This window comes from Mauremys mutica, chromosome 3, assembly GCF_020497125.1.
Source record: "Mauremys mutica isolate MM-2020 ecotype Southern chromosome 3, ASM2049712v1, whole genome shotgun sequence".
NCBI classification, from domain to species: domain Eukaryota; kingdom Metazoa; phylum Chordata; order Testudines; family Geoemydidae; genus Mauremys; species Mauremys mutica.
Window position 1 is genome coordinate 120479355 of NC_059074.1, and position 141579 is coordinate 120620933.

Consider the following 141579-nt stretch of genomic DNA (forward strand, 5'->3'; position numbering starts at 1 on the left):
TGGGGGATGAGTTGCACTTGCCCTGATTAAGTTATATTCAGCAAGGAAGCTAGTTGCTTACCCTGAGCTTTGCATAGCTGAGAGGAATTCCTGCCTACTCCTCGGAAACTTTTCTCCCACAATACAATCAGTTAATAATTTGAGGATTGGGAATTTGAACTCTTATATTTTGGCTCTTACCTCAGGATAGCAGTTTGATCTTTAGGCTATGCCTAATGGCCTGAATCTGTCCCTGCACTGCAGACTGGGTCTGTGGGTTCTCTTTGGTGGGAAAATCTGAAAGAGGAATGTCACAGCCCCCCTACTAGAGATGGGTGGATAACCGATTTTTTTGTTCACTCACAACTCCAAAAAACTGGGAGGAAAAAGAGTTTTGGGTCAAATCAAAACCAAAAGTAAAAAAGTTATTTTGGGTCAAACAAAACATGTAATTTGTATTTTGAACTTTTTTTTTTTACATGTAACAAATTTTTAGTACAATCAAAGGAAGTTTCAAAACAAAAAACCCTCTAGAATAAATAAATCACAATGTTTTATTTCAAACATGTTGAAACAAAACATTTTGATTTATTTGGAAAATTGTTTTTGGTGTGTTTGTTTTTTAACCAAAACAATTTGACAAACTAGACATGAATTTGCAAAATGTTTCTTTGGTGCTGAATGTGCATTTTTCACTGAAGAAAGTTTCCATCAAAAAATTTTACTCCGCTGTATTCCCTGTCCTAGACTTTAGAGCATACACTAGGGGTCGGCAACCTTTCAGAAGTGCTGTGCCGAGTCTTCATTTATTCACTCTGATTTAAGGTTTCACGTGCCAGTAATACATTTCAATGTTTTTATAAGGTCTCTTTCTATAAGTCTATAATATATAACTAAACTATTGTTGTATACAAAGTAAATACGGTTTTTTAAATGTTTAAGACGCTTCATTTAAAATTAAATTAAAATGCAGCGCTCCCTGTACCGGTGGCCAGGATGAGTGCCACTGAAAATCAGCTTGTGTGCCACCTTTGGCACACGTGCCATAGGTTACCTACCCCTGGCATACACTATAGGCCTTGAACAGGCCCAGGCACAATGTGAAATCAGGCCCTCCTGTGCGCAAACTATGTGGAAGGGCAAAAGTGGAAAAGATGGCTTCATCAAGGCTTTCTCAAATCAGCCAAAGGTGCTCATTTTTGCAGTATGAATGCAAAGCTTTAAGATTCAGATTATTGTATATCTGTATATAAAACAAAGAATAATAGAGTGTTTAATTATTTTTTAATGGGCAAAAGTGTGTGTATGCTCCCCTCCTCCCCATCTTCAGGCACAAACATAGCTGAAGAGATTTTGTCCAAACCACCAGACTACAGATTCACTCTCTCTTTGGCCCCATGACTGTTCCATTGGACCAGAGAGAGAAAGAATAGGAATGACTCTGTAGTCCCATGGTTAGGGCATCTATCTGGGAAGTGGGAAATCCAGGGTCCAGTTCTCCTGTTCCAAATTCTCTTTCATTATTTAGGTACTGTGGACAGCTTCAACAAGAGAGACTGAGGGAGTCTCACATCAGATTATCCTATAGTGCAGTGGTTAAAAGACTCTCCTGAGGGGTGGGAAACCCCTATTCAAATCCTTTCGTCCCCGTGTTGGCAGAGGGAAGGGAATTGAAGCAGGGTCTCCCACAAGCCAGTGCCTTAGCCACGAGGCTAAGAGTTATAAGGTGGGCAGCACCACTACCTCCTCCTCTGGTGGCAACCAGACTGTAAATGGGACCCAGTCTGGTAGGCGGCCTCTGAGCATGCTTATCAAATCAGGCATCATATGCTACTTAGGCAAACGTCTATCTTTCCTGTGTGTGTGAATCACTCTGGGGCTTATGCAGGAGATAGATGACTGGATGACTAGAGTGAGGAAGCACTGCGCAGGCCCAGAGACAAAAACGTGGGTGGCAGGGAACATTTACCCTGAAAACATAGGTACTGAATAACTTTATACCTACAGAGTGCGGTGGCAGTTCAGTAAAGATTAGGATGACCAGATGTCCCGATTTTATAGGGACAGTCCTGATTTGTGGGTCTTTTTTCTTATATAGGCTCCTATTACTCCCCACCCCCTGTCCCGATTTTTCACACTTGCTGTCTGGTAACCGTAGTGGAAATTAAAACAGGAACTTAAGTGCCTAAACCTCAGACTTTGGCACCTAAATCTGAGGTTTAGACGTCTAAGTATCATTGTGGATCAGGGCCTCCATTCCAAACTAATGTCCCCAGCTTACCCAATTGGATTTGTCAGGTATGAATGAGATTTCCAAGGAATGGGAAAATGTACCAACTTTGGACACTATTTCACTATTCAATAACTGCTGGATCCAAAGCACAACCTGCCAAACCGCTGAATGTACTTTTTTTGTATCACTTTTTTGCAGTTTGACTTATTCTGATCTGTAACCTACCTGTTTCATAATTGTCTTATGCAATTGCTGTGTTCTTTTGAGCATTGCTTTTATGAATTTGGGTTCCATCCTAGCCATTTTCTGATCAGAGTTAGGATATTGCAAGTTTGGTAGGAACACTTTTATAAAATTCACCAACTTCTCACCAATACCACAGAGAGCCTTGTTGTATCACATCTTGACTGTTGTAACTTTCTCTGTTCTGGGCTGTCAAACAATTCTGTTGCTTGCAGCTAGAAGAAAAATACTGCAGCAGGCTAGCTTACTGGGGTGAGCAGTCCTGTTGATTTACTGCCCTGTCTGGACTTTGCACTCCTAAAAATAACATTTAATGATACCAGAAGCTCATCTTAGATTGACTGTACATTGTGCACCTTCAGCGAGGCATCAAATATTAATAATTAGTCAATTGATAATTATAGTGGAACTCTACCTGAGGAGGTTGTGAAGGCTAGCACTATAACAGCGTTTAAAAGGGAACTGGATAAATTCATGGTGGTTAAGTCCATAAATGGCTATTAGCCAGGATGGGTAAGGAATGGTTTCCCTAGCCTCTGTTTGTCAGAGGATGGAGATGGATGGCAGGAGAGAGATCACTTGGTCATTGCCTGTTGGGTTCACTCCCTCTGGGGCACCTGGCATTGGCCACTGTAGGTAGACAGGATACTGGGCTAGATGGACCTTTGGTCTGACCCGGTACGGCCGTTCTTATGTTCTTATAGTAATGATCATGTAAGCATGTGTATAGCATCAGTTATGTGCTACCCTTGAATATCCACACTAGTCATTCCCTCCTGGTCTGTAAAAAGATGTTAAGACTACTTCATGCTGCAGATGCTATGGTGTCTCAGGAATTATATGGATTTTTTCTAAGGTTAGCTACCCTGTTTGGCATAAAAGTATGTAATCATAATTCTCCCTTATCTGATGGTAGGCATAATAATTGCTTATTGATCAGGTCTTTTAAAGGACTCCAAACTGAAATACATTTTTTTTTTCAAATTAAAACAGATCATTGTTAAGGGACCAGTTGCTCCGGCCAACCACAAGGAGGAAGCATCTGAAGGAAGAGCTGTTGTACCTTGAACCCTTCATATTTCAATCTCTAGATGCTTGGGAGCATATGATATGCCTTCCTCTCTGCCCACCTAACGATTCTGTTGCTCAAGGGATTTGTCTGCCTTCCTCGTGCAGCTCAGCTCGTATACTGAACCTGAAGAGACTGGGAGCACTTCTTCCCCTTTCAAGAGCTAGAAAACCAAGAGTAGCTGAAGCTTTCTTGTATTGTCTGGTTCCTTCAGTTCCAGTGTTCCTCCAACCAGACCAGACCAGAGTATGTGAAGAGCATTCCCCATTCCGATTGTCACAGTTATACTGTCCAGCCTGGTCTACCCTGATTACTGATGAAATCAGGCTTTTGTGGGAGTCCATGTCAACCATCTTAATCATCTATGTAACTGGAGTGTCGTATTTTCCTGTACACTAGCTCCATGGCCTTCTTTGCATTATAAATGAGATTAGTGACTGTTATGAACAAAGTGCATCGAAGGCAGTGGTAGTGTTGCTGCTTTTACCCTATGCTTTCACATAGAGGGTCCAAATACAGGTTAGCATGCAGATTAAACACCACCAAGTGCAGATTACGTAATAGGCAGTACATGACCATCAGTAAGCTTTTGTTGCATATGCTCTCTCATGTCCTATCTACTTGTCATCATTTTAGGCTATGTCGTCACCCATCTTTTTAGCTCACTCATACTTCTCTGGGATTGCATTTGCCCCCCAAAATACAATACTTCAATATATAGATAAAATATAATTCCCAGCTCTCTTAGGACTTTAGATAAATTGAGAGTCGTGCCAACTTTTCTGGTCTTCTTCTGGAGCTGGCAAATTTCAGTGTGTTATACTGCACCCTAATTGGCATATCAGCAGTGTCAGATACCTCTTGTGCAGGCCTGTTGGCAGGGGCTCTGGCATCTCAGTGAGAGAGAGGGCACTGATCTGCCCAGGTGGTTGTCAGTCTGTCCATCTGTCTTTCTCTGCTCTCACTTTCTCTCCCTTACTCTGTCGGTTCCTTCCTTTGTTCTGTCCCTTTTCCTTTCTTCACCTTGATCACTTTCCCCTCTCTGATCTCCCTCTTGCTCACATGCATCACCTGGCTTCCTAGTAACATTTCCTCCCAGCTTGGTTCCTGTCCATCTCCTCTTCCAGGGATCCCTCCTGCTGCTGTCACATCACCTTCCTCTCACTCACTCCTCCTCTCCAGCTGCCAGGGAACCCTGCCGTTCTAACATTCTGTGTCATCCCAACTGTCACAGAACTTTCCTCTTCCAACATTCTCTCCATTCTCCTCTAGCAGAGGCATCACCCCCAAATATTCTGCTTGATGCTTGTTTGTACAGGATTAGAGAGGAATCCCTCATCTGTAACAGCATATCCCTCCATATGTTACTCCCCATTATGTTTCCACCATATAAAATGATCATGGTAGAGGTACCTAACACATCAAATGGGTTGGTAATAATGGCTAAAATAACCAATAATAGGATTTTAACATAAATAGTAGAGAAGTGTTAAATACTTTGAATACATTGATTTAAACCGATGTGTGATTTTTTCCAATTATCTGGGCTCTGTGGATGACTGCTCTCCTATAAACCCAGCTGCAGCCTGTTGTTTCAAGGTCACTTGACATACTCACTCACAATTGTAAAAAATAAAGTGAGAGTTTGGAACAACAAGAGGCTGCTAAACAAATGTTAGGTTAGGGTTTTTCATATAAAATGAGAACTGAAAGTGATTAGGCAACCACCAAGAACTGTTACAAGAGCAGTTCACAAGAAGTTTTTAATGTCTGTTCTTACTTCAGCCCTACATTTCATTCCCTTCACTTTCTCCAGACAAAAGCTGGTGAGAGGTACAGATATCTGGGCTACTTTAAACTAGGGATTGAAATCAGTCTCTCAGAAGCACAGTCTACCACCATCTTCCACTTGCTGTTTGAATAGTTGACTGGTCATACCTCTATGTTTGTATCATCTGAAAATAATTTCCTGAATCATAGCAAATGTGGGCAGGCAGGGTCACTCAGAATCATAATGGGGAGAGAAACACCATTCATGTTGATGTTGTTGGGGATGAAAGGTAGAAAGCTTCCATCTATATACTCTTAATTTTTTTGAAAATTCTAGCATTGTGCACTTTGCCTGACCACCCTATGTAAACTTCCAGAAACATGCCATGATGATCTACTAATGCTTATGCCACCATTGATTCATAACCCTTTCTCTTAATTTACCTCTGGGCACTAAGGGCACATGAGTTACATGAATAGCTCCTGCAGCATTTGAAAGACCAAATTATTTAAATCCCTGAATCTCTTCAACTTTTGTCACCTTGATCATAAGTACCTGCAACGTAAGATGTACAGCTGCACACATAGTCACAATAACAGCACCCACTGGAGACTTCTCAATCCCAAACTGGTACCCAGGCAGCTGACCAGTAAATATCAGAGCAGGTAGCTTCAACAGGGCAACTGGCCACTCTCTTTCCCTCAATCTTATGGTCTGGTCTTGCAGCATCACCAGAGCCATAAAAAATTGTTGTTTCTTATATTGAGGTTATGCATTTACGATTGTTTGTCCCAGGTCTTGACGACACTCTGGTCCTGCTAGTCTAGGGTTGTAGTCCAGGATCAAAAGTGACCAGGGCCGGCTCCAGAGCCCAGCGGGGCAAGCACCTGCCTGGGGCGGCCCTTTCCCGGGGGGGCGGCAGGCTGGGCCGGCGGACCTGCCGCAGTCATGCCTGCGGGAGGTCCACCGGAGCCCCGGGAGCAGCAGACCTGCCGCAGGCATGACCGCGGAGGGGACGCTCGGACGGCGGCTCCAGTGGACCTGCCGCAGGCATGACTGCGGACGGTTCGCTGGTCCCGCGGCTCGGCTGGACCTCCCGCAGGCACGCCTGCGGCAGCTCAACCGGAGCCGCCGGACCAGCGAACCGCCCGCAGCTGCGGGAGGTCCAGCCGAGCCGCGCGACCAGCGGACCCTCCGCAGTCATGCCCGCGGGAGGTCCGCTGCTCCCGCGGCTCGGGGGCGCCTCCCGGGCATGACTGCTTGGGGCGGCCAAATTTGTAGAGCCGCCCCTGAAAGTGGCACTCTCCCTAGTGAACATTATCCTCAAGTAGTACATGGAGAAAAGTCTTCCTTAGGTAGTTGTGCATGACCATTACAACAACTATTAACTGACTGGGCCTGGTCTACACTACAGAGATAGGTCAACATAAGGCAGCTTACATCGACCTAACTCTGTGAGCGTCTACACTAAAATATTGCTCCCCCTGATAACTCACCTACTACATTGACTTAATAACTCCACCTCCATGAGAGGCATAGCATCAATGTTGATGTAGTCAGGTTGACGCAGTGCCAGAGTAGACACTGCGTTGCTTACATCTACTGTTGCTGCCTTTCAGAAGCCATCCCACACTGACAGTTAAATCGGTGCAAGCGCTTCTAGTGAGGATGCACACCACCGACACAATAGTTTGGACATGTAAAAAACATTTAATTACTGTGGTGGCTATACATCACCATAACTTAGGTCAACATAATTTTGCAGTGTAGACATATGATTGGTCTGTGGCTATCTACAGGCACTGTTGGAACACACTCAGCCATCTTGCTGCAGCTGGCCCTGATGCCTCACAATTACTTTTCAAAAGATATAGCAAAAATATTCTCTGCTGAGCAAAGAGTGAGAACCAAGACCCAGATCCTCAAAGGTATTTAGGCTTCTAACGTCCACTGATTTCAGAGTGGAATCAGATTTCAATGTAATTTCAGTGAATTTTAGGAGCCTAAATACCTTTGTGGAGCTAGGCTTGAGTATTTAGCCACTGTTTTGAGAAAAAGACTTGGAAATTATACTAGTGCCTGGAGGCTTATTGGAGTGGCCCTTCAAATTAGGAGAATGATACCTCTTTTCCTACAATTCCCTGTGCTCCCAGGAGGCCATTCTAAATCTCCCACAGGCCACTACTTCATGGAGCTGTTTCAGGAACAGAGATTGGTACTCAAAAGCCAGTGCAATTGCAATGATATAGTACAGTGCTGAAATGGATGCAGGCAGAATTGCATCTTAAACTGTCATTTTATCACAAACCTCATGATATTTGGTGGGTTTTTTTGGTGTTTAGCCTCAGCCCCAAGTGTCAAGTGATTATATAAGAATGTCAGCTTTCATTGGGGAGAAAAAAAGCCTAAAGCCTTTATGGTTATGGAGAAAAGCTTGAAAATTTCAACCCTAAAAGCTGAAAAAATAGTAGGCAAATTAAAAGAAACCACCATTTAGTATTTTTGTTTTAAATCTCATGATTTTTAACCCAACCCCATCCCCTTTGAGGGCCTGACTCATGATTATTAATACTGGAGTTGCCAATATGGCATGTTCAGGCCTATGTCACACTTAAATATAACCAAGCCAGGATTATATTTAACTGTGTATAACTGTAGCATAGATGGAGCAGGATTGTGTCTCTGGTAGCAAGGCTGAAGTGCTGTCTGCAATCCAAATAGGTCCAGCCCACGCTACAGCTTTTAAGGATGGTGTCAGCAATCAGCAGCCTCCTTAGCTCTAAGTCAGTTTTATCTGTCATGCAGCCTGGCCCAGTCCTAGGAGACCATGAACTGGGCACCCCCTAGGGTGACCAGATGTCCCGATTTTATAGGGACAGTCTAGATTTTTGGCTCTTTTTCTTATATAGGCTCCTGTTCCTCCCCCCCGTCCCGATTTTTCACATTTGTTGTCTGGTCACCCTAGCACCGCCTGCCCTAGGACAAACCATCTCCCTTTTGGAAAAACAGGAGAGAAGGTCAGGTGGCCTGTCCTATGGCTACACTCCTCCCCCATGTCTGTCATGTGATGCGCCTGTTTCCCTAGTCTAGCGCCTCCCTGCCAAAGGTGGGACTGGAAGATCAGTCTCAGAGTTAGTCGGGCGGGCAAGCAGCGAGGGGGCGGGAGAGGAGCAGGGCTGGGAGTCCGGCTGTCGCCACCATGAACGCGGGAGGCTCGGAAGCGGTGGTGCTTGTTTCTGCTGCAAGAACCCCTGTCGGTAAGCGGCTCCATCGTGCGGCAGAGCCGTCCCTTCCCGCTGCCCCTTGCAGAAGCGACTGGCGGCGGTGGCGGGGGAGCTGGGGCGTTGATCCAGCGGCTGCAAAGGGCAGGGGGTCCCTGTGTGCTCTTGCACGCGTGTGTGATTGCGGGGGCCTCCTTTTTCTGCACGGTTTGGGCGAGTGCATGTGTGTGCGCTCCGCTCAGAGGCTGCCGGGCAGCCCCGCGGACGCTGCTGGAAGCGGCGGGAGAGGGTCGCTTAAGGCGCTGTGCTGCTTTGTTGCCCTCTCCCACCAGCCGGGTGGGTGTGTTTCTGGGGCACGCGAGGGGCGCTGCCCGTAGGTTACGGGGTGCTTTGGGGAGCCGTGGAGACGGAGGGTGCTCTAGACGTGCACTGTCCTTTGCTAGTCTTATTTCTGTGAATGCGGCTCGGGGAGAAGGCAGGTGCTGCTGAGCTGCTCGCTCCCATCCTTGCCGCAGCGTAGGGCCATCGATGTGGGCGAAGGGAGACTCCTCCCAGGCCCTGCGCTTGCCTTGCCCCGATTGGACACAAGCGATAGCGCCACGCTGTAAGGAGGTTTGCTGATGGCTTCGCCGGCCTCCTCAGTGGTTGCTCTTGCTCCGATTGGGTTACGCAGGGTAGGAGCATAACCGGCTGCCCGAGGCGCTGTAACGTGTCTCATTCAGCAGCATCGGGGAGTCCAAAGAGGAGGAGCTGATGTGTTACTAGGTTCGTTTTGTTTAGTGTGTGGGTTGTATTAAAGAGAATAATACAAACAATCCCTCTTCGTTTGGCCTGAGGCCAGCACTTTCTGTGGGGGAAGGTCTGTAAGGTAAACATGATGCAAAGATTCAAGGATGTGCGTAGCATGCACATAACATACCAGCCAGTATTGGAGAGGTAGCAACAAAAACACTTAAAGAGAAGGACAAGGGCTTTCTCATTTCAATGAAATTCCTTCTGTGAAGGAATAAGTGGCAGTGGCGCATCTGGCCCCTGACCAGATGATTTGATAAAGGTGACTTGACCGTTATCCTCTTTGTAAAGTCCTGTTTTCTTGAAGTGTTTTATTATGCTTGTTCTAGGCTAATCTTAGACTGTTAGGTTATCCATAGCCATTTGTTTAAGGAATTGGTAAACTGAGATAAAGCGTGTCCAGTCTGTCTAGAATTTCTTTGAACACTACTTCATAAATATTTTTGATGATTTTATCCTATGTTCTCTCTGACTCCTGTACCATTATATTGTTCATAAGTAGTTTTTTGAGGGAATATTCTTTCCCCTCCAAGGTACTGATGGGAGAGGTGATACTCAAGTGTGACTAATGAATTCAAAAAACAAATCTATATTGGACAGAATAATATTAAAATACATAAAAACGGTGTATACCAGCCACCTCTCCTTCCTGTCCTGGATGGATTAATTAAAGATTTTTTCCAAATGGAATGTAAACTTCTCGGATAGTCTAATGATTTTTTTCCATCTCCTTTTTGAAAGAGTGAGAAAATAATATAAACAAAGTAGATCGTGATTCCTAAATAGAACTAGTTGGGGTATATATAGGGGGGATTCTAAGGACACAGTAAGGAATGGTAGCCTGGAAAAGTATTTTATGGTTTGCTGATATTTAGGTCAGATAGTTACATTTTAAGCTCCCCACACAGTTTTTGGCTAGATCAAATGGTGATCCTAGAAGACTTTTTTTCAGTCTGGAAATTGTATTCCTTCCTTTTTTCCCCTAAACATAGTATTCAGTTGAAATGACACTCCTGAAACCTTACTTTTCCCCCACAACTTCAGCTTCCCTCAAAGAATTAACCAAAAGAAAGGCATGATAGATTTCATGACACACTACAGCACTATACTTCTAAAGAACACTAGGCAGAATGAAACATGGGTTTAGAAAGACCCTTTAGCAGGTAAATAATTCAAATATTCTGCTGATGTACTGTGTCTTAAAATGTAGATTAGACTAGATCAGGTAATGGCGCTAGTTGTTGAATATCACCCTTGAGTTCCTTCTGTTCTTGTGCTGCTCTGATCAATGTAAACTAGATATTTTATTTCCTGTGTTCTTTTCCTCCTGCATTGACTCTGACTTGAGAAGGAGCGAAAGGAATCCTAAAGGCAAAAACTAATTCTCTCTCTCTCAAGTCGTCAAGTGAAATCTTGGGCAATATTTTCTCAGAATCTCTTTTTTTGGAGTCCTGGCGTTCCAAAAAAAAAAAAAAGTAGTATGACACTGACATAAAAATCTAATTGTTTGTTTTTTATGTAGGCTCCTTTAATGGTGCCTTGTCCACAATGCATGCCCATGAACTGGGCTCTGTTGTCATTAAAGAAGTACTGAAGAGGGCAAATGTCAATCCGGAAGAAGTGTCTGAGGTGATATTTGGACAAGTCTTGCCAGCAGGTATTTTTTTAATGAATTCTTCAACACTTGTACAAAAAGGCATTGGAACTAAAAGATTTTTTCCGTTAGTTTTACGATGAGAGACTATCTAGTGCAGGGGTGGCCAAACTACTGCCCACGGGCTGGATCAGCCCCTCAGGGCTTTGGATCCGGCCCATAGGATTGCCACCCCTGTGGTGCCATGGGCCCTGCGCCACTCTGGGAAGCAGCTGGCACCACATCCCTGCGGTCCCTAGGGGAGGGGGGGCAGAGAGCTCCACACTCAGCCCTTGCTTGTGGGTACCTCCCCCCAAAGCGCCCATTGGCCGGGAATGGGGAACCGCGGCCAATAGGAGCTTCAGGGGAGGTACCCACAGACAAGGGCAGGGCATGGAGCCCTCTGCCCTGCCCTCTCCCCCCCCGAGGCTGGCCCCAGTGCGTGTGGAGCTGCTCCAGGTAAGCGGCGCCGGGCTGGAGATTGAACCCCTCCTGCACCCCATATCCAAACTCCCTGCCCTGAGCCCCCTCCTGCCTGCACCCCAACCCCCTGCTGCACCCTGCACCCCTCCTGCATCCCAACCCTCTGCCCTAAGCCCCCTTGTACACCCGCACCCCTCCTCTGGCCCAACCCCTTGCCCTGAGCCCCTTCCTGCACACTGCACACCCTCCCACACCCTGCACTCCCTCCTGCACCCAACCCTCTGCCCCAGCCCTACATTCATGGCCCTGGATGCCAGATGTGGCCCTCGGGCCAAAAAGTTTGCCCACTCCTGATCTAGTGGAATATTGTAATTATATTTGATGGGATTTGTTCTCTGCTATACAGTCAAGTCTCTATTTTACTGTTCCATTGAAATATGTGAATTTTAAAATTTTCATTTTAAGAATAGTATTGATTAATATTGTTGGCATTTAAAGACTGAAGAAAGCAGATCCTGACTTTACCCCTAACCTTCATTCTGGACACTGTGCATAGAGCCGTAGATATCTAACTTATTTTTCTTTTAATGCAAAGAGGAATTATCTAAGTGGGTATGTAACACTAACCACAGACTGTCACCTTTCACTATTGTAACCAGCCTCCTCTCATGTCCTTGTTAATCATTGCTTGCTATGTTGAGTCTGACTGTAACTGGAAACTCCTCAAGGCAAAGAGCTGCATTGTATCTGTCTGTAATGCAATATATACACCTGTGATGCTTTAGAAATAATCCTTGGGTTAAAATCCCATAAAGAGAAGCTTCAGATTATTTTGATTTGATGGAAATGCAGCTGTTAAAGGAGACCACTTTAATGGCTTCTTACATGGCTTTGGGTTATTTGAACTGTAAATTCTAATACACATGCCTTTATCTGTTTTCTTTAATTTAAAATAGAGCTCAATTCTTTGTCTCCTATATTATGTAATTCACTGAATGGTGTGCACACTCTTCTTTTATTAGTGACTTTTATACAAAGGAGCAGGCACTGCTTTGGCCTGGAGACATGGAGTTGAAGAATGCTTTCTTTAATATGCAGTACTTCCATTCTCACCATCAGAGGTTACAGAGCAAAGAATGAAAGCTTTTATGACTCTTGCTATATGCTTGAGCTTTTATCCATTTCCTAAGGGGTATATGGTAATATTTGGCCATTCTTAACTGTCGTGTAGAATATCCAAGAAGTTTGAGCTAGTAGTAAATAAAACGGCATATGTCTGTTTAGTTTAATAAAAAAAAAATAGTTAAGTCACACATTTGCCTGAAATCTGTAACCAATGGAAAGCTTGCTGTAAATATGAATTATTTACAGCAAATTGTGGAAGTATCTATTTTTGCAAATCTTTTACCTGTCTTTGCTACAGATAGCAAATAAAACTCATATCCAAAGATATAATCCAGTGACCAAATATAACAGACAGGACCTTTGCCATAAACTGCAACTGGTTCCCCTGACTCTTGTGTCTGTAGTGTAGATAAAGCCCTCTCTGACAAAGACCGCAGCAGCGCCTGGTAGAATAGAGTTTTCTGTCTGCTCTGCTCTGCTTTGAGTTCTTCAAAGGGAATCGCAACACCAGTGCATGGGGAGAGCTTGCAACAAATCCTTAATGCACATTGTGATGGATGTGCTGTCGCTCAAATTAAGCTGTGTGTAAGGGGTCTTTAAAAAACAAAACAAAAACAAAAACAAAAAAACTTACCTGAGAAATCACATTAGGCAACTACAGAATCCCACTTGGAAGAGTGCTCTTCATTTCTAACCATGAAAGTCATGAGAGCAAAACCCTCTGGTGTCAGAAAGCAGGAGAACTCCCATGAGTTATCCCATTTGTAAAAAAGACCTTATAATTTTCTTCCTCTTGTCCAATAGGAGCTCAGTTAGATAACGCCTCTTAACCACCATTCATCGCTGGGAATGAACTCTAAATGTGTGTGTGTGTGTGGGGGGAAATCTGGCTGTCACTTCTCAAGAGTAGCAGAATGTATATGTTGGCCTACTTACGTTTGCATTTGTTCAGATCTGTAATTCTTGCAGGTGCTGGTCAGAATCCTGTTCGGCAGGCCAGTGTTGGTGCAGGAATCCCATATGCTGTACCAGCTTGGAGCTGTCAGATGATATGTGGCTCAGGCCTGAAAGCAGTATGCTTGGGGGCTCAGTCCATATTGACAGGAGATTCCAGCATTGTGGTGGCAGGAGGCATGGAAAGCATGAGCAAGGTGAGGCAATAGTCTCTTTTGGCAATAACAAAGGGTCACTCATGACTTCAGGTTTACTATTTGATTTTAAAACTTGAATAATCTGGTAGGAAAATCTTCAAAGAGGAAATGTTTTGCACTTTTCCTTTGTTTTTTGGACAACTGGAACTCTTAATGAGCTCAACTGGAGTTGCAAGTGAGTAACAATATGGAATTAGTCTATGTATTTGTTGTCCATTTATTTTTTTGATTTAGGTTTTTGTTTTTCCATTGCAGATTAAACTTCGTTAAAAGTTACCACTACTTTTGTAGACATCTCTTTTTTTAATACATCTATTGTATTTGTCCTCTTCCCCTAACCAATACCTCTTTAGTGATTGTGAGGCAGAGTTGTCCTTAAATGCTTTCTTTTGAAATTTCAATACTGTCAAGAATTTCTTCTCTTTCATTAGTATCCTCCAACTATCCATTTGAGCAACCTTTTTTATTTTTTCCCCCTAGTGAGACTATTTCTAGATGTAATCTAGTAAACATTCATATATAATGAATGATATAAAATGAAAGTCAGGATATAGTTGTAGTGGTCCATAACTTGGATTAACCCTTTACTGAAATTCAAAATGTGATTTAGGAATTTTAGTATGACAGATCTAATAAACTGACCCTGTTATGAGGCTGCACGTGATGTGAAAATAATATTGTGTACACTATTGATGTATCTATTAAGTGTTCCTGCTTAAAATCTAGAAAGAGGAAATTCAAAGAGAGATTCACTTAAGGCCCGATCCAAAGCCCATTGTAATCAATGGGAATCTTTTCACTGACTTTGTTGGGCTCTAGATCAGACCCTTTGGGCCCAGTCCTATAACTCTTACTCACCTGAGTAATCTGATTTAAATGGGACCATCTGGAACCTTAGTGAGTAGAAATTAAACTAGTGCTGATATGAACCCTGTTTGATCAGAATGAATCCTTCTGAACTGAAGCTAGACTACTTGACAACCTTTTTTCTTGAGCGTTGCTATTTAGGATGATAGATACTGACAAATAGTTTTTGGTGGTGGGGATACATTTGGAGTGATTATAGAAAACATTAAGATAACTTTGTAAATTCTGATGAAATTGCTTATTTCTCTATGTCCATGCTCTGGGGGTGAATTTAGAGTGTCTTAAGTTTCTAAACTTCCTTAGTTGACAATAATTATAAATGCAATGTCTGGCTTAAACAAAGAGGGAATGGAAACGTTGGAGACAAGACTGATTGAACTTTAATGTATAGTTCAAACCTATTTTAACATCCCTCCATCCCCATGACAGTGAATGGTTTACTCCTGGCAACAGGCAAAGGCAGTATTGCTTCTTGCTCTGCAGGAGGCCCAGGTGCAGGAGTAATCTGAAGCCTACATTTCTCATATGTGAACTGTCTGTTCGCCAAGGGCCACCAAGTGCCTTCTGCTGACTCACTTTCAGATTGAAAACCTTGGAATGAGAGAGTTCACTTAGTGGTTGGAAAAACCCCAAAACTAATGGGTGTCCCCTCCTCTGCTGGTTATTCTGGGGGTCTTTTATTCATTATACTGGAGAGGATTCCTTTTGGCCATCAGATCAAGGTCAGACTTTTTTTATGAAGGGATTGGATGTGAGATGGGGCTTTGCTGGGAAGAATTAACCGTACCATTTAGACTTCTAAATTTCTCTCACAATATCTTATTTACAGGCTCCTCACTTCATACATATGCGAGCTGGAGTGAAAATGGGGGAGGCCTTATTGCAGGACAGTATGATCTGTGATGGTCTTACAGATGCATTTTACCAGTATCACATGGGTATAACAGGTAAGTATTAGCAGTTAGACTCCATGACTTTAAGGTCAGAAGGGACCATCATGATTTTCTAATCTGCCCTTCTGCACATTACAGGCCACAGAACCTCCTGCAGCCACTCCAATAACTCAGCCAGAGGTTACGGGCTTACTACAATTTCAAGTTACAGAGAATCCACCATTTACTCTAGTTCTGAAACGTTAATTGTAAATTAGCAAGGGTGTGGGAGTGCAGTATAAACAAATTCTGGAAACTTTAATGTATGATTTAAATATACTTCAAGGCAATAGATATTAAGCAGTAGTTAAGAAATGGACTGTATCTACAAGTTCACATTCATTTTCCCTTTTGCGAGTTACCATATTACAAAATTGACTTGGAAAGGATACTTCCTATCTGAGCTAACACAGTTAGTTGTGAGGAAAACATTTTTTGGTCTGCCGTACCTGTTTCTCTCTTCAGCATGTTGTCCCATAATACTCTATATCAGATGATAATGATATAATGCTTTGCAACAGATATCATCTAAAATTTAATCTCTGTGAATTCAAATTTTAAATTCCTTTTCCCCAAACATCTAAGTACAAGGAAAGAATACTGGAGAACTTGTATGAATGTGTAGGAAACAGTTCTGCACTGGAAGAGGTAATGAGTCTTCAACCTCTGATTTTATGAAAATAGTGTATCATCTATGGTACAGTCTTTCCAGGGTACAGTTGCTGCAGAGATATTTGAACACAACTGTTCAGAGCAATAATGAACACTTGATGATTTTGCTTGCTCAGAATTTTTTCTTTAAAGCGACTCTGCATGGAGATCAAATATGGAAATATTCAGCCCCAAAAGAATGTAGCAGAAAGTCACGAGGGAATGAAAACAGGAGTTCAGAATGAACACTGTTCTGTAAGCTTAACTACTGACTGCTACCCCCAAACACAGTCTAATTGGCGTGCTGGAATTTTAACTTAAGACTTAGCAAACTTGCTGCTAAGAGTAAATGATCTAATTTTTTCTTAAAACTGGCATTTTGTTTTATTTCAGCTGAAAATGTGGCCAAGCAATGGCAAGTTAGCAGAAGGGAACAAGACCAACTTGCTGTACAGTCACAGAACAAGGCAGAAAGTGCACAGAAAGCTGGCTACTTTGATAAAGAGATTGTTCCTGTTCTTGTGCCTTCTAGGAAAGGTAGGGTGTGTGTGTGTGTAATTAAATAAATAAAAGCTGGCATTGGAATATCTGATACTGAGTGTCCATTCAAGTTAATGAATGGTGTCTTTGTGGAAAACCTATTTTACAGACAGGAGGGCTCCTCTTTTCAATCTTTAAGAAAGGGCCAGGCTTCCCCCATTGTTGATTTCTTTGAAGTGAGAGAGAGAAGGTGGAAGAACACCCATGTATGTTCAGAATTTCCAAATGTAACTCAGCAAATATATGAAATATGATTGTTACTGATCCTACAACCCCTTCTTTCTGGGTGGACCCCTGACTTCAATGGGGTTCCTGCCCACATGGAGCCAGTTGTAGAATCAGGTCCTGAGTATTATGCTAAGTTTAAAACATGTTCACACTCACCATGATGTTCAGTGCATAAACTTCCCTCATTGGTGAAAGACATAATGAAAAAACCTAGAGGGTCATTCTGTTACACCCAGTAGTTTGTGGATTTTCTCAAAGCCTGTCACGTTCTTAATCTTGTTTCTTTCTTTCTTTCTTTTTTAAAGTCTTGGGGTGCCTTTCTTTGTATAGGCAGGCCCTTTGACAGTTGACTGATTCCGGGATCCACTTTTGGGTAGGGATGGGAGGAGAGTTCCACATCTTTTGTGCTAACCTCACACTCCTTACATTCATTAGTTTGTTGACCTCCCAGAGCATATCAGAGCATTTCTTTGCACTTAATGGACTTTGTGAAATAGCTTTGGAGTTAGCTTAATGGCACGATATGTGATTACTAACTGCACAGTCAGTAAAGGGAGAAGGAAAAAGCCCAAGCTGAACCATGAAAGGTTTCTGGATAATATTAATGTGGCTTGACTCTCTCAAATTTTAAGAACCCTACAAGTATCCATTCCCAAAAGAGCCAGCCTAGCAGAAAGATGGTTAGGAAATAGCAGATAGGAGAATTGCTTTTGAACAGGCAGGCAAATTTTGCAGTTGGGGCTTGTTTCAGAAAGCCCAGGTGTAAAGTAGCCATACATACTGCTACCAGCACCTGGAAAGAAATCAGCCTCTAAAGGAACAAGAGATTATGGGGCTAAAATATAAACTTGAAGTTCTTGTATATTGTTGTTATAACCCTGACAGTTATGAACTGGAAAAATTAAACACATCCCTTCCTCCCTCCTTCTTCACTCCCAGTTATGTGTAAAATATTCTTGACTGGCCACTACTTAGAAGTTACTCTCTGTAGTCTTTGTTCTAGAGGCTATTTTTGTCCATTTAGAACCCCTTTACAAATGTAAAATTGCATGGAATTGATCTCAAATTCATGTCTGACCATTTTGTAGGTCCTGTAGAAGTTAAAACAGATGAGCATCCTCGCCATGGAAGCACCTTGGAAACAGTAGCGAAGTTAAAGCCTTGCTTTCTGACCGATGGAACTGGGACAGTAACTGCAGCTAATGCCTCAGGTTTGTAGATGGGTAAAACAAAATGCAGTAGGCCAGCAATTACAAGCAGCGCAGGATTTTGTTTGCATCATATACAGTGTGTACTACTGTACAAGGAAATACAGCCCTGAGTTCAGGTGCACATGTGAGAACTTGCATATGCGTGTGTGCTTTCTCCCTGCTATAGTGAGATGTTGTGCAGTGGAGACGTGATTTTTGCATCAGTGCCAGAATTCAACCCGCAACAGCCTGTCATGACATGAAGTTGTCAGTGCTTTTATTACTGACATATTTTGGCAGTGTCCACATTCCCTAGTCCCTCATATTTCTATTTCTTAGTCTAACTGTATTTAGATCATTCCTGTATTCCTCCCCTTTTCATTTCCTTATCTTGGTATTTCTGCTTGTTCCATTGTAAAATGAATTCCTCTTCAGGCCCTCTAGTGGACCCCAGTGGTTTTCCTGCACATTCACTAGCCATAAATAGGAAAATAAAACACCCAACACTAAGTCGTCACCATTATCATGGAACTAAACTTTTCCATGGTGGTCTCAATGCCTTCTTCCATGCTGCCTCCTATGCTTACCATATGCTTCCAAAATCTATTCAGCACAGCCATCATCCTTTCCTTTCCACTCTCTCAGTAAAACCTTGCTTCCACAGCATCACTTACAGAAAGTAAACATCACATAACTCCCCCGCCCCCTACCTAAATATGTATGCACCTAATCTGAGTAACCTTTGGCTGGCCAATGTAAACTGTCATATCGCCACCAAAACCAGTGGGGCTATACTGACTTACACCAGCCTCGATTTATATAACCTGTGTCCTCTCTTGCTTGTCAAGCCTATAATTTAGACTGACTCTTTAGCAGAGAGACCCATCATCTGCTTACTGAGAAGAGTCTAACACAATCACAGTTGTAGGTGTTTGAAAATAATAAACTGAAAGCAATTCATTGTTCTGCAGGTGTGAATGATGGGGCTGCAGCTGTCATTCTTATGAAGGAGTCGGAAGCTGCTAGAAGAGGTCTTACACCTTTGGCACAAATTGTGTCTTGGGCTCAAGTGGGTTTAGACCCTTCCATCATGGGAGTAGGACCTGTCTCAGCAATAAAGAAAGCTGTAAGTAATATCAGAAGAAACATTACTGTTCACTTTGAAATACTTGTTTAAGACATGTCTCTCCTTGACTGTCCAGACTTAGTTTTTCTCAAAGAAATGCCAAAAATGTAGCGCCAAACAATTCTATAATGGAGACAGTGACAAACAAGATTTAAAGGCAGGAGAACGTGTGAAGTGTTGATTCTTTTTTGCTAGGGCTAGTATCTGTATTGTTGTTTTTCAGGGAAGTTTATAAATGGGTCAAAAGTAGAAACGAGCCTAGTTTATGGAATGCCTCCCAATTGTCATACACAAAGCTTTATCTTAACAGTAACTCTTCTAACAACAAAGGTTCTCTTTAATGGGATTTATGGCCTTTTTTTTTTTTAAATCTCTTAGAAATATCAGGAAAGGTAAATTTCTTTCCTGATGATTTCCTTTCTGCTAGTACAGTAGCATCTCCCACAATCGTGATACATATGGGCTATTCCCCTCCTGGCTGCTGTTTCTGGATGCAGTGTGCTTATAGCCATGTTGGTCCCAGGATATTAGAGAGACAAGGTAGATGAAGTAATATCTTAAGACAGTTCAAAGCTGTAGCACAGCCTGTGCTAGCTACGCCCCCTTTTCTGGCCTGTTGCCAGACGATTCATTCCAAAGCTGTGTAAAAACTTGAGTATGACTGGTAACAGTGACTACAAAGCCAGTAACCAATATACAGTACATTACAGCCAACAAGCATAGTTATCAAAATTAAATACTGTCCCTTGCCTAGGAAGCCACCCAGGGAGGGTAGAATTGTGGGAGACACTGCTAACACAAAGGAAATAATCAGGGTGAGAAATTTAACATTGTGCAGTTCAGCATCTTCCACAGGTCTGATACATATGGGAAGTAGTGAGTAGTGAACAGAAATAGAGAGGGATGAGAAAAACAGAATGATATGATGAAGACCCCTCAGGGTTAACTTCCCAAAATGGCAATGCCATTACCGGAGAAAGTCCATTTAACAACAGCTGATAAAAGTGTTAATTGATGGACATGTTGCTGCCTTGCAGATTTCTGTAGTGGAAGCACAGCCCTTTCTGTGCAGTTGCAATAGGTCTTTTGGAGTGCACCTAGATGCCATCTGGAACAGGAGCAACTGATGCCTTGTTTGCCTCAATAGTGCATAGCGGGATCCATCTAGGAGGTGTTTGCATCAGAGAACTCAGGTTTTTTTAAACATTTTCTTTTCCTTTTTGAAGCTTTTGGCCCACTTTGTAGGTGTTGCTGTTCAGCTGTGGCCATTTTGCATCTTTCTTTATGCAAAGCTCTCTGGATCTCTCTCCCTTAATGGCCTCCCTCTCAGGATGTCACTCCCCTTGCCTGGGAGATGGGGTTTCATCTTTGGAATTCCCTGACTTGCGGTGGAAAGGAGCTGAGCACAGGTCTTGCTTTTCTCCCTCAGGAACTTTGGACCCATTTTAAGACTTTGGGGCTGGGGGGAGACAAGGAACTGGTGCCCTTTAAGGGTTTTTCTTTCTGGTCCTGTTATGACCCAGGACTCACGCTGAGCTGCCTGGCTGAACTCATCCTTGGAGTCTCTCCCCATTCTTCATCTCCAGATCAGGCTTTTCTGTTTGTCATGGCTTCCTGGAGCAAGGATGGGAACCCAACATGTCTGTCTGACTCAAAGCCCTGTGCCCTGGCAGTGCAAAGTTTGAATGAGAACAAGCAAGAGCCCAATTCATCTTCCAAAAAGCCTGTAAGCTGCCTTCCAAATAGAACACTGCTTGGATTTAGCTCAGAGTTTGCACAACAGCATTGCCATGCCTCAGAAGGGGCAGGGAGGTGCTGTGATACTGGCTCCAGATAGCTGAGATCACCCCACTGATCCAGGAGGGAGAAGAAAGGCTGCATGCTACTGCCTGTAAAAACAGATGTAATAAGTTGGCAAAGGTAAGTCAGGCACAAGGTGATCCATCACTTGAAGGCAGAAGATCTGACAGCAGGCCAGAAAAGGGAGCATGGGTAGCATGAGCTGTGCTACAGCTTTGAACTGTCTCTGGAGTCTATAAACAGGAGGCGGACTAGCCCATCCATATCAGAATGGTGTCTGGGAGACATTGAGTTGCAGAAGATGAAGTCTGTTATTTTCCAAAGTAGATAGGATGGTATACCCCAGATCTCTTACTCTACACTTCCACTCTTTGAAAACTTACTTCTTGAGCTTCCTCTTCCAAGCTCCATTGGTAGTGGCTGTATGCCAGTAACCCCAGCTGTAAGCTGTTTGCCATAGTGATCTTTGTCACAGGTGGCTCCCTGAACTAACCCAGTGATCACTATGGCAAACAGCTTACAGCTGGGGTTACTGTAGAGCTACTGAAATCGTTCTCACACAACTGCCTCAAAGAGTGACATTTTGTAATCATGTATAGGCTAGTGGATATTGGCTAACTCTTCTGTAAGTCTTGCATCCTTTAGATTAATCACTAAAGTTGTAGGTAATGAGCCAAAAGTTACAGAAGAGAGTGTTAGGCCACAATAATCTCTCGTCAGAAACCAAAGTTGTGAGGGGACAAAGGCCCTCCAAAAGCCATTAAAGTCCAGTCTCCTTGTTTCAATTATATTTAACATTATCTCCTAGGTTGATAAAGCAGGTTGGACGCTGGACCAAGTTGACTTGTTTGAAATTAATGAAGCCTTTGCATCACTAGCTGTAGTAATAGCTAAAGAACTGAAATTGAATCCAGAGAAGGTATGTAAAGGGAAAACCCAGCAATTCTTTTTATTATATGGAGAAGGGCGGTCACAAGCTGCCAGCCTCCCCCTCAAACTCCATTTTGCCTCTAGCATTCATAATGGCATTAAATACAGAAAAGTGTTTTTAATTTGTAAGGGGGGGTTGCAGTCAGAGGCTTGCTCTGTGAAAGGAGTCACTAGTACAAGTTTGAGAACCACTGTACTAAAGCATACAGTGGCCTTTAATCTTACTGTACATGAGGTTTACTGCTACAGCAAGCGATGTATGCTATCATCTTAAAGTTTGGATAGTTCCTGTAACAGTTACGCTGACAGTCTACGCCCTGTGAGAATCTTTAGGTAATTCTGGATTGCATCTGTGCCTGCACTTCAAACTTAAGTTTTTTTAGGGCCTGTTTCCTTTGCAGAGGTAGCACAAGTACTCCTGTTCTTTTTTGCAGATGTACTGATGTAATTCAGGGCATCATTTGAGAACTAAAGGTATTCTGCAAACCACTGTCAGAGGGGAAGTAAGACCATTAAGTATAAGGAGGGTGTTTGTTAGTGAGGACTTCACTTTTAGTTCTATTTTTGTACTAGTCAGTGTGGTCTAAACACCTGACAGTCACTGTTTTCTTTCATGTGGTGCCACGTGTCCAGAAAATACCTCAAGGAAACAAAGCCTGAACTACCGGTCATTAAAACTATCTCAATTTATTGGAAGGATGTTTATTTCTTATTTGCAGTAGTGGTGGAGCCATGTTGGTCCCAGGTTATGTGAGAGACACAAAGTAGGTGAGGGAATCTCTTATTAGCCCCAAGTTTGTTTACCTTTCACCAACTCAAGTTAGACCATTAAATGAGTACCCTCACCTACCTTGTCTTTTTCTTATTATCCATATGACAAATAAGGCTGATTTTATTTTTCAGGTTAACATTGAAGGTGGGGCTGTTGCCCTTGGTCATCCTCTAGGTGCCTCTGGTTGTCGTATTCTTGTTACTCTTCTGTATGCACTGGAACGAACAGCTGGAAAACGTGGTGTTGCTGCTCTTTGTATAGGAGGAGGGATGGGAATAGCTATGTGCATTGAAAGATGAACAGTTTTTTTCTCACTGCTAATGTATAACAATTTATAGAGTGGTTTCAGCTTACTAATAAAACTATGGTATTAACTAAATTCACTTTGTCTAAATTGTAAAGTTACTAAAAACTATGAAGTTAGTCATTTGAAGTAATTAACTTTAGCAGGGAGGATGCAATAAATAGAATTTACAACCCTAAGCTCTACCTCTGAGCCCTGGACTTACTGTGCTGAATGAAAAACAGAAACTTGACAGCAAGTTCTCTTGTAACTACACCCATTTTATTAACATACACACTAGGTACAATACTGGGAAGAAGTGTAAGATGAACAATTAAACAGTAACATAAATAAAAGCCAGACTAGTTCTCAAGTGCTCCAGAACGAACAGCATCTTCGTAACACCCGCCTCTATCATCTTTGCTTTCAGGATGCAACTTAATAAGATCATCAATTCGTAGAATAGTAATTGCAGCTTCTGTTGCAAATTTCAAGCTCTTTACTTTGACTACTGTAGGCTCAAACACACCAGCTTGTTTGTTATCACGAGGTTTCCCATTGATTAAATCAAGACCAATCCTGCAAGAAATGAATTAGACAAGTCTAATTTGTTGTATAGCACATAGGTGCTAGGCACTATGATAATGCACATAATTTGGCTAAAGTTAGAGCATAAACTTCTGAGGATTGCCACTATGCTTATCTGAAGGAAAATAAAGTTTCCCAGAGCAAGCTCATAGTTCCTAAATTATGGTCCATAGGAGCAGCTAAACTACACAACAGGAGAAGAATGGAAATGCAGAGAAAAGTAAATGTACACTATATTTTGTAACAGGACTTCTACACAAGCAGTCAATATTTACAAAACTCCTAAAATAGAGCCCTCCACTTAAATGCAACCCCTTTCACTTCTATTAATTGTTTGAATGGATACTTACCATTTCAGATTTTTACGTTCTGGGTTAACTTGAGCCTCATTGTGAAATGCTCTCAGCTTTGCAACAAGATCTGTGGCATCTTGGGCAGCATTTACTGCTAAGGTATTTGGAATAACTAAGAGAGACCTTGCAAATTCTGCAATAGCAAGCTGTTCACGTGATCCCTAAATGAGAAGGAGGAAGAGTTATTTACTTTGAAACCCATCGAGCCAATTCATGCAATACAAGAGGAAAAATACAGCCATAATTTTAGAGCACCACAGGCAGGTAGACACAATCTATACTGAGTATGAACAATATAGGGGAAAAAGAGATGTAGGGAGAGGAAGAACTGCTCTGTTCCCAGTGCTAGGTTATTTCTTAGTTGTTTTGAAGACTGAAGTTAATATTTTGCTGTATTAAAATAGTAGTTCAAGATCTGGCAGAACCAAGCTCAAAGCACTTAAAAGCGAAGTTCATGCATTAGAACCACCACAACAAAAAGTTTTAGTGTTATGCAATGAAACGTTATTTTGTGAGCTGCACTTACCATGCTGGTGGCATAATTTTCAAGATATATTGAAAGTGCTGCCTCTACAGCACCACCACCTGGTACCACAGACTTGGACTCCAATACTCTTTTAACTACACAAAGAGCATCATGTAAGGATCTCTCCATTTCATCACACATGAAGTCATTAGCTCCTCGTAAAATAATTGACGCAGAAGTACGAGCCTTGGTACTGTCCAAAAACAAGGAAAAGTCAGTTAACTCGTGCTTCTATCTTCATGCAGATCAGAAAAACTCTTCTGGAGAAAAAGCTTTTCATTTTTATCATCTCATTGCTTACAGCTAGGTTCCTCAAACATTTAATGTAGGATCTTACTCCTAAAGGGGTTATATTATCTCTTGCAACATCTGTAGGTAACCCTTCAGTTCACATTAACCCCTCAGACAATCCCAGATATTCTCTCCTGGCTAATGCATTTTGATTTGCTCACCCTATCAGAAAATTCTTTACTTCTCAGTAAGAAAGGCAAGGTATTTCCACACCATGGGAGTGAGGTAACGAAAACTGTCATTACCAGTCATAGAAATGCATGCATTTTAAACATACATTTACTGCCACTAGGGATTTTAGATAGCACTTTTGTTTTTTTACAGCCTCTCAATTCCTCTGCTAGATTCCTCACTACCACTCCTGGATTTCTTTATTCAACATACAAACTCAGTGCCTGTAATCTACTCAACATCCTGGAGAATGTCTTTTAGTCTCATGAAACTGAGGCCACCAGAAAACATGGGAAACAGACTAAGTGTGTAGACATGTTTTATGATGAGGCAGATCAAGGCACAAACAAGTTTCCATTCATATCACTGTGGCATACCAAAATCATAAAAGGGAAAAGGAAAAATGCACTCAGTTAGGACCTGCTGCTCTTGATATTCATGTGACAATATTAATTCCTTCCATTGAATGGGTTTAAATCAGCACCAAAAGGTTATACAGAGCTAGTTTTAATCAAACTTTAGTATGCAGCATTTTCAAATCTAGGTAGTGTCAAAGACGACACAATATAACCACTCCTCTAACTATTATCACTAGTAAAGCTGATTATAATACAGTTACACCATTCTGGCTGGATTTTCCTCTACATTTTCACACATCAGTATTTAAAAAAGTAATTTCTGTAGTTCTAGATAAAGAAGGTCTTTGAATAGCTTAAATCAACTACACAACAACAATAGGACAGGCTGATAGACTGTAACTGGTATGATTGAGAAAGATGTCCAACCCTAGCAATGATGGTGAAACATCAGTTGTTTCATCACAAATTTACAATGGCCTTATTATACTCTATCCCACGCGTATAACTGCTCATAGCATTGAGACTGCATGGCAGTAAATAAATGGGAAGTTATAGCTTAAAGGTTTAGCAAAATAGTTTCCAAGGCGTGATGTACTCTAGAAAAGTGTTCTTACTTCTTGATTAAAATCAGTTCATCATCACAAATTCTCTCTTGAACCACCTCTTCTGCCTGTCCCAGCATTGATGCCTCATAGCTTTCTTCACCTTCCAGATTAGCCAGAGATGAACAAATGATTGCTTTAAAACAAATGCAAAATTGTGATGTTAGTGTGGAAAATACCAACTCATTGTTATTTATCAACCTCACACAACAAATGGTTTTACTTTTTACAGAGCAAAACAGAATGGTAATAGTCATCAGTACTCCTTAACATTAAGCATAAATGCAAGATTGAGCATTTCTAATCCAGCCAACAATTGAGGGAAATAAATAGGCCCTACCTTCCTTTTTAAGTCAGTTACTATATTTTATAGTCCCCCTTAGTCTCTCTGGGTTCATTTTTACTCTATCTTTACAGCACATATTCTGTATTAATAGACGTTTTCACACTGCTGCTAAAAACAAGTTACACTCAGTTTGTTCTGCAAGGTTCTAACGAGACGAACTATCAAAATCTCTTTTATATGATCCTTAAAAGGCATTTTGGGAATGAATAATTTTATACTATAGATGGAATTATTTTTCTTAAAATTCACAATCACTACAGAAAGTTGGAAATTAGATTAACTAGACTTCCATAATCCCCATTTTATGGAAGTCTAGTTAACAGAGACTTCTAGATAAGATATAATGTGGCTGTGTCCCGTGGCATGACAGAGTCTTCCATATGCCAGCCAACATCTCCCCTCACTGCACATCTTCAGCAGTCACAATTTTTCGGTGGTTCCTCTTTACTTAGTGAGGTGCTCCTTGTCAGGGCATTGTAGCACCTGAATGTTTTCTATTCCAAGTATACTTCCTTATCACTCTGTATGTGGATCAGCCCAATAGTGCTCAGGGAACTGGTTGCCAACAGCTTTGGAAACACTATATATTACTGAAAGTCCACAATACATACATACCTCCTGCTGCTTTAGCAATGCGTTTAAGGTCCTTTTTTAAAACTCTGCGTACTGCCATTACACCAGCATCCACAAAATATTTCAGACACATATCATCAATGCCACCAGTGGTTAGAACAACATTAGCACCTGTGGCCAGAATCTTCTGAATCCTCTCTTTAGTGATATCTGACTCTCTGCAAAAGATAACAGGCACATGTTTACTTATAACCAAAAATTATAAAAGTGGGATTAAAAATCGACTAAATAGTTAAACCATACACAAACATCTGAATAATTAGCAGTAGTGCAAAGCTAAAATTTCTAGGGAGAAAAGGAACCATCACATCAATATATGACAGGGTGGATAAAAATTGATAATTTAAAAAAATCAGAAATATATTTAAATACAAAAAGTATTTCTATTTTTAAAATAAGCCTATTTGAAATGAGATTTGAAATTACGATAATCTACGTTAAAACCTAAATTTACTATAATTTAAATTAAAAAGTATTAAGGAATGTTTCCTGCCTACGTTTTAAAGAAAGTGAAACCACTGAACTTGTGGAAAACACTGGCCACACACTAGAGTTTGAAGTGCTGAATGAGCTTTTGACAGCAGTAACCCATTCCACAGGCTCAGGCTTTATTCATTTCAGTTTTTTCAACAACTAGTACATTCAAAGTTAAGAAACGACTGGACGTTGAAAAATCATGAAGTCTTGTTTCCTCTCCTGACCTAGGAATAAAACTGTGTGTTGAGAGGATGAGATCTACTCATTCTAAAATACCGAAAGACTTGGTGGGCAGAAATAATCAGTTCAATTCATTAACTTCCTTTGTTTAATAAATCAGTTTTGAATTCAAAACATGTTTTGATAAAAAAATTTATTTAATGAATAAAAGACTTTACAATTCTGTTTGTGCATTTTAACTGAATTCCCGTTTCTATCCAAATGCACCAACACAAATCACATGTAAAAAAAAAAAACCTTAACAAATGCATCATTCATCAGTTAAGAATCTGAATTAATGCAGGTGTAAGCTAGATATTTGCTTAAGCATACAGACACGGTGTACCCACCTGGTTATTGCCAAATATAGTGTACAGACTATATTTTAGTGGCCACCAACCAATAAAAGAATCAATCTTTCTTTAGGAAAATAAAAAGTACAAACGTAAAACACTGTAAATTAATTATTTAAATCAAAGTTTCCTATTTGCTGATATAAATCAATCCAATCATTGATTCTAAATAATGAACTGGTTTTTGCTTCATAATTCAATACAATTATATAGTCCAACTGAACACAGATTATCCAAATACATTTTAATCAAGTTATGATCAATGTTTTCCACCAGTATTTTATATTGAGAAGATGTGTTATTTACCTCTGTAGTTAATTTTGTTGCCTATTACACTCTTCAAAACACCCATACACTCAGTACATAATTAAAAATACCAAAGTTAGTTTGAAAATATGCTCATTTGCTTTAAAAACCCAACATACCTCTGTCTAATCTGGTCGAGTTTCTCTGGATCTGTGATCAGCACCTGAACACCAAGCTTCATTTTTGTTTTCTGCAGACTGAAGTCAAGACAGGCAATCTTTGCATTAACTATCCTCTTGGTCATACCTATATAAAAATGGTATTTTACTCCATGTTGTTACAAGTAAGTATTAATTAAAAATGCTTAATAAAATGAAAATACTTGTGATGTATTATTTTACTTTTTAGATTTCTAACACACACACACCCATCTAAGGCTGTTTTTCCCCCCTGCAACTCTTTTCACAAACACACTTGGGAAAATGTTATGACAAGAACAATGAAAAGGGTAGTAAGACATTCTTCAATAGTTTGTTACATTGTTAAGCTAGAAGTTCAAGATGTATTAGTACCACAGGTAAAACTGACCCTTTGGTATCCAGTGTAATCACTAAGTAAATCTACAGAGAACTCTGATGTATTTAGCAGGGCCCTACTAAGGTCCCAGCAAGGGATAAACAAACATGTTGATTTTAAACAGAGCAGAACATGTCAAAATATGGTAACCTAATTCTAGGGACAGTAGCCAATTTCCTTGCTTTAACACTGTCCACCTTTGAGGCCCTGCACTGCAGTCAACTATCCTCAAGCTAAGGAGGGCGGAATGGAACTCCCTTAGGTGACATTTATTGCTGCTCACTTATTTGCTAGATAGGCTGAGCAATATAGTCAACCTCTCCACTAGCAACTTAACAGCAGCCTCTGCTGTATTCCAGACTTCATCATTGAAATGCACATTCCTTCAACACTGACTACTAAAGCCTCGCAAGTTTTACCTGCCAGTGTGATTTCTTGACATATACAAAGTGCTGCACAGTAACTGATGTAATAAACAATGATGAGACAGTCAGGTAAAAGACTGCACAAAATTTAGACTTCAAAAACACGCTTTTAAAACCTTATGGGCAATAGAAATATTTCCTTGAGTCTCTCTTAAATTGCAAGTTTTTAAATAAATAGTCCACTGCAATGTATGCATTCCAAATGTAAGTTTTGTACTAGCTCCTGATAACCTGAGATCTACTAAACACTGATTAGAGCACCAGATAAGCGATTATTTCCATCATTCACATGCAAGAAAGTAGAAGCAGCAAAGAATCCTGTGGCACCTTATAGACTAACAGACGTTTTGCAGCATGAGCTTTCGTGGGTGAATACCCACTTCTTCAGACTTGCATCTGAAGAAGTGGGTATTCACCCACGAAAGCTCATGCTGCAAAACGTCTGTTAGTCTATAAGGTGCCACAGGATTCTTTGCTGCTTCTACAGAACCAGACTAACACGGCTACCCCTCTGATACTATGCAAGAAAGTGACAGTGAACAGACTAAACATTTAAAAATCTATATGACCTTAGATCTCATTTAAAAAATCCTTAGAGACAAGATTTCAAAGCCAAATACGGACTTCAGACATGAATGCAAGTTTCACTGAAGTCCTTAGTAGCAGCCCATGAGTTTCTGGGAGAATTTGGACCTCCGTGTCTCCTATTTTTCTACAGATGGGAAGTTAGAAACGGTTATTTATTTGATTTAAACTGCTAGAGTAATTTTACAAAATTTCAGAAAAACACAGCCTTCAACTGGGAACCAGGATAGTGTTTCAATGACACAAATATTTAACATGTAAATTATAAGACCATATAAAATGGGAATAATTATCCAAGTTGTGTCAACACTGAAGTACAATGTAGCATATTAAAGCAACCACCATAATATTTCTGTTTGGGTTTTATACCGTGGTGTGTCACTGCAATACCTAAGTTCCTTTTATATAAAACACAACAACAGAGCCCATAGACTTCACAGAGTCGGTCACTTCTCACTTTTGGGGCAAAAAAACCTAAGCTGAGGGCAGGTCTATACTTACCTGCCGGGTCGACGCGTAGCGTTCGACTTCTCGGAGTTCGCGATAATCTAGACGCGATAGTTCGAACTCCGAACGCGCTCCCGTCGACTCCGGAACTCCACCACCGCGAACGGCGGTGGCGGAGTCGACGGGGGAGCCGCGGACTTTGATCCCGCGGCGTCTGGACGGGTGAGTACTTCAAACTAAGGCAGTTCGACTTCAGCTACGCTATTCGCGTAGCTGAAGTCGTGTACCTTAGTTCGACCCCCCACCCTAGTGTAGACCAGGCCTTAGAGTAGGGTTTGGTTTTATTTAAGAATGTATTCATTTACTTATAAGTTGTTTCAAGGTTGTTTTTTATTTTTCTAAACAAACAATAGTTTATTAGCCAATTCTTCACATCACTAGAAACATCCACATAAGAGCAATATTCATAAATAAACTTCAGTCATTCTGCTCACTGAAGGCATATAAAACAAAATCTGAGCTTACCTTGTGAGCCCACCACACAGTTCAGTGCATAACCATTTACAAGAATACTCTCTTTCTGGCTACGCCCATGTGCCTTCAAAACATTAATGGAACTGATTGGATATTTGGCTTGACCCTTTTGATCTGTGAATTTAACTGCAAGCACAGCATCCACCACCATGTTGGCAAAGAAGTCACCATCACTAAAATACTGTTAAGGCTAAAATGAGCTACACAGAGACAACTAGCATAATATAAATTGACTTTAATGCTAAAAACAGCATTTATAGGCTGCTTTATATTAACATGCCTTTAAAATAATCCTTGAAGTATCTATGAGGTAAAATTATTAATCTCATTTACAGCTAGAAAAAACTAGGATGGGGTTTAAATGTTTTGTCCAAAGCCACATTGCAAATCAGTGGCAACGCCAGCACTAGAACTCAAGTGTTCCTGACTCCCATTCTCAAGCAAACTGTACAAAAAAAATTCCCTTTTGTTCACAGAGCATTTTACAAGTTGTTCCAGTAATTTCTTCTATTGTGTCAACAAGCAGTTAATATCTGCATATGATACCATCCACGGGCATGGCACTTAAACAGAAAGAACAAGTAATAGTTAATTATAGGCTTCTAACACTTGTATGTCTTCCTCATTTGTGGCATTTGCACGTATTCATGTGGCTTCACTCTAAACCAGTGGTCCTCAATATTTTTTCATCATGCATCCCCCATACCTGATCCGTCCCCTTCCCCGGGAGCTGAGGGTAGGCCCACGGTCAGGGCCTGGAGCTGAGGTGGGGGCAGAGTGGGAGTGGGTGGTGCTCCTGCCTCACGCTCCTGTGGAGGCAGACGTGAGCCCTGCCACTCCATCACAAACGTTCCTCCATGCCCTCATAGGGGGGCATTCCCCACAGTCTGGGGGACTACTGCTCTAAACCCCGGAACATCAGTTGAGATTGACATCTGACAAGCCTCCAAGCAGATTATAAATAAATACATTAAAATTAAAGATATGACTTAAATAGAAAATATAAAATGTATTATTTGCATACAATATGACTGTTTTGGAAAGCTCAGAAGAAATGTCAAGTCCACATAACTGGATTACCAGTAAATTTTTAAGAATATCAAATTATTTCATGTTTTCACAATGATAATATATTTGCTACATACAAAACTGTTTACACAAAACTTGTGCACACACAGCCTATTTTTGCCCGCTTTATCCCAGTCAGATCAGAATCCTGAATTAGTGACCAGTTTTTCAAAAGAAACAAATGGATGTCATAAGCAAGTAACCATCACTGAACTACAGTGGGAAGACAGACTGCAAGAAGGAATGTTGCCTGGAATAATGGAGACATTCTTAGGATTAGTGTGGGTGATCATCTGCTTGAATGCTTTAAAATTTTTTCTCTACCTAATGCAAAATATAAGCTATATGTTGGCTAAGGTGGAATGTGGACTGAGTCAGAGTGGGCTTCACAGGGGCAAAGCCCCAGGCAGGAGAAATGGGTTATGTAGTAAATGGCAGAAAGAGCATGTTTTTAATCCGTTATACTAAAAAAAAAAAACAGGCAAACTCACCAGAGTTTTGTTTTTAAAGAAACATAAGATTGGTAAAGACAAGAAAAATTATAGGCAAGGGTCACAGCACATCATCATGTTTTCTACAACTATTAGGGGGGATGAAAACCTTTGAACAAGCAGGGTTTGGTTTAGTAAACCAGAATACACCTTTTATGCCAAGTTGATACCAAGAACAAGTTTTCACAATGGAGTTATAACTCGTAAGTGTTTATAATGAAAAAGGATAAGAACTAATAACTGCTGCCATGGGATTTAGAGTGGATACTCAAGCTCTGCGCAGTAATATCCCTCATTTTCTTAATTTTAAGATTCCAATTTATTATTACCAAGTCAAAGGATACATTCCTATGATTTTGGAGGACATTGATGTTTTAGCTGAATTAATAAGGCAGTCCCGGCCAAGTTCATCTGTGTTAATGATGAGATTTTCATTGATGTAGCGAACTGCCTCCCTGTTGAATAAAAACCAACATTTCAAGAACAATTTATCTCTATTCCTTGTTAGTAGAATTTCCTACTGCGGGGACATGCAGACTAAATGCTGAGTTAGAATCAAGTTGACAAACCACCACCACCATTTATCATCTTAGAAAAAAAATCCTGTATTGTCAGTGATAATGAACACAGGATTAAGGTAAAATAAGTGTCCACTGGGTATAATGAAACACTAGAGTTGCAAAATACAAATATTTCCGCTGAAATAGATTATCTTACTTGCAAGCAAGACGATAGCCACCAATAACAGAGGTGGGATGAATTTTCTGCTTGACCAATTCATCTGCATTTTTCAGAAGTTCAGCAGCAATAATTACCTGTTTGAAAAGAGGAAAAAGATTCATTGAGAAAATGGGCAAGTCTTAATATTAACAGTAGTTCTTGCTCCAACGAACAAATAAGTGAAGAATATGAGACGTTCCCCATCATTTAGATTAATTAATGAGTAAAACCATTCTAATTCTTCTTTCCATTTCACTAGTTAACTCTGAACTGATTTTAGGGTTCTGATACGAGTTGTCTGGAATCAGCTGATGCTATTCCATTGATTAGTCCACCTATGTTTCAATTTTTTTCTCAGGGGTTGAGAATTAAGAACTTGTTCGACCCAGAAGCTACTCTCAAATATAACTACAAGAAGGGGAGGAATGATCATTCTCAAATTGCAGCAAGTAAAGAATAATCCTTTTCCAGAATGCAAGCCTGCTTAGAGATGCTAGTTTTTGTACAGGATCTCCCCTCATTACTCCGGTTCAAGGAACTACTTTGTCAGGGTTCCCTCCCCACTCTGAACTCTAAGCGATAAGCTTAGGGGGTCTTTCACGCAGGTCCCCAGATCTGCGTGAAAGACCCCCTAAGCTTATCGCTACCAGCTTAGGTTAAAAACTCTCCCAAGGCACAAATTCTTCCTTGTCCTTGGAATGGTATCGCTGCCACCACCAAGGGAGTTAAACAAAGATTTAGAAAAAGGACCACTTGGGGGATATTTTGGGGAAACAGGAACTCCAAGTCCCTTCACCCTCTTTCCTGGGGAGGCTTGAGAATAATATAAGAACCAAATAGGTTAACAAGGTGGGCACAGACCAGCCCTTGGGTTTTTAGGACACTAAAAACCAATCAGGTTCTTAAAAGCAGAACTTTATTATAAAGAAAAAGTAAAAGAAGCACCTCTGTAAAATCAGGATGGAAGGTAATTTTACAGGGTAATCAGATTCAAAACACAGAGGATTCCGCTCTAGGCAAAACTTTAAAGTTACAAAAAAAAACAAAAAACCCAAACACACCAACACACCACACCAGGACTAACCCTCCCTTTTAGCCTAGGGAAAATTCACAAGCTAAAATAAAAAGATAATCTAACACATTTTCTTCCTATTACTTACAATTTGTAATCTTAAATGCTTAGTTCAGGTATGGCTTTAGGAGATATATTTCCTCTGCCCTGATTCCTCGCTGACCCAGAGAGAACACACAAGAGAAACAAAACAAAAAACTTCCCCCACAGATTTGAAAGTATCATCTTCCCTTATTGGTCCTTTTGGTCAGGTGCCAACCAGGTTATTTGAGCTTCTTAACCCTTTACAGGTAAAGGAGGGATTTTATGCTACCCTTAGATATATGTTTATGACATACTTCAAAGCAATTTTCACAGTTTGCACTGGGGCAGATACATTTGACATCTGTTGTCACATGATGAAATGGTCCAGTTTTAATCCGCACAGTGTCAGGATTTATAATGATATGCCAAAAGCTACATTTGATAATGACTTTCAGAATGTCTGCCTGTAAAACTTTCTACATACCACCGAGGTGGTCCCATCTCCAACTTCTTGGTCTTGCAGTTCTGCCAGCTCACACAGAACTTTTGCAGCAGGATGTTCTACCTCCAGCAGCTTCAGAATGGTTGCACCATCATTAGTAATGGTCACATCCTAGTTTTAAAAAAACAACAAACAAAAGATTGATATTCATACTAATTTATTTTTAAACTTTATGAAACTATAAAATATGAGAAGACATTTTAATGACAATGGTGGGGAAGAATTATGCCTAGTGTAATATCATGCATATTGACCATTTACCTCAAGAGTTTACTTTGTCTTTTTAAGCCAAGTCTTCAATACTACAACCATACACATATAATCACACGACTAATCCCCATGAACCATGTGTTGCAGGATGGGAGCCTTGGCACACAAGAATATGCATGAGCTTTTAGACAGTAGAATTCTTTATGTTATATAAATAAGAACTAAGGAAGATTTCTTAAATGTAGCTTGAATATCTTTGTCTATTTTTAACCAATCATTTTAAATACAGTTATTTACAAATCTCAGTTTAAGCTAATGTGCAATATTACCTTTTATTAATTACATAAGGCTATCTCACTTTGCCTTTCAGGACAGCACAGCAGAAAGATTTAAATCAGATTATCTCCTGGTCTAAATATTTGAAAATGGGATGTGGTTCTATCTTATTATAAACATTAGCCAATGCAAATTATGTACAACAGTACCTAATTCTAACATATGTACAACAATTTAAAAACAGCATGCATGTCAAGAGCAGCAAAAATAAGTTTTATTTATTCTGTGTGCTGTTCTAAACAATGTTAGTACAAGTTGTGACCTTTCACCCTATATAAATATGCTTTTGAATGTAAATATGACATAACGGGAATATGTTTTATATTAGATATGCCATGTAACATATCTGTGCAAAGGTTATGTTGTTCTGCATGTATTCATTCTATTTGTATGAATGTATCATTCTTGTATCTGAAACTAGAAATATGAAATATAACTCCGAGGTCCTCTTGTAATTATGCAAAGTGTGGGAAATTAATGGTGGTTTGGAATCTTGATGGCTCCCATTAACCAGGACAATTGACTGTAGATGGCTCTGTTTACTTGCAAGCCTTCCTGTGAGTCAGGCTGGGAAGAGTGAAGGCTTGGGGGGGGTCTCACAGGACATGTGACCATGTCACCTGGTACTGGAATCCATCTTAAACCTGAGGCTTTTCCATTTAGAAGGAGTGGGGACCCAAAGAGACAAAGGATTCCCACCTTGTGGCAAAGCTATATAAGGGTGTGTGTCACAGGTTCCTTCCCTCTCATCCCTGTGCTCTCTGCTTAGGCTGGTCAAAGAAAAGGGTCCCAACGCCTCTTTCAGGTGTCTCACCTGTGTCTCGTTATTTACTGTGCTTAGTGCAATCCCAATTCGCCCAACGACGATCCCCATACTGACCCTTCCCGGGGTCTTCTCACCCTTGAGGCCACCTGCAACCGGTAGAGAGAGAGCTGCAGTCCCCCCATCTTCTCCCCTGGCTAGCTTCCCACTGAGCCTCTCTCTGGACTCATATCTCCTCCGTCACCAGCCCCACTGATGCCCGAGTCTGCCCTTGTTAGGGCCTGCAGCTGAGCTCCTTGCTGAGCGTCTGGGTCCCCCAGGAAAGGGGGGGGGGCCCGCACACCTTTAGCAGGGCATCCAAGGGGTTTATACCTCTGCCCTGCCACAGGGTAGAACAGAACAAAAGGGGTTGCAGTCATGAGAAATGCAGCTGGAACGAAGACTGTACCAGGGGAAAGGATTGGGCCCAGACTAGAAGGAGGCTAGTCTGTCAAAGAAGCTTATTGGAACATCTCTGAGCGTGAGAGTTACCTGCATTTAGTTTCCTACTGTATTAGGCTTCGACTTGCGTATTTTACTTTATTTTGTTTGGTAATTTACTTTGTTCTGTCTGTTATTACTTGGAACCACTTAAATCCTACTTTTTGCATTTAATAAGATCACTTTTTACTTATTAATTAACCCAAAGTAAGTATTAATACTGGGGGGAGAAGGAGAGAGAACAGCTGTGCATCTCTCTCTATCAATATTACAGAGAGCAAACAATTTATGAGTTTCCCCTGTATAAGCTTTACACAGGGTAAAACGGATTTACTTGGGGTTTAGACCCCATTGGGAACTGGGTATCTGAGTGCTGGAGATAGGAGCACTTCTTAAGCTGTTTCAGTTAAGCCTGCAGCTTGTGGGGGATGTGGTTCAGACTTGGATCTGTGGTTGCAGCAGGCAAGTGTGTCTGGCTCAAACAAGGCAAGGTACTGAAGTCCCAAGCTGGCAGGGAAAACCATCTGAGAGGTAGTTTAGGCATATCAGGTGGTAGTCCAAAGGGGGTTTCTGTGATCCAACCCATCACACAAGTATCCACGTGAGAAAAAAAGTTTATTGAAATGCAAACGTATTTGCATATGAGCAAGGAGTTAATTCTGTTATAAAATAAGGGAGCACATCATGGATGAAGTAACAGTTAACTATAGTTTACAATTAAGGCTTTCTTAAAAAAAAAAAGAATAAACTGAAGACAAATAGGGATGTAAATATTTAAAAAGTTAATCATTTCAATGATAAAAATTATATCGTTTAACCAGTTAACTGATTAAAGGGAGATGGGCTAGGGCTGCTCCAGCCAGCCCGCCTGGAACAGGAGGTTAACGGTGGGTTAATGACAAAATGGAAAAAGAGGTCAAACTAACAAATGTATATTAGAGCCATGAAGCATATTCTAGATGGAAACACTTTACAAAAAAACAGACATGCCTTCAGCTGAAACAGAACAGATCACAGTACTAATTTACAGTGCAAGTTTGTTAATACGTAAGCCCTTTTCTTAAAAGTTAACATGAAAGACATGCTTACTTACACCAATATCATCCACCAACATTTTATCCAAACCAACTGGACCAAGAGAACTCTTCACAATGTTGGCAATTGAAGCTGCAGCCATAACTGTATAAATCAAGCAAAATAAAAATATATAATTATTTCTTCCCAAATATCTATTTTAAGAGCAGTATATTTTTCTGTCAGCAGATTCTTAATTTCAGGAACCTGAAATAAAACGACTCCTTATTTAGACTCCAATTCTGCAAACAAATTTGCCAATCTGACCAGGAAAGTGGGGAAAAAAGAGGTGGCTGAGTAAGGGTCCATGACCTCACTTGATTGCACGATCTGGACCGTTGATACTACAAAATAGCAGTTTCATGACTGGAACAAGTAAGGTGTCCAAAGGATGTTGTTTTGGCTACTGAAATAACCAAAAAACTTCAGAGGTCAAAGAAATAAATGATATCATTTGGTTGGTCATTCAGAATCTTTTCATTCTGTGTTCTGCCATTTCATATAGGAAAAAGATATTGTCAATCTTCTCCTTCAGACTTTGGCAGTATTGTCTCTATCCCATAAGCATAGCCACTCAATCTGTAAATTGAAGGAGTGGTAGTCAAATGGGAAGGATCCAGTTTAAATCTGATCTTTCCTTTAAAGCTTTAAATGTACCAAACTCGCTCATTTTTTGTTTCTGGAGATCAACCCTTTACAAAAAACAAAAACATTTAACTGCTATTTCCCAAATTTGCTCTTAATATCAGAGGCTTCCGTAGACTTTACTAAGATATGTACCACTTTTCTACACCTGATGTTTCTACCCACACAGCATCCATTTCAAAAGCAGCTGGTTTTTGTTCATCATGCAGGGCTCCTGTAATAACTTGTCTGAAGCACTGAGACAGATGGTACAAAGAATCTTTTTGAGGACTAAAACTTAACACTGCAGATTCCAGACTCACCAACATTTCAAAGAGATCATTACAGCTATGGGAAAGGTGAGCTAATGAGCTAGTGAAGTAGTAGGGAGCTACATCTAAGCCTGTCTTTGTCATGCACCAGGCTTGATCTAGCCCAAATGAGCTCATGCCCAGAATCTCCAAAGTTGTGGTAGTGAGACACACCCCCACCCAATACCTTTGAGGATCTGGGACCAAAGCTTTATACGGAGCTGTATTATTTTCACACAAAACTAGTCTATCTACCCCATTGTTTAATTAACGCATCTTGATTTTATACTAGCACTAAGGACCACATACTGGTATTGGCTTATTAATTGTCAGTGACAGGATGGAGTTAAGAAAATGTCTCAAAATTATTTTTTTTTGATCCTCAGACATATTAAAACAGAATCTATGCTACAGAGGGTGAGAAACTCAGTCTTCATGCTCTTAACTTGCATATGCAACAAGTCTTAATCTTTGGAAGTCATTCATAATTTACATTCAATAATACTAATAATCTTTTGTAGAACACACACAAGAATGGTCTCATGTAGGCAAAAGCTTAAGAGTACCAATATCAAGTTTCACCCATTTGTAGCATTAATCTTCAGTGTAACTACAAGGGCCATTTTCACAAATTCTGCCCCATGGGGAAGCAAAGCCCCGCGTGGGGGAAGGGGCTGTTCGTAACGCCAGACGTTTCAGTGACAGTAAACATTCACGGCACACGATTACCGATTTCTCGCCCGTTTCCCCACAGCGAGTCGCAGTCCCGCCTGGCCCAGGCCAGAACCCAGGCGGGGTAAGTCTCACACCGCTTTGCCCCGAGTCTCTCCTGCTGAAGGCGTGTCAAAAATGGCGGCCGGGGCGGTTCACGTTAACAACGAGCTCGGGTTCGCCGAGCCCCCTAAAGGGAAGCGGGCTGCGAACAGCAACGCGACAAGGGCGCCCCCGCGCGAGGGCCCCCGCGGGGACAGGAACGGGCCCGGGGACAGCCCCGAGCTGCTTCTCGGCAGCCACCGCCCGGGCCGAGCTCTGAGCGCGCCAAGATGCGGCCGGGGCCGGCCCTGCCTCGTGCTCCGGCCGGGGCGGGCCCCTCCGCGGGCTCGGGCGCGTAACGATGGGGGTTAAAGGGGCCCGCAGACACGCGAGCTTGAGAGCCGCGGCCTGGCCCCTCCCCGAGCCCGGGATCCTCTGCTACAGGGACTCCCCCGCCCGCCCTGCCGGGGCAGCACATGGCGGCGGCCGGGGCCTCGCTCCGTGCAGCCGTTACCGTTCTGGCCGCGGATCGCCTCCCCGGAGCTCCGCTCCCCGAACACGGCCAGCGACCCCATCTCCATCTTCCCCGCGCGCAGAGAGACCCCGACGGCGACACGCGCGCGCGCTGCTGCAGGAGAATCCGCCGGTGACGCCGCAAGGCTTGCTGGGAAACGGGCCCCTAACCGCAGCGTCTGATGGGGAGGGGGCAGAGCAGAGTAGGGAGGCAGGAACGGCCATGAATCATGATGATGTTAAACAGTTTTGTCCAATCCAGCAGCCCGTTACAATGCGGCCCAGAAGGTGCCTAGATTGAAGGTAGTGATTGGATTCTGAGATTAGCAACGCGTCTGCTCCCTGAGTTTCCCCCCAGTCACGTTGCATGTTGGGTAAGGGGGTGGGGCCAGGAGCGACAGTTATTTTTCTCCTTCCAGGAGGTTCCAGAAGGGGTGGGGGGCCGGGCCCGCCCCGGGCAGGTGGTTCCCAAACTAACACTCTCTGAACCCCCTTTTACTAAAATGTCAAGTCTTGTGAACCCCTCTCTTAAAAGTGACTATTTCCAGGGATTCTCCCCTTTACCTGAGTATAAATTATAACAGCAGTGAGCTTGGACATGCAAAATTTGTTTTTGTGACATGCTTATTACGCACTATTTATTATTTATCATTACAGTGTTTTTATTACATTATGAAAATGGCAACACTCTTCCCAGATCTCACTTCCGTAGCTTGTATCGAGGCTCCTATGTTTCATCAAGGAGCATCAGCTGTGAAACAGCATGAAGGTATTTAAGAAGCCAACTCAAGGAGTTCCTCCTACACAAGCAGTCAGGTCTTGAGCAGTCCAGGCAAACAACGCACGTTACAACAAAGCTTAAACTTGTTCTTCATAATAATTAAAAAAAAAATACTAGCTGCCTATCTAATTTTAAAAACAGCAAAAAATATCCACCTTCCTCTCCATTTCTTATAAGGAGTCTTAAAGTTTAAATCTCCTCAGTGTGATAGAGATGCTTGCTTTGATCTGCTTAGCTCTTGGAAGTCCAGGAGCTCTGGGCTGCTGGCCCTGTTCTGCCCAGGGTCCCTAGGGACAGCTCTCACTGCCTGTGACATTATTGACATACCGTAATCTGGGACCATATAGAACATGGTTGCAACCAAGGTCCTGTAGTGGCACCAAATCTTATGTAAAGGGGGTCATATAAGGTGTCTAAGGCCAGGTTATGGGTTGCTGGTTATGATTATGCTGTCTATATGTATGTATCATTTTGTAGTTGAAGTTATGAGTATTGGCTCTATACTGTCTGTATTTCAAATTAGTGCTGTGCTTCTGGGAGACATCCCAGACAAGTTGGTGTTAGCTCTGCCTAGCCTGCTTGATGGCCCATTAAGCACCATCAGCTACACAATTGACCCATGGAGAGGAGGCAGATACCCCTTGTAACTCAGCAAAGTATGCAGGGACTTGCCCATGTGACTCCAGACTCCATTTTGCTGTAATTTTCCACAGTAAGAACAAAGAGGTTCTTCCACCTGGAAAAGCCTATATAAGGCTGATGCCTCATCTCCATCTTGTCTTCAATCCTGCTTCTTACCTCTGGAGGAACTTTGCTACAAACTGAAGCTCTGAACAAAGGACTGTTGACCCATCCCAGTGGGGGATGTACTCTAGAGACTTGATTTAAACCTGCAGTTTACTTCATCACTGCTACAAGCCTGAACTAAGAACTTTGCCATTACTGTATGTAATTGATTCCATTTAACCAATTCTAGCTCTCATCTATATCTTTTTCCTTTTATGAATAAACCTTTAGATTTTAGATTCTAAAGGATTGGCAACAGTGTGATTTGTGGGTAAGATCTGATGTGTAAATTGACCTAGGTCTGGGGCTTGATTCTTTGGGATCAAGAGAACCTTTTTCTTTTATTGGGGTGTTGGTTTTCATAACCATTCACCCCTAGGACGAGTGGCACTGATGGTGATACTGGGAGACTGGAGTGTCTAAGGGAATTGCTTGTGTGACTTGTGGTTAGCCAGTGGGGTGAAACCAAAGTCCTCTTTGTCTGGCTGGTTTGGTTTGCCTCAGAGGTGGGGAAACCCCAGCCTTGGGCTGTAACTGCCCTGTTTAAGCAATTGGTCCTGAATTGGCACTCTCAGTTGGGTCCCTCCAGAACCGCACCATCACACTGCCATTAGGAATATTTTTTCCTAAGAACCCCCAATAACATTGCGTGAACCCCCAGGGGTTCACAAACACCAGTTTGGGAACCACTGCTTCACAGGGACAAAGCCACTGCCGAGACAGCACTTCCCCTGCATGGCATGAGCGAGTTTCAGTGCCTGTCTCTGGGCGGGGCCCAGCGTGCCCCCGCCCTCATGCCACACACGCAAGGGGCCGGCCCAGCAGGGCGCAGTCCCTGGGGGCTCAGTGCTGAGTGGTTCGGACGCTCTCAGCTCCACATGTTCGTGTCATTGGGCTTCGCCTAACAGTGAGGAAACAAGCTGCAGACTAGCTTCGCGCCCGCTGGCAGTGGGTCCTGGACCGCGGAAGCCCTAGATCTGCCAGGGCCACGCCGCCCCAGGCCCACGTTGTCCCTCCAATCCCTGCCCTTTCTCCAGCGCCGGGATTGTTGGAAACTGCAAATGTCCTCCCTGGACTTGGGAGGTTTTAACTGCAGGAAGCTAAGGTGTTGCCTTAGTAGTCATAAACCTAGCCGATGTCTTCTTGCATTTTAGCAACAAGGCACAGGGCTAATTCCCTAGTGCTTGGTGTAACCTTGGAATTGAGCAGAGCGGAGCCATTATCATCTTCAAAAGTAATCCAATACAGTTTTCATAGTTTTTCAGTAGTCTGCAGCCCCACGAGACTGCATTTTAGCTTGATAACTAATTGCAAAATTAACCAAATGTACAGCACTACCCAACACTTCAGTCAACTTAAGAATAACAAAGAAAAACAAGCTCCTTTAATTTTTCTTTTGTTATTAATATTAAAAAATATATATTAAATAAAGAGCCAGAAGTCATCTCTGCTTACTCTAGCCCCCCTTTGAAATTCCCGAAAATGCTGGTGGAGTCACCTTGCCTTCCTTCTCTAATTCTGGCCTTAGTGAGGTCACACACAGATCTGAGAAGGCATAATGTGCTTGGGTAAATTCTAGTTTGAACCAAGCTGTCCTGAAATGTCTGATTATAACTTCAAACCAGCTTTTGATTCTACCAAAGGCCACATAGAATTTCTCATTGAGTACTTTATATTTAAAAATTAGGCAATCAAGAATAATGTTCTCTATGGTGGAGCAACACTCCCATTTCTGTTCATCTTATTCTATAGTAAGATTTTCTTGATCTGCACAATCTCTGTCTGCAACAGATATCTCTTGTATACATTTTAGATATTTCATCTGCTAAGTATCAGAGGGGTAGCCGTGTTAGTCTGGGTCTGTAAAGGATAAATGGACACAAATCAGATATTAGGAATGGCAATATACAAAAACCTGTAGGAGAACACTTCAACCTCCCTGGACACACAATAGCAGATTTAAAGGTAGCCATCCTGCAGCAAAAAAACTTCAGGACCAGACTTCAAAGAGAAATTGCTGAGCTCCAGTTCATCTGCAAATTTGACACCATCAGCTCAGGATTAAACAAAGACTGTGAATGGCTAGCCAACTACAAAAGCAGTTTCTCCTCCCTTGGTTTTCACACCTCAACTGCTAGAAGAGAGGGCCTCATCCTCCATATTGAACTAACCTTCTTATCTCTAGCCTGCTTCTTGCTTGCATATATATACCTGCCCCTGAAAATTTCCACTACATGCATCCGACGAAGTGGGTATTCATCCACGAAAGCTCATGCTCCAAAATTTCTGTTAGTCTATAAGGTACCACAGGACTCTTTGCTGCTTTTTCATCTGCTAAGATAATTTCTATCTCCATTTTTAAAGATAGGATAATAAGACTTAAATGCTAGCCTGTAAGGCTAATGCTTGTAGAGTGTATAGCTGTAAACAGATTTCATGAGAAACCAAGAAATAAAGAACTAGTGACAAGTATATACAAATCTGATTTAAATTTTTTAAAATGTAAATTGTAAAAAAAATATAGAAATTAAAAGTAACTTAAAAATTGTATCTAACCTGACCAGCCTTTCAGCAAATTCACTCAATATGAGCTGCCTACTAACTAGTAAGGAAGGAGAAATAAAAGACACGCTTTTGAGACATCCCATCCTGTGCATAGATGGTTCCCTATTGGAGAAATGGCAGGGATTCAGGAAATTTCACTTAATCCCCTTTTCCTAGAGCAGTGGTCACCAATTGGTCGATGGCTATCAACTGGTTGATCCTAGAGGATCTCCCAGTTGATCGCGATCTTTGGTGAAGAAGTGGGGCTGCCACTAAGGCAGGCTCCCTGCCTGCCCTGTGTGGGTGGGTGGGTGGTCTTCTTCCATGTGCTGCTCCTGCCTGCAAACACTGCCCCTGCAGCTCCAGTTGGTCAGGAATGGGGAACTGTGGCCAATGGGAGCTGCAGGAGCAGAGCTTGCAGAGAAGGGCAGCACACACAGCCACATGCCCCCCACAGGGGTGTGTTGGCCCCTTCCAGGAGCAGTGTGGGGCCTGGTAGGCTTGGAGCCTGCGTTAGCAGCAGCTACGCTGCACCACAGACCACTGGAGGTAAGTGCTGCCCGGCGGGAGGCTGCACCCTAACCCCCAGACCTGAGCCCCCTCCTGGAGCCAATACCACAAACCCCCACCTGCACTGCAAGCCCCAGCCATGAGCCAGTACCCCAAGCCTCTTGCACCCCAACCCTGAGCCACCTCCCAGAGCTAGCACCCCAACCCTGAGTCCCCTCCTGGAGCCAGCACACCATTCCTCCTCCTACACCCCAACACCCTGCCCCGGGCTCAGCCCAGAGCCCATTCCCACATTGCAAATCCCTAGGCCCCAGCCCAGAGCTAGGGTGACCAGATGTCCCAATTTTATAGGGACAGTCATGACTTTTGGGTCTTTTTCTTATACAGGCGCCTATTACCCCCTGACCCCCATCTTGATTTTTCACATTTGCTGTCTGGTCACCCTACCCAGACCCCACCCCCTTCCCCAGCTCAGTGAAAGTGAGTTGAGGGTGCGGGGGAGGAAGAGACGGGGAAATGCAGTGAGCGGGGTGGAGCTTTGAGGAAGGGGTAGGGTAGATCCTAGGGTGCCCTTAAATTCAAAAAGTGATCTTGGGTGTAAAAAGGTTGGAGAACATTGTCCTAGCGCTTTGGTTTATTTCTGGCCCCGCCCGGGGGACGGAGGGGGTGAGCCCGAGCAATCCGAGGCAGGCGCTTGTCCTTTACCACCTGCCTCCCTTGAGAGACTACAAAGGCTAAAACCGTTCCCGGACCCCGGGAGGGAAACGCCGCTGAGCACGAGGGTTATTGGGGGCACAGCGAGCTCGGACCCACCCCGCACGCAGGCGCTGTCCACGCGGGGCGCCTGCGTGACCCCGCTTAGCTCCGCCCCCGCTGTGGAAGGGCGGCTGCCATGGCGGCGGCTGGCGCTGTGAGGGCGGAAGTTAGTTGTCTGCTTCCGGAGCAGCCGAGCCGGTCGGGTCAGCAAAGGTGGCGGCTCCCGGGCGGCAGTGAGCGCGGGGGCCGTTTCACCGCGACTTCTGCCCGGCCACGATGGCGCTGAGGAGCCGGGGGCTGCTGCTGCTGGGTGCCGCGGCCGGGAAGCTCCAGGGAGCCGGAAAAGGTGGTTCCCCGCCGCTCCCCGCGATTGCCCGCCCCCGCCCCTGGCACCCCCGCGACGCTCCGCCCGCGCGGGGCTGGCCGGGCCTCGGGTGCCAGCGCGCCAGGGCCATGGGCGAGCAGCGAAACAAAGTGTCGCCGACGCTCAACGCGCTGGTCCCGGTAACCCGCTCTGGGCTGCCAGGCGGACGGGAGGCTTCCCGGGGCGGCCCCTGGAGGGTGGGCGCGAGGCGTTTGTTTTAGGGGCTGAGCCTCTTGCACGGGTCGTGCCCCAGGCTTAGTGAGCCGACCCGCTTCAGGCCGGTCAGCTCTGGCCTGGGACAGCGCATTGGCAGGGAGCCTTTCACGGAAACACGGGTGCTTTAGGAAGGTCTGTTGGTGGCAAGCTTTCCTCTGGGTTAGGGCGAACCCAGTGCTCCAGGAAAGTATTGGGAATACTCTGTGCCGGTAGGTGCTGCCTTTGGTACCAAGGCATTTATAGGAATGCAAGAATCACCATACACAGACTAATTGTTAATCTAGTTATTTGTTGTGTTTCTGATGCCTCCCTGAACTAAATGCTTCAGAAGAAGGAGCAAGACACCCTGTAATGAGTCATAATAGTATAATTTGCCTACATGGGGAAGCTTTTCCTAGATTCTTACTGTGGTATCTGAATGCCAAGGTCTTTCCCATATGTGGTTACTGAAGATCCCAGTGGCACATTTTTATAAGAAGGAATGTTAACATTGATAGCATTGACGTACCTAAATGCTGCTTGTATCCCTCTTCTGAATATTCTAACTTTTGGTTCCTGCCCAACATTGTTACACAGCTGTGCACTGTCAAACAGTTACTTCACCCCAGAGCAGCTTGAATATGAATGGATAATGAAGTGATCTATGTACGCAAATCTTACTGGACCCTTCAAAATGGAGGGCACTATTCATTATAAACAGTGATCAGTTTCTATTAGAAGTTTTTCTGCATCATGAAATTATCCAGTTTTGACATTTGCAATCTGCACATACAACTGTCCAGCTAGAAATCAATATTGCAAATCAGGTTTCAACTACGTTGGCAAAGGTGTCTAGGATGTCTTTATTCAGTTAGTCAGGCAGTTGCCTGGGCAATTACTTATTTTTATTAAGAATAATTTTTTAATCTTTAGATAATCTTTTTGTCATTTATGCCTTTGGGTTATAGGCACAAAAAAACTGTCAACTCACTTTTGCAGACCGTAAGTGGAAATGTGGTATGCCTTCTGCATTCAAACTTACAACTCAGCCCACATATTGTGGAAAACTGTTCAGTTCCGCTAAGATTTTCACCCAAAATCTTCAGCTCACTAATTCTACATTTCAGGCTTTGTAGACTCAATCTATGTATTCTGTGTATATTCTAGTTCTTTCTTATTTTCCTGATTTTTCCCCCAAGGGCTTCGTTTCATATCTGCTGTAGCCAGCTTCAGAACCACTGAGGGTGAAGTGGACACAAAGGAAAATGAGGTTGTTGCCCCAGATTTCATCAACCGAAATCCTCGTAACTTGGAGGAGCTGGCACTAGCAAGGAAGGAACGGGGCTGGGAAACAACATGGCCCAAGAGAGAGTATTGGCATAGGTGAGTCAGAAATCTGTTAACAATAGTGCAGGCTTAACAAAATACATCTAGATTGTAACCTTAAAGTCATAACTCCCACACTACAATATTTTTACTTAGATTCAGCTGAAGATTTCACTCCATTCAGAAAACAAGATACACCTTAAAGTGTGTTGAGCACTTGACATCTGAAAATCGGGGCCCTTAAAGATGTTCAAGTTGGGCAAGCAAAATCACTAATCACTCCTGAGACTACAGGCCACAGTGTTTTAGTGTACCAATAAATAGAAATATTAGCAAGTTAGAATTCTCTGCTGTTGATTCCAAATGAAATAGAAACGTTGTAAATGAGCTTTTAATTCCAGAGAAATATCTTGTTTTCTGAATAGCCCTGAAATCTTTAGATGAATATAAGTAAACATATTGTGTGGGAATTATTGCTTTAAGGTTCCACTTATAAAAGTATGAATACCTCAGTGGACAAAAAAATACTTACAAATGAGAATAACATCAGTGAAAATAAAAAAAAAACTTGCAAACTTTTGAACAAGCAATAACATTTGCAGCCTTAAAACGTGTTTCAGAAGTTTTACTTAGAGTTCTAGTTACCTCTTCAGAGTGTCTTTTGCTTCTGGGCTCTGGTATGGAAAAAAAAAAAAGGTTCAGAATCCCGGCACCTGATATTTCCCCTAATAGTGTCCCGTAAAAGACAATATTTAGATAACAATTACTTTTAAAAATCCATGAGTCAATGTTAAGGTTGTTGTAGTGCTTTTCTTTCTACTTGATAAGTGAAAACCACAAAATTTATGATGTCCTTGACTATTTTCCTTGTTTTAAAATTTAGAAATGATTCCATAGTCACATATATTGTAACTTATCAACTTTTAGCTTTTTTTCCTAAAAGTTTTGTTTTCAGAGTTGTAAACAAATAATCGTAGAAATGTAGGGCTGGCCTCAAGAGGTCATCAAGTCCAGTCCTCTGTGCAGAGGGAGCACCAAGTAAACCTAAATTATCCCTGGCAGGCGTTTGTCCAACCTGTTCTTAAAAACTGCCAATGATGGGGATTTCACAACTTCTCTTGGAAGCCTGTTCTGGAGTTTAGCTATCCTTATAGTTAAAAAGCTTTTTCTCCTATCTAACCTACATCTCCCTTGCTGCAGAATACTGAAGCTGTCTTTCTTTCTGTGTGTGACAGTCTAAAATAACAAATAATTAAATGGAGTTCTTGAGCAGTGATTTGTTATTCTGTGATTAGCTTTCATGTTCCTTGATAATTATTTTTCCCCTCATCCAGACTACGGCTTGAGCGGACACAGCACTATGTGGAGGCCTTTGTTGAGCATTGCAGTGGGAATGTCATTGTCTCAGCCTCCACCCGTGAGTGGGCCATAAAGAGACATCTGTACAGTCCCAAGGGAGTGTCGGCATGTGAAAATATTGGGCGTGTGGTGGCACAACGCTGTCTGGAAGCAGGAATCAACTTTGTGACCTTTAAAGCTGTTATCCCATGGGAATATCACTGTGACTCGGTAAGCATCCGTCTCCTTGCACTTGATTTCTTTACACAAATTTTACTGCTCTTGAACACTAAAGTGATCCTCAGGTGGCTCAAGCAATGTACCTTAACCAAGAAAGAACTACACAGTCCCCTCTTCTTTCAGCTCAGAGCCATGTGGACATCCTACCAGAGCGTCTTATCTCTGACAAGCAACACCTTCTTCTGTTGTTGCAGTTCAGGGGGCCTCCATGGCTTTGCATCTCAACACTAATTTGTAGGACCCCTGTTATTCCAGTACTGGCAGATTTAATTGGTGGGGGGATGATAGGGGGGATGAAGACTACTTTAAACCTTCATATTTTACAGCTGTTTCCCTTCTTTAAAACCAGATCCAGCGATTTCAAAAGGCTGTGACAGATGGTGGTGTCGTCGTGGGTGAGCCTCGAAGAATCTATCAATAAGATGAAGACGGTGGGCAAAATTTCTTATAAAGGACTGTCAAACAACTGCTCTCATACAGGAGTGGGCAAAGAAGTAATTCAGGCCCAGAGCTGGGACAACATGGAGCATAGCATCTTATTATAATAAATAAGTGATACTGATTTTTTTCTTTTTGTTGACTTCAACTCTAACTTGTTCAAAGATTTTAAGGCTAGAAAAAATCATTATGATCTAATCAGGCCACAATTTCACCCAGTAACTACTCCTTCAAGCCCATATCTTGTGGTTGAGCTAGATCAGGTCTAGATTTGTAGACATCCAGTTTTGATGTAAACTTCAGGTAATGGAGAATTTACCACATCCTTTGGTATATTTTTCAATGGTTAATTACTCACTTTGTTTAAATAAAATTTAAAAAAGTCCTTGCACTTTATTTCTAATTTGAAGTTATGTAACTTCCAGCTATTGGATGCCTTTAATCTATCTGACAAAGATCACTACTACTTGGAATCTTCTCACCATGCAGGTACCTATGAGAACTGACTTGACATATAAGCAAAATATATTGCACTTCCGCAAACCAGTCTTATAGTCCTTTTTAATCCTTTCCAATTCAACATCGCTTCTGATGTGTGGACACTAGAAGCAGAAAACATGTAATGATTTCCCCAGTGCTATATACAGAAGTAATTTCCCTATTTTACAGTACTTTGCTTATGCATCCAAGAATCACATTAGTCCTGTTAGCCACAGCATCCCACTGGGAGCTCATGTTCACTTGGTTATCTGTCATGATCCCTGAATCTTTTCTAGAGTCGCTGGATTACAGTCCACCATGCTGCAGGTGTAACCTGCATTTTTCTTTTTCCTAAATATGACCTTGCATTTGGCTTCATTAAAACACATGTTCAAATGAGCCCAGTTTGTCAAGTGGTCCAAGGCGCTCTGTGTAACTGACCAGTCATTTACTACTTGATGCAAAAAACAGGTGAGCTGCAAACTTTAGCGACACTGATTTTATATTTTTCAAATCATGAATAGATAATGGAATAGTACTAGCCCAAGAAAAGGTCCTGGTTAGATGCCACTAGAATGTAGCCCCTTTTGGGTGATCATTCCTCACCTTTAGAAATGTATCAAGTGTCAGTTTTAAAATCCATGGAGTAATGACTTTTAAAAATTGTTCACTATTAATTTAAACTCCTTACAGAAATGGAAATATAGCAGTTACCTTTAAAAAACTAACATAAGCATTCATAGTATATTTTGATCTATGCTATCAAACTTTAATATACTGATTATTTTCTATATTAGTCTTTCCATGATTTTCCCTAGGATCAGTGGCAGAGTCACTGGCCAATAGTTACCTGAGTCTTCCCATTTACCTTTTTAAAATATTAGCAAAACCTTAACTTTCTTCCAGTCCTCTGGAAAAATTAAATGAGGCCAGTGAAAGTCACCAATTGAAAGGCTTCTTTAAAACTGATTGTAGACGAGAGAAACCCTAAAATGCGGTAGATGTTATTTGATCTTACAACATTAGGACAAATTTATCTTCAGTTTCCTGTATACCGCATAATTTATTCTCTTCAAATTTGTATCAGTGGGGTTAGCTCCCAAAGCTAGAAGCTTTGTGTGTCCTGCCGTAGTGTCTTCCAGCAGCTGCTATGGCTTTGGTTATGGTTTGGTGGCCTGTTTTTCACAGAAAGTTAATTTTGTATGTTTCTATCTTAAAGAAAATCCTTCAAAAGGAGGCAGACAGAATCTCTGCAGCAGCAGCAGTATAATATACCAGCAGCTGTAAAATAATTTGGTGCCCTCTGTTGGGAGAGGTTGCTGTTGTAATGGGTTGGAAGCCTGACTTTTTGGAACCATGGCTGTGGTTGGGGAACTCCTCTTCTCTGCTCATCTATTATTAGATGTCAAATGAGCCACAGCATCAAACAATTTAAATGCTGGAACAGAAAAGAGCATTTTGCAACCATGCAGTTTATAATGCCCTTACTTAGGTTCCTGGTTAAATTCCAGCTCCCTCCCTCTAGCTTTAGGAGCAAATCAGTGCTTGTCCTTTTTAGGGTGACCAGATGTCATGATTTTATAGGGACTGTCCCAATTTTGGGGTCTTTTTCTTATATAGGTTCCTACAGGGCCGCCCAGAGGGGGGGGCAAAGGGGGCAATTTGACCCGGGCTCTGCAGGGGCCCCCAAGAGAACAGCGGAGGCTCCCGCCTCCGCCCCTCTCCCAGAGCCTCAGCGCTTCAAGCGCCGAGTCTCCGCCGGGGCCCCTGAGCTCCATCCCGCTCAGAGCCGTGTGGTCAGGGGGCGGGGCTGGGAGCTCCGGGCTGAGCTCAGCTCCCTCCGCTCGGCGTGGAGCTCCCAGCCCCGCCCCCTCCCCACGCGGCTCTGAGCGGGACGGAGCTCAGGCCCCGCCGGCCACACGCTGCGGCTGTTCCGGCGAGGCGCTGAGACTGCAGGTGAGGAGGGAGCCGGGGGTAAGAGGCTGGGGCGGGGGGGAAGCGGGACCCGCCTCCGAAGCGCAGCCCGGTCTTCGGCGGCGGGGGGGCCCTTCCGTTCCGGGACCCGCCGCCGAAGTGCCCCGAAGACCCGCGGTGGGAACCCTCCCCCCCTCCGCCGAATTACCGCCGAACACCGGGTCCCGCTTCGGCGGTAATTCGGTGGCGGGGGGGACCCCGCCGCGGGTCTTCGGGGCACTTCGGCGGCGGGTCCCGGAACGGAAGGGCCCCCCCGCCGCCGAAGACCGGGCTGCGCTTCGGCGGCGGGTCCCGCTTCCCCCCCGCCCCGGCCCCAGCCTCTTACCCCCGGCTCCCTCCTCACCCGCAGTCTCAGCGCCTCGCCGGAACAGCCGCAGCGTGTGGCCGGCGGGGCCTGAGCTCCGTCCCGCTCAGAGCCGCGTGGGGAGGGGGCGGGGCTGGGAGCTCCACGCCGAGCGGAGGGAGCTGAGCTCAGCCCGGAGCTCCCAGCCCCGCCCCCTCCCCACGCGGCTCTGAGCGGGGCGGGGCTCAGGGGCCCCGGCGGAGACTCGGCGCTTGATGCGCTGAGGCTCCAGGAGAGGGGCGGAGGCGGGAGCCTCTGCTGTTCTCTTGGGGGCCCCTGCAGAGCCCGGGGCCCGGGTCAAATTGCCCCCTTTGCCCCCCCCCCTCTGGGCGGCCCTGCGGCGCGGCCCCTTTAAGAGTCGGAGGGAAAGAAGGGAGAGGACGGTGCTCACGTTACTAACCGAGCGCTGATTCGCTGCTGTTCTTGTCAATCAAACGGGCGTGGCCGTGAGGCGCTAGTTGTGAACGACCAGCGCGCGGGTGTTTCTGCTCGGCCCTCGCGCGGCAGCGGCGGGCATGGAGCTGGGGGCCGGGCAGTTCGCGCAGAGCCTGCCCCGCCTGCGGGCGCTGGTCCTGGGCTGTGACTTCCTGGGTGAGCGGCCCCGCCTGGAGCAGGGAGGGGAGACGCGGGAGCGCCCACGCCCGCTGGCTCCGGGGCTGCTGCCGCCGGCGCCCTCCCCGCCGGGCTCGCTGCCCAGAGCGAACGTGGCTGTTCACACTGGGCCTCGGGAGCCGGGCAGCCGGGTCCGCGCCCTGCACGTGTGACAGGCCAGAGCCGAGAGCCAGTGCAGTGGCATCACCTCACACCTGGTCACTTGCCTTTGGTCTATGGTGCCAAACCGTGCAGGGTGTACCCCGAGGAGCTCAGCTGCCAGATCAGGGCTTGACTAATGGATTGGTCTTTCCTGGCTTGGCTTGGCCCCCAGTTGATAAATACTGTTGTCCATCTGTCCCCTGACTTTTTCCCCAAGCCCTCTTCCATTCAGGGATTATTGTGCATTGGAACAATTTGTATGGTGGGTGCTGAGAACCATTGATGGAAACCACTTCAAGCCAGGGGCTGCAGCAGCAGTCCTAGTTCCAGCACCTATGCTTCTATTGCCAAATGTGACAAGGGAAATAGGATTTTTCCATTTCCATTGAATACTGTGGAGAGAGGCATAGACACAAAGTTGGGTCTTTTTGTGCAGTAGATATCAAGGGAAAAAAACTGGGTGCTGCTGAAGATGTGGTACCCTTCAGAAAGCCTATAGAGAAACCTCCTAAATACATCTAGAATGGTACAGAAGTACTGTCAAAGAGGAAGCAGAAAAGTACTAAAGCAAAACTGCCTCTTCTGCCCCTGTCTGCATCTAATCTTTTTTTTTTTTTTTTGCCCTCTCTGTATTGAAAGGTAGGTAGAGCCAGTTATAATCATGTATGGAAAGGATTGCACCACGGTAACTAATAAGAATAATTTTTATAAGACTTAAGAATTCTTTTCCCCTTCCATCCCAATTCCATTGATCTCTGCTATCTCAGGGTATGGCTACACTGGCGATTTGCAGCGCTGGAAAGCCTCCACCAGTGCTGCAATTAGTAAGTGGCCACACCTGCAGGGCACTTCCAGCGCTGCAACTCCCTGGCTGCAGCGCTGGCTGTACACCTCACTCAGCATGGGGAATAAGGATTCCAGCGCTGGTGCTGCAGCGCTGGTCATCAAGTGTGGCCACACACCAGCGCTGTGATTGGCCTCCAGGGTATAAGGATGTATCCCAGAATGCTTTTATAAATTACTCTCTTTGTTTTGTTATGCAGCCTCTCTTTGTTTTGTTGTGAACGAGCTCCGCGGAGCTCCGTTGCGTTGCTGCTTATCTAAAAAACAAACAGAGCTCCTGTTTGCTGTGATCAATCTGTACCTGGCTGTAAACAATCAAATGAGAGGCAGGCAGGGAGCGAATGAAACAGCGGGGAGTTGTGTTGGCTGCAGGCTGTTTGCAATTAAGAATTAAGACTAAGGGGTCGGAAAAATGTTCTGATTTTTCAAGGCAGGAAGCTAAACACACAGTGTTGGCTCCAAAAATCCACTCTCTCTCTCCGCCCCGTTCCCTGTCACACTAGACCCCACTCCACCCCCCTCTTTTGAAAAGCACGTTGCAGCCAATTGAATGCTGGGATAGCTGCCCATAATGCATCACTCCCAACAGCGCTGCTAATGCTGCAAATGTGGCCACACACCAGTGCTGGTAGCTGAGTGTGTGGCCACACACTGTCCTACACAGCTGGATGACCAGCGCTGCAAACTACCAGCACTGCAAACTGTAAGTGTAGCCATACCCTCACTTTGCCTCTTCATCATGAATGATTACAACAAGGGATTGGAAAAGGAGTTCAGTCTTAAGCCTTGTCTGCAGTATAAAAGATTTACCAGTGTAGCTATGTATCTGAGTTCGTTTGCTGGCATAGCTTATTTTGTTCAGATAACTGGTAGAGCAGAGTGTCTCAAGCTTTGCTGCCATAGCTGTCAGTTAGGAATGTGAAAAAAGCCACACATGGTGAAATAACTTTTGCTGGCATGATCTCATTTGGAGAGGCAAATTAATGCCTTTAACAGCACAAGGAGTTCTTCTGCTAGCATAAACTGCATCTCTGCTGCAAGGATTTGCCAGTATAGCTATACTTTATAGTGTAGACGAGCCACCGTAGATGTTTTTTCCAGTTTTCTATATAAGACTTGAATCATCATTAGAGTGTATATCTGGGGTGGGCAAATTGCATGCTGTGGGCCAGATCCGGCCCATCAGGGCTTTGGATCCAGCCCACGAGATTGCCACCCCCGTGGTGCCGTGGGCCCCATGCCACTCCCAGAAGTGGACGGCACCACATTAATGGCCCTCGGGAAGGGGGGTGGGTGGGAGGGCAGAGGGTTGTGTGTGCTGCCCTTGCCTGCAGGCACTGCCCTCCGCAGCGCCCATTGGCTGGGAACGGGGAACTGGGGCCAATGGGAGCTTCAGGGGAGGTACCCGCAGGTGAGGGCAGTGCATGGAGCCCTCTGCCCCCCCACTTCCCCAGGGGCTGCAGGGATGTGGTGCTGGAGCAGCATGGAGGCAGGGAGCCTACCCTGGCCTCTGTGTGCACTGCTGCCACCCTGGTGCTGTTCCAGGTAAGCGGTGCTGGGCCAGAGCATGCACCCCGCACTCCTCGTGCACCCTGAGCCCCCGCCCTGAGCCCCCCTCCAGCACTCCGCACCCCACGTGCACCCTGAGCCCCAAAAAGTTTGCTTACCCTGGTGTGTATCGTATCACAGTTAGTGTACAGTGTCCCAGTAGGAAAATATGTCATGTGTTTTCTCCCACTCTCTCCTCCATTGTCCTTGAAATGTTCCCCTTTTCCCTGATCTGTAAATGAAGCACAAGTTACTTTCCATTCAGTAACTGTTAAACAGGAGGTAAGGCTGAGAGTCGAATACATATGTAACTTAAAAGTAAAAATATACCACCTTAGAAGGATGTTGTAGTTATCTTTTTTTTAAAAAGTTCAGCATTAAGATTAAGCCTCAAATTATTGGAAAGTATGGGAATGTACAACTGAGGCATCCAAACAACTTGTACTCTGCGGTGATGCTCGGGGTGGATGGAGAGACTAGGGCCAGGTCTACACTACAAAATTTTGCAGGCAGAGCTATGTTGGTCAGAGGGGTGATGAGTTCTGATTTCTGGCCAACATATCTAGCTTAGACACAGTTATACCAGCAAAACTGGTATTTTTTATAGTTAACTGGTATTAAATATTTATGTTGCTGGCGGGGGCTGGTATAAGCTCAGTTCTGCCAGTATAAGCTATGTTAACATTAGGGGTGTGTTGCCAGTATAGTGTACCTGTATAGCTATATCAACAAAGTGCTCCTTGTGTAGACCTAGCCTAGGAGAGTTACTTTATCCATCCATATAACATTTTAACCTCAATTGTAACTATGGATACTAGAGTGCATTACTGTTAATTGTCCATTTCCTGTCCCTGGTCTTTGCCTCTGCTGTGCCTCCTCAGATAGACAGTGTGATTGCAATTTTTCCTGTCAGTGATTGTCACTAGTGAGGAATAGTATAGAAAATCATCTAACCAAACTACATCTCACAAGGATGTGAAAAGCGACAGGGAGTCCTGTAGCACCTTATAGACTAACAAGTATTGGAGCATAAGCTTTCGTGGGTGAATACTCACTTTGTCAGACGCATGTCTGTATATGAAAGTACAGTTTCAGATTAGGAATGTATACTTCTAATTTATGTAGAGATAAGATTGTCCTATTAATATAGAAAAGACAGAAAAATCTACAATATGTATGTACTGGTATTTTAAACTGCCCCCAGAAATAAAGCTTCAATTTTGGGGTGAGAACGTTAGTGAATGCCAGATGGAGAATGAGCCCAGCTTGTGTTTGCATTGCTTGGTCTTGGTGAGCTTGTGTTGGCCACAGTGGTGCTGATTAAACATACTTTTTTTCCTTTAGGCCCTAACATGCTATGCTGTCTAATGCTACTAGATGTTTTAATGCTACATTCAGGGATGAGTAAACATCAAATGAACTTCCAAATTGTGAAGTACACTCTTTGTTTTGAAGGAGTAATTCCCTACCCAACTGCTGTCTGGCTGAATAATTCCTGGGTTAAGGGGAGAAGTGGGGGGGATTTAATTTTCTTAGTACTGTGTTGGGAATTTAGATCACTCCCTTGTCCATTTGTAGTTGGTACAAAAGGCTGGAGAAAGGCAGAGTCACATTTTGGGATCTTTTTTTTTTGTCTTCTGTCTCTACAGGGCTCGATATGGAATTCACAGGTTTACATTCAGTCTTTCCACAAGGCAAGCAGCCCAGGTAAAGATGTCCCATCCAAAATGTTGTCATATGATCTAGTGAGTTAAAATAATGGTAGAAGTTGCAGTGAGAAAGTAAAACAGTACATCATGGGAGTATTTCTCTTCCCCCCACCCTTTCTGATCATTTAACAGTCTCTTCGATTCACCTGCTGAGTGGTATCTGAAGGCCAGACGGAGTGTTCAGAAGTTCACAGTCAATCAGCTCGGTGAGATCTTTTGTTCATTGTTGTCAGAAAAGATAAAATTCCACTTCTTCCTAAGTATTTACTAGCATTTCACAAACTAGTTGAATTTGGCTAACACATAGCATCTATAAAAAGCGACAGAGTCCTGTGGCACCTTCTAGACTAACAGACGTATTGGGGCATAAGTTTTTGTGGGTGAATACCCACTTCGTCAGATGAATGCCATGAAAGCTTATGCCCCAATACATCTATTAGTCTCTAAAGTGCCACAGGACTCTTTGTCACTTTTTACAGATCCAGATTAACATGGCTACCCCTCTGATACTTGACACATAGCATCTAGTCTACTAGAGGATTGTGGGACTTTCTGGGAAGGATAAAGGTTTGCAATTCTGTTTTTGCTTGTCTGCTGTGTTTGCACTGGTTGTCCTCTGTACTAGATCCCTTTTTATTAAGGAATAATGTCATCAGCATACATACGTCTTAAGTAGTTTAAAATCAGGCTGGCTATGCAAGAATTTTCAGTCTACTTTATATTGCTGCATATTTGTTTTAAAAAACACTGTTAAGGTATCTGTCATCTTTAAAGAAAAATGTAATAGAAGTCAATCATTCTAGGTTCTGTTCCAGACTCTGTCATTGACTTGCGGTGTGACTGTAAAGCATGAAATATAACCTTTCTGTGCCTTAATAGTCTCACCTGTTAAATGGAGGTAATACCTAGCTCACATGTTTTTGTGAGGGTTAATGTTAATAAATCACTTAGATTCTCAAATGGAAGGTACTAGAAAATATTATTTTCTCTAAGGTTAGATAATGAAATATTCTGCTTTATACAGCTTCATTTTGTCTTCTGGCATTTTAGGTTGCTATTGTAGGGGCTTCTCATGAGGGCTGAGGTATTCAGTTTGATTTGGGGGAAACAGAAATGAGGGCATATCAACTTTTTGGCGATGTCACTAAATAAAGGCCAGCTAGATTATGATCTCTGAATCTGCTTCCTGGGCTGCAGAGTGTTTTGAACCAATGTAGGGATGCGAAGGAGATATTTGAACCTTCTGTGCTGAAGCCCCTGCTGGCTGAAAAGGTAGAGTGTTGTTCTGGAAGGAGCTTCATTTTTTTCCTCATCCATTTACACATCTGTGTAGATTGACCCAGTTAAAGCATGCTTTCACTTTGCAGTACAGGTATGTCTGTCCCTGAAGCATGTTGAAGGTGCCCTGCCAGGGGGAAAATGCACTTGTGCCTTATTTCTTTTATGACACACAGAAATCTTAAGGTTTTTTTTCTTGCTCTCTTTTTAATGTTTTTCTGCTTACTTTTTACATTAGAAATTCAGGACCTGTCTAAATTTCCTATGCTGAAAGACTCTATGATGACTCAAAAACTAGTGAAATTCTGACACCACAAGAGACTGAAAGCTGAGAAAATTAGAAGTACTAAGATATTTAGTTAGATGGTGTAACTTTTTTGGTTAACATCTGTTTAACTTCAATGACTAATATTTTGAATTAAGAATGTCTTTACTGTAGATTCAACTACCTTTTCTAGTCACACTGTGAGCTGTTAATACGCCTCCTCCAAGGCATCTTCGTCAATACCAAGGGAAAACAGGAATTGACGTTTCTAATATTTCTAATGTTTAAAAACAATAGGGTAGGACCGTTCCTTTTTAGGGTGTTCAAAGGGGGAGTATGTTTCATAATGAAATTAATTAAAGTTCCAAATGCCATCTTTAAACATGGTTTGCAGGTCATCTTTAAAGTCTGAGATTATGAGAACATTTATTGTGGTCTGAGGAGATCAGTGTAGTGTTGTAACCAAGTCCCCCAACACTTTTGTAGAGTAGAAAGGCCTGTAAACCTACAGCACAGTTTGTAGCTTTCAATAATTTTCCTCTTCTCTTCCATTGCTTAGTCTCCTTTCAGTAAGGGCTACTTCTTTCTGAAGATTATTTGTCTTCCCATTGAGCCCTAAAATCTTATTTCTGTTTAACTATCTGGGAACCCATGTTCATGTCTTTGTAACCTGGCAGTGATCTGGAGGTTAGTAAAATTGTAGTGCAGCAGCTTTAGTAAATGACTAAAATGGCATAACGAGGAGAACTCCTGCATCCGCTATTTAATTTTCACAATATTAGTAAACAGGAAACCGAGGAGACCCAGCTGGCCCTCAATACTAAGACTTCAGTTTGTGTTTGTTTCTTTCAGGGTTGTCTATATTTTCAAATGAAGAATCAAACAAGTAAGTAAAAATAAAGTATTCTTTCTAAATAAACTCATAGCTGTCTTTTATGACAGATAATGCAGTTGAGATTCCTTTGTGCAATTGTTCCTCCTGATCCTGTTTTAGACCTCTTTCTTTTTCGTTGTAGGTATGTTGCACACTCCTATAACTTCTTCCTCTTCCCCACAACATTTGGAGTCATGGACTCTGAATTCTCTTTCCAGGCATCTAGCATTCAGTTCCTGACGCATTACAGTTTTGATTATAATAAGGTACGTTCTCTGTTGTAAGTGACTAGAGCAGAGGAGGCGTGTGTAGTTATGGGGAAGTATTAAGGAAAAATATCCCCAAACTCTGCATTCCTTGTGTAAGCAGCAGCTTGCTACATTTTCAGTACAACGGCTGCTTTGAATACTTCGTTTGGGTTTGTTTTGTTATGTGTCAGTAGCAATACAGGTCTTTGGACACTGCTGTTCCATGACCAGCGGGCAGTAACCACATCTTTGGCAGTGGTTACTAAACTGAACCCCTAACTAACCCTGTGGACCCTGTACTACTGCTTCACATTGTTGCAGTTGGTCACTGGGCACCTCTTTACTGTCCTGTGACACCAACCTTAGCTGCCACTGGCCATAGGGCACCTCCATGTACTTCCCATCTCCTTATCAGCAGAGGGGTAAATGCCTATCTTTACTTGTATCCCGACACAGCCAGTCTTTGAATAAATGAAGCATATGATAAGTCAGGGAGTGAAGAAAAGAGTACCCAGTTGAAACGGCTGGAGAATTTAATTAAATCAAATGTAATTAAAGAGCTGGAATTTGTCCTGCAAACCTGGATTAGAATCCTGACACTGAGTACTTTCTCTGTCAGCTCTTAAATAATCACAAATGGTCAGGACTTCAAATTTCATGCACAATCTTTCATAATTCAGTTTTTCTCCTCTCTGTACCTGTGAATCCTTTGGAATCATAAAATAAAACCTTTCCCTTCCTTTGCATATGCATACAAGTTGGGTTACTGGGGAACGTTTGACTTTTTTAGAAAATGTTGGGAAGCATTTTGAGAAAGGAGTGGAAAAAGGCCATCATATTAGAAATGGCACAGATTTCACAAATAAAGACCAATTTTGAGGGTCCCTGTCCTCATACTATTTTTCTAATTTAACACCTGAAAATCCTATGATAAACCCCTTTTCCCCCCTGTTCAGTTTCTGAAAGATGGAATCCCATATACGAATGAGGTACAGGAGAAGAAACTTCAGCAAGGTCTCTTAACTGGAAACTGGAAAGTTCGCAGGTAAAGCTCCAAAGTTCCAAAACCATTGCTCCTCTAGTGACTTCTGTTAGTATTTGACCTTTACTTTTCACTCAATTTACGCTTTATAGGAATACTGAAACTGACATAATGTCTCACTGCCATTTCTGTTCCCTTGGGGAATATATAGAATCTGGTGAACGGTCACAGGATGATGCTGTTGGTTGCTCCACAGAATGACTACAGCAGGAGGGAAAGGGGCCTCCTCTGTAAAGCAGAGTCTTGCTTGTGACTGCTTTTGCAGCTTTCTCACTTTTTTTCTTTTCTGATCTCATTTCAGCACTTTGGACAAGGATAAAGTGAAAAAGGTGATTGATGATGTGACACGCTGGGTGCCATCAGCAGAAGAGGGAGGCTCTATGGTTTTACATGATATTAGTGGTATGAAATGGGATTCCTTCCTCATTTGTGATTTCTCAGTGGCTGCAGCACCTTTTCTGAATAAATGGGGATTGCTGCTTGTTCAGCCCACTTACATAGGTGCCTGTATTGTAACACTCTTGCTTTTTCACTTTTAAAAAAAAACATACCCAGCCCACCATTGCTGCTGCCAAGCCTTCTGGCTCTGGTCATGTTTTCATCTCTGTGCTCTGTTGCTGCTTTTTCGTCATTATGATGAGCTCTATTGTGGAAGGGTTTTTTTTCCTGGAGATTGTTTGGTATCAATGGCTGTTTCTGGAATTGAGGTGGATTTTCCAGGGCTGGGAGTAGTAAGTCTGACAGCTTTTCTTGTTCTAAGGTTTTCTGGCTCAATTTTGTGCCACTTGCATGGAAATGTACTAAGATATATATTCAAAGGTATTTTAAAAAATAATTTGAAATAGGTATGACTCAAATTGTCAGCCCTTTTTTCTGGATTGTTGTATGCCATAAATATTTAATTTTTATCTTGCTTTCCACACTATTTTATTCTTCCATTGAAAAACATTCTTATTCTACCAAGCAAACTTTTCCTCACCTTTAAGTCTTTTGGTTTCTGGTCTCAGGTTTACAGATATTTGAGGTACAGCTGATTCTGAGACAGGCACTTCCAGATGTTTGGACAGAGCCTTTTGGAGACCAGAAGGTAAGTTGGAAATGAAGCCCTTTGGAAGGTAGGACTTCAGTTTAGATATGTGTGTGCCTGTTCTTCCTGCTGTGACTCTGAAATCTTGTTTATGCTTTAATGGAAAAGTTCCTGGAAGAGGAGGGAGCTTGCAAAGGAACCGTGCCACGGGGCTGAACCAGGTTCCCTTTTCTGGGATCCTATGGGTTGGGAAGCTTTGGCTTCTGTTTCTCTCTCAATCCCAAAGCCTCCTCTTCCAGAAGGATTGCTCTTAGGCAAAGTCTGAAATGACTCAGAATTTCTAGGCTTCTCAAACCCACTCCCTCATGTGTCCACAAAAGCAAACACGTGGTCTTCAGTAGTTGCTTTTTCATTGTTAAACTGTCCCTTCTATTAGCCTTGGAGACTTTCACCCATTCTATTGCTGGTTTGTTAGAACAGTAATATTACACAGCCTTTCTCATCTAGGTCATCAGCTTGAATCTGGCATGCTGTTTATTGAATAAAAACAAGGGCTATTGGGTGACCTATTCAGGAAACAAGTGGTCTCAGTCCAGATGCCAGAGAGAAGCTTAAAAATATCACAAAAATCAATATTGTAACTAGCACTCTTATTGTTCTCAAACAGAGGCTATAGATGGGACACATTTCCTGAGCTCCCATTTCACACCTACATGTGTGCCCTCAGAGTTAGCGTTGATGCATTTTGGTGTGAGGAAACCTGCACTGCTGTTGTCCCTGCTATATCTGTTTTATGGATAGAGGGCATCTTGTTTCAGCATTGTCAATGGAATATCTATTACTAGCCCTAAGAGCACTTAAATTCCATACCTACCCACTCACATCCTGAAACAGGCAACCTATTTTATGTCCACCATCCTTCTAGCTAAGGAAGCCTGGAAGTAACTCCCTTCAGAGTTAGTTTCATTTATCGCCATTGATCGCCATTCAGTGATGGAAGAAAGACAGTCTTCACCTTCTGCATTGAAGTGCTGTCTCCACAGCCTTGGCAGTCTGAAAATTGAACCTGTTTTCAGCATTAACACCGCTACCAGACAAGCTGCTTATATTTGTGTGCGTGCGCGTCCGTGTGTGCGCAAGGTTATTTCTTCAGAGTTGTAATAACTCTTTTCTTGCAGGTGATGGTGAAAAAGGTGAGTCCACGGCATCGCTGGTGTCTGGAGAACTCTTCTTATGACTGCTGCCGAAAGGAGCTCGTTCTTCTCTCTGCCCGGGGTTTCACCAACCTCTTCCAGACTCTCGTTGAAGCCAAGAAGGTGACGCTCACCATCTCTTTTCCCACCTTTGGAATTCTTGGATCGTTACCATAGTAGCGGGTGGTGGTGGAGTATGCAAGATGTTTTGTATGGAGCTGAGTAAACAGATTCAAAGCAGTGAGTGGCTGCACAGACTGGCTTCATTAACCCCTTCACACTGTCAGTAAAACAAGTTAGTGTTTAAAGTGTAATTTTGGCAAGAAAAATGGCTATTAAACATAGCAGATCTGTTAAGTAAGCAGATGTGCTTTAAGTGTATTCTGTTAAAACCTTCTTACTTTATTGATCCAAAAAATTCCTGATACCCTGCAGAGCAAGCCTGCCTGCTGGAGAGCGATCTAGGCTCTGTTCTGACTTGTTCATTTCAAACAATTTGTAAAAAAATCCAAAAGTTCAGAAGTAATAAAACCTGTCACATTTCAAGACATAAGCCGCCATCTGAGAGTTAGTCAGATACATTCCTATGGGTAAGTTATTCCACTTTGACATAATTATGCATTTGCAGATTCCTCTAAAACATATGGTTCTGGCCACTGTCAGAGCCAGCACACTGCACCACGTGGACCTATGGCCTGATCAAGTATAGGAATTCCTGTGTTCCTAGCAAAATTGTTGAATAAGATCCAATTTCTTTATCCCTGGTGATGTATAGGGCAGAAAGACCCCAGCTGGGTGCTGAGATCCCAGAATAAGTTTGTAGATCTGACAACCAAAAAAAATCTCTCTGGGCCAGCTAGCCCAGACAGATTTTTAAAGGCTATAGTCTCCCCTTCCACTCTCTCCCCCCCCTCCCCCATTCCTCAGACCTCTTTTAAACAAAATGCTACCAATAAATGCCCCCCTCACCCTAAGGTTTAGAGAGCAAACCCAGCTGGGGATGATATTGGCCTCACTGTGATACTGTTTTAGGCCTGGCTGCTTTTGAAGAGGCTTGTATGGTGTTACCCATGTAGTAAAGAAGTTGGGCTATTGGACATGTCTAAAGTTGGTCACTTGACCTACCTTCTGTAAGAACATGCTGATACTGTTTTATGTCTCTCCCCATAGCCAATGGTGGGACACAACATGCTCATGGACCTTCTGCATCTTCATGACAAGTTTTACAAGCCCCTCCCAGGTAGTGTAATCTTTAGCAGCATTCAAATGCTGGTGCACCTCTCCCCAAAACAGCTTTTTCAATCGTTGGGCAGAAATGCAGCACAGCACAGTGATAATCATTTACTCCGCATAGTGTGACTGGGCTGATGCTAGATAACTGCACTGTCTCTCCCACCTCTAGGGCAGGACCTGCTCCGTGCAGAATGCTCCCAGTGTACTTCTCCTGTGGGGCATAAGACCAGAAGGAAACTTTAACTTTGTTTAGTCATAGAGTGCTGAGTTTCCTTTTTCTCAGTTCTGTAATATTTTTTTTCTGAATGTTTGCTTCTTTATTTTTCTTTCAGAAAGCTATGAGGAGTTTAAAAAGAATATTCACAGCCTGTTTCCTGTCCTCATAGACACCAAGCATGTAACAAAATCAATCTGGAAGGTAAGATATGAAAGTTTGTTTTGGGAAATAAAACTTGCCTCACACTTAAATGGAAAGAAGGTCCTGATCACACTCTGGTTATAGAGCAGGGACCAGTTTTAAATGTTGCACTAAGGCGGTGGTCCCCAAACTTATGTCATGCCCCCCCCTTACTGTAATGTAATCTGTCTGCGCATGAGCCTGGAACTGTGGCTGGGGTCGTGGCTGGAAGCTGTGGCCAGAAGCCGGGGCCTCAGCTGGGGGTGGGGCTGGAGCTGGAGTGGAGCTGGGGACAGAGCATGGCTGGGTGGCACTCCCTCCCGTCCCCCATAGGGGCTGGCCTAAGCCCACCGTGCTCCCGCAGAACGTTCTTCTGTGCCCTCAGTGGGGGGCACCCCACAATTTGGGGACTACTGCACTAAGGTATCTTGCTTCCCTGATGGAAGGACTCTGGAACTTATCCTATGTCTTCATTACCACCTTTAAATCCTCTTTTCCCTGGAGCTGTACTACTGCTTCTGCCAAGCAGGTGGGCCAGCAGTCTTTTCCCTTCTGTAGTGGTGAGTGGTGGTACCTGCACTGTTTCTATCACACAGCATGTTTTAGATGGTCTGGCTGTTTTGGTTTGTTTTCTGATCCTGTGGTTCCTTTCCTCCAAAACACCACATCAGAAATGTCTTGCCTTGTTTTCTTACAGGAATTTCAGTTTCCTCGAGCATCTAACCTCCTAGAAGTTTATGAAATCCTGTGCAGGTGAGCACTGAATTCTGGGGATTTGAGCCCTACCAGCTGGTCCATGAATCATCTTGGGAAGGGTATTTCAAAAGTCAGTCATGAAATATTTTTATATATATTTTTTTCTTTCTTGCTGTACTGTGGGTTGAGATTGTTCAACCAGTTTCCCTCCTTTCTAATCTGGCTTTAACATCAGAGGAAGAAGTTTTACCTATTAGACCTATAATAGTCAGTACATTGTTTAAAATTCCTCCTTTTGAATTATTCAACCAGTATTAAATTAGGATGGAAACTGGCTTACGTTCTGATGTAGAAATATATATAGCAAACTAGATCCTATGCTGAATTCTAGAGGATAGGATTGCTTAGAGGATTGATAATGGGCTCTGAAGCTTTCTACCATTATTTCCCTGATCTTGAATTTGGGCTAGGGCTGGGGTTGGCAGTAACTTAATACTATCTCACCACTGCATAGGATCTTAAGTGGAATGAGTTTGTAAGCTCAGGGCAGGTCTACACTATGGGGGAAAGTTGATCTAAGCTATGCAATTTGAGTTATGTTAGTAGGTAATTGAAATCGATGTAGCTTAGATCTACTTACCATAGGGTCCACACTACGCTATGTCGACGGGAGACACTCTCCTGTTAACTCCCCTTCCTCTTCTCATTCTGGTAGAGTACCAGAGTCGACAGGAGACTGATCTGCGGTCGATTTAGCGGGTCTTCACTAGACCCTCTAAATCGAGCCCTGGTGGATAGATCGCCGATACACCGGTAAGTGAAGACAAGCCCTCAGCCTAGCTGAGTGAACAGGTGTCCACTACAAATGGCACTCTTGTTAGCAGAATGGGTAGAGTATAAGGACTGGACACTATAATACTACTCATCTATAGATGTGTTCCTTCCACAGACAAAACACCATGCCAGGATGCCATGCCATGGTGAGAGCCTTGTGTTGCTACTGTTTGTGCTGGATCTGCTCTGTGGATAAATAGAGTATATGAGTGCTCTCAAGCAGCCACCTTTTATAACACTAACCTTACTAACTTCTTTTTCGTAGTGGATGTCCAGAGTCGTTGGGAAGTTTTCTCTTGTTCTGGGCGACTTCAAGAATCCTAACTTTTACCCTCTTTATTGCCTTTTCCAAAAGCCCTGCATCAAGACAGCCTTCCCTCCAGAGCCAGTCAGTTAGCACCTCTCCTTGGAGTAGTCTGTTTTTACTGATCCTTATTCACACTTTTGTATGCAAGTAAAACACTCTGCTGCACTTGAACATGTTCTGGATAGGGTATACAATATCAGCAGATACACCCAGAGTGTAACATGTGGGAATTTGTTTCCAGTAAGGAGAGCATGCACACGTATGCAGCTGCATGGGTCCCTATTTGCCTCTGCAGTCACTGATGTAAGGGAAGCCATTAAAGGCAGTGTGATTGGCTTGGGATAGGGGCTGCTATTTTTTTAATCGTTCAAAACAGGAGAATCCTATTACCCAAACTCATGTTCTCCTTGCACAGATGTTAAAGGATCTTTTTCACAACCGGAATAGGATTCTCTGTGCTGCCTTCTGATGTCTCCCCTGCATATAACCGTCTTTACCAAATATGAGTTACAGTATTGGGGGCATGGAGTGAGGGAGGGAACTTCGAACTAGCCTGCCTTTAGATCTCTGTGGAAGTCTTGTCTGTTGGGCCAGTGTGTGGAGTGTGGGCATCCACACAGCCAAATGGGCAGGGAAAACAACCAACCTTCAAAGTCTGAAGCAGCCGTAGTTTTAGTTGAGATTATAATCCCTTCTGATTTTTTTGTAATCTATGGTATATGTAAATTGGGAGCGTGGGGAGGTGTGCAGACAGCCTTCAGGATACTTGAGTCTAGGAGAGGAAGTCACAAGCACAAATCTACTTCAGCTGTATTGTGCAGGGTAGAAGGCTCCTACATTTGTGAACTCCATATACCTTGTTTCCATGCCACAAACTTGCCTGGCTCCTAATCTCTGTGTGTGGATTTATGCAGATCCCTCTGGCACAAGTTGGTACTTCTGGACTATTCCACGTGTTCCTTCCCCCCCCCTTTTTTCCTCCCAAATATCAGTCAAGAGCTAAGAATTGAAACCTCTGGGATACGTTTTCAAAGTAGCCTGCAGGGATTTGAGCCATGTGACTTCCTTTGTTGGTGGTGAAAATTAAAAAGTTAAGTTGTTGGTTGCACTGCTTTTGTATTGTATGGCTTTATTCCTTAATGGTAGAGAAACTTCTTTTAAGAAATCTCTTTAGCAGTTGTGTTAAAAATGGAAAGCCATAGAGATTACTCTGACAGGGCAAGAGCGTTTGCTGAAAATTTCCCCCTACCCTTAGGCATAGGGGAAGAATGAAAATTTACACTTCACATTTTCTCCCACAGTGACCTAAATCCCACCAACCCCACATGTCCGGTGATTGCCCATGCAAGTGACTGTTTAAAATATGGTATGTTGTGTGCAATGAAGCAAATTTTCATTTCTGTATAAAGAGTTTTTGTTTTATTCCATGGGAATCCTAATGCAAGGCAGAAACAAAGCTGTAAGTAGCATAATGAACATGTGCAGGGGAACCTGTCCATTCACACCTTTAATGCCAATCCTGACCTTTTATAAATGCAAGTTTGCTCTAATAAACCTTTTAGATGTGATGCCATCTTTTCTTCAGCCACTGGTCTAACTGTTGCCTCCTTGGAAGTATCATTTTGAAAGCTCCTGAGGAGCAGCAGAGACTGCATGGGTATAGGGATTCTGTGAGGGGGGTTAGAAATAGTAAGAAGTGCAAAGATGAGAGGAAAACTGGATAATCTGATGCTTGTTGAGAGGAGGATTATTTTGACCCAAAGTAGTTTGCACAGTGTTCTAGAGATGTTTCAATTTATTTTCCATTTTTTGGACTCTTAGCTGACAAGAAATCCCCCCATGAGGCGGCCTATGATGCATTTCTCTGCGGATCAGGTAAAACCTGACAGTTCTTAAAGGTTTAATTGTTAGAATTCAGGAATTGCTTTCCTTCCACTGAAACCATCTTCATTCAATTGTAGTTAATACAGGTACTTGTTACTTAACGATAAACTGCCAAATTATCCATATATATAATTCTTTAGAATTGAACATTTGCTTAGCTTTTGTTTCTGCACTCTTGTAACGTCACCTCTTCATTGTTCCTCCTTTTAGTTCTTTTGAAATTAGCTCACTTGCTCCTAGGCAGAATGCCATGGTGAGTGGTGTTTATGAACTTCTTTGCCTTGGGAATTACCTTGCATTCATAGCTCTTTTAGAAAATAGCTGTCAGTTTGTGATTTTTCCATTCAACAACTTTGTCCAGTTTTTGAATAAAACATTATTCAAAATGCCATTACTCCAAGTAATTAGCTTGTTGTTTTATAAAGAGTTTTTGTCTCAAGACTGAAACCTTGTTTAAAAAAAATAATCTTGAGGGGTTTAATGGCCTGGGAGGCTGGTAATGAAACTGTGCATCCTTCCTTCTTTTGGTCATTGTTTCAAATCCAGCTCAGACTGGTAGTGATCAAATGGTCTTACCATCCTACAGCAATGGGGAAATGAACTGATGGCTTTAGTCAAGTTCCTAGTGAACGTTTGTCCCCTTCCCACTGTTTGGTACACTTGTTGGCTTCTGTTGAGAATAACAAGGGTGTTATATGGGTTTTGAGCAGCACTATCCTTGCACCAGTAGATGTGGTCTTTCCCTCTGTTATGATTGAGGTACACGGGCAGGGGGGTTCTGGGGAAGCTTGATCTGTCCTGTATGTGCTGTATCTGTTCTGTACACAGAGGAGTTCATACTGCAAGGCTGTTAATCTGTTTCCTTTTACCAGCACTGTATTCACATTCTAAATAAATAAATCCTTCGTACTTCCCCTGCTCCTGTTCCCTTAAAGGTCTGTTGTAGCTAGGAGTTCCCTAAAGCTGTAGTACTGTGCCATTTCCCTATAGTGTAGATCACTGAATTTTTTTTTTTAATTTTGTTTTCCAACATAGTGACACGCTGGAGACTGGTTCCTCTTTCTCTCAGTATCTCAATGCATTAACCAAGTACCTGAACCAGGTGAATCTGATCCGAGCTGGCGTTTCAACAATCGTGAGTTTAAAGTGCATCATGTTTACCCTCATTGTATGTGAATCCCCAGATGCACAAGCTAGTAGGCTATCTGCTCGTTCACATGAATGAAAGAAAATGCCAGCTGGTGTCTGGATCTTCATCTGCTGGTGACTTCTCAGTGTCAGTCCAAATAGCATTTAAAAAAAACAATTGTGCTGAATTTTTACCCATTTATATTCATTTTGTCACCAGTTACAAATGGGCTAGGGCCTTGTCTACACCACTGCTGAAGTCAAAGTAAGTTACATTGCTACGAGGTATAAAAAAACTACCTCCACCCCCCACCCCGCCCCAAGTAATGTACTTAATGTGCTGTCAACATCGTACTATGTTGGCAGGAGATGCTCTGCTCTTGACATAGCTTCCGCCTCTCATTGAGGTGGATTAATGACGTTGATGGGAGAGCGTTCTCCTGACTTACTGCATCTTCACCAGACCTGCTAAATTGACGCCACTGCATCAACTGCAGCAGCACCGATTTAGCGCTGTAATAAAGACAACCCCATAGTCTTTTAACTGCAGCCAAGATACCTCTTTCCCCATTTCAGCACCTATAACGAGATGAAAATACAGGAAGCACTCAAAGGTGCTCATTTGTATTAAAGTATCCCTACTTCCAGGCTTCTGATTCCTATAGTTTGTTAGAGGATAGGTTGTTGCCTTGGATTTTTATTTTCACATGCATTCTGGTGACTTAAATTTTGCTCTCATGGTTCATGCCCACAAGAGCCCACAGATGAAAAAATACTTCCTTGTATTCGCAGCAAAGAGTCTTGTGGCACCTTATAGACTAACAGACGTTTTGGAGCATGAGCTTTCGTGGGTGAATACCCACTTCGTGGGCATTCGACAAAGTGGGTATTCACCCACAAAAGCTCATGCTCCAAAACATCTGTTAGTCTATAAGGTGCCACAAGACTCTTTGCTGCTTTTACAGATCCAGACTAACACGGCTACCCCTCTGGTTCCTTGTATTGTACAGGTGGGTATTACTTAGTCACTCGGTCACTTTTTGCCTGTTGTGTTTAATGATCTTAAATATCACTTTTAGTATTTCCACAGTCAAATGTGGATTAAATTTGAGAGTCTCTGGCTTAATTTCACTTCTTCATTTTCCAGAATTTCTCTGGCACAGATGTCCCTAACCAACGTCCACCTCTTCTGATTGCCAGTGTTTGGGGATGGCCTGGGGTGGATGAAGAACAGATATATCAAAAGTTAAAAGCTCTGTGCAAGTTTGATGTCAGACGACTGACCGAGAACCAATTTCTGTTGCTCACCAATAAATTTAAGGAGTAAGTGATCAAAATTCTAATTCTTTACCCTCTCATCCTCTTCCCCCCCGCTGTCCCTATTTGCCCTCTTGCTCCAGTCCTGCTGACTTTTAGTTAAGGGGATGCAGTAAGAGCTGCATGCAAGATGTATCTAATGTAACGCAATTATGATTTATTTCTTAGTGTCAGGATTGTTCTGAGAGATTATAAAGCTCACCCTAATCTGCGGATTTCACTCTATCGCTACTGGAGACACTCACCGCAAGCGAACTGCTTGCTACAGTAAGTGATGATGCTCTCCTGTGCCTTCTGCTGTGAGTCAGGAATAATATTCCCTCCTGAACTAGCTTGCCCTGCATCTTTGTATGAGAAACAGTTAATTACTCTTAAGTAATGTTGCACTGTAGATCCATCATGAAAACATGTAATTCAGAAGCAGGCTTTATGCGGTGGTTTAGAATGGTCACACTGTAAATGATCTTCCACCTCTGGGTTCCAATCTTGACTTGGGATCACCAAGGAAATGTTTTCTTGTGGCCATCACCAAACCATCATGCTGTCATAATTGACAGATGCTGATCTCTGAGGCCCATTACTGGAATACCCAGTGTGGGGAAGGGTAAAGCTGTATTGAAAGTTCAAATCTGGAATATTAGGGGCAATTACAGGTTAAAATTCCTATGTTTTGTTAATCCAGTAATATAGTAGTGCAGATGGAGGGAGACTATTAGCTCTGATCCAGCTCAGGGAGGAGTCTCACTTTCATAATCACCCAACTAATCCCAAATGTAAATAGCCTAATAACATTTTAACTTTCTTCCCCTTTTAGAATTTGTGGGATTGTGGCATCGTGGTCTCTTCTGGCCTTTGTGATTGGAGGATCTCCATGGTATGCCATGTAAAAGATTATCTTCTGGAAAGATCTCAGGGACATCTTTCCTATCTATGTGCTTGTCACCAGGATGCCTGTTGTGGTTTTTTGTTTTTTTTCTTACACTGTTAACACAGTGATGGTCAGTAAAAGGCATTTAACATTGGTTTGTTTTTTTTGTTTGCGTTCAATCACAAAAAAAAATCTGTGTTTAAGGAGACTCTCAGGTTTTAGGAATCAAATCTGAAGGGGAAAATCCTCCTGGTTTTTTAAATATATTTATTAAAGAAGTACTACTATACCTCTTCTTCAGGTGCAAGTGGACCAGAGAATCCATTGTCTTGATGAGACTTTTATCTTGGTCCCTGTTTATTCTTCAACATTAATAAACCAGTTCTATTTCAAGTATTGTGTTGCCGTTAAAGGCTGGTGTACACAGGCTCATGTTGTGTTTTTTGGAAATCGTTAAATAGAAGGAGCTACATTAACTTTAATTCCATTTCAACTGAGGGAAAGGTATTGCTGTTCACCAGATGGAACAGGATAAAACTGATGGAGAAATAATTCTGCAGGCTCCTGAAAGGTTTTCAAAGACAATTAAATAAATGTCAGGTGACTTCTGTGTGTATTTTTAAGCACATGTTAGCAAGAGAATGCCTTGATAGTAACATGTGCTACGCTGATCAGTTTTTCTGATATGGATGAGTGAGTGGGATTCAGTCCAATGACTGCTGCCCTCTACTCTGAAATTTGGTAAGCCCAACAATCGTATAAGTCTTTCAAAGGAAAACAGCCTTTATTTCTGGCCTTGGTGCCTGTGTGCCACAATGAACGATTCTCAGGGACTGGAGACACTGTTCATCACAGAGAGACCAGCTTCAGGGTTTCCTCGTCTCTTGGCACAAAACTCAACCTAAACTTGATTGAGAATTCTAGGGTACAACTCTAACCCACTTCTCCATGGGTGTGGAAGGTCCTCACACACGAGGAAGAGTTTGTGCTGCGGAAAGTTGAAGCTGAATATGGGAGGGACTCAGCTCTGTGGGGCTCCCTCCAGCATAAGGAGCAATGGGGGTTGGGTCTCCATTGCCTAGATCCTTCCTTCCATCCATGCCTCCCCTCTGCAGGGTCAGAAGAGCACTATGTGGTTTGCTGCAGTAGGCTCTTGGGGGCAGTTCTGCAGCTGGCCCGGAGGGAAGAATTCTTCAACAAGCCAAGCACTGAGCCAGGCTCAGAGCTTCCCGTTTGAGCATAAGAACAAACTCCAAAGGCGAAGATAGACGTGGGAAGTATGTTAGCATATGGGGGTCTTTGGAAGACACTGGTTGAATGGTTTATCAACTTATGGGTGAAAATATTCAAATCCTTCAACTAACTCCATAAAAACACACTAGGCTCCAGTGACTGAAGACATGTAGGTGCGGTATTTCTAGAAGATTACTCTAACAGTGGTGTCTGAGTGCTGAAGTGATAACAGAAAAGTAACCTTCTCCCCTTCTGTTTAGTGCAGACCTTCTCTTTCCTAGAACCTCCTCATGTCCAGAACAAACCTATAAATCGGTATAGTCAAACCATGATTGCCTTCATTAGCTCCAAGGCTGCTCAGCTGTTATGCAGTTATGCTGTAAATACAGGCCTCATACAGTATGCTATGACCAACACTTAAGTGGGTCCAGGGAAGCCATTGAGAAGAACTGGTTCCATAATAAGAGCAGTTTATACTAGAACAGGGGTTAAAAACAGATGCATAACAATATTCAGGTTACGTGGGTGTAAATATCAAGTGCTGTTTGCTTGCAAGCTAAATTGCATGGGCTTTCAACCCCTTTACTATTGGTGTCGTGAAGAGACGTACTGTATTTTCAGGCGTGGTTTCTAAGCTCTGCCAGCAGTATATTGTACAGTCTTTTCTTATTTCTTAGGTTAGTGCTCTCATCAGGCCATTAATTTGCTTTTTGTGACACCTTAGCAGCTGAGGTTGACTGGTGATGGTCCTTTATGTGCCGCTGTTGGTAAATCAGAATTTATTATTTCTGTCGCAGTGGAGCCCATTGTGCTAGGAGCTCTACAAAGCAATAAAACAGTCCACCCAAGAAAGTTCGCAATTAGTTGTAGAGCTGTACCAAGTACACAGGGGTGCACTGCAGATGGTTTAGCCACATACAAGTGGTACTTTAGGCAGCAGTGAAGTAAATAAGCTACTGCTACTTTTGTAAACCTTTCTTCAGTTTTAGAGCTTTTATACTTACAGCTTCATTAATTACATTTCTCCTTTTGACAGTTATGTTATCTGACTCTTTGGCTTGAGAACTTGTTTTCTTATAAATACAAAGAACAGAATGTTCAATCTGGGGGCAGATGGGCAAAAATTCCAGTTTGGGTTTTTCTGTGCCAGTATGCATCATTCCAAGTAAATGAACAGCTTAACTGAGGCTCTGGGTACATGTCATCAGGCCCCCCCCCTTCCGTCCCTCCCTCTGAAAGCAATGGCAGACAACCGTTTTGTGCCTTTTTTCCTGGGTTACCTGTACAGATGCCATACCACGGCAAGCATGGAGCCCGCTCGGCTCAACGCAGCAGTCATGAACATTGTAAACACCTTGTGCATTATCATGCAGTTTATGCTGAACCAGAACCTGCAAAACCAGGCAAGGAGGAGGCGGCAGCGCGGTGACAAGAGTGATGAGGACATGGACACACAATTCTCTCAAACCGCGGGCCCCAGTTCTTTGGAGATCATGGTGTTGATGGGGCAGGTTCATGCCGTGGAACGCCGATTCTGGACCCGGGAAACAAGCACAAACTGGTGGGACCGCATATTGTCCCCTGCCCTGAAGCGTAGACACCAAAATGAGAGCAACCCTCACAGTTGAGAAGTGAGTGGCAATAGCCCTGTGGAAGCTTTCAATGCCAGATAGCTACCAGTCAGTCGGGAATCAATTTGGAGTGGGCGGTGGGGGCTGCTGTGATGCAAGTAGCCAAAGCAATCCCTGAGCTGCTGCTACCAAAGGTAGTGACTTTGGGAAATGTGCAGGTCATAGTGGATGGCTTTGCTGCAATGGGATTCCCTAACTGTGGTGGGACGATAGATGGAACCCATATCCCTACCTTGGCACCAGAGCACCAGGACAGCCAGTACATAAACCGCAAGGGGTACTTTTCAGTGGTGCTGAAAGCACTGGTGGATCATAAGGGACGTTTCACCAACATCAACGTGGGATGGCCGGGCAGGGTTCATGACGCTCGCGTCTTCAGGAACACTAATCTGTTTAAACGGCTGCAGCAAGGGATTTACTTCACCGACCCGAAAATAACCGTTGGGGATGTTGAAATGCCTATAGTTATCCTTGGGGACCCAGCCTACCCCTTAATGCCATGGCTCATGAAGCCATACACAGGAAGCCTGGACAGTAGTCAGGATCTGTTCAAATATAGGCTGAGCAAGTGCAGAATGGTGGTAGAATGTGCATTTGGACATTTAAAGGGATGCTGGTGCACTTTACTGACTCGCTCAGACCTCAGCCAAACCAATATTCCCATTGTTATTGCTGCTTGCTGTATGCGCCACAATCTCTGAGAGTAAGGGGCAGACATTTATGGCGGGGTGGGAGGTTGAGGCAAATCGCCTGGCCGCTGATTATGCTCAGCCAGACACCAGGAGGCGCTGCACATCAGAGAAGCTTTGAAAACCAGTTTCATGACTGGCCAGGCTATGGTGTGAGAGTTCTGTTTGTTTCTCCTTGATGAAAACATGCCCCCTTGATTGACTCATTCCCTGAGTCACCCACCCTCCCCCCTTTGATCACAGCTTGCTTTCAAAGAAAATAAAGTCACTATCATTTAAAAACCATGTATTCTTTATTAATTGATTATAAAAATAGGGAGAGACCTGACAAGGTAGGGGTGTGGGAGGAGGGGAGGAGGAAAGGAAGGAAAAGGCCACTTCAAAAGTTGTTGAATGACAGCCTTTTGGTTGGGCTGTCCACTGGGGTGGAGTGGGTGGGTGCACAGAGCCTCCCCCCATGCATTCTTACACATCTGGGTGAGGAGGCTATGGAACTTGGGGAGGTGGGAGAGCAGTTATACAGGGGCTGCAGCGGCACTCTGTGATCCTGCTGCCGTTCCTGAAGCTCCACCAGACACCGGATCATGTCCGTTTGATCCTGCAGTAGCTGCAGCGTTGCATCCTGCCTCCTCTGATCTTCCTGCCGCCATCTCTCATCTCGAGCGTCCCTCCTGTCCTCACGTTCATCCCTCCTGTCCTCACGTTCGTTGGCCACTTTCCTGTACTGTGATACTGTGTCCTTCCACTCATTCAAATGAGCTCTTTCACTGCAGGTCGACTGCATGATCTCAGAGAACATTTCATCTCACGTGTGTTTTTTTCACCACCTTATTTGAGATAGCCTTCGGGATAGAGGAGGGAGGCTTGAAAAATTTGCAGCTGCGGGAGGGAAAAAAGGGAGAGAAGTATTTAAAAAGATACATTTTACAGAACATGTGTATACTTTTTCACGGTGAACAACACTATTTACATTACACAGTACATGTGATTTCGGAACAAGGTCGCATTTTGCATCTTAATATTGAGTGCCTGCGGCTTTGGTGTTAGAGATCAGATGCAGCACCGGGCAACAGAATTTGGCTTGCATGCAGCCATGGTAAGCCATTGTCTTTCGGCTTCTGCAACCTTCATAAAAGCAGCGCCCTCCTTTCCCATACCAAGCAAAGCCCGTTGAGTGCTGCAGTTTTTGTGTTAACGTGCAGCAGCAGAAAACAAACTAACCCCCCCACCAATCCAATTCTCTTGGATGATCACTTTACCCCTCCCCCCACCACGTGGCTGGTACCAGGGAGGATTCCTGCTAGCCACACGCGAACAGCTGAGTGCCAATGCCCCGCCCCTCCCTCCCCCACTGCTTGGCTAACTGCAGGGAAGGATTTCTTTTCAGCCACAGGCAAACAGCCCTGTAGGAATGGCCACCTCTGTACCCTTAATTAAATTCCCATATTTCAACCAGGTTACCATGAACAAAATCACTCTCCTGAGGATAACACAGCAAGATAAAGAACGGATGTTGCTTCAATGCCAGCAAAAACCGGGACCATACGCTGCCAGGCTTTGTCATGCAATGATACCAGATTACTTGCTACTAGCATAGCCAGGGCCGCCCAGGGGCAGGCAAGTGGGGAAATATGTTGGAAGGGACATGTATTCAGAATATAAACATTCAAAAGCTAATCAAATATATACCAGGGTCAGGGCCACCCAGAGGGGGGGCAAGTGGGGCAATTTGCCCCGGGCCCCACAGGGGCCCACACGAGAATGTTGGAAGCTCCTCCCCGCCTCCACCATCCCCTGGCGCCTCAGCGCACTGCATCCAGGAGCGGCCCTGGACAGAGCTAAAGCGGCGTGGCTCCAGCGGGGTCTGAGCTCCTCCCGCTCAGAGCCGCATGGTAAGGGGGCGGGGCTGTGAGCTACGGCCGAGCGGCGAGAGCTCAGGTCCTGCTGAAGCCACACCGCTGTAGCGCTGTCTAGGGCTGCTCCTGGACACAGCGCCCTGAGGCTCCAGGAGAGGCGGGAGGCAGGGGTAAACAGCATGGTAAGGGGGCCAGGGCCGGAGCCGGGGGGGATAAGAGGCAGGGAGTCCCGGGGACAGTCAGGGAACAGGGAGGGGACAGATGTGGAGAATGGAGAATGGGTCACAGAGGGATTAATACTATTTACCCCTCTCTTCCACTTACTGTAAAGTGCTCCAGTTTTTCATTATCAAAGAGAGAGGGGCTGGGGAAAAGGCAAGGTTACCCTTGTATCTTCCCAGCTCCTCACCAGCATCCCTTATACCCTACCAAAAGTGCCTTATGACAACCTCCTCTCCCAGTTCTCCACTTTGAAATATGATGATCCTGCAGGGGTGGAGGATTCATGCACGGGAGTGGGCAGGGGCAGATTACAATCTGCAGTTCCACCACTTATTTTGGGCACTAATCACCAGTGAGAAATGCCATAAGAAAGAATGGAAGGGCAGGGGGCAGCTCTAGCAAATCTGGGCCCCTGTCTAAAGCCATTTGATTGGGCTCCTGGTTAAAAGGACCGAAATCCAGTGTGCAACATTGTCCCTCCCCTCGACTTCAGACTTCTCTGCCATGCCAACTAGTGACAGGAGCTGTGAAATGTCCATGAATTGGGTCAGGAGCAGGGTGAGCAATAGGAAGTATGTTCAATAAGGACTGGTAGTGAGAAATATCTTGTACTCCACACCCTATGGCACTAGAGTAGGAAATATCTCACTTTTATTTCAATCTCTCCTGTGCAAAGTGAGGTCTCCATGAATTCCCAGGAGACCTTAGGTTTGGCAGCATTGCCTGAACTGGCCCTGTGTGAGAAACAGATGGAGACATGTCTGTACTGGGAGGAGGTTTCCATGGAGCAGCCATGTTGAGTATTGAGAGGTGTTTATCTGTACATTATACAATCTGGTACTGATGTCATCGCCCAAAACACCAATCAGCTACTGCGTGTGCCATTTTGTGGGCTTTTTCCTGTCTGGTCACTGCAGCAGAATATCTTGTGTGCAGAGATACCCTAACAGGGGGGTTGGATAAGGGGCAGGGAGTCCCAGGGACAGTCAGGGGACAGGGAGGGGGCAGAGGTTCTGGGGGGAGGGCGGTCACGTGACGGGGAACAGGGGGTTGGATTGTGGGCATTCTGGGGGTCTGTCAGGACTCAGCGGGGGTGGTGTGCATAGGGGTTGGGGCAGTCAAGGGACAGGGAGCAGGGGGAGCTCATTGGGGGTGGGGTCCTGGGTTGGTGGTTGGGGGGGGGGTCTCGGGGGAGCGGTCACGGGACAAGGATCAGGATGGGTCAGGGATTCTGAGGGGGACAGTCGGGGGGTGGGAAGTGAGTGGGGGTTGGATAGGGGGCAGGGCCAGGCTGTTTGGAGAGGCACAGCCTTCCCTACCCTAAAGCTCATTCAACAGTTTGAGGCTTGTGGACAGCTATTTAACACAAAGATCCAAGCTGTTATCTTTTCCCTTAGGGCTACCATCTCTTTCACTTCTCAAATGCCAAATTATAGTCTACATTTAATTTCAGTGCCATAGGGAGATTCATGTCAGGAGAGGGCAGCTTCATTTAAAATTAGCCACTTTAGATTAACAGTGATAGAGCCAAGGGGGAGGGATCACATGAGAAGAGCAATATCCTACACCACCTACCTCCTTCCCAACCCTACCGAGGGAGATTCCCCCTCCCCTGCATTCCCCGAGGCTCCAGAGGGGTTAATTCAGTGGTTCTCAAACTTTTGTACTGGTGACCCCTTTCACATAGAAAACCTCTGAGTGCGACCCCCCCCTTTTAAATTAAAAACACTTTTTAATATATTTAACACTATTATAAATGCTGGCAGCAAAGCAGGGTTTGAGGTGGAGGCTGACAGCTAATGACCCCCAGTAATAACCTTGTGACCCCCTGAGGGGTCCTGACCCCCTGGGTTAATTTAATTTTAGCACCCTGTGTCCATTCACAAGTATGTGCTATTTTGAGCATTTCAGTTTTCACAACATAGGCTCATCCCAGATTCTGGAACAAGCTCAAATGCTCAGTTCATGGAGTATGTACATAAGCTATACTAAAGACAAACCCACAGTAACTGTCTACAGTTTGTGAGGGACCCCATGGAGCCAGTCTTTAGGAAACAGATACATTCATGGAGGTTAAGTCCATTAATGGCTATTAGCCAGGATAGGTAAGGAATGGTGTCCCTAACCTCTGTTTGTCAGAGAGTGGAGATGGATGGCAGGAGAGAGATCACTTGATCATTACCTGTTAGGTTCACTCCCTTTGGATCACTTGGCATTGGTCATGGCCACTGTTGGTAGACAGGATATGGGGATGGATAGACCTTTGACCTGATTCAGTGTGGCTATGGAGGAAGGGATAGCTCAGTGGTTTGAGCATTGGCCTGCTAAACCTAGGGTTGTGAGTTCAATCCTTGAGTAGGCCACTTAGGGATCTGAGGCAAAAATCAGCACTTAGTCCTGCTAGTGAAGGCAGGGGGCTGGACTCAATGACCTTTCAGGGTTCCTTCCAGTTCTTGGAGATTGGTATATCTCCAATTATTATTTATTTGTTCTTATTTTCTAACCCAAATGAACCCAAAGTTATGGAGTCAAGTATCAGAGGGGTAGCCGTGTTAGTCTGGACCTGTAAAAGCAGCAAAGAGTCCTGTGGCACCTTATAGACTAACAGACGTTTTGGCACATGAGCTTTCGTGGGTGAATACCCACGTCGTCGGATGCATGCAAAGTTATGGAGACAGATATGAATCAAGGAAGCCAGCAGAATATCAGAAACCTGGAAAAATCTCTGACTGGATAGGCTCAGGTGTTTGGTCACTGTAAGCTGGCGAGTCGGGGCTCAACCCTCCTGCAGACCCGGAGGGGAGCCACACCAACTCGCTCCTTGTCCCCTCTAAATGGTGGGCGACAAGAATCAGGGGTTAGCTCAACCCTACGCCTCGGGCCCTCTGGATCCAGGGGCCGGGTGGCAATCAGTCTCCCGAAGGTTTCAGGGGTTCAGACCCTCAGGCAGGGGCTGACCTCAAGGCACACAGTCAATAAGTATACGCCCCGGCCCTCAGTCAGGGCGGACAGCAGGACAGCAGTCCTTGGGCCCAGACCCTTCTAGCAGGAGCTGGGCACCGGCAAAGTCAATTCGGCCCAGGCCCTCCGGAGCAGGGGCTGGGCAACAACAAAGTCAATATAAGCCCAGGCCTCTGGAGCAGGGGCTGGGCAACCGCAAAGGCAATATAAGCCCAGGCCTCTGGAGCAGGGGCTGGGCAACCGCAAAGGCAATATAAGCCCAGGCCTCTGGAGCAGGGGCTGGGCAACAGCAAAGTCAATATACGCCCAGGCCTTCCGGAGCAGGGGCTGGGCAACAGCAAAGTCAATATAAGCCCAGGCCTCTGGAGCAGGGGCTGGGCAACAGCAAAGTCAATATAAGCCCAGGCCTCTGGAGCAGGGGCTGGGCAACAGCAAAGTCAATATAAGCCCAGGCCTCTGGAGCAGGGGCTGGGCAACAGCAAAGTCAATATAAGCCCAGGCCTCTGGAGCAGGGGCTGGGCAACAGCAAAGGTAATTGCAGGCTTCTGTGCCTGAGCGCTGATGTGAGGGGGAAACTGCCACCCGCGAGTGGGGTGGCAGGGGGAACACAGGCCCGCCCACTCCACTGTGTTCCAGCCCGGGGCCCTATTAGCGGCTCTCACGGCCGCTGGTCAGTGGGGTCCTGACCGCAACACACTGACATGGGCACCTCAGTGCCCGTAGCCTGACAGGGGTCGGCTATCCCCGGGCTACACTCCATATCCCCCTCGGGGCCTACCTGCACACTTGTACCAGGTTCGGGCCAGTCAAAGGTCCTCGGCTCCTCCGGGTCCGGGCTTGGTGGGAGGTCTGGTAGCACCTCCGGGAAGTCCGGCCAGGCCTGCTCCGGCGGCTCCTCCGGGTAGCAGGGCCGGGGAAGCCCCGGCGGCTCCTCTTCGGGGGGGGCGCAGGGGCGGTCCGGCGGCTCGTCCCAGTACCGGTCACGGGGCAGCTCTGGCGGCTCCTCCTCGTAGTGGGCGCGGGGAAGCGGAGGCCAGTCTGGGCAGCTGCCTTGGTTCCTAGAGGGCTCCCAGTCAGGAGCTCCCGCCGGCACGTCTGCTCCCGGCGGCTGCTGGCTCCTGACTGAGCTCTGGCATCTTCCTTTTATACTTCCTGTCCCGCCCCTTGACTTCCGGGGGGCGGGAACAGGAAGTGGTGTCTCAGCCCACTTGGGCGTCTGGCAGGGAGCTCCCTCTGCTGGACCGGAGGGGAGCCACACCGACTCGCTACAGTCACAAGCCGAGGTGGTTCAAAAGTTTTGGATTTTTTTTAAGCAGAATTTTTGTATTGTTTCTTTAAACAATCAAACACAGCAAGCAGCAAGTATTTGGCCACACACTTCTGAAACCCCAAACCATGTTAAGGTTTTGGCAGACTAATTTCAGCTTTTCAGTTAAGAAAAACACAAATTTTGAAGGAAAGCAGACATTGTCTGTGATTTTTTCTGCTTTTTAAAAACCCCTAGTTTTCAATCCAAAAAAAGTTTTGACGCAAAATATTTGTCCAACCCTTTAAATGAGCTTTAGTGCCTTTTAGCACTAGCTGATGCTGAGAACCAGTGATACCTTGTAAAGGTGACTTGAAAAGAAATTTTCTCAAAACTGGGTTTGTGCCAAGATGCGGAAGGTTTTTAAATGTTTATTTTTCCTAGGGCCGCCCGGGGGAAGGGGAGGGGGGACAACTGGGGCAATTTGCCCCAGGCCCCGCAGGGGCCCTCACGAGAATATAGTATTCTATAGTATTGCAACTTTTTTTTATGGAAGGGGCCCCTGAAATCCTCTGGGCGGCCCTGACCAGGGTGAGGCAGATCTAGACAGCAAGGGCCTGAGACAAAGCCTATTGAAGTCAGTGGGCATCTTTCAGTTGAGTTCAGTGAGAGTTGGATCAGGGCCCAGCTGTGCAAGATCCAAGGTTTTAAATGAAGATTAAAATAAAGGGAATTGTTTGTATTATAGTACAGATGTCTACCCTTTGGTCTAAGAATAATTCCCTTCACTGTAGGTATCCCCGGGTGAGATTCTATGGCCTGTGTTATGCAGGAAGTCAGACTAGGTGATGCATAGATTCCACAGCCAGAAGGGACCAGTCTGATAATCAAATCTGATCTGCTGTATAACACAAGCCATAGAACTCCCCCAAAATAATTCCTTTCGAACTAGAGTGTATCATAGTGGTCCTTTCTGGCTTAAATTTAGAGAGACTGGTAAAAATCACTCCAATAACAGCAAATAAGCTTTTTTTTCTTATTAAGACCAGATCAAAGGATTGATTGATTCCTATAAAGTGACCATACGAAAGGCTAAGTATTCTCACACATGTGCCTATGACTCCCAAGGAGGTTATAAAACTGTCTTCTGAGGAGTATAACATTTTCTATCATATCTAAGATACCTTTAAAATAATTGTGTTTCCAGACATCTGATTGTGAGAACAAACTTCCAAAGGTAAGTCAGCAATAATTAGGTTTATAAAATACTGGGAAATATGCAATTAATAAATATTTATAGTATAAAATATTATTTTTATATTGGTAGAATATGAACTTATAAAATGATTATGTTTGGGTATTACAACATTTTAATTTCTCAAATTTGTTGAAACAATGCAAAAAATTATGGGAGGTGGAAATTACATGAGAAAAAAGATGGATGGTTTGAGTGTCATGGAAAAAAAAAGGTAAAATGCCCTCTAATAGTAAACAAACTTGTTATTATTAATGTATTAATGAAAACTGAGGGAATATCAGAAACTTCACTGCTGACCACTGCTGACAATTAGCAAATACATTTAGCAAGAAGGAGTCATTCATTAAATATGTATTTTTAATCAATATCAAGGGATGCTGTTTGTGGCCAGCAGTTTGGGGTATAACTCTTTCATCTTAAAGATATGTTTAATTTAAAATCTTATAGCAGTTCTCTTTAGAAATACCTTAGCACACCACCAGCTAATCTAAAACTGTTAAAGTATAACAGAAAGTATTCAGATAACAAGGTACAGAGAAAAATGCCAGCATTTTAAAAATTGTGTCAGAGCTACAAAAATCTTTCCCCAGTGAAAATAACAATAAAGAAGAAAATGAATACTGGCAATGAAGATATTTTCAGTCCATTAGCAATTTGTTTATTTTTATACAATAAGCTACATTGTTAGTTCTGCTAAGGATGCTAGGGGGATTTGTGTTACATGGACTTATTGAAGCACTGTGTAAATAACAGATATTATAGTGATGGGCACCCATAAACATGAGAGATATGATTAGACAAGAATGTATTTTCAAGGCACACAGGGTGGTGCAATTGAAAACAAATGCTCATGAGTAAAACTGTACAAAAAATTGGACCTAGACAATTTTCATCCCCCAGAGATTAATAAACAATGGAATACTAGTTGCAGGCAAAATACTCTCCCTTTATTTCTGGTATACACTATGCAGAGGAGAAAAATAAAACATATTGCCTTCATAGATTTGATGTAATACTGTCACCTTGTGGCAATACCATGATATCACATTTGTGCTATGTCTATATAGCTTTGCTTATAGCAGCGGTTCTCAAACTGTGAGTCACGACCCCAAAGTAGGACCCCTGGGGTCGCCAGGGCTGGTGTTAGACTTGCAGGGGCCCCGGTCTGAAGCCCGAGCCCCACCATCTGGGGCTGAACCCTGAGCCCCACCACCAAGAGCCAAAGCCTGAGTCCTTGGGCTTCAGCTCTGGGTGGCAGGTGGGGTTCAGGTTACAGTCATCCTGCCTGAGGCTGAAGGCCTTGGGCTTCGGCTTTGGCCCCCACTCCCAGAGTCGTGTAGCAATTTTTTTTGTCAGATAGGGTCGCAGTGCAATTAAGTTTGAGAAACCTTGGTAGGGTACTCCACAAAGGAGACCTTGGTCTTTGAGAAGAGCTAGGCAGTCTTAAATGACGAGTCACAGAACAAGTTACAGACCACAGATGCACCTAATTGGGCTGGGGTTCGTTTTTTGTTTGGTTGTTACTGTTACATTGTGTTGTTTTGCTTTCTTTTATTTTTACTTGGTCACCAGGAAACCAATTTTCTGAGTAACCGGTAACAACAAATTAATCTAGATTGGTCTTGCTGGGGCCAGTGAGGTTTGTCTGTGTCCAGGGGGTATACAGGAAGCTAGAAGGCTTTGATTTATAGCTTTGACTCTTAACTGTAGCTGAAGCTGGTTGCTTTGGGGAAGGAGTCTTGAGGGTATGTCTTATCTATCCAGTCAAATCGAGGAGAGGATTCAGAAAGGGATATCAATCTCTCAGATGGGATGAGTAATTCTGATCTATAGCGCCTGCCTCAGGAGGAGGACAGTGTAAGGGCTAACATGGCATTAATTCCCAGGATACTTATGCAGCCAGGCTCTGCAGTATAAGCAGTTGTCACAAATTCAGAAGAAGATGGAGAATGTTGGAGATAATTAGAGCTGAATGAAAAGTGGAAAATCAGTTGCAAAAAAGGTAAAAATTTTGAAGTTGTTTCTGTTTTGCAAGGTTCAAAATGGAAAAAAATATTTTTAAACATTTTTGTTAAATATTTCCCCCTCAAATTTTTTAATTTTATTTTTTCAATTGTCCCTCTTTCACCCCTTTCTCCCTCCTTTCCCCTCCTTTTGCTGCTGAGTGCAATAAAATGAATGATGGTCAGATTTTTGTCTTGTCATTCATTTTAAAAAATTTTTTCCTTTCACATCCTTCAGAACGTCTCCAACTTTAGAACAGTTACTGAGTGGCAAATGGAAAAAGTACACTTTAACTCTGCCATGTGGTAACTTTTCACAACATCAACATGTTTGGAAAAGTCGTCTTCTTCTTTCTTTTTCTTCATTTTTCCAAAGCCCAGAGCGTTTTGAAAAGTTACATAGTAGTTAAAACAAATGAAAAATTAGAAAAGTGAACCTCTTCCTTCAAACCCTAGCATCATTCATTCTATGGGATTCAGTGGCTAAAAGGAATAACACATAGAATGGGGTGAAAGGTGAACCCCCCCCCCCAAAACTTCCATTGACTTCCAGGGGTCCAAGATTTTCACTCAGTAATGCTGTACTCATAGCTGAGAGCCTGTGCTGTCTCACGGATATGGCAGTTGGCCAGGTAATCCACCATCCATGTAGTCTCCCTCATACAACCAAAGGAATGCAAAGTAGCTGCAGAGTAAGGATGGTGATTGGTTGGGTTACTTCCACTATCACAATGACGTAGGAGTCTTGGCATGGCATAAATAGATCACATGGGTGTAATGCATAGAGTCAAAATGTCTGAGTTCTTAAAAACTGGATAGTAACAGATCATGAGTCCCAGTGATGATTGATCCTGGTGATAGTCTGAACAAAAAGAACTCCCAGACATGTTTGCAGTTGTTTCCATGGCTTCACAGTGACTCAACAGACGTTTTAGGCTTCAGAATGACCCACAGACAAATGACAATAATAATCTTCTTATATAGAGATTCCTTTTGGTCTCCACACTTTTCTTATTTTGTGGCCCAGTTATATCCAACTCACTGTGTTGCAAAGCTGGGTACATTGTGGCAGATAGTCTTGAAGAGATGCCTGGAGAGCTAATTTCTGACAACTCATGCAGAGGAAAGAGGAGAGATTCCTGCAACAGCTGCCACAAAGAACTTGGAGGCTCTTTTGGCTTTGGTGGGCATCAAGAAGAATAATTTCTATGATGACCCAAAGGCTTAGAGAATGGGTCTCAGGACATCAATAATACCTAGTGCTGTCTCCTGGCACAGAGGGCAAAACAGCACCCTTGTCAGCAATGTACGCAAAGTGCAGTATGTAAGAATTTGCCCTGCATCAGGGCATGAGGTTAAATTCAGCAAATTTAGAAAAAGTTGATTTTACATTAGAGTTTCATTGAGCAATACCAACTGGATTTGGAAACATCATGTTATCCTTGTAAAAGCATTGAGAGGCCTAAACCAAGGCCTGTGAAACAAGGTCATCAGAGCCTGTTTGCATTCTTGTAATATTGTTTTAAACTAGTATAAAGTAGGCTAAGTGGGCATGACTGGGGAGGCACCCTTATCAGAGGTTTAGCCTTTGAAAAATACCATTACCAGGAGCAATAGAAAAGCAAAGAAGGAGAAGCAAAGTAAAGGGAAAAGTAAAAGTAAGATAAGACTAAAGGGAGAAAGAGACTAGAGAGAAAGGAGAGAGTGAGTGAGCAAAAGAAAGTGAGAGATACTGTAACAGTGACAATAGGTAGGTAGAAAGTGAGAGATTCTGTGAACGGTGACAGTGAACAATGGGATATGTGATTTTTAGAGACTAGAACTGGCCGGAGAGGAATCCTATGAAGAGTTCTGTGCCTTAGAAAGGCTGGACATAATTATTTTACTATTGTAAAGTGTTGAGAAAATTAGTGACTAAGTGTCCTAACCCCACCTGAGAAGAAACTTTCCTGAGCCATGGAGAATTTACAGTAAAAATGCCCCTTGAGACAGAGAGGGCTTTTGCTTCCTGATTTTTGAAAAGCCACAGACCAGATGTAACTGTCATGGGGAATTGAGACATCACTTTGGAAGAAAACACTTAAAAAGCAAACTATACCTGAGAGCACCTTCACACAAGGACCTATGAAGCATGATGAGCCTGATATTGGCCATAACATCTGAGACCAGACCAGACCAGGCCTGAGGAAGGACCCCAAAGGACTTGTCCATCTATAATCTATGATATCCGGCCTCCTAGGAATCAGCCACAACCTGAAGTTTTGAACCTGAGCCCAAGATGCTAGAGACAGACTAAAACCAAACTTAACCCATGCATGCCATGTCTCAGCTGCTGAAAAGGAAAAGGCAACTATTGGATTAAGTTTATGGAATATTTTTAATGTGTTACCATTTATAGTTTCTGACTTACTGAAAGACTGCTGAAGTGCCAATTTCATGACAGGTAAATGCTTTAATTATTATTTATACAAATGTATTTATAATGAATTATTCCATTTAATAGGGTGCCTCAAAATGATTTAAGATAGATAGATTTCAATGGGAGTATTGAATGATCCATGTGCTTAAAATTAAGCATATGTGTATTTTGTTTGCAGGCTCAGTGCCTATATCCATAGGATTCCAGCTAGCTGAAGTCAGTTATACCTTTTAATTTGATTTTAAAGGTATCAGAAATTTCAATGTATATTTAAATACTTATGTAATTTTATAACTACCTTGCTGTATTTTAACCTTGATTTTGCTGGTAGGCTGATGATGCTCATGACTGCACTGCACATACAGGCACAATTTTTTTGTTTTTCTAAGGAGGGTCAGATCTTGCAAGCTGCTCTTCATGGACTTCTGTGTTTGCCAGGAACACCACTGACATCATTAGGGCTTTGTGCATGTGCAGGGGTCGGTGTATGTGAAACAGCTTGCAGAATTGGGAACTAGATAAGGATAAACTTCTTAATTCCTTTATTGGAAAACAGCTTTGGGTTTGTCCTTTTCAGATAACATAACCTAACTGAATTGTGATAAATTCCTAGACTCTGAGCCTCCAAAGATTTACACATGTGCTTAAAAGTTAACCAAGTGAATAGTCACATTGATTTCAATGGAGTTAGTCACGTGCTTAATGTTAATCATGTGACTAGCTCCACTGAAGTCAGTTAAGCATATGCGTAAGTTTTTTCAGGTACAAGGCCCTACTCAACTTTATAATTTAAATAGTTAATCTGATCATTCAAATTAGAAGTTACAGTATGTCTGTCTGCACTGCTATTAATTCTGGCATGACTATTTGTTTTGGTAAATAAACACAGAATTTATTGATAGGTGATAACAAGTCTGCACTGCTTTGTTTAGAGTGCGAGATGTAGTAGTACGAGTGGCTTTTTTATTTTATTTATTTATTTTCTGTTGTGGTGAATTCAGCATAGCAGATACATAACTTTGCCGAAAATCTTAAAGTAAAACTCAGTATTACCTAATCATTCAAAAATCATGATCCAGAACCTCCCCACCTCCATGAGATTGCCTTAAAAATAAAAGGTTCTGGATTTTTTTTATTTCTCTTCTGAGCCTTTGGGTTCATGTTTCCAATCTTTTCTCCACAACCATGCTGGCTGCAAACTTGTTTAAAAACAAAACAAAACAAACAAAAAACAAACAAACAAAAACACCCAACCAACCATCTGATATTCCCACATAATCACAAAGCGCCAGAACTGGGGCTTTAACAAAAACACCAAAAATCACAAGGCTCACAATAAAATCATGAGAGTTATTAACCCTGAATCTTATAATAAGAGAAAACTGTCAAGGAAGATAACATTTAAAGTCTGACAGCTTTTACTATGCTCCTTTAATTTTATCACAGATCCTGACCAGGTATACGTAGAATGCTGTTTCATGCCTCAGTTTCTCCCTCCAGTAGTGGGACCAGAGGTGGGTGCCTTTAATCTCCCAATCCTGTCTTCATCAGTTTAGGACTCTGCTCTTGGGCTAGATTGTGATATTCTTTCTCACGTTGAATAGTGCCTTATACCATGAGTAGTCCTGGTAGGACTGCTTGTGGAGTATTGTATTATTCAATATGAACTAGGTTATTATAATCTTGCCCCTGGTTTGGAGTCCCCCAGGTCAAAATGATGCAGGATGCGAGGCAGTAGGGTGGGGGGAAAAGAGAAAACACTTTCAGTGATGTGTCTTATACATTTTATATTTCTGTTTGTTTAAATTCCTACTGGAGAGTGCTGATAACTACTGGGCAGAATTTCTTTCCATAAATGCCAGCTGTCACACTTTGGGAGGGATAAGTCTTTAAATGTTTGTTTCCATTTTCTGGCTGTCACTCCAGAATGCTCTCCATCTAAAGTGTAGTTCAATAGAGTTATAAGGTAAGTCGCTATTTTTTTTCTTGTGTCCCTATTTATAACATATGCCTGGTAGTAACTGATTGTGCAAGTTCAGAGTCTACTGGCTCTGCTAAGATAAACTGAGTGGAGATGGCAACAGGGGGTGTCTCTTCTACTTCCCTGTGAGAAAAATTACGTGGTGTGCAAGCCTCCACTCCCTCCCAAAGTTTGAAACAAGGTATTGTTTCTACATCATCTTGGCTTTCCTGCTGTAGTAATAATCGTAGCAGCTGTCATTTAACCACAGACTTGCTGGCAGGTCTCACCCATATGGTATTAGCTTTCAGTCTCTCCCAGTGCTGAAGAATTTTGCTATGTGTGAATTGTTTTTAATCTTTTTATTTATTTATTTAGGAAGTTCTAACAGGTTTGCAAACCGTTGCCATTTAAATATAAAAAACAAAACGATAATCATGACAACAGTGAGCTTTTGTCTACAGAAACATTATACAGGAATAAATGAGTCATCAAAAATCTCACTTAACATTTAAAAAAAATTTCCACCATTCAACTTCTCATAGCTGATCTCAATGTGTTTGGTATGTGTATACATACTGTTTGGGTTGTGTATATGAGGGAATGCACGTGTTTGTGTATAGATATGATGTGGGTTTGTCATGGATGTTTGTGAGGGGAGGTGTTGGGGGATTGCAGGATGAGTTTATATGTGTAGTTGGTTGTTGGGGTGTTGTAAGTAGCAGATGAGTATGTGGGATGTTTAAAGAACAGAGTGTGAGTAAAGGCAAGGCTCTTATGGTGTGTTCATGTGTGTGAGGGACTGAGTATGTATGTCAGGAGCTGTTGGGGTGTATGGGTAGCCCTGTGGTGGCACAATAGGTGGGGTGCATGAGTAGGATTGGGAGATGCTGGGTGTGTGTGTGCGTGTGTGGAGACTGAGGGCATGTGATTGGGGGCATGTAGGGCAGTGTAGAGGTTGAGTGTTACTGAGGTGTGGGAGCTGGGTGTGAGGTGTTATTAGGGTGTATGGGGGCTGAGAGCCCGGGTGAGATGTCACTGGGGTGCATGGGGAGATGCAGTGTCAGTGGGGTACATGAGGCCTGAATGCCTGGGTGAAGTGTCAGTGGGGTGTATGGGGGGTGAAGTGTCAGTGGGCTGAATGGAGGGGTCAGTGCTTGGGTGAGTGGGGTGCATGGAGCAGCGAGGGTTGAGTGCCCAGATGAGGTGTCAGTGGGGTGAGTGCCTGGGGGAGGTGTCAGTGGGGTGTGTGGGGGGTGAGTGTCCGGGGGTGGTGTCAGTAGGGCACGAGGGGGTGTGTGAGTGCCCAGGGGGAGTCATTGCAGTGCAGGGAGTGTGTGTGTGAGTGTCTGGGGAGGTGTCAGTTGGGTGCCCAAGTGAGGTGTCAGTGGGGTGAGTGCCCAGGTGTCTGTGGGGTGTGTGGGGAGTGAGTGCCCGGGGGAGGTGTTATTGGGGTGTATGGGAGGTGAGTGCCCAGGGGAGGTGTCAGTGGGGAGTGAGTGCCTGGGGGAGGTGTCAGTGGTGTGTGTGTGTGGGGGGGGGTGAGTGCCCAAGGGAGGTGTCGAAGGGTGCAGGGGGGCGAGTGCCCAGGGGGGTAGGGTGACCAGATGTCCCGATTTTATAGGGACAGTCCCAATTTTTGGGTCTTTTTCTTATATAGGTTCCTATTACCCCCACCCACTGTCCTGATTTTTCTCATTTGCTGTCTGGTCACCCTATGGGGGGGAGGGGGTGAGTGCTCGGGGGGGGGGTAGTGTCGGAGGGTGCGGGGGGGCTGCGGGCCCGGAAAAGGTGTCAGAGGGCTGCGGGAGGGCGCGTGCCTGGGGGAGGGGAGGTGTCACTGGGGGAACGTGCCTGGCTGCCTGTGAGGGATCTCGGGGCGGGGGCGGACACAAGCCCCCTCACACCCCCCCTTCGCCGGGCACCAGCGCGGCCGCGGCAGAGCCTGTCACGCCCATGGCTGGTCACATGACCCGGGAGTCACATGAGCGGCCGGGGGTGGGGATCACATGACCCCCCCCCTTCCGCTCTATCATGTCCCAGGGGCAGCGGCGCCCGCCAGTTCCGGCTCCGCTCTGCGGCCCCCGCGCTGCACCCATGAGACGCGCCGCCCGCGGCTCGGGGCCTGCCCCGCGCCGGCTCCCCGCGCCCCGCCTCCCGGCCTGGCCGCTCCTGCTCCTGCTCGCGGGGCTGCGGGGAGGCGGCGAGGCCCAGAGCCTGGACTTGGAGCCGCTGTGCAGGTGGGTTCCCTCCGCCGGGGCTGCCGCTGCCGGGAGGGGGCTGGAGCCCCCAGCCAGGCCCGGGGCGTTAAAGGGAGAGTCTCTGAAGAGACCCCCGCTCCCCCCCCCCCCCGCATCGCTCACTGAGCTGCAGACGCCTCTAAAAATGTGGCAGCGAACTGGGGGGCGAACGGGTGGCCGGAGCTGCTGGCTCCCTGCCTGTCAGATGAGGTCCTTGCCTCTCATGCTCGGTTATTTGTGTGCCACGCCACCCCCACCATTTGTGGTGTTGTGGCCAAACTCTTTCTTGTGCAATTGCCTTTTGTTTCCTTAGGCCCAGTCCTCAGGGGCCACGGCCTTTATTGCCTTCACCATCTGCCTTGTGTTGTGCCATTAAACAGCCCTGCGTTTCAGCTGTGGTGGCTGCGTAATGGGGGGCTTGACGCTTATGTGCAGTTTGTGACTCTGCTAGTAGAGTGCTTTGGGATCCTCCCTAATTGGTGTCTAAGGAGACTGCCGCTATGGTATATACCTGTGGAGAAAGAGTGGGTAATGTTTGAGGTTGCAAGGTGCTTGGTCTCCTTGTATTACCCTTTGTTTTTGTAGTTCTGAAGTAGGTAAAGGGGGGGGTGCCCAAGTCACTAAGTGACTTAGTCCCATTTTCAAAAGTGACTTGGACACTTGAAATTTTCACCCAGATTGTTAGGGTTTGTGTCCTCTCAGAGGAGAACCTTAAATATGAGTAGTTAGCTCTGCTTTTGTGTCAGTGATCCCATTGTGCTTATTAAGTTTGGTTTTGTACTAGTATATTTGATTAGTTTTCCTCCTCCCAATGCCTGGGCCATGGCCTGGCTGCTGCCCTCTTCCCTGGTGGTGACTGCTTTCTACTAGTTTCAAATATATCTAAATTCATTTAAGTGTGCTTGGAACGTTTGGGATCAAAGGAACTGTGTTAACATAATATATGGCTTCTGCATGCATAAATTCTCTCTCTCTGAGTCAACTCAAGCAAGTTGTTCCAGTTGCCAATTTCAGTGGGTGTCAGGCTAAACAGAGGTGAGAAAAAATAAAACTGAACTAGCTTTTCCCCCCTCTGGGTTAGAGATTCAGAAGTTGAAATTTATAGGTGCCTTTGAGTCACAAATGCTTTCCAGGTGCTGGGGATGCTGGAAGTAGGAACACTGGGAGTATGACAGCACCTTCTGGTTTGAAGTAGGCTTCCATCATATACAGAGTTTATGGTTTTGTTCAGTGTCTTTCAGCATCCCCACTATAAACATTGTTCCAGTGCCCCTGCCTGGTGCTCTGTGTTGGTGTGGAGGGACAGTGCGGCTATACACTTTTAGTTACACAAGGATGAATGTAAAGGCTTATGCTAACCCAGAGTGTACAGTAGTATCATATTAGTATTTTGGTCCTCTCTTCTATGTACTTTCATCACAAAAATAGTTTCAATGAACAATGTAGGTAATCAGCTTCTCTGCTAGAAGTTTTGAAGATTTGTCCTGTTAACATATGTATCATAAAACAGTTGGTCTCAGATATTTCTGCAGAAGCCATATTATATATAAATATATATGTATATGTATACAGCTTCTCCTCTTTAAACAAGCTAGAAATACACTTAGAAATCAAAGTAATTTAAGGTGTGAAGAAGGGGTGAGTTAAAGTATAGTTCTACTCTAAAAATCAACACTCTACAAACTGTTTTAGTACTGATGAATTCTATGGCTTAATATACGAGTTGCACAAAAAATAACTGTAGGAATGAATTAAAATATGTTGTCTATGAGTCTTTTAAGATGGTCAGCAAGTACACAAATTCTGCACAAGCTTACCTACTATGGGCATGTATGCAATGGATTTCTCCTTCTCAGGTGATTACTATACGTGTTCAAAAGTGCTATGGGCCTTGCTTCTCCTCTAGTCAATAATACATTTTATTCGATTATTTTCTTGCATTGCAGTAGTACCTAGGGTCCTCAATCATAACAGGAGTTTGAGTCACACTAGGTACTGTACAAAGACATAACACAGACAAGCCCTGCTCCAAAGAGCTTTCAGTCTAACTACAAAAGTACCTTTTCAAAGCTATATTTCTAGGAGGAATATAGTCCAGGATTGCTTGGTTTTCATGTTATTTCAGCTCTGAATAATTCAACTACCATCACTCACAAAACAGAACTCAGAAAATGAATACACATCATTCTCTTGAAGCACACAGGCACATCTTCATTTGTGTAAGATCTCCAGTAAAAGCTAAATATTTTCTTCAGCATTGGAGGGGTTATCCAGTGCTCCTGTCTTCCCCATTGGGGATGCAGCTCTATCAGCAGGAGCAGGGTCCAGCTGGCCCTACGTGCACCTGGCACCAGTGGAAACAGCAGGGGATACTAAGAGCCTTTAAAGGGTCTGGGGCCCTGCTGCTCCAGCCACTTTCCTGCTTCCTCCCAGTGGGACTTTCGGTCACTCTTTTCATTTTTCAGATAACTTCTTTCAATTTTTAAAAGGTGAAAGTGAGGCCATGACCCCTCCCTTAAGTCAATAACCACCACCAGGAACAAGGCCACCTTTGGGCTCTGTCCTCTTATAAGAAAGGAGCCCCTGGCCCCAGCTCTGCTCCTCCAGGCTACTCTGCCATCTGCTGGTGAGGAAGCCACATTTCAGCTCTTTTTTAGTCTTGTCTGAGTAAGTACTATTCTCTTCCTCACTCTTCTGCACTTCCCTCCCAAATCAGGTAAGAGCAACCAGGGTGTCATGACAACAGACAGATTATTTAAAGGAAACTGATGTATGATGCCACTGACACTTCCTCTTACTGGGCTCAGTCCTACTTATTATTGTTGTCATTTATTATGGTTTCCACTGCTGTTATGCCGTAATGCTTCCAGAGCACCCACCACTATTCCAAGAACACACTACTCCAGCTCTGCCCATTCCCAGGACTCAGCTAGGTTAGAGCTCCAAAAGATATTCAATGGACCTGTCTTTCCCATGACATCTTGGAAATCAGACCCCCATTCCTCCACTTGGCACATCCCTTGGCAACATCTACTACTTCTCCTATCACAGTCTGAATTGGGAGGAGCTGTCCAAGGAAACAAAAGCAGAAATAAGAAACCAGATTGTAGACATTTTCGTATCTTGTGTTTCCTTTTTTCTCTTAGAATATTAACATACTCATCACAAACATATTGCCTTTCCTTGTATATAGCTTACTCTTATCCAATAATCCGAAGTGGCTGGCTGATAAATCATATATATTTTTTGTTGTTGCGACTTAACAGTTATGAAAATCTTGCTGTGGTAACTTGCAGTGAAAAATAGCATCTAATTGTAAGTTTAATTTAGTTCTGTCTCAATTATTATATGCTGCAGAAAAACTACTAGTACAATATAATGCTACAAACATAACTTGTAAATTTCTCGATTGCTAACTGATCCCATGATAAGGGCTTGGGTATAGCAGGTCTCTCAATCAGTTTAACTTTTGGCCCGTCTCTCTTGCTGGAACACTGGAACCATGTCTCCTTCTCACTGGTCCTATCACACCCTGTTCGGTGTTCAAAGCTGGACAAAGTAGAAGGAACATTTTTCAAGGTAGAAAAATAGTGTATAGGACAGCCCGCCTCCAAATCTTCACAGGCACCACAAATGTGTGCTCTGAGGTTCTCTGCTTGTTCCTGGTGCTCTGTTGGTTAGGTTGCTTGTGGAATCTAGGAGTGAAGGGAAGCTTCTTATGGAGAAACAGTCTTCCTTTCTAAATCATATTCTTTGGCTTTATAAAATTAATTTCATGGTTTCCACCAGCTGTTCTTTTTCTTTTTTCTTTTTTTTTTTTCCACGTTTAGCCATAACTGTGCGAAGTAAAAATCTTGCTTTCAGAGAGTGTCCCTTTAAGCCAGTCACCTTAAATCTGCGTGATTGTCACAAGACTTACCAGTTAAATCGTTAAGCTTACTATAATTTGGACAAGTAGAGGAAAGAGAGTCTCTCTCCATACCTTCAGTTTGTCTTGTGTATCTGATTGCACTCTGGATACAGTTCAAACTCTTTCCCAGTTTGTTTGCATCTTTCACACAGCAACAGAGGAGAGACAAATCCTTTTTAAGGAAAATTTATTATGAAGTCACAAAATAACCTGGGGACAGATTTAGTATTGAAAACTACTTCTAAGTAATTATTCAAAATTATTGAATTTCAAAATGATGTTTCTATACAACAAATACTTTCAGGGCAATCTTGAAGGAAAACTATCACTCCCTCCCTCCCCATTGCAAAACAGCTTCTTCCTGGACTTTTAAAATTGTTTCTGCACTGTTATATGTTCTAGCCCCTTTCCACCTTTATATTTTCCCCTCTGCCTTCCTCCTTTCTGATGGACCTTGCCTAGACAAAACGAGTGTGGCTTGATGAAGAGCAAGTGGCATCTTCTGCAGCTGTAGGATGAGTCCATGTAGTTTTCATATGCTAGGTCAACCAGTATTGTGGTAACATGCAGAGAGGTGTTATTAGGCAGCTGCTCTTGCATATATTTAAAATAAACCTCAGGCAAAGATTCACTAAGATGGAGCAAAAGTTGTAAACCCATTGCAGTGTCACTGACCTTAGGGGGGAAAAATTAGTAGAATATTAATAGAATGTTGCAGTGTTTCAAATACTTGTAGTTTTGTTTTAAAGTTAGGGAATTCAAAATTGTTGCAGTTTAAATCCAACTCCAACAACCTTAACTCTCTCCTCATAATCTCATTGCCCATGCGCTTCCAATCATAACTCTTTACTATTCTTTCAGTCTCTTAATCACAATACAGTGTACCATAACTGACGACATAATGTGTGTCAAGTCCACTCCCAACATGTGTGCCACTGACAGAACCAGAGAATGGCCTCCAGTTCACCCTCATTTGAGGAGGTATACGCTGGGAATGGGGAAATCTGATGTTCCTGGCTCTTTACAACCATGTCTTGTGACCTGGGGCAAATTCAAATAAATTAACAGGTTTCTAAAGGGTGCTGAAATATTTAAGTAGGAGGTGCCACATGAATACAAGATATTATTCTACATATGCAAACCAGACTGATCCAAATCCATCTTGCTTTCTTAATAACATGCTTCCCTCATATCAGATCCCTTTTTACTGTTGCTTTAATGCTTTTCTGTTTGCACTGATTGAGCTTCATTCAGCTGCTGGCCCTTTAAAACTGGTTCATCTTTGTAATTGGCTTGCATGTATTCTGCTCCATAAGCCAGTGGATGTGTCATAAGATGTATGTAGCCCCAAGTGAAATGTCAAACCATAGGGGTGAGGGTTAAGATTTCCTTGCCAAATCAGTAAGTTATATAGGTTTGACATATGACATAGCTTCCAGATTTGTCATAAGGATATACTTACCATCAATGTTTGTTGAACAAAGTGACTGGCATACAAGAGCAGTATCAGAGGGGTAGCCGTGTTAGTCTGGTTCTGTAGAAGCAGCAAAGAATCCTGTGGCACCTTATAGACTAACAGACGTTTTGCAGCATGAGCTTTCGTGGGTGAATACCCACTTCTTCGGATGCAAGATTTTGGGGAAGGACTGTGTCTCAATCCACATTTCCAGATTGAGTGGTGGCAGCTTACTAGATCTAAACTAGGATTTTAGTTTAGAGGGAAACCAAGTCGGGTCCCCATCTTTGAACCCACAAGCTCAAAGTGGGGGTGAGACCCTAGGACATGGTGGGCAGCGAGAAGGAAACCTACCCTAGGGGTTAGGGTGGGGGGAGAATACCTGCGGGTCCCCATCTTTGAACCCACAAGCTCAAAGTGGGGGTGAGACCCTAGATTGGGGTACATTAACTGCATTCTTTCCAGTGTGGCTTTTTAAAATTTGACCGAAACTTTGCATTTCCTGATGTTCAGATTTTTATGCTTCTTGGAAGGCTTTGGCTAGATGGAGAGATCAATTTTTGTTCTTTGATTTGTATTTATGATACAAACACATCTCTAAGCTTTTTGTCAGGGATGGTTCATCTTTAAGCTTTTCAATTTAAAGACAACTTTTAAAAATTTAAAAAAACCTGATTCTTGTAAGACATGTTTAACTGAATGACTTCTTCACAAACCATGAAAACAAAACTTCAGTCTTATTATCTTTGTTGTTGACTACATAGACACTTGTGGATTAACTTTACAATTCTTTTTAAAGCTTACTGATGTGGAACTTTTGCAGAATTTTGAACACATAGAGAATAGAGCCTCATGACCACATCAAAAAGGAGAGGCTGGTGTGGTTTGTTAGCTAGCAAGGCAATGAATACCACTTGTGATGGGCCTCTATAATTGCATGGGAGTAGATGTGTCTGACTTTCCAGTAGTCGTCTGTTACCACTGAGCTGTAGAGAACCAGCAGGTCATGTTATTCAGAGCAAATTCACACAGAATATTAACCAACCGGGTTCCTTCTGCTTTACCAGAACTGGTGACTGGCATTTTCAAGCTTTATTATTAGGTTGCTTACAGCATAAACTTGAGAAGACAGATCCTGCACTGACTTTCACCTTCTTGTAACCCCACTGGTCCACCAGGGGTTAGGTTGGTAGAACTACATGGCTCAAGGGTGTGGGTTTTTCACACCCCTGAGTGACATACATATACCGATGCAAGTTTGTAGTGTAGACCTGGCCTATTAAAAAGTGCGCTCTCCTCCTACTTAACTCAGGATTAGTGACTTTCTGTCAATGCATGTTACTTGCTGTATGAAAATCTTGACACATGGAATGATTTAATAGACTGATAAGTCTTGGTTTAGGATGTCAGTTTCAAATGTAACTTGAAATTAGGTGTGCATGTTTTTTTAATAAACATATTAAATTTAATTTAGAAATCTGATTTAAATGATCTTTTTAGAAAAAAATAATTGATTTTTATCTACACTAGGTGAGACTGACGCAATTTTGTAAACACATTTTTTATTTCAATGGAACTGCATTTTCTGATGGAAAACTGTTCTAATTTTTTTCCAACCAGCTGTAGTCTTTTCTTTTCCTGCCCCCATGATAACTGAGGGTTAAGTCAATTTCTTCAGGGTTTTTTTTTTTTTTACTACCACTTCACTCTTTTACTTAGTTTTGCTCTGGCGTTGTCTAACTCCTTTCCCTTCCTCCATTTCTTGGTGTGTGTGGGGTGTGTTTTTTTGTTTTTTTTTACATTAACTTTTATTCTTTGCTGCTTTTGCTTGGAGCTCTTTCTCCACCGCAGTGATAACTAATTTGTGAAATGTACCTCTACATATGGGGCTAAAGATTAGACTGTATAGAGGGAAGGGGAAATGCCTATGGAGAAGATATTGAATTCCTTTTACCCGTCTTCCATTGGTTTGCTAATGACACCAACTTTTCCTACCTGGTATTTAGTAATTAAAAAGTGATCTACTGTAAGGCTTGGAGGGAAGAAAACAGGTCATGTTTGGAAAGTTGTCTAACACTTTGAGTTTGCAGATGGCTCTGATGCCTCTACACCAACCTATCAACTTTTTTCCAAGCAGCAGTGTGAAATTAAGAAAACTGGTCAACTTCTTTGCTGTTGTACAGACCCTGTGGGCAGCGGGGAAATTGACACACTGCTTATCAAGTTTTTGTGTTGCTGCCTCGGGAAAGCGAGAACTCAGGGCCTGTCTATATAGTGAGTTAGTGCACTGCAAGCTAGATATAAATCTAGAGTGCTTTTCCATGCCATGCCCTAACAGTCTGTGTGGACGCTGCTGTGGTGCACTGAAAATTCCCTAGTAAACTTTGACCTGCTGTTTCAAACAGTAATGCAACAAGGCACTGGAGAGCTTCATAGACAAAGATGACTCAGAAACCAGCCTGAGAGTGGGACAGCGTAGCAAAACTGCTCCTCTTCTCTCTTCTTGGTCCCAACAGTCAGCCTGCAGTGTGGACCAAGAGAGCATCTTTGTGTTCTAGCTGTTTGTGGGTTTGGGGAATGATGGCTTCAAATGATCAAAACTCCTGCCAGCTAGAGATTGGTAGAGAAGATGAGGCCCTCAAGCAGAGTCCTTGGATTGTATCCTGGTGAAGGCCCAGTAGCTGGACCAGGTTGCTGGGCTTCTTGTGGCATTGACCCTGAATTTCATTGGTAGATCTGACAGCTGTTTGATAAATGTCTCAAACCACACTGGAATTGTAAAACTGTAGAAACTGGAAAAGAGGGTAGGTGTGGGGAAGAGCTAATAGGTCACACAAGTGCTTTAATACCACCATGATCATGCATTAAAAATATCTGTGACAGGTGAATCTTCAAGTGCTGGCCATTCTTTTGAATGTTTATCTTAGTGCTTTGTCCAGTCTAAATTTAAAAACCCCAAATGAAGAAAGTGCCTCCATTTTTCTTGGCCGATGGAGCCACAAACTGATATCTCTGGGGGAAATTTTTCTCATTCTGTTTACATTGTCCCCCTAATTTTACTTCATTTTTTTCATAGCATCACTCCATTGTACTTAGCTAAATGGCTCTCCATTCACTGTATTTACATACTTTAAAGATGAGTATGAAACTCTGTGCCTCCTTCAGTTGTTCTTTTGGTCTAGCCATACATATTAATACCCAGGTCTTTCCTTCAGAAGCATCTCTCTCAAGCCCCTGTCATTTTTCTCAAAAAGAACAGGAGTACTTGTGGCATCTTGGAGACTAACAAATTTATCTGAGCAGTGGGCTGTAGCCCACGAAAGCTCATGCTCAAATAAATTTGTTAGTCTCTAAGGTAGCACAAGTACTCCTGTACTTTTTGCAGATACAGAGTAACACAGCTGCTATTCTGAAACCTCTCATTTTTTCTGGGTCACATCTGAATTATCTCTGTCAACATCTCCATAGTATTGAGTGGCCAGATTTTTAAAGGAATATTCACAAGAGCTCTGTAGAGGTGAGTCTCTCTCTTATCACGAAAACAGCTGCTGAGTTGGGAGCATTTTCAGTCAGTGGTAAAGTGGCTAAATTTCTTCCTGTGTGTATGATTCCTCTCTTTTCTCCCCCCCCCCCCCAGCCCATCCACCTAAATAACATGAAGGAATTATTGTACTGCATCAGAGATAAACTTCAGAGTTGGGATTCCAGTGTCATGGAGATTGTGGCATTATTTTCTGCTTAGTGTTGGTTAGATCTGATATTTCATGGATGGGTTTTGGGGTTTGAGTAAATGGTTGTGAAGGTATGTATTAACTGACAAGCTATTTTTTGTTTTTATTTCAGTTATACATGGGAAGCAATTGATATAGATAAACATGTGCGTTATAAAATAAATCCCTGTGGTGGCATCGAAGACTGTGATGGATCAAGTGCAGTCTGTGCATATGACCTGAATAAAAAGGTCTATCTGTCAGTAGGTAAGTTCATGTTTTGTTTCTTACTGTGTCAACATTCCAAAATATAGAGAACTTCTGGCATGTTTGCTGTAGCTTCTCTCCAGGTTTCCTAATGTATGTTAGCCATAACAATGTTTCTTAAATTACAGAATAAAATTTTAATCTGAGATTTCTACCCCGCCTACTAAATTCTTTCTTATGCTGGTTAACTTTTACCCAATTTACAAGAGTTTGTAGCAGCTACTCATAGCTTCCAAGGTCAGAAAGGATCACTGTTGTCTAGTCTGACTCCTGTATGATACAGGTCCTAGAACTTTTTTCTAAAATTCCTTTTGAACTAGAGCAATATCTTTTTTGGTTGTTGGTGGTGGTTTTTGTTTTTGTTTTAATTGAAATCCAATCTTAGTCTCTTACTACTCCTGTTTAGAGGAGGATTTTAACAGTATGTATTACATTGTAGTTGTTAGTATGTCTACTTATAGGACAACGTACATTGTATATATGCTTGTTGGTTGAAGTGTGGTTTTTATGTAGAAAACTAATGCTTGGATTAGATCTATCAACAATATCTCACTGGAGAAAAGTCCTTTATTATAGACCCATAGTTACCTATGTCTCACGCAAACATGGTGTCTCCTCACTACTTCTATTGCTGAAAATTATTTACTGTGAAGAAGTAATCCACAGTATTTTAAGCTTTCTGCATGAATATTTTTGTGTCCCCTCCCTCCTCTTCCCCCCCCCCCCCTTAATTTGGTTCTTTGTTAAACATTGGGTAGTGATGGTGATTCGATTATTTCTCATTTATATTTGTAATCACTGTGCATTTGGTTTGATCAAGAAGGAAATACAAGACACTGACTCTAGCACAGGATTTCTCAACCTGTGGCTTGGGTCCCAGAATTGGCTCACCAGAATGTTTAAGGGTTGTGTGGCAGCTCCTGTTCCACAGGGCTGGTTGGGCTCCCTGCTCCAGGCACTGTAACTTCTGGGGTCTCAGCACCACTCAGGTTTGGCCCAGCCGTCCTGATGACTGGAGTCTGGGTAGGCCAAATTGGAGTAAATGGCACTGCAACCTAATGAGCCAGGTCACATCTCCACACCCACAAATTTAGCCCAATAAGGGGGCGGAGGGCGCAAACCTGACAGGTGCTGCAACCCTAGAGGTAGCAATGTCCCAAGCAGAGAGCCAAGCCCAGCCCCACAACACAGGAGCCGCCACCGTGGGGTGAGTGCCTGGCAGAATCCGACCGAAACAACCTCAGGGCAGGGCTGTACCAAGGCAGGCCATAAACTAGGGGTAGTCTGTCTATTTTTTTTTTTTTTTTTTTGTGGTCAAAATCCAAATGTCTTAGCCAAGGTCCAGACTCCGCGAGGGAGGGGGGGAATGTTGTGGTTCATTCAAAAGCATCTGGCATTCTGGATTTAGCCTGCGTCTGACTGCCCCTGCTGTAAACATTTACAAATAGATCCTGAGACCAAAAAGGTTGAGGACCACTGCTCTAGCATATAGCTGACTTCTTGAGGAAAATTGGTTTAATCTATATATTTAGGTCTAGTCTACACTAGAATCGCCACAGCAGTGCAGTTGTACCAATGTAGCTGCACCTCTGTAGTGCTGCTAGTGCAGATGCTGCATGCTGACAGAGGTATCTTGCATCAGCAAGCATCATTACTCCACCTCCCCAAGCGGTGGTAGCTTTTCCTGCTGACATAGCGCTGTCCACATTGATGTTTAGATTGGTGTAACTTACATCACACAGGGTGGTGGCTTTTCCACGCCCCGTAGTGACATCAATTTTATGCTGAAGTAAGCGCTAGTGTGTACAAGCCTATATTCCTGAATTAAAATGAATTTGCATCCAAACCCATTTTGGGATTTAAGTGAAAACAAACATGTAAGGAGATCCTGAAACTTTATCTGACAATTGTTAGCCTGAGAAGTAGGTATAGAAGCCAGGGTAAAGAAATACTGTACTGCCATATCTCACTAGCAAGTCAAAAGAATGAAATGTATATACAACTTTTCCCTCCAAACTGTATTAGTTTATTTGTTTATGCCTTGTCTTGCTACACTATCCTTTCTTCCTGACTTCACTGCAGTCTTTTTCCTTTCTTACTGTAGATTGTGATGTATCTCATTCTGCATTGTTTTCAGTCCCTTTCCCTTCTTTACTATATATTCTGCCCTATCCAATATATTGTCTCAAACTTCTCTGTCCTCTTGCAACTATCTACACATTACCATCTTCTGACCTTTCCCATCTCTATCCCACTGTATACCAACTACTTGAACCCCAAATAAGCACATCCATTTCCATTGTAGATGGGTCTTATAGTTTACCAGACACCTAATAACAGGAGGACTAAACTCAGGCCAGCGGTCTTGCTGTTCGTGGCAATACCCAGGGTTGAAGCCAGGTTTGCGGCGCGTTTACCAAGGTGCTGTCTCTGGATCCTGCTTAAAAACTCTCTTGTAGTTTTTGACTAGCAGGAGATAAACTTGAAGACCACACCCCCATCCCTTGCTGCTGGAGGAAAGAATTGCCTGTTTTCTGTTCCCTATTTCAGAGTCTCTTGGCAGCAGCAAAAGGAGTGATGGTTGACTTCAATGCTGCAATATAAGGTTTCTTGTTCTCTGTTTTAAGTCCTCCAGAATCTGGCTCTCTAGCTGTCCAGAGCTTTCCCAAACTGAAGCAGAATGAAACAGACCTAAATTGTCAGCGTATTGTTGCTGCTGTTTTAGTTTGGCATAGGAACAAAACCTGGCAAGACTCTGATTAGTGTTCTATTTGCAGCATGGGCAAAGTTCTGGGAAGCAACAGTGTTCAGTTGCATGTCTGCAGATATGAGTAGAGAATTACTGGCATAGGTTAGCCTCCAAATCCGTACAGAGTACGACTCTGGTGCTTCAACGCATAAACAGCATGGCAGTCAGTCTTTAGCTTCACATGCTTGGTGTAAGTAACGGCATCTCGGACATGTTCTCCAAAAACACCTTGAACACCTCCCGAGTCTCCTCATAAAGAGACCTGAAATGCGCTTCACGGCATTGGCATCTGCCTTGAGAAAGCTCTCTCCTGGCAACAAAGCCCGATGCCAGCTCTGTCCACATATCTAGTCAAGTGACACCATCATAGGACCTAATCACATCAGCCACACCATCGGGGGCTTGTTCACCTGCATATCTACCAACATGAGATATGCCATCATGTGCCAGCAATGCCCCTCTGCCATATACATTGGCCAAACCGGACAGCCTCTACACACAAGAATAAATGGACACAAATTTGACATCAGGAATCATAACATTCAAAAACCAGTGGGAGAACACTTCAACCTCTCTAACCACTCAGTGACAGACTTGAAGGTGGCAATTTTGCAACAAAAAAACTTCAAAAACAGACTCCAGAGAGAGACTGCAGAACTCGCATTAATATGCAAATTAGATACAATTAACTTAGATTTAAACAGACTGGGAATGGTTGGGTCATTACACTAATTGAATCTATTTCCCCATGTTAAGTTCTCCTCAAACCTTCTATGGGTCATCTTGATTATCACTTCAAAGGGTTTTTTTTCTTCTCCTGCTGATAGATCATCTCAATTGATTGGACTCTTACAGTTGGTATGGGTACTTCCTCCTTTTCATGTTCTCTGTATGTATGAATATCTTCTGTCTGTGTGTTCCACTCTATGCATCCGAAGAAGTGAGCGGTAGCCCACGAAAGCTTATGCTGAAATAAATTTTAGTCTCTAAGGTGCCACAAGTACTCCTGTTCTCTTCTTGGTGAGGGTTAGAATGTTCGAGTGTAATTCTGTGCTGCTATGCCCAGCTCATAGTTTTATTGAGGAGAGTGCGAAAAGGTGCTTTTTCTGACTTCTGCTGCTTTGCACCATTGTATATGATAGCACATCATCAGGGCAGTGAAGGAGGAAAACAAACTTAGAAATGGATCTCAACTATTGCTGGCATTCAGCCATGAAAGCTTCTTACTGCATGTGTGAAGGTTTTTTCCAAGCATTGAATAAAAATGTGATTTTTATTATGAAGAAAACTGAGCATTCTCAACACAACTTGACCAAGTTTTCATATGCTCTCCAGCACATCTGTAACGTTGCAGAATTGTGTAGAAATTGCATGTCTTAAACAAAACCTGTATATGGTCTTGATTAAAAAGGGTGTTGCTGTGCCTGCCTCATTGTGTAGCACATACTGACTCATCCAGAGCTGGCATTCTGTCTGAGAACTCAGACTGTATATGCAATATGTCAGCTGAGGAAACTACAGCGGTAGTAATAGAGATGGTTATAAAAGTAGAGTTACTTCTAAATTGGAGTGACACTCATACTGTGGGTATGTCTACACTACGGGATTATTCTGATTTAACAGAAACTGTTTTTAAAACAGATTGTATAAAGTCGAGTGCACACGGCCACACTAAGCACATTAATTCGGCGGTGTGCGTTCATGTATTGAGGCTAGCCTCGATTTCCGGAGCATTGCACTGTGGGTAGCTATCCCATAGTTCCCGCAGTCTCCCCTGCCCATTGGAATTCTGGGTTGAGATCCCAATGCATGATGGGGCAAAAACAGTGTTGCGGGTGATTCTGGGTAAATGTCGTCACTCAATCCTTCTGCCATGAAAGCAACGGCAGACAATCATTTCGTGCCCTTTTTCTCTGGATTGCCCTGGCAGACGCCATAGCATGGCAACCATGGAGCCTGTTTTGCCTTTTGTCACTGTCACCGTATGTGTACTGGATGCTGCTGACAGATGCGGTACTGCAGTGCTACACAGCAGCATTCATTTGCCTTTGCAAGGTAGCAGAGACGGTTACTATCCCTATTGCACTGTTTGCGATTGGAAATTGGTGATGACGGTTATCAATCCTTTTGTACCGTCTGCTGCTGTCATGGGTGCTCCTGGCTGGCCTTGCTGAGGTCAGCCGGGGGCACATGGACAAAAATGGGAATGACTCCTCGGGTCATTCCCTTTATGTTTTGTCTAAAAATAGTCAGTCCTGCCTAGAATATGGGGCAAGTGTACTAGAGAACCAGAGAGCACAGCCGCTCCGGGTCAGAGCCCCAGAGATCCCGCAGAAATGATGATCTGCATGCCATTCTAGGGGGTGCCCCTGCAACAACCCCACCCGTTGCTTCCCTCCTCCCCCCAACCCTCCTAGGCTACGGTGGCAGTGTCCCCCCATTTGTGTGATGAAGTAATAAAGAATGCAGGAATAAGAAACACTGAGTTTTTAGTGAGATAAAATGAGGGGGAGGCAGCCTCCAGCTGCTATGATAGTCCAGGGAGTACAGAATCTTCTTTAGACATGGAAAGGGTGGGGTGCTGATGGAGCTCAGCCTCCAGCTGCTATGATGAGGACGGTTACCAAGTCTTTTGTACCGTCTGCTGGGAATGACCGGGAGTCATTCCCATTTTTACCCAGGCGCCCCCAGCCGACCTCACCGAGGCCAGCCAGGTGCACTCACGGGCTGATGATGACAATGGCTACCAGTCATTTTGCACCATCTGCCACCGGGAAGGGGATGCTGGTGTTCAGCGCTGCAGCACCCCGTCTACCAGCAGCATGCAGTAGACATAGGGTAACATTGAAAAAAGGTGAGAAACGATTATTTTCCTTTTTCTTTCGCGTGGGGGAGAAACACCCTGAAACACCCGGGAAAATGTTTTTGACCTTTCAGGCATTGGGAGCTCAGCCAAGAATGCAAATGCTTTTCGGAGACTGCGGGGACTGTGGGATAGCTGGAGTCCTCAGTACCCCCTCCATGAGCGTCCATTTGATTCTTTGGCTTTCTGTTACGCTTCTCACGCAGCACTGTGCAGAGTCCCTGCTGTGGCCTCTGTCTATCATAGCCTGGAGATTTTTTTCAAATGCTTTGTCATTTTGTCTTCTGTAATGGAGCTCTGATAGAACAGATTTGTCTACCCATACAGCGATTAGATCCAGTATCTCCCGTACGGTCCATGCTGGAGCTCTTTTTGGATTTGGGACTGCATTGCCACCTGTGCTGATCAGAGCTCCACGCTGGGCAAACAGGAAATGAAATTCAAAAGTTCACGGGGCTTTTCCTGTCTACCAGGCCAGTGGATCTGAGTTCAGATCGCTTTCCAGAGCGGTTACAATGGTGCACTGTGGCATACCGCCCAGAGGCCAATACCATCAAATTGCGGCCACACTAACCCTAATCTGACATGGCAATACCGATTTCAGCGCTACTCCCCTCATCAGGGAGGAGTACAGAAATCGGTTTAAAGAGCTCTTTATATAGTTATAAAGGGGTTCGTTGTGTGGACGGGTGCAGGGTTAATTCTGTTTAACGCTGCTAAATTTGGTTTAAATGCGTAGTGTAGACCAGACCTGTGTATCCTCTGCGTATTCTGTCACTTTATTTTTGTTTGCTTTCCTCTCATGTCAACATTAACTGTGCGTTGTAACCTTGCCTCTAGCGGGTTAGATGATTAATTGAATGCTTCTGTAGGTCACTCCTCACCACAGTATGTGGGTTCTTTGAATAGCTTTTAGGATGTTAATGTCCTAAAATTTGTCCCTGTTGCTAAATTAGCATAAACGTTTAGCTCTTGTTGTAATAGAAGTAAGGAAAAGAGAGGCCCTAAAATAGAGTGAATTTAATGTGTTAGCCGGTAAGTTTCCATTGTGATTCACACCCATTAGTTTCCATCTGTAAGGTTTGTAACCAACATAGGTTTCCTCTTTAGAGTTGTCAAGTGGGCTGGATGTGTACAGCTCACCATAATAGAGCTTGCTGGTATCTGCATCACAAATTCCACCCATCCCAGCTTATCTGCAGGCCAGGACAAAAGGGCAGAGTTTTAGCGAGCCTGGTGGTAATGCTTTCCTGCTGGCACTGGGATTTCGTGCCGGGTGGAGAGCATTGGCAGTGAGCACTGTCTCAAATTCTGATACTTGGTGTTCCTGTAGTGTCGCAGTTCCCTTTATCAATGTTAACCCTCTTTTTCTCTTTCCCCATCTTGTCCAAGTCATCTACAAATATTCAGAAGGTTCCCCTTGCTCCCAAAATACATTCCTATTTGGGTGTCCTCACTTAGCTCTGTCGCTTGCCCACAGGTAGGTCTGGAGTAGGGGAAATATGTTAGGGGAAGCCTAGCTAACTTGAACCACAACCACGTAGCCTGTTTTTAAAGGCATCAGACTACATCTCTGAGATGAAAAATCATTGACTGGCATGTGTTCAAACAGACCTGTTTTCCTAGTTCTGACAGGGCCTAGAAGCAGAGGGAAATAGAAAGGGAAGAGGAAGTATCATGCTGGCATTTAAAGAGCACTTGCTCCAGTCTTATAAAATTGTGCCAGGCAGGTTTTGTTTCCTAGCTGTACAAAATTAGTGTTGAGCAGGAGGATATGCAGTCAGTGTAGTAGATGTGGATTTTAGTGTAATATTTTATTCTTTTCTTAAAATTAATAGAAATATTAAAATAGGTCTGCACCGGAACATTTGTGTGGACTGAAAACTGGCACCAAGATAATTGAGGAGTAATGATAAACAACTGTGTAGACAGCTAGTGAAGAGGTGTCTAGTGGGGTATGGTGTGGATCTGTGTTGGGTCAGATGTTAATATCATTAATCTGGAAGAGGGGAGCAAACAACATAGTGAATAAATCTTTCATACTGGGCTGAGTTGCAAACAGTACTTTGGTTGGAGAAATAATAATGCAAAAGCACTTAGATTAGAAATGTGGACAGAAAATAACAAAATGAGATGCAGCTTGAGGGAGGAAAATTCATGTTAATAGACTCTGTGGGGAAAATAATCCAAGATGCCCACACTCAGTGGATGGGAGAAACTCTGGAGGCTGTAAGGCTGAAAGAGACCTTGAGGTGGACAACCAGTTAGCTAGGATTTGCTGTGTGACATTTATGCATTGGCCCTTTTTGCAGCCACCGAGGCATGGTGTAGTGGGAGAGGCCTTTCTATGTGGCTGTGGTGCATCTGCACGTGGAGCATCATGTTCAGTTCTGAGCATGGCATTGCCATGCTGACATACCCTGGAGGCTGGTTTAAGGACTGCAAATGTGATCATATGGGGCAGAGATGGATATGGGGAATGAGCCAAGCTCTCTCAAGCAGCTGCGTAGGGGGAGGAGAAATGTAAATCTTAAAATATTTGAGGGGTGCAAACATCAAAGGAGAGGAATTATTTATCGTGGTACAGAAGCATAACTTGAGGTGTTACAGTAAAAATAAGAGGATGAGTTTAGACTTAATATCAGGAAGTAGCTCCTGATAGAGAGAGAGAAGACTCTGGAATAGTCTCCCAAGAGGCATGGTGGAAGCCCAGTTACATGAGGTGCTTTTAAAATTAGCATCTTGAGCAAAGCTGCATGGACAGATGGACTGGATCTTTGATAGATTCCACCCCGCCCCGCCCCCACCCCCACCTTCTTATGGCATGTCCCCATGCGCATTCATTGTAGGCACTTGAGCCCAGATCTTCAAAGGTATTGAAGTGCCTAACTCCCAAATACCTTTGAGGATCTGGGTCTTGGCTGGTAGTGGGGTGCTAAGTTATACTGATGCAGTGCCTAGAGGTCTCAGGTAAGCCACGGCTCCCTTGTGCTAGACCCCTGTACAAACAGAGTAAATAACAGCCCCTTCCCCAAAGAGCCTATGGTCTAAAATGCAAACAAGGGGATGGTGATGGGGAGAAGGGAGGATGGCTAACTAATAAGATGGTTTAGCACTGACTAGTTGCAAGTACAATTCTTGGCCAAAAGATTGTAGCTGTATAACAAAAGAACACTCCTAATCAAAATGCATACGGCCTTTAAACAGACTGAGTACACTGCAGCAATATTACGTTAATAAATACTACTCACAATTGCTCCAGCTGGAAAAACAAGAGGATGAATTTTAGTTTGAAAAGCGTGAGGGTAAAACTTTCAAAAGTGCTTAAGTTGCTCTTGAAAAAGATTTAAGTTTATAAGTCACTTAAGCACTTTTGAAAATTTTTACCCTGATCTGTCTTAATGACTTAATTTATTACTCTGTTTTAAAATTGCCATTTGTATGTTGTCTTGCGTAGTACTTAAGCTTAACAACTACATATGATGTACCAAGTAGTTTATTTAGTTTATTTTTAAAGTACTGTATTATTGCAGCTCTTATCTCCTTGTTTAGGTGACTCATCTTTGAAAAGAAGCTCTAAATCACTACTTGAGTTCAACACTACAAAACCCTGTTCGCAGCAAGGCGCCCAACATGTTGTACAAAGCAACATTAACTTCCTTTGTGGGAAGACTCTGGTTAGTCTGTCATTTTGTTTCCTTTTGGCCTTTGTGTAAGTAACTTCCAGTGACCTGAAGAAGAGCTCTGTGTAAGCTCAAAAGCTTGTCTCACCACAGAAAAGATAATTGCCTCACCCACCTAGTCTCTTTAACTCCCATTTAGTCAGTAAGGCTTGTGATTTTTCTAAACTTGCTTTTTGAGAAATCTGAAATATCTCAGTTTGTGACACTACAGATGTGATTACACCAGTTCTTTGACACTCCCACGACAACGCATACTCTCCAAGAATGTGTATTGATCTCAGATTGTGGGACATGGAAGCCGTGTGTGGTGGTGATATTAAACGAACAGCTATCTTGAGTCATGTGTTTTGCTAGAGCTAGTCAATGACTTTTTTTTTCTGGTTCTTTAATGCTTTCAAATGGATTTCAGTATAGTATTTTCACAAATTGTGTAATAAAATAAATTTATAAAAGTCAGCAGTGTACAGAGCACCTGAAAGCTCTTATTTAAGTGTCAGCTTGAGTAAACTGTGGACTTAAAAATAGATGTAATAGAATAAAATGTGACCAACTTCTATTCTTATGAGCTAATATGTCTTTCAAACCAGTGTTTAGGTTTGTAAAGTCCTTTTTATTTTAATGTAGTGTATTCTGATAATTGCTAGAAATCAGAAATAAATATTGCATTGATCAGAAAACAAACCTAGGCCTCTGACTAATCCCTCTTTGGGACAGCTTCATGTAAGTTTTTAAAACTTTTTAGTACAAATGTAAAATTCTAGTTTAAAAGGTTTTAGTTTCTGATACTTGATGTCTCCAGACTCTCACCTCCCAAACTCCTTACTAGCTGACGCGATCAGAGCTTGGAGTTCTGTAAATACTTATACCGAGGACCCAAATACTTCAGGAAGTGATGCTGTTGGCAATGATAACGTTATTACACACCTTTTTGGAAAGCAGGGTAACTTAAATCATTATGTGAAGTGCCAGTACATCAGTGTTTTTTTTTTTAAAGTTTCACACTCCACATGTGACAAATTGAAGAGAGAGGGTGCAGACAGAAGCTCAGAGATCCTTTTGCCCTTTCTACATTACTGTTTCCTAGAGACAAGAAAATCTTCTACAAACTGTTATTCGTAAACTGTAAGAGCCAGTATGGTCAGCGCATGACTTTGCTAGAACTAGACAGTTCACATGATTAGGACACCGCCAACTCGTCTCCATCTTTAACAAAACTATCTTCTATTGATATTGGCAGGCACAACTTTTTAAAAAAACACTTCTTGACAAGGATGTGTGTATGTACTAGAGTGTGGTGGGGACTAATGTAGGCGGCAGGGCTTAGAGATCTTTTACCGCTTCCTTTCCATCCTTCATCTGGAAATGGAAAGCTTGCTCTGCCTGTGATATTCATAGGTAAATAGATTTAGTTTCCAGGGCTGTCCAGCCCTGTCTATGTTAAGCACACCTTAAAGTACTAGACTGACTTAACAATAAGTTATGGTTATTGCACTGTTAAACTGATTTGTGTGTTTGGGCATGAAAAGCTTGAATCTGAACCAGGCCTATCAAAACTAGTTTTTCCTTTACAGGAGAGATCCCTTGTTGGTATATGGTTGGAGATGAGATTAGTTTCTCTGGCCCTAATTGGTAATTGGCTTGTGGGATAAATGGCAGGTAAAAAGTACCTACCTATAGATGCTAAGGTATGGAGTCCTACATTTAAAAATGCCTTGTCTTGCTAAAACATAAATCATGGGGACCAGAGACCTGCTTTTCACAATTGCTGGGTACCTGCTGTCCCTACTGACTTCAGCTGAAGTTGTGGGCACTCAGCCTTTCTGAAAATAAAGTCCCTAGTTTTGGCCTGTAAAATGTAGCACAAATTGTAGACATTGAGAATGAGGTGTTACTTTTGGGGGCTCATGCACACAGTGTGGTATATGTCATGTCTGAAGGGACAACTAGGGCTTTCCTGGTGTGTGGTTTTTGGCAGTATGCCTCTGTCTGTGCTTTCTAACAGCTTTCCTTAGTAATCACTAAACTTGCCATTCATTTACTGGGCAGGTCATCGTTTCTGAGTGCTATCCATGCCATTCTTATTGTCAAGAGAGAATTTGGATGATTGCCTCTTTAAAAAAAAAAAATCACTTCAGTTTTGTTGATACTGACTTCTAAAACTTTTTATTTTTGATTTCTTAGCTTTCAGTTTATAACTATAAAGTAACTATTGATTTCATGATCTTTTTTTAAATAGGGAACCCCAGAACTTGTTACTGCAACTGAGTGTGTGCACTATTTCGAATGGAGGACTTCTATTGCTTGCAAGAAAGACTCATTTAAAGCCAAGAAAGAGGTAATATTCGTAGACCATGCATGCATAAAGTGACATCACCAATTTTGCACTGTTCAGTTAGAAGGAATGGAATAGTAGGTCAGATAGTACTCTTGGTTTTTTACGGCATACCTTCAGTTAGAAAACTATTGTTCAGTCTTAAAATATAACAACTTTTGGCACAAGTAGCAATTTATACTTCACAAAAAGCTTTGTCAACTTTTTTGAAATGAAAATCTACCTTTCAAAAATTATGAATATCCCGTTAGAACAAAGTCTTTGTTAACAGCTTTAGTTAACGAAGATGAGAATTTTAAGTAACTCTTCAGCACTCGTGCCTGTGACTTTTGCTTTCGGCACCTCTGCACAGCAAAACTAGAGTGGAGGGTTTTCACTGTTGCTTGTGGCAGTAGCCAGCACTGTCTCAACGTTTTCCCTTCAGTGGGGAGCCCAGTGTTTTTTTATGGAATTATTTTGACTTCTGGGCAAACCTTCCCACTGCTAGATTTTATAAACATCAGTTGTCTTTGGAAAAAGTATTTCATGTCCTATGATCTCTCTAACTAGCGTGGTATGGACTTTACATGGAACTAACGTGTAACTTTCTAGGTACCATGCTACGTTTTTGATGATTTGAAGAAACATGACTTGAATCCACTGATCAAGACTTCAGGAGGCTACTTGGTGGATGACTCGGATGAGGATTCCTTGTATATCAACGTCTGTAGAGACATAGGTCTGAATCTCTGTGTACAGTATATATGTGTCTAAATTGTATGAATTATGGCAGTACTTACTAATGCCTCTAGTAAAGGCTGCCTGGTTTTATTTCCTGTTAAATCCTGCTTTTAGGAGTTTATTGTTTTAATCCATCTTTGATTTCAAATGTGGCTTTGAAGGCAGCTTCCCTAGAGCAGTCTTCCAGAACTGTTGAGCTATTTAAAGAACATTGTCCTTTTGGATGGCAAAATGGTTGTCTTAAAATAGTACAATCCAATCTGAGGCTCCTGTGCTGAGACTGGCAACAAAGGTATCAGTTATAGTTGGTCTCTTGTTGCTGTTATCTGTCCAGTGGGATTCATGTTTCTTATGCCAGAGTGATAGCTAGCGATTATAGCTCAGTGCGGGCTCCAGTTCAGCCAAGCACTTGACTATACTTAACTTTAAGCATGAGTAGTCCGATTGAAATAATGCGCCTAAAGCAGGGGCGAGCAAACTGTCGGCCCGCGGTATTACCACACCTGTAGCGCCGCGGGCCCTGTGCTGCTCCTGGAAGTGGCAGGCACCACGTCCCTGTGGCTCCTTGTGGGTGGAAACTACAGCTAGTGTTCTAACCCCAGTTGCTTTGAAGTAACCTATAAAATAGGCTAGGTGAACATACTGTTTAAAATTCCATAATTGGATTTTCTTCACATCTAGAATACTACTCAGTGGTGGAAAGAAAAAGCTATTAGAATGAGAATTGGAAGTTTCTAGCGTCAGAGGGTTTTTTGTTTTAAGTTAGATGACCTCTTTTCAGCTAGAAATAGTGGAAGTGTGTGTTTTATCTCTTTCATGGCTTCAGATGCTTCAGCAATCTTTTTTTGCTAATTTTAGCTTGCCAAAAATAAAACCATTTGAGTTCAAACTACACTTTTGGAAGCTTTAGTGTGAGACTTTTAAACCCTCCCTCAAACTTATGAGCTGTAAAGGGGTTTAGAAAGAGAGCTGTTTCAGTCTAATGTAACTAAATTGTACCTAATCTGGCCATAGATAATACTTTTTCTTAGCGCTGCAACAAAAACTTCATTTGGGTGATGTCTGGTATTCTCTTAACAGGAAGCTCAAGTAGCGAAACCAGAAGTTGCCCTGTGGGTAGTGCTGCATGCTTGTTAAGTGAAGGCCATGCTTTTGATGTTGGCAGTCCTCAAGAACAGCTGAAACTGCGTGACAAAGACAGGTACTTTTGGTGATACTTTTATGTCTGAAAATCTCATGTATATATTTATAAGGGCTCCCTTTTGTGTTTCTGAACAAAACATTGTTCATTATTTGGCATGCATGCGCGCGCGCACACACACACACCTGTGTTTCATGGTAATGAGTGTTGTGTATATATTTTAATATATTTAATTACCAAAAGAGAGATAAAATTGGAAGGTGGCATCTTTTTTGTAGACAGGCATGAGGAGACTAGGTTTTTAATATGTTATTTCCCTAGTTTAAATTTCTAATTTTTTTTTTAAACCGCATGGGCACGCTTTACGTTATGAAAAGTTCTGGAGGATGAGGCAACTACCTAGTTTTTAAGAATAAGCTGAAATTATTGGTGTCACTCTCTGGTGGCATTGGATGGGATGCCCCAAACAAAGGACTGAGTTCTAATTCCAGCTGTTCCAGTGACCTGCTGCATGTCCCTGGGAAAATCATTTGGCCTCTGTCTCACTTTACTTATCTGTTTAAAAACAAAACTTTATCTCACACAGGTGTAACAAGGGTTAGAGTTGAATGCTGCCCTTATGCATTTGTGTTAGCTGCTTCTTGGCTTCTGGGTATAGTAGAAGGTATTGGCTGTGACGCTAAGTTGTCTAGTATCTGCCAGCCTGAGACCCCCTTCTCTCCTTGTGTGAGACTGCCACAGCTGAATGAGTAGAGGCTCTAAACTTCCTTGGTATTCAGTAGAGAAGTCCCAGGAGGATGTTCTCCAAGGGGGCCTCTCAACTTTGGAATTAATTGGGTTGGTCTGAAATGGCCCAATTTCGGTGGTGGGGAGAGTCAGATGAGTGTATAGATTTTTATTTGGAGGGGGTGGTATTGTGTTTTTTTTTTTTTTGTTTTTTTTTTTTTGTGGCAACACAAGGGCTGACATTTTGTTTTTGAGCACTAGCTTCTTTTATGGCCCCTTTTTGAACTTATTCTTCTCTTGTTGCCTATGGGGAGCACTGCTTTCCCATCCATTCTTACAGCACTAGCTCCTTGATTGATACCCTGCCAAATGCATGTTGCCAGTGAGACTACAGAGCAAACCAGGTTACTGTGAATGAGACCAGGGGCTGGAACCCAGATTATATGGAAGCCAGTTAAAATAAGTCGGTGATATTGATTGGCCTTATTGACTAGCTTGAATAAATATGTTTTTTGGCTTTTCTGCACAGGGTGACAATTCAAAAAATTGTTGCCAAAAATATTAACATTGGCCTCTTAGACTGAGAATTAAGAATGTCTGCCTGTACTAGTTCTCCTGTTAACTGGAAAGCTCCTGCCACAAGATTGATATACAGGAAAGGAAACGGTATTCTCGTCTTTATGATTGTAAGCTTGTGCGTGTTACAAGTACAAATATATCCACATAGCTGAAAGAATGTGGTGACCTACAAAAAGAGTTGTTTTTTTTTAAAAGCTGGGCTCGTGACCCTTTATGTTTTGTGATGTATACAGAATGCCTAAAAGGTGGCTTTCCCTGCTTTTGTTGGAGGACTTTCTGAGTCTTTGGGAGGTGTATTGGCACTTGTATCTTAAATCAAGGACCTGGGAACAGCGCTGTTGAATTTTTAGTGAAGCCTTCCTCTCAGTGGTTTGAGCATTGGCCTGCTAAACCCAGGTTGTGAGTTCAATCCTTGAGGGGGCCATTTAGGGATCTGGGGCAAAAATCTGTCTCTGGATTGGTCCTGCTTTGAGCAGGAGGTTGGTCTAGATCAGGGGTCCCCAACCTTTTTAGGTCCAGGGACCGGTTTCGTTTGCCGGACCCTCCGCAGGCGTGCCTGCGGGAGGTCCAGCTGAGCCGCGGGACGAGCGCTCCCTCCGCAGTCGTGCCTGCGGGAGGTCCGCTGCTCCTGGGGCTCAGCTGGAGCTTCCGCAGGCACGCCTGCGGAAGCTCCACTGGAGCCGGTGGACCTCCCGCAGGCGTGCCTGCGGAAGCTCCAGATGAGCCCCGGGAGCAGCGGACCTCCCGCAGGCACGACTGCGGAGGGAGCGCTCGTCCCGCGGCTCAGCTGGACCTCCCGCAGGCATGCCTGCGGAAGCTGCACTGGGTCGGTTCGCGGCCCGGTCTCTAAGAGGCCGCGGACCGGTACCGGGCCACGGACCGGGGGTTGGGGACCCCTGGTCTAGATGACCTCCCGAGGTCCCTTCCAACCCGATAATCTATGATTCAAAAGATTGTCTAACATCAATGACTTGTCTAAAGACACACAATACAGAGTTTTAAACTGACTAAAATTCATTCCTTTCATCTGCTCTAAAATCCATTCCCTTTATCCATGCCCTTTCACTGTCCTGGCTCTTGTAATTCCACCATTTCCCTAGTTCGGGGATCGGCAACCTATGGCACGTGTGCCAAAGACAGCACACAAGTCGATTTTTTTTTTAATGGCACACTGCGGCCTGCTGGGAAAATGGGGTGTACAATGGGAAGTGTCAAGTTACTTAATTAAGTAGTGCTGTCAGCTCTGCCTGTCATAGTTTTGGGACAAGGGGGAAAATAAGGCTGAAGATTCTTATCGTAACTAAGCAAAAAAGGCAGAATCTTTTCTCTTTCTCTCCCCCCCCCCCCCCAAGTCCTCTTTTAAATATAGAATTTAATATTTTTAAAATGCCTCTCCCAGGGTCTCTGGGTAAATTGCAAGTGTCCCACCCTTGGTATTTGCTTGCTAGCTAGCTTTCCCATGTAGTACACTTTGTATTTATTTTATAGTTGGAATTTTTTCCTGGCTTCCCATTTGTTGTTTTTGGTTTTTTTGTTAGGCTTGTACTGAGTTATGAGAAAACATACAGTGAAGAAGAGAAGCCAAATTTCTGTCAAGGTCATAATCCAGCAGTGACTATTACTTTTGTGTGCCCATCAAAGAGAAGAGGAGAGGTAATTGATCATTAATGCAGTCTAACAAAGTTTATTCTCACTTAACTCCTCTGCTTCAGCCTCTACTTTACTGAGAGCAGAAACCTAGTATGTGCTTTCCTGTTGGGGTCATGAAGCTTATTAATGTTTGAGATCCTCCGGTGCAAAGTATTAATACTCACTTCAGTATTAGTGGTTGGGTTTTTGTTTTTTATAGAACTAAATATTTTCAGAGATAAAACTCTAACTAGGAATACAAATTAGAGAAGGTTGGTGAGCTCCCAGCTCTGTGTAGCTTGAAAGCTTGTCTCTCTCACCAACAGAAGTTGGTCCAGTAAAAGATATTACCTCGTCTGCCTTTTGTCTCTAATATCTTGGGAGTAATATGGCTACAATAACACTGCAAAAAAATCCTAGGAATACAAATGTTTTAAGGCTATCTGTCTTAAAGAATCTCTTCTTACTTTGGGTGACAACAGCTCTCTTCTGAATTTCAAATTGTGTTGAGATCGTTAGACCCTAGCATTGGGGTGGAAATGGATAGTCCTCTCTAGAGTAGATCGTTATTCCTAGGCAAGAAGTTCTGATTGCTAAGAAGTGCTGTTCTCCAACCTGATTTGTTTGACATGCTTCAAGTCTTTGTTCTGTGTAATTTGGTTCTATTTAAATCTGACCATTTGTCTTTCATCTGCTATTGCACCATGCCTTTAATCCACAAGTGTCATGTGCTTTCTTTAAATGATCTCTAATTAGTTTTTAAAGCAGAATCATCCTTGTGCGTTAGATGTCCTATTTGGCATAATTGAATGTTATGCAAGAGCTGAGAACTTTAACATATCTAGCAACATCCATTTGTTCCAGCTCACATAATGGCATGTGATCAGGGCTGGTGTAAGGATGTTCCGTGCCCTAGGTGAAACTTCCACCTTGCGCCCCCTCCCTGAGGCGACCCCCTTGCGGCAGCTCTTGAGGGCCCCCCCTCCCCAGCTCACCCCTGCTCCGCGCACGAGCACCCCGAGCACGCTGTCACTGCTTCACTTCTCCCACCCCCCAGGCTTGCGGCGCCAATCAGCTTAGGTTAGGGTGACCAGACGTCCCGATTTTATCGGGACTGTCCCGATATCTGCTTGTTTGTCCCGCGTCCCGACCAACGTTAGGTCGGGACACTGGACAAACAAGCAAAGGCTCCGGAGCCCAGAAGGGCTCGCGCCCTCCCCCGCCCTGACTCCGCCCCCCTCCCCAAATCCCCGCCTCTTGCCAAGCACGCCATGTCCAGGAGACGCAGGGGAGCGCGGGGCCGGGGTGAGTGAGAGTCTGGCCTGGCCCCAAGCAGGCAGGACTCGGGAGCGGTACCTGGAGGGAGAGTAGGGGGCGGCGGCTGTTCTCCCCACCTGGGCAGCGGGACTCGGGAGCAGCCGCTGCTGCAGTTCCCACTGCCGCGGGGGGAGGAAGTGGCCAAGCATGTGGCGCTCGGCGGCTGCGGCTTTGGCACCTGGGCCTGAACCCCCCGAGCCTGGGCCTGCTGCAGGGACCCAGCAGCGCGCACGCTGTGCCCAGCCCTTGGCCAGTCACGTCTGGGCTGGCTGCCCAACTGGTGCAATCCCGCGGCGGAGGCATCGGCAGCCTAACCCCTTTCGTTCCCCTGCGGGACCCGAGCGGGATGGAGGGGCTGGGGCCTGCTGCCCCCACTCCAGGGCTGCCCGCGGGATTGCACCAGCTGGGCAGCCAGCCCAGACGCGACTGGCCAGGGGCTGGGCACAGCGTGCGCGCTGCTGAGTCCCCGCAGCAGGCCCGGGCTCGGGGGGTTGGTGGGCACCAGAGCCGCAGCCACCGAGCTTGGCTAGCGGCCGCTTCCTCCCCCCGCGGCAGTGGGAGCTGCAGCAGTGGCTGCTCCCGAGTCCCGCTGCCCTGGGGGGGAGAACAGCCGCCGCCTGGCCCCGCAGGCCACCCACTACTCTACCTCCAAGTACCGCGCCCGAGTCCTGCCTGCTCGGGGCCAGGCCGGACTCTCACTCACCCCAGCCCTGTGTCTCCGGGACCTCTCTCCAGCACTTGTGGAGGGAGGAGGAATTGGGGGTGGGGGATTTTTTTTTTTTTTTTTTTTGCTCTGCCGCCATTTTTTTTCCCTCTGTCCCCGCCCCGCGCCCCCGCGTCCCGATATTTGACCTGGGTGATCTGGTCACCCTAGCTTAGGTGCTGCAAGCCTGGAAGGCGGGAGAAGTGAAGCAGCCATGGTGTGCTTGGGGTGCTCGTGCGCGGAGCAGGGGTGAGCTGGGGCAGGGAGTTCCCGTGTGCCCCCCCCCCCACCTTACTTGCTGTAGGCGGCCTTCCCTGCGCTCCTCTGCCCCAGCTCCCTCTGCCTAAATGCTGGAGGCATCCGGGGCGGCTGAAGATCCGGCCGCCATGGTCGCTGCCGAAGAAAATGGCGCCCCCCCCAAATCCCAGTGCGGTCGCCTAAATGGTTGCACCAGCCCTGCATGTGATCTTGGCAGCAAGACACTCTTTTAAAACCAGCCTGAAATTAACATTGCTGACACTTTCTCTGTATAACCTGTCACGTTTACATGTTTTGGACTGACCTATTGTCCCTTTCCTGACCTAGATGGCTGTCTACACTTCAGCCAGATCACTCTTTAAAACTGATTGAATAAAGATTTTTTTTTCCCCATTCATTTTAAAATTCTCTACATTTACGTAGCAGCCATGATACAGGCAGACTTACTAATTCCACCTTTGCCTTCCCAATCTTCCCATGCCTGGCCAGTGTGTGTGTACACTTGAATATTAATTGGGAAGCAAAACTATTAAATGCAGACTTATGAATGAAAATATTTCTTACAGGCTTTCTTTCCACTAAAACACATTCAGAATTTAAAGTGGTCTGTTCTAACCGCATTTTCCTTCTGATTAAGTCATTTATAAGGATTTAAGTCTGATTATTGAATTAACTTCATCTTCATCAGGAGATAGTGATATTCTGATACAGCAAATAAGTTTCCCAGAAGTTTTAACGAGAGGGCAAGTTGTGGGGAGGGAGGCAAGAGGAGAGAACTCTATAGTAAAAATCATTTACCAAAGTTCTTTTTTTGGGGGAGGAGAGAGGGTGAATCCTGTGTAACTCAATGTCTTATTCAGAGTAGTGTCCCCATTCTTTTATTCTTTTGAACTCTTATCCCCTATTAACAAGTAGAGAGTAGTCTAAGCATGTGATTTGCAATTATAATCCTGGCTCTGATACAATCTCACCTTGGGCAAGCCATAGGTAACAGTTGGAATTGCATTACCAGTCTCTTAAGGGTGGTGATTAGTGCTTCTAATGTGCTTTGAAGAAGAAAACTGTTATGAAGTGTTTTTAAAGCTGTAGAAGGTCTTTTACCGATGTTAGCTGCATTAAGTCAACTCTTAATAGTGATGATTTATTCACTTATTCTTGTAAATTTGCTATTCTATTATAACCTTTCAGGAGATGAGTCTTATGCGGTACCTTTATTTTAGACACAAAAAAGACCAACATTTTGGAGTCTGGTACCAAGAATCCTCTTTAGGCATCTAAATAAGCAACTAGATCCATATTTACCCTATCGTAAGCACTAGATTTGAAAAGGTTGGTCACTTTTTTTGGGTGAAGAACAAAGATACTGCACACAAATGTTATATAGATTAAATATACAAATCAAGATGAGAAACTTGCATAATATGCAGGAGTCTTTATTCTTTAATTTTTCTTTAGTCTTTCTTTTAAAAAAAAATTTGCTCTTAAATTTCCAAAAGCATGGACTCACTTTGCTGGAAACGTGACTTTCACCTAAATAGATGAGGAGTGGAATGGTAAGAAGGGGTGTTAGGTATACCCATCTTCCATCTGAGGTTTTTGTGTCAAATAAAAATCTTTTTTTATTAAAACAAACAAACAAAAAAAAAACCCAACAAAACTTTGGTCTTATTTTTATTTACAACTTTAATCATGTTCATTTCCATATCAGCGCACAGGTCCCAAACTCACTGCCAAGCTCAAATGCCGGTATGAAATTGAATGGGTCACTGAATATGCCTGTCACAGGGATTACTTGGAAAGTAGAAACTGTAGTCTGACCAGTGAACAGCATGATGTCTCTATTGACTTGACACCGCTCACTCAACAACCAAGTAAGTTCCTTATTTTTCTTTAACAGAGAAGGGAGTGAATTCCATAGACCAAAACTGAAGTTTGGGATAGCATCCTGTATAGAGCGTTTGGGCAGGGGCGGCTCTAGACATTTTGCTGCCCCAAGCACGGCAGCATGCTGCGGGGGGCGCTCTGCCGGTCGCCAGTCCCGCGGCTCCGGTAGACCTCCCGCAGGCGTGGCTGTGGACGGTCCACCGGAGCCGCGGGACCAGTGGACCCTCCGCAGGCATGTTGCCGAAGGCACCCTGCCTGCCGCCCTCCCGTGACCGGCAGAGCGCCCCCCAAGCACGTGCTTGGCGTGCTGGGGCCTGAAGCCGCCCCTGCGTTTGGGACTGAAATTCGGTGACACAAATGCTTCTAGTCTTTTATTGCAGTACCTGTTCAGGGTTGTTTCTTTTCTTGGAACCCTTTTAAAGAAAAAAGCTGCCACCTTACTCATTTTCTTTCCCTGTTTCCTTAGGCTATGTCACACCATACGTGGCTAAAGATGAAAAAGAAGAGTATTACTATTACTTAAATATTTGTGGGAAAACCAGTGCAGGCAACTGCAAGGATGACACTGGATCTGTTTCATCTTGCCAAGTAAAGACTCAGGGTCAGCAGGAAAAAGTGGCAGGAAAATTTAAGAACCAAACCCTCAGGTTTGTAAAGGCATCTGAGCTACACCTTCAGATAGGTCACTGAAAGAGAGAAGGGGTAAACATTTGATAGAAACTCTGAGACTTTTGTATATAGAAACTGGTTTTTTTGTAAAAGGTACAGAATACAGTAGGAGGATGAATAATTAAAGCAATCGCTAACAAATCCATTTGGATTTTGTGAGGTTAAAAAGCATGGTAATGCTTTGGCAGAGCCGTGCTTGCAAGCACCATGGCAGCCGTGAAGCACCAGGGGCACTAAGATGGTCCACAAGAGGCGGGAGTACTTAAAAAGTACTTCTCTCCTGTTTGATGTCTAGACTTTCTAGCTGCTGCTCTTGAGTTGCCTCACTGAGTTTTTTGCTGGTAACATTACATCAGAATCCTGTTGGAGCCAGGCTATATAGAGTAATGAACCTGCTAGGGTTTCTTACTCTATTGCATGCTTTTGCCAAGTTAAACATATCTTGTACTTCTGTCATGTAAAATTTGCATTGTTTAGAATTGCAAACCCATACAATGAAGCAAGTTCTCTACATCAGCATATTCCTTACTGAAGCACTTCTAAGCTAGTCTGGACGCAGTATTTGCAAAACAGCCTCTTTAGATGATTTGATATACAGGGGGTGCCTCTTAGCCTTGTTGTTCAGAACATACCCTCTTGACTTTTTTTCTGGGTGGGACACTCTGAGGAACGACTTTCTCCCCATTCAAGAACAGAAATGCAAATTAACTTTTGCATGAAAATATTTTCATGCCAGCTAGATTAAAAAGTGAAGCTATGTTCTTCCAATAAACGGAGTATTGGACACACAGGAGATCCTAAATGAAAACCATGGTCATCTTAGAAAAAAAATTAATTTCTAGTAGAAACATCCAAGGAAAAACATTCAGATTTTGTTCAGAAAATGTATAATTGATGCAAGATGAAATCCCATGCCATGTAGATTGATGGAGAGAAGTTAGGGCCTGAGTCTCCACTTATCTGCGCTTCATGTAGTCATTTATAGCTGTGCAAACTGGATGTAAAACACTATAAATCAGAAAAGTAACTGCACAAGGTGGCAAATTGGGCCTTAGTGTTAATCTTAATTGGGAAGGTGTTACAACAGAATTTCTCAATTATGGTTGACAAATCCCAGGGAAAAAGCATTTAGAATATTCTCAATTTGATGGGAAAACTCAGTTGCTATGCTGAGTAATCATTTCTTCCCCTAGAAGGAATGAACCAGTTGTCAGTTGCATGAATTGGGCCTCTATTAGGTGGGACAAATAACATGGTCATGCCTGGTAGTAATGTTTTTCAAAGGTTAACTTAACGCATTGGGATTTTTTTATCAGGTACTCTGATGGGGATCTCACGCTAACATACCCAGATGGAGATGAATGTAGCTCTGGCTTTCAACGAATGACTGTCATAAATTTTGAGTGCAATGAGACTGCAGGTGAGCATATGGATTAGTTAATTTACAGGGCTGCTTGTAGCCTTTGTATATGCTTTTGAACTAGTGGAACTACTCCCTTATGTCCAAGAGCCAGGTGGTTATGAGCCAGCGTGGTTGTATCTAATTTCTTATCTGTTGGCTAGGGGTAATTCTCTAGTTTAAGTACTTCAGCATCATAGACTAGCTTCTGTTGAGAATAATTGCACTGTTATTCTTGACTACTATGGTAGATGCTAAAGAAATTTTCAAACAGCTAGAGAGCAGTTATCTTTGGTTTTAAAGCACTAACTTTATTTTTAATGTTCAGCCACCAAAGGGTCTGTTTCTTCATTATTGTTTTCATGGTCTGCAGTTAATTCTGTGGCTGATGCTGTAGTACGTCTTGCTGCCCTGGAATTACAGCTTTTGTAATGTTTCTGCTGTGACGTGGATGTGAAAGGCACAAATGCCATTACCAGATTTCCCCTGTACCTCTTAACTTGAAACGTAATTGTCTTCCTGGCTTTCTAATCCTATAAGATAACGAAGGAAAAGGGGCCCCAGTGTTCACTGGGGAGGTGGACTGCACATATTTCTTCACCTGGGATACTAAATACGCCTGTGTTCAGGAGAAGGAAGATCTCCTTTGCAGAGTTGCTGATAAGAAGAAACGATATGATTTGTCACCTCTGATTCGCAGTTCAGGTACAGCAGCAGAAATAAACGACTGTTTTTTCTACGAACTAGTTTCAATTTATCGTGAAACCATGTGCTATTTTCTTAATTGATACTTCTCCATTGTGAGCATCATCTTAGCTTTTTCATAGGTTCTTAATCTTCTCATTTGAGTATATTAGTGTTCAATTTCCTTTTTTATGAAAAAAATCTCAAAGAATTGAATGCCTTCTAAAAGTGCAGCCTCTATCAGTCTCCACTCGAGGTCACTTTATTTGCAGCTGTGGTTTTTAAACAGCTCTTCATATTGTGGATGTGTTTGGGAGCTCAGGTTGTTAGACAAGACTGTGTGTTATATCCAAAATAAAATCTCTTGTTCCCAGAGTCAGCGCAGAATTGGGAAGCTGTGAACAGCAGTCCTGTCGAAGCAAACAAACACTTTTTCATCAATGTCTGTCATAAAGTACTTAAGAAAGGAGCAGCTGTTGTTTGCTCAGATGATGCAGCTGTTTGCTCTGTTGGTGAGTGCACAACTTTGAAACAAGTGTGGGTGTGAAATATGGCTTATAAAGATACCCAACACTTCGAGACTGATTTTGTAATAATTCTGAGGGTCACAAAAAATGGGTGTGCATGGGGCTGGAGGAGAGAATGGGGATTAAGTACTGCCTTGTGCCCAAAAAAAGGCCTAGGAAAAACAGCATATACATACTTGGATTTCTCGTTAACGAGAAATCATTCTTGGCTAATATTGTACATTTCACTGTTTCCAGGCCTTGTGACAATGCTTTAAGGTGTAAAACAGTAAAACTGCCATAATCATGCAAAACAGAAATTTCTCAGAGCTGTTTTTACTCCCCTCCATCCCCCTGTAATATTTAGATACTGGCTTCAGCTCTTTTCCAGCTCAGGGAAATCACAAAATAGTCATTACTTAAAGTAAGCTTGCTTTTTTCTCTTCTCTCCCTCCTACTCCCAGATAAAAATAACAAGCCTAAAAATCTAGGAACAGTCATGTCTTCTCTCAAAGTTGGAGAGAGGATTCAGCTTACTTATTCAAATGGAGACAGCTGTGGGAATAACAAGATGATCAAAACTGTCATAACCCTTGTGTGCAAGCCAGGTGAGAATGTTGACACCCATTTGTTTTCTAAGCTTTTTATAATGAAAGATAAAAGTGGAAATGGTTTAAAAACCATTAAAGCCCTTTGGCAAAACCTTTTCTAAAATACAACTTTTAATGAAATCTGGCGACCTGCTAGATCTAGTGACAGAACTGCTAAATTGGCAGCACTGGATGGAAGGCAGACATGAGGAGGTGAGAGCTGCAGAGGTGGGGAAGGAATAGGATTAACTGTGGGAATGAGGAAGATGCCAAGGGGAACTGGGATTAAGCAGGGAGGAGGGCAAGGGAGAGAACAAGTGCGTGTTGGGGTAGAGAGAGAGTAGGGGAGACTTTGGGGATGAGGGCAGAGGGATGTTGGGGCTAGGGCCACAGTGGAGACTGGGACTGAGGGTGTGGGGATATTGGTTATCAGGGAAGAATAGGTGGCTCTGTAACTGGTGGTGGAGAGGGTTCAGGGAGTTGTGGTCAGCAGGCGGAGCGGCAGTGGAGGGAGCCTGGATAGCAGGCAAGTGGGCTCTGTGCAGATTGGCTGAAGGGTCTCCGCTCCCTCGGAGGGGATCTGTGTGGCTTTTCTGGTGGGGAGGCAGTGCTGGGCTGCTCCTGGCAGGTGGCCTTCGAGAGCTTGGCTGCAGGGTATTTGTCCTGGATGGGCTGTGCAGTGCAGCCCTTACCCTCCCCACTCAGGGGTTTTCTGTATCTGGAGGGGCAGATCCTGGTGTGAGGGGCTCAGGCTGGCTGGAAGGTGCCTAGTGAGAGTCAAAGGAGAGATGGAGGCTGAGCAGGGTCTGAACTCTGGGATGGGAGGGGGTCCTCCACGCCCCAGAAGTTCTAAGGCCCAGGCAGAGGGTTTGCAGAGTGACACAGCTTTGACTCTTACTACTTTTCCTTATAACAGACCTGTAGCATGTCCATGTATCCTAGATTTAGCAAAGGAGAAATAGAATTACAATTTAAAACAAATTATGTGGGGGAGAATCTTTAATCCAGTGTGTTTTTGTTTTTTTTGAAGAGGCACTGTAAGTCATGGGGATATATTGTCCAAAAAAAAGTACCCTTTTTAATTTGCCAGCTTCTGTATTCAATGGGAACAGGGAACTGATAGCTCAGCCATCTGAAAGGTTTGTCTGTTTCAGGCTATTTGCTACTAAGCTTGGCAGAAGGGGCTTGAAAACAAATGACAATTCAGCTCCATGCTGTCCTCTTTTGTTTTTTTTTTTTAATGCCAGGTGACCTAGAAAGTGCTCCTGTCTTTAACTTGGAGAGTGATGAGTGTTTGTATGTGTTTGAGTGGTATACAGCTGCTGCCTGTGTCTTGTCTAAGACTGAAGGAGACAACTGCAGAGTCTCTGATGCTCAGGCAGGTATGTACCCAACTCCCACAGAGGCTGGATTTTGAGGGTTTTGTCAGTGGAGAAACCTCAAGCTTATGTGGACTTTCATATTTGACAGCCTATTCTACATTTAATTGTGTGTTTTTAAAATGCCTAAAATGATTATGGTATGTATATTCACTCTCTTGCATTTGACGCTTGAGCTACGAAACTAGGCATGTGGAAATGGCTGTTAGGTGCATGACTAGCTATATGCATCTGCAAATACTCCACTTGCTTTTGCAATCATACATTTAATTTAGCCAGGCATCTGACGTTGAGAATCAGATCCTATTCGTTCTTGACAGTAGTAAAATGTACTTGACAGTTGTGCAAAAGAAATAAGAGTTCTTAACAGAGCATTCAGATTAGATGAAAAGACCTGTAAAATGTGTAAGAGCATCTGCTTTAGTCAAATTACACCTGTATTTATCTACTTGGTTTAGAAAATAAAGTATAGCTTATAGTCTTGACTGTAGGCCAAGGGCTTTCAGAAAGATGAGACAAGGAAAAAAACTGAAAACAAATCTGAATATACTGAACAAGTGTGGTGGTCTTTCATTTGCTTCTCACTAGGATTTTCTTTTGACTTGTCACCATTAACCAAGAAAAGCGGCAGCTATGTCATTAACACAACCGATTATGACTTCTACATAAATATTTGTAGCAGTGTGCCAGAGGAACACTGTCAGCTAAAATCAGCAGCAGCATGTCAAGTGGCAAAAAGGCAAGTATCTTCAGTCTCGTATAATCTCTAGTACTTGGTCAGTTTTTGTACATAGTGCATTAGGTGCCTGTCTCTAGATGTGGTCATGCAGTAACTAGCTTGCTGAAGTTAATTATGAAGTCCTGTAATTCTTTCAAACTTACTGGTAAAGGAGCGCTAAGCAATATGTAAAAAAGTCTCGCTTCACAGCTCCCACTTGAGGGAGGCAGGGGGAACCCTTGGAGACTTTAGTTATGAGAGTTATACTTTAATTTCACTTAAAGAACAGTTCTGTTCTGCAAAGTGATTGTAAAAATAGCACCTTATTATTCAATAAATGTTTTGATGGACCAAATTCTGTCCTCACTGAAAATGGCTAGGTTGGATAGGTGTGACCGAGGCCAGAATTTGGCTTGTAGAGTGGTTATGTATGTGTTTTGTGAGAGACCAGTTATGCTGCTAGACTCTAGGTTCAGTTTGCAGGACTAAAAGTGGGATAAAATCATCCCCTCTACTTGTAAATGGGGAGGAATTGCTCTGGAAGCCATAAAGATACAATAAACCTGGATCCCGTCCCCCCTTGCCACATATAGTCACTTTCAAAGAAGACCTCCACTTCAAAGAATAAGGGTATTACTCTCCATATACTAATGCTAATGTGGCTCAGAACTAGCATTTTGAAAACTTGGTTTCCCTCCAAGGCTTGTTAGATTTACATCAATTATTTACTCTGTGTGGGTGCACACACCCTAGCTTTTAAGTTGTGTCTTATGAGTTCAGTTAGCATTTGATTTAAATAAGTTCTTTTCTTTTCAAGCTATATGTGTTTTTGCCTTTTTAGCAAGGAACATACCTGGAGTCTAGGAGAACCCAGTTCCAAACTTTCCTATTATGATGGAATGATTCAGTTGACCTACAAAAACGGTACGACCTACAACAATGAAAAGAAAACACAGCGATCTACCCTTATAACTTTCCTTTGTGATTATGAAGCTGGAATAGGTCAGCCTGAATACCAGGTAAGAACTTCCAAATGACCAAGAGGTCATGGGTGGAAACCCCTACATTTCAAGGATCTCTGATTCTCAGCTGCATTGTCTGTGTGAAACCTGTGTTTAAAAAAAAAAAAAAAAAAAAAGTCCAACTCCCAGCAGCTGCAGTGGGGATTCTGATAAAAGGCATTTTGAATTATTGCAAAGCATCTGCCTCTAGCTACAGTCATAATCTTGAGAGCTGCAAAGTTGGGTTTTTTTTGTTTTTTTTTTTGGGTCTGGCATTCTGAGCAACAGCAGGGTGTTTGCCCTGATCTGGCTAATTTCCAGCTTGAATAATTATGTTTTGCTTCTGCACCAAACTATGGTTATTGGCGCTGCACCCATACCTTATATTCTTCTGTAGTTTCCTTTGGATAAAAGTAGAGTTGGCCATTGTGGATCTGAGGAGGCTGCATTGCAGTGACTGAAGCTATATGCAGGAGTAACTTGTTAAAGTGCTGTGGAATCCGGTGGCATGAAAGATGCTAAATTAATGAAGAGATTAAGTTTTGATAACTGAACTGGGGGAAAATACACAATGGAGAGGATGACAACAGACAGGAGAGCTACAGAAATCAGCAAGCTGTGGATCCCAAGTTTTTGCAACCTAAGAGAGCATAGGTTGGATATTCCCCATGTATAAGGGAACAGGCCCATTTTACCCAAGTTAAAAGGCATATCAGATCATAATATTCTTAGAAGCCATACCATTCTGACCTATTCTGCAGTCTATTTGTGACTGTCTTCCTATGATTCTGGTAACTTAGGTAGAAGACAATTACACATACAACTTTAAATGGTACACTAAATATGCCTGTCCTGAGATGCCATTGGAATGTGTTGTGACTGATCCCAACACCATGGAACAGTACGATTTATCAAGGTAAGAGAAGTAAATAGAGTTGTAACCTGAAGAACAAAACCTGCATGTAAAAACAAATGTCCTATCTAGCAAAGTCTCACTGTAAATTAATTTGGTGTCTGCTACTTAGACAACATTAGAAACCAGTGATCATCCTTTACAATCTTGAATTGTAAAGGACTAGCAAAAATGAAGGAAAAAGCATATCCCTATTTTTAGGAGGCACACTGCTGTGCCTGTCATAGTTGTAAATTGATTAGTGCCCTGCATTGTATTGTGTGGTGTGGGTTTTTTTGGCTGACTTTGCACAACCATTTTTGCTATCAATCAGAGCTTTGTCTCTGTTTTGTAGTCTGCAAACAAGCACAGAAAGGTGCAGTTAACTTAAACATTCTGCAGCAAAAAATTTATAACTTTGTTACCTTGTTTACTTCTGATTGTTGCAATGATAATAGCAAATAAGGGAGACACTATATTTGCTGCTTCTGAACTAGTTGTTGCATAGTTTTTTTTTTTGTTTTTTTTTTTTGAAGAATTGATTTAGCTTGCCTCTTGCCACTTCACAAATTATAATCTCTAGTTCTCTCCATTTCTAAGAGGAATGTGTATTGTAATTTAAGAATATAAATATTTCACTTTGGCAATTCAGTTTATCAAAATCCGAAGATAGAGGTGAAAACTGGTATGCCATGGACGACTCTGAACCAAATGAGCGCAGGAAGTATTACATAAATGTCTGCCGCCCTCTGGTTCCTGTTGCAGGGTGTGATCGATATGCTTCAGGCTGTCAGATGAAGTTTGAACAAGATGATAATGTGAGTATCACTTCCACCCTTAGCACCAAAAGTTAGTGCATCAAATGTTATGTATAGATCAAAGATCCATTTTAAGTGCCTTCTGACTGTAGGAGGGTGAAAATAATGGCCTGTGGGACCATAAGCATTTGCACAATCACTAGCAGGTCTTTCAGTAGGACTGTGCTTTGTAGTTTAGTAGCTCCAGTAGTTAAGGGTCAAACTTGCCCTCACAATCCTGTAAATCTGGCATTACTCCAGATTTACAGAAGAGCAAAATTCTACCTTTTAAAACCACACAGTCGCCTGAGGGCTGGCCATACTATAACCATCAGTCTCCCATTCCTGTCGCTCCTCAGTCACTTATCTTTCCTTGTTCACCTTATTGATTTGCAGCCAAAATCTGCATTGCATATTGTGAGGGTGGATAGTCTTATGCCTTAAAGGGCATAAACATGTAGGTCAAGAAACTCTGGCCTCTTTCTTCCTCTTCCATGGGAGCAGAATCTCAAGATTCTTCCCCCTCCCAATCTAAATCTCACAGGCTTTTGTAAGTAGGCGCCTTTGAGATTTTGGTCCACTCTTAAACTCTTCGGTTTATTTAACCAAAAAATAGTAATAAAAAGAAAAAGGTTGGGGAGCCTGGTGTTGGTGTGGTGACAGTGCAGCCAATGTCACAGAAGAGTCTCTGGAGCATGTGTGTATCTGCAATCCACTGCAGGAAAACAGCAAGAGCAGGAACATACCAGGAAGAGCGAGGAGAGGTCCCCATCCACAGATTTGTCAATCACTCTCCTGCTTCCTGTTAAACAGTCAAATTTAACAGATTTCTGCTTCACATCTGCATCGTGAAGCAATTAACATGCCACGGAGCTTGTACCCACTCTGGTGCAAGTTCTCAGGCCAGATCCTACACAAACTGAGAGCCTCTTAAAATACTTTAACATGCTATTCACTCATCCACAGCCTTTGTTTGGTCTTACTTTCTACATTAGAGTGAACTGTGGTAGAGAAGGGCGTGAGAGTAAAAGCAAACCACAGCCTCTCCTTCTGAGCTGTTTCCTGGCTTCTGGGCTCTGATACTGCTATTTTGTTAGCTTTTTCCTGGGTAGACATACCCTTAGTCCAGTGGTCCCCAACGTGGTGCCCGCAGGTGCCATGGCACTCACCGGGGCATTTATGTGCGCCTGCCTAATACCCAGCAGGGGAGAGAAGCCGTGGCCTGGCACCTGACGGGGACAGAGAACTCCGGGGCTGTGGGCGCTGGTGATTTCTGTCCTCGCAGCTTCTCTACGGCTTCTTTCTTCTCTCTGGATTCATATATTATGTTATTTTCGTATTATTTAATGTACAAATACAAAATAAGCCTTGAAAAATTGTTGGTGGTGGCTACACTCTTCTGAAAACGTGAATGGCCACAAAAAGGTTGGGGACCACAGCCTTAGTCTCTCTGTGCCTCAGTTCCTCACCTGGGAATAGGGAGAATTTCCTAAGTCACAGGGGTGTAGACAATAAAATCCATGACTGATTGTGAGGTGCTCAAATTTGATGGTGATGAGGGCAATACAAGTACCTAGATTGAGTGGGGAAAGATTTTGTGTAGCTGTATATCTGGAAAAATTGTTTCAGCAGTGTTTCTCTGCAAGACCCTGTCTATGACTGATGGAGACAGATGGCATTCCTTTTGTGAAGAGCTGCATTAGTTCTCTGCAGTTCTAAGAGTAAGAAATGGACACTGTTGGCTAAATCAGTAATCTATCCATTTCCAGAGCCTCACATTTGGATTTGCCTTGGTTTGCAAATGGAAATGAGTTTGGTAGTTACTGCCCCCTGGTTGGTGGGTGGATGTTCCCATCAGTTGTCATACACAATTGGCAATCTCTATGCAGTGTGAGTCGGTTAGTAGAAAAACCCTTGCTGCTTTGCATCAAGATGGAGTTACAGTAAGGAAACATGCATAATAGTCCATCATCATCAGCCATTCACTTCCCTGGACATCAGAACTGCAGAGGATTGTTATTGTTGGTCCTGATGACACATTGCATACCCAAAAATCTACTTTGGCTCTATCCTAAGGAAACCTAGCATGTCACTTATTGGAAATGCCCTGAAGTCCATGACTGCTTGGTCTCTCACAAGAGCAGTACAAACTGCAGAAGCATCAAATGTGAGATGAAAGCTTTTACAAACTCTCTCTCTAAATCAGTGACACCCAAATTCTGAGTCATAGAATCATAGAATTCAAGATCAGAAGGGACCAATATGATCATCTAGTCTGACCTCCTGCAAGATGCAGGCCACATAAGCCGATCCCCCCACTCCTTTAGCAAGCGACCCCTGCCCCATGCTTCGGAGGAAGGCGAAAAACCTCCAGGGCCACAGCCAATCTACCCTGGAGGAAAATTCCTTCCCGACCCCAAATATGGCGGTCAGCTGAACCCCGAGCATGCGGGCAAGACTCTCCAGCCATACCCTCTGGAAAAAGGTTAAGAATATCATATCATTGACCCATGTACTATTTACCAGTGCGCGTACAATCCTTCTTAAAAGCTTGTTCAGTCTATTTACTTCACCACATCAAGTTCACGTATGACAGATGGTGATACCCCCCTGCTCTAAATCTTTTTGCTGAGCTGTAGTTAGCTGACAAACAGAGATTGTTGCCTCTAAAGGTTTTGGGTAACCTCTTAGACACCTTCCTGTAAACCAATACTTAATAGATAGAATTGATCTTGCTTTGATGGGACTGTTGAATGTCAAGATAATTTGAGGGATGGGGGGAAGGTAGATTTCTTAACCTCTCAGTTGCTGTTTCACAATTAACTGCATCTTTAAAACAAGGATATTGCGGAATGTCACTTTGGCACAGCAAATAACTCTGAGTATAGCTGAAAAGAGGAAGCTTGATTTTAGTTTATTTACTTTTGAGAAGCAAGCGCTGTTTCATTGACATCCTTTTTTCCCCCCCTTCATTCTAGGGTTCCTTTTCTGAAACCACTTCTATTAGTAACCTGGGGATTGCTAGCAAAGGCCTAGTAATTGAAGGACATGGTCGAGTCCTTCTAACCTATACAAATGGTTCTGTGTGCATCAATGCTGATGAGAAGAGGACGTCCTATACAACCATAATCCATTTTACCTGCTCCAAGGGCACTCTTGTAAGGATGGAAATGCTTTTAGTAGTCTCCTCATTGTACTAATGTTTTCTGAGGCTTTGTATGGGGTACAGAAGCAGTGTCATACTGGAGACATGTTGAAGACTGAATAGTGATTTCTCCCCCTCCTTCCGCCCCCAATCACTGTAGTGCTTCAGTGATGTGTATATAGAGTTGACTTGCATTAAGTCTTGTTTGTTAGCCAAATTAAAAAAAAACAACAAAAAACTCCCTAACATTTGAGAAGTTAATGGTCTGATCTGGAGGCCATATTTAAGACTGGCTGTCATCTGACCCTGATACGCATGAGGATTTACACGTGTAACTCTACTAGTCTTAAATTATACATACATATTGTGAGTTCTCTAATGTGACCATAGGGAGAGGATAGATCCAAAATGAGGAAACCTATGTACTTTATAAGGCAACCAGACTTAAGTTTCACTGTCTCTATGCCTTGTCATGTATGTATAACTGTTTCCCATTTGTTTATATCAAAACTACAATTACCTAACTCCACATAAGCAAGGGAATTCAGATTTAAGGTGGAAAGCCTGGAATAATACTTGTTGCTGCTGAAATATTGCATGACTCTGAGATCAGTGCATAACATCATGCTCAGAATCTTAGTACAAAGAACATAGGATATATTTGTGTGGATTTTAGCACTTACTCCGCACTGCTTTGCTTTTGCGGGTAAGATGGACCTATAACATTCGATCACAGTAAACTTCTGAGTATTTCTTATCTGAAATAGTTAAACTAACCCTCTAATGCTTCATGGCTCTATTTACCCAATATTCCATAACAGTAACTGCTTGCTTACCATAATGGACTATATGCTAAGTCCTGAAATTTATGAAAAATACAATTTTAATTGGATTAGATAAGTGTATAAGTAGGACTTTTTGTTGTTAATACAGGTCTTTAATACAATTAACTATTCAGTCTAAAGTGTAGGCACCCTACATAGTGAAAGTCTTGAACTCTTGGCTGAGGAAAAAGTACCACAAAGTGCATGTGCAGTAACATGATTTTTTTTTTAAGCCAGATTCTCAATCAACTGAGAATTTGCCCCTGAGCTCTTATTAAAATAGCAAATTGCCAAGAATTAGTAGTTTTGACATAAGGTGAAACACTGATGCACTTGAAATTAGTCTTTTTAATTTTATTTTGTTCTCTTTGCAATTTGAATTTTCAGAATAGCAGCCCCAGGTTTATTGATAATCGAGAATGTGTTGTCACCTTTCTGTGGGAAACAGAAGCTGCTTGTCAAGTCACAACAACAAAAGATGAAACTCAGGTGAGAGTGGGGAGGGCTATTTTGTAGCCATTAAAAATTGTTCTTCATGCTCTGTTACTTGTTGTCCCTTTTTTCCTCACATTGTCTCCTGCAAAACTAGTTTTACCACAGTAGTTTTTAAAGTTAATCCAGAGCTACTGAAAGGGAACAGACTTAGAATACTCACAAGTGAAGTCCTCTGTTACGTGATCAATAGAGCAGGTACATCATGAGAAGCAGTAGTAGGGCCATTTGGGAAAATTGCCTTAATATACTAGAATGTTGACCTAGAAAAACCACTTCTGGAGATAGGGTAACTTACTTGCTATGATCATTGAATTCTTTGCTCCCCTGCGGAGACCGCCAACTGTATTGTATCTGTCTAGGGATTTATGCTCAGCTCATCACAGCTGCATCTGGATTTGTAAATACCTGTAGGGAGATCAGACTGATTTCACACTGGCAATTGAATAACCCTCAGATTTTTATGCACATCCTGGATTGGATCTAAATTAGTGACCATATTGCAAAAATCTGCATGTCCGTCTATAATTTCATTCTCCCTCATTTAGTTCTCCTTAATTGACTTTTCAGACTTGCTTTATAGAGCATTATGTTCAGTTGTACCAATATACCAGTGGTGCGTGCTTTCTTGGGTAGCTTCACAAACAGTAAATGGGCAGCTGTTCTTGCTCCACACTAAAGAATATGTGGTGTTACTGCTATTAGTCTAAATTTAAATCTCAGTTAGCCCTTGCCCAAATTACGTTGTACCTATCTTGGTCATTAAGCATATTTGTAAAGGTTCAATTTTTTAAAAGCTAAGTATGTAACTTCTCTTTAAAAATTTAAAAAAAAATTCCAAGTTTATCTGCAGGTCCCTTCTTAAAATAACTAACCTCTTCCTTCCCCTCTCAACCCCACCTAATTTTTTTCAGTCCTGCTCTGTGAGAGATCCAAACAGTGGCTTTTTGTTCAACATGCAACCACTAGCTTCAGAAAAAGGCTATATAACCAGCGGAATTGGGAAGACATTTATGGTACTTTTAAATTTTATTTTTTAAATGTACAAACTGCAGCTAGCCAAAGCTGCGTTCATGCTTTCTGGTTTTAGTTGGTAAAGTGGAAAGTTTGACTACTGATCCTGTCCTTTGTGCCAGTATCCTTATGGGTCAGCCAGGCAATGCCCTACTTTGGGAGAGGAGTTAAAGGCAGTTAAGTAGTATTTTCAGTGGCTGGTGAGAAGAAATTTTGAGGAAAGAGTCAAACTGACAACTAGTACACCTCAAAAGTAACTTTAAAGGCATCTTTCTGATGCTGATAAAATTATAAAACAGGTGTAGTTTTTGCTGTATTTCTGGCTATACTACACTGTGTGCTCCATTTTCTTTTGGATGGTGGTGGGGAGTCATAAATGGAGAAACTACCCTCTCTGTACTGATGTCAACATACATAAAGGAAGTAAGCAAGAACCAGGGTGAGTGCAGAAATGGGGAATTTAATTATCCTGTATAGAAAGTGTCTGCTGCTTTTGGCTCACAGGAGGACTATGTTCTGATGTTGCTTTTTCTGTGGGAATGATTCTCAACATTAATTCTCCAGGCAAGTTAACATTATTCACATTTTAATTTTTTTTTAGTTAAATATTTGTGGACCAGCACCAGATTGTGGTGATGGTGGTGACGGAAAACCAGCTGGTGGATGTGAAGTAGAAGGTCTAAATTCAGTGAGGATAGTGGGATTGGACAAAACCCTCTCTCTGTCCTCGGAAGGATTTCTAACTCTTACCTATAGAGGCAATTTTGAAGTAAAATCAGGTGAGTTCAAAATCCTGTGCTACAGTTTCAGTGAATTGGCATTTGCTTTAGCTCTATGGTAGTGTTTTCATTCCCAGGCCCTGCTATTTGTGCACAAAATCCGTATTTAAAGCTGTCTGAAAAACCCAAATTAATTTCTACAAAAAGTTCAAAGGAAATGGGAATTTTTCATTCTGCAGAAAAGCTGAGTTAAGACTCTCTCAATTTTTCTGTGAAACAAATGTGTTAAAATTTTCATAGTTTATCGAAACCAAATGTTTTGGGTTTAAGTTTACTTTCTTTTTCTCAGTGTTTTTAACTTAATACAAATCAGAGGAAACATCCCCTCCTCTCTGCGCTCTCCCCGCCCCCCACATACACACACTGGAAGAGTGGGAAGGGGGATGGGGAAAAACCAAAATGAAAGTTTCAATTTGAAACTAAAATCAAGTTATGATCACTTTGGGCGCGCTTTTTTTTTTTGGCAAAACAGTGGCTGAATTCAATTATTCACAAGTTTTCAATTTGTTTGACAAACAGCTTTTCAAACACTTTGATCAGTAACTTTTAATTAGCTCTAGGTGGCATACTGTCTTGAATGACTACTCCTATTTCTTATCAAGACTAACTTTCTGAAGCTGAAACATGCTAAGGAAACTGTTCACTTGTATGTCTGAATGTACTCAGTTTCTGGGTTCCAAGCTGGGAGACATGGAGTTTATTGGGAAGGGAATGTGGCCGTTTGAGAATGGAGCACTGGACAGGAAGGGTTGATGTACAGTCTTAAAACTAAGCATAATACTTAAATGATACTCCATAGATTGAAGATCTGTCACCATGACAGTTAGCACCAAACATACTGTTGCTGGGTGCCATAGAAAATGGACAACCTGCAATTATGAAGAGTAACTGGAAAGTTGATATCTAACATCATAATGTCAGAAATACTAAGTAAAGCTCAAGCTTCTTGGCACTGCTTCTTAAGGCCCTATGTAACTTAGGTTCTCTCTATTTGTCTGATTTAGTGTGTCTTCTGGTCTCCCTTCATGCCCAACCTACTGCACTCAGCGATGCCAGACTTGAGACTCTATTTGTTCTGTTTTTGCTTGGAAGTTATTCCATTGGGATAGGCCAAAAGAGTACTGCAGTTTCTGATGCTATAATTGTTTCCTTAATGTCTGAGCCAAGATCCTTGACTTTGCCTAGAAATCAGAGCTCACTTTCTCATGGATAACCTGTCAGCAACCATGGCAACAATATCCGATGCCTGAACAGTGATGGGGCGTGTATATGTATGTGCTGCTTTTTTTTGTGGTCAAGGGTTCAAGAGCATAGTTCTTACTGGGCATACTCGTTTCTGAAATCAGCCTCAGCGGCCCATGATTTGTTATGCTTCCTATGACAAGTCGGTTTAAACTGGGGTGTTTTTTGTTTTGTTTTTGACTCTAATTGGCAGTTGAATAATTCCGGCTCAGATCCTCTAAACGCTCCCTGTTTGGAAGTTTTGTTTTGTAATTCTAAACACTGCAGACAACAAGGTAGAATTTTTCTGACCAATATTAAGGTTTACAGTTTGATTTAATGCAACAAATGGATATGTTGAGTTAGTAGAGTGACTGTTAGAGTGCTCATTTTTCTTTATTCTGAGATTAGAAAACAAATCTCATTTGCACCCAACAACAGATCATGTGCTGTATTTTCACACAGGAGCATCTGACACTTTTACAGTGACTTTCATCTGCAATGACTCGTACCCTGGAGAACTTAAATTTGTGGATGAAGAAATAAACAGTGCAGCAGGCATCCATAATACTTTCTTTGAGTTTCATACAGCCTTAGCCTGTTCCCCTGCTCCAGTAGACTGCCAGGTTACTGGTAAGTACACTGTGGGGAGGTGTTCTATGAAATGCATATCAGGGAGGTGAGGGTAACTGAATGAAAGGTAAAGCTTTCTGTGGAGATGGTTGAAAGTTTGAGGTAGGGTCAAAAATGTCATTGTCTTCAGGATAAGCGTCTAGATGAACTCTTCTAACCCTTGTTAGCACTAGTTTTGATTCTTTTATAAAAATGAGCTCAAAAATGTAATGATTACAGTTTATAAATAAGTATGTAAAAACATGTGGGTAGATGACTCATGGGGGGCTAAACTTCAGTTATTTAATGGTGCATATTAATTATTGTTTCCTAATGTAGCACTCTTTTTTTTCCTAACATTTTAAAAGTTAGATGTGTATTTGATCAGTAATCTACATCTGAGTCACATGTTGCACTGTTTTCCCTAGTGGCTTGGCTCATTACCACTCTGTTTTGTCACATGTAAACCCTACCGATAACTTCTTTGCACCTGCAGAATGTGCTGCAGCACATCTTGTTAGGAGGCTGCTAAAGAAGCAAATATTGATAGCGATGATTGTTAGTGAAAGTGGGGAATTTGGATTTCCAGGGGTGCTTTATCTGATATGTTATGTGGTTGCTGTTTGTATTTTTAAGTATTTGTTAGAAATGCCCAGAGTACTGACATTGGTGATGCTGCTTATTTAGATAAGTAAAACGACTTGTTCCTTATCTCAGTATGATGAAGCTGCAAATCTTTCCTGATTTTATGACTATAAATGACTTGGAAACCATGTGGTAGCTTTTTGTTTTTTGGTGTCTTAAGCTGGGATTGTCCTCAAAAAGGTGTTTAACTAAAATACTTCATTTACGTGGCTGAGTAGTACCTAAAAGGAAGCGGCTCTCTTCACAACTGTTAACACCATTAGAAGCCTGAAAATGGAAGGTTCCTCTGTTGCATGCCAGTAGTGTCTCATGTTCCTAGGCTACTAGACTTTCCCTCTTCTAAGAAGACTGCATAAAAGCCTTAGTTTTAGGAGAAAGCTAGGATCTAATTGACTTTGCAAATAGATATATATGAAATTTTGACCCTACCAAGCTTGATAGCTGCCATTTGCAACCACTCTATTCTTTAGTCTGGACTGGAAAGAGTCAGCTGTCTGGTCATTTGCATGTGTCTGTATGTCATGCAGCTAGGTCTGAATAATATTATTAGTCATCCCGAATTAGAGGATGTCGACAATCTCAGTTTGTATTGATCGGCCATAGCATAGCTCCAAAGATCAGTTGGGGAAGAATAACACTTACTGCGTTAACTACAGGACCATTTGCCTCGTTGTGCTGGTTGAACTGCACGTTATTGCTGTAGCTGGTGATCTGCTTCCCACTATGCAATGTGGTTCTTCTCAAAGTCATAGACCCCCCACCATCAGTGTGGTCAGTTGCCAGTCACTCGAAGATCGTCTGTCTGAAATACTCACTTTGTGCAGACCCTGTTTCAGCTTCTTTTGAAGCATTTCATCCACCCTCCACTTAGTTATCAGAGCTTAATTCAGAATACAGAATTTGTTTTGATTGATAGGTTTCAGGCATACAACTTACATAACCAGTCCATCAGAGTGTCCATATCAGTTGGATGCAAAGCAAATAACTCTTGATACCAACTGAACCAGCTTTTGACAAGACTTCCATATTGGATGCTTGGACCTACCATTTGATGCCCAGCTGTCATTGTAGGTGTTGCAAATAGAAACTGTCAAGATTTTTTTTTAATGTGCTTTTCGTAATTGGTCCATGTTTCACACCTGTAGAGCATTAATCCTTATACCCATAGAGCTGTGAGAACAGCATTATGCCCTTTGATTTGTCTGTAGACAGATTCTGTATTACTTCCAGATTCAGTGATAAGTGACCACATGCAGCAGTATTAGGTCTATATACTGTTCATTTGGAAGGCTGTGCCATGGGGGAAAAAATTTGCTTGGGGAAAAATATCAAAACATTTTCATTGAGAACTGTATGTACAACATTTGAGCCCAGTGAGATCCTGATCCTGTTTGGGTGCCACCTCAGTTTAGATAGCTTAAAAACATGCTCCACCAAGTGTACTTAATTTAGGAGTGGGTTCTTGTCTCTTTTCCGTAGTGTACCACATTAACAACAAATGGGAGAGGAAAGGTCCAGAAGTCTATTTCATAACATTCCTCTGACAATTACCTCAATGCTTGCATGGAAAACTAAGGGAAATTAATACATTTTCTAGCTGTCCATACATGTATTAGAGAGATGAAGTGGGTGAGATAATTTATTGGACCAACTTCTGATGGTGAGAGAGACAAGCTTTCCAGCTTACACAAAGATGACCTGAAGAAGAACTCTGTGTAAGCTGGAAAGCTTGTGTGTCTCGCCAACAGAAGTTGGTCCATTAAAAGATACTACCTCACCCACTTTGTCTCTCTTATGTCCTGGGACCAACATGGCTACAGCAACACTGCATGCAGTTTGGTATAACAGAGTGAGTCTTTTTTGGCTGGCCAGCTAGCTTTTCATAAACCTTCTGCAGGGGTCCTATGGATCAGTTTGGCAACTGCTGCCTTAATTAATAAATTCATATTGGTAACGAGACTCTTAGTATGTATTGAGGAGCCATCTAACCTTGTAACAAGAACATGGCAAAGAAGGTCAGGTTTTTTTAATATACAGTACCATATATATCCCCTCAATTTATTGTACATCCCAAATACATTTCAGATGCAGCTGGAAATGAGTATGATCTAAGTCTCTTGAGCAAAGAGGGAGAGCCCTGGATTGCTGTAGATACTTCAAAATATGCAAAAACAAGAACTTTCTATTTGAATGTTTGCAAGCCTCTACCTTATGTGCCCGGATGCCCTGGTAAGCTGACAGTGGTGCATTAAAATGCTCTCTTCCTAGCTTGTGGTTTATGACTTAAGTACCAATTTGAGTAATTTTTATGAAGTAAAGAATTGATATTTAATTCTTTCTGTGTTGTGTTTATTTTAGGATTGAACCAGTTTGCTGTTAGTACATGCTATAGCAAAGGTGGTAGCCATAAATACATTTAAAAAAAAAAAAGCCCCTTCTGTTTATCTTAATGTGGTAAGACAACTTGCTGGAAACACAATCATGAATAAATAAACTTAGCAAGGTGCATTTTCAGTCTAACAAAACAAAGTAAAGTTCTAAATAAAATGTGCTGTCAGCTTCAGATGAACTGGTGACACTTCTTATATAGCTGATCCCTGACCAGTTCACTCTTTATGAGCTACTGGATTTTTTGACCCACTCCTTTTTTTTTTTTTTTTAAATTACCATATATACTCGATCATAAGCCGGTTTGTTTATAAGCCGACCCCCCCCCCCCCCCCAAGATGGATAAGTAAAAATGGAAATTTTTTATATCCTGTTGATAAGCCGACCCTATAATTCAGGGGTCAGCAAACTTTGGGTCCCGGGCCATCAGGATAAGCCGCTGGTGGGCAGAGATGGTTTGTTTACTTTGAGCGTCCACAGGCATGGAGGTAAACCTAAGTAAATAAAGTGTCCCGGCGCGCCAGCTGCTTACCCTGATGGGCCGGAACAGCAACTGGTGGGGAAATCTTTTTGGGGGGGTGGGGGAGAAGCTGGGAGTCAGGGGAATAACCCCTGTGACCACCCCCCACATGACCCCACCCCTAGCCAGAGACCCCCACACACTCCCCATCTCTTCCCACCTTATCTGGGGAGGGCCAGGGGAGGATGTCTCTGACCTGGCCCCGGCCTGCTCCAGCGGGCCGGGCCAGGCCGGGCAGTGCGGCTGCTTCAGAGACTAGGGGGAGAGCAGCGTGGCCAGAAGTGGAGAGACTCTGGCCCCACCTCTTCCCTTCTGGCTCTGCTGGCAGTGCTGCCTCTCCTTGCTCCCTCTGCTGGGGGGAGGGTCTGTGCCCCACCTCTCCCTCTCTATACCCATTCATAAGCTGACCCCCATCTCAGGTGCTTCCCCTTTTTTTTACTAAAACAAAATTCAGCTTATGAATAAGTACATACAGTATGTCTACGTAAGTGGAGTTTTCTGTAATGAAA

At 43.2% G+C, this 141579-nt stretch overlaps 5 protein-coding genes and 1 non-coding gene across 9 annotated transcripts in view; 4 read left to right on the forward strand and 2 right to left on the reverse strand.

Annotated features, from left to right (window-relative positions):
- Positions 1-8400: 8400 nt before the first annotated feature.
- ACAT2 (acetyl-CoA acetyltransferase 2) lies at positions 8401-23142 on the forward strand. 2 transcript variants are annotated; one of them, XM_045009532.1, is made up of 9 exons: positions 8401-8552; positions 10831-10965; positions 13459-13640; positions 15337-15454; positions 16484-16627; positions 17947-18069; positions 19020-19174; positions 21783-21893; positions 22808-23142. In XM_045009532.1, the coding sequence occupies exons 1-9, from the start codon at positions 8495-8497 to the stop codon at positions 22973-22975; spliced, it is 1194 nt and encodes a 397-aa protein (XP_044865467.1). In that variant the 5' UTR covers positions 8401-8494; the 3' UTR covers positions 22976-23142. The 2 variants fall into 2 exon arrangements, with proteins under 2 accessions (XP_044865467.1, XP_044865468.1); XM_045009533.1 differs by lacking the exon at positions 8401-8552 and adding an exon at positions 9134-9281.
- A 77-nt stretch (positions 23143-23219) lies between these two features.
- TCP1 (t-complex 1) lies at positions 23220-39990 on the reverse strand. 2 transcript variants are annotated; one of them, XM_045009530.1, is made up of 12 exons: positions 39633-39990; positions 37450-37535; positions 34550-34678; positions 32967-33064; positions 32594-32704; positions 30682-30863; positions 28303-28429; positions 26811-26986; positions 25862-25985; positions 24427-24619; positions 23898-24061; positions 23220-23538 (listed from the first exon to the last, which is right to left on the reverse strand). In XM_045009530.1, exons 1-12 carry the CDS (start codon positions 39697-39699, stop codon positions 23322-23324), a joined length of 1674 nt encoding a protein of 557 aa, XP_044865465.1. In that variant the 5' UTR covers positions 39700-39990; the 3' UTR covers positions 23220-23321. The 2 variants fall into 2 exon arrangements, with proteins under 2 accessions (XP_044865465.1, XP_044865466.1); XM_045009531.1 differs by lacking the exon at positions 39633-39990 and adding an exon at positions 39095-39235.
- On the reverse strand, positions 37909-38043 carry LOC123367741. Its single transcript, XR_006578623.1, has one exon. It is a non-coding gene; the product is annotated as a small nucleolar RNA SNORA29 (small nucleolar RNA).
- Positions 39991-40294: 304 nt separating the features above from the next.
- On the forward strand, positions 40295-49297 carry MRPL18 (mitochondrial ribosomal protein L18). 2 transcript variants are annotated; one of them, XM_045009534.1, is made up of 4 exons: positions 40295-40400; positions 46767-46950; positions 48228-48462; positions 48821-49297. In XM_045009534.1, the coding sequence occupies exons 1-4, from the start codon at positions 40304-40306 to the stop codon at positions 48890-48892; spliced, it is 588 nt and encodes a 195-aa protein (XP_044865469.1). In that variant the 5' UTR covers positions 40295-40303; the 3' UTR covers positions 48893-49297. The 2 variants fall into 2 exon arrangements, with proteins under 2 accessions (XP_044865469.1, XP_044865470.1); XM_045009535.1 differs by lacking the exon at positions 40295-40400 and adding an exon at positions 45179-45354.
- Positions 49298-52141: 2844 nt separating this feature from the next.
- PNLDC1 (PARN like ribonuclease domain containing exonuclease 1) lies at positions 52142-71611 on the forward strand. Its single transcript, XM_045008414.1, has 19 exons — positions 52142-52297; positions 56500-56557; positions 56692-56765; positions 58955-58988; positions 59119-59242; positions 60181-60269; positions 60568-60668; positions 61274-61353; positions 62472-62609; positions 63657-63726; positions 64052-64137; positions 64814-64869; positions 67255-67319; positions 67775-67828; positions 68048-68090; positions 68873-68972; positions 70113-70288; positions 70451-70549; positions 71097-71611. Exons 1-19 carry the CDS (start codon positions 52222-52224, stop codon positions 71167-71169), a joined length of 1596 nt encoding a protein of 531 aa, XP_044864349.1. The 5' UTR covers positions 52142-52221; the 3' UTR covers positions 71170-71611.
- A 19114-nt stretch (positions 71612-90725) lies between these two features.
- The window catches only part of IGF2R (insulin like growth factor 2 receptor), a 97741-nt gene continuing 46887 nt past the window's right edge, over positions 90726-141579 (forward strand). The window contains exons 1-24 of the mRNA XM_045010132.1: positions 90726-90868; positions 100078-100211; positions 109376-109500; positions 111743-111841; positions 112430-112556; positions 113639-113759; positions 116543-116657; positions 120620-120782; positions 121262-121442; positions 122781-122884; positions 123404-123568; positions 123922-124059; positions 124518-124661; positions 125891-126025; positions 126611-126761; positions 127582-127759; positions 128542-128657; positions 129286-129451; positions 132409-132588; positions 133787-133888; positions 134806-134907; positions 135507-135684; positions 137371-137538; positions 140248-140391. Of these exons, the coding sequence (XP_044866067.1) occupies positions 90726-90868; positions 100078-100211; positions 109376-109500; positions 111743-111841; positions 112430-112556; positions 113639-113759; positions 116543-116657; positions 120620-120782; positions 121262-121442; positions 122781-122884; positions 123404-123568; positions 123922-124059; positions 124518-124661; positions 125891-126025; positions 126611-126761; positions 127582-127759; positions 128542-128657; positions 129286-129451; positions 132409-132588; positions 133787-133888; positions 134806-134907; positions 135507-135684; positions 137371-137538; positions 140248-140391 (3379 nt within the window). The remainder of the gene's footprint in view (positions 90869-100077; positions 100212-109375; positions 109501-111742; positions 111842-112429; positions 112557-113638; positions 113760-116542; positions 116658-120619; positions 120783-121261; positions 121443-122780; positions 122885-123403; positions 123569-123921; positions 124060-124517; positions 124662-125890; positions 126026-126610; positions 126762-127581; positions 127760-128541; positions 128658-129285; positions 129452-132408; positions 132589-133786; positions 133889-134805; positions 134908-135506; positions 135685-137370; positions 137539-140247; positions 140392-141579) is intronic.

Excerpts from the sequence above, each read along its gene's own strand:
- ACAT2 (XM_045009532.1), top strand. The coding sequence starts at position 8,495 with ATGAACGCGGGAGGCTCGGAAGCGGTGGTGCTTGTTTCTGCTGCAAGA. Across the intron at positions 10,966-13,458 it reads TGGACAAGTCTTGCCAGCAG|GTGCTGGTCAGAATCCTGTT; the intron begins GTATTTTTTTAA and ends TAATTCTTGCAG. Across the intron at positions 21,894-22,807 it reads TGAAATTGAATCCAGAGAAG|GTTAACATTGAAGGTGGGGC; the intron begins GTATGTAAAGGG and ends TTTATTTTTCAG.
- PNLDC1 (XM_045008414.1), top strand. The coding sequence starts at position 52,222 with ATGGAGCTGGGGGCCGGGCAGTTCGCGCAGAGCCTGCCCCGCCTGCGG. Across the intron at positions 70,289-70,450 it reads CTCACCAATAAATTTAAGGA|TGTCAGGATTGTTCTGAGAG; the intron begins GTAAGTGATCAA and ends TTTATTTCTTAG. Across the intron at positions 70,550-71,096 it reads CAAGCGAACTGCTTGCTACA|AATTTGTGGGATTGTGGCAT; the intron begins GTAAGTGATGAT and ends TTCCCCTTTTAG.
- TCP1 (XM_045009530.1), bottom strand. The coding sequence starts at position 39,699 with ATGGAGATGGGGTCGCTGGCCGTGTTCGGGGAGCGGAGCTCCGGGGAG. Across the intron at positions 34,679-37,449 it reads TGTTGGTGGATGATATTGGT|GATGTGACCATTACTAATGA; the intron begins GTAAGTAAGCAT and ends TTTTAAAACTAG. Across the intron at positions 24,062-24,426 it reads AAAATTATGCCACCAGCATG|GGATCACGTGAACAGCTTGC; the intron begins GTAAGTGCAGCT and ends CTTCTCATTTAG.
- MRPL18 (XM_045009534.1), top strand. The coding sequence starts at position 40,304 with ATGAAAATGGCAACACTCTTCCCAGATCTCACTTCCGTAGCTTGTATC. Across the intron at positions 40,401-46,766 it reads AGCTGTGAAACAGCATGAAG|GGCTTCGTTTCATATCTGCT; the intron begins GTATTTAAGAAG and ends TTTTCCCCCAAG. Across the intron at positions 46,951-48,227 it reads AAGAGAGAGTATTGGCATAG|ACTACGGCTTGAGCGGACAC; the intron begins GTGAGTCAGAAA and ends CCCCTCATCCAG.